The 144,179-nt window shown below is 40.1% G+C and overlaps 4 protein-coding genes across 26 annotated transcripts; 2 read left to right on the top strand and 2 right to left on the bottom strand.

The window, feature by feature from the left end:
* Window positions 1–454: 454 nt before the first annotated feature.
* Window positions 455–62,896, bottom strand: LOC119793603 (calcium/calmodulin-dependent protein kinase type II subunit gamma). Of its 23 annotated transcripts, none has more exons than XM_038300782.1 (23): window positions 62,649–62,895; window positions 56,673–56,767; window positions 47,563–47,622; window positions 37,941–37,995; window positions 37,734–37,799; window positions 32,551–32,623; window positions 27,826–27,928; window positions 27,403–27,486; window positions 26,415–26,509; window positions 25,896–26,018; window positions 25,628–25,711; window positions 22,523–22,565; window positions 20,852–20,914; window positions 17,096–17,136; window positions 15,250–15,333; window positions 9,992–10,036; window positions 9,839–9,884; window positions 9,593–9,673; window positions 6,587–6,727; window positions 4,446–4,521; window positions 3,654–3,748; window positions 3,178–3,414; window positions 455–2,741 (listed from the first exon to the last, which is right to left on the bottom strand). In XM_038300782.1, the coding sequence occupies exons 1-22, from the start codon at window positions 62,711–62,713 to the stop codon at window positions 3,182–3,184; spliced, it is 1,851 nt and encodes a 616-aa protein (XP_038156710.1). In that variant the 5' UTR covers window positions 62,714–62,895; the 3' UTR covers window positions 455–2,741; window positions 3,178–3,181. The 23 variants fall into 23 exon arrangements, with proteins under 23 accessions (XP_038156710.1, XP_038156709.1, XP_038156708.1 ...); XM_038300781.1 differs by having other exon boundaries at window positions 9,593–9,670; window positions 9,830–9,884; XM_038300780.1 differs by having other exon boundaries at window positions 9,830–9,884.
* Window positions 62,897–75,545: 12,649 nt separating this feature from the next.
* LOC119793606 (NACHT, LRR and PYD domains-containing protein 3-like) lies at window positions 75,546–85,953 on the top strand. Its single transcript, XM_038300804.1, has 9 exons — window positions 75,546–75,793; window positions 77,333–77,482; window positions 79,385–79,456; window positions 79,543–81,325; window positions 82,676–82,837; window positions 82,926–83,099; window positions 83,196–83,363; window positions 85,156–85,202; window positions 85,276–85,953. Exons 1-9 carry the CDS (start codon window positions 75,754–75,756, stop codon window positions 85,794–85,796), a joined length of 3,117 nt encoding a protein of 1,038 aa, XP_038156732.1. The 5' UTR covers window positions 75,546–75,753; the 3' UTR covers window positions 85,797–85,953.
* A 3,533-nt stretch (window positions 85,954–89,486) lies between these two features.
* On the bottom strand, window positions 89,487–124,370 carry sec24c (SEC24 homolog C, COPII coat complex component). The gene is made up of 25 exons (XM_038300806.1): window positions 124,212–124,370; window positions 122,270–122,448; window positions 121,939–122,019; window positions 119,876–120,002; window positions 108,723–108,889; window positions 105,774–106,484; window positions 105,559–105,695; window positions 104,619–104,687; window positions 103,293–103,401; window positions 103,030–103,157; window positions 99,265–99,403; window positions 99,065–99,180; window positions 97,189–97,313; window positions 96,889–97,080; window positions 96,693–96,786; window positions 95,438–95,554; window positions 95,184–95,354; window positions 94,955–95,051; window positions 94,704–94,849; window positions 94,041–94,179; window positions 93,811–93,929; window positions 93,496–93,675; window positions 91,903–92,088; window positions 91,339–91,428; window positions 89,487–89,705 (listed from the first exon to the last, which is right to left on the bottom strand). Exons 2-25 carry the CDS (start codon window positions 122,427–122,429, stop codon window positions 89,565–89,567), a joined length of 3,741 nt encoding a protein of 1,246 aa, XP_038156734.1. The 5' UTR covers window positions 122,430–122,448; window positions 124,212–124,370; the 3' UTR covers window positions 89,487–89,564.
* A 2,779-nt stretch (window positions 124,371–127,149) lies between these two features.
* On the top strand, window positions 127,150–140,821 carry LOC119793609 (synaptopodin 2-like protein). The gene is made up of 5 exons (XM_038300808.1): window positions 127,150–127,387; window positions 131,164–131,315; window positions 131,413–131,712; window positions 131,835–132,178; window positions 137,542–140,821. Exons 1-5 carry the CDS (start codon window positions 127,286–127,288, stop codon window positions 140,124–140,126), a joined length of 3,483 nt encoding a protein of 1,160 aa, XP_038156736.1. The 5' UTR covers window positions 127,150–127,285; the 3' UTR covers window positions 140,127–140,821.
* Window positions 140,822–144,179: the final 3,358 nt, after the last annotated feature.

Here is a 144,179-nt window from a genome sequence, read left to right on the forward strand (position 1 = left end):
TTAATGAGTTTTAATTAATTTTAATGACCTGTGGAAACCCTGCAAGGTTACTACTGAGTGTCTACAGTAAAAAAAAACAGCATTAAGATTTGTTTAAACCTGAAATACATGGAAGGTCTGGAGAAGCATTCAGAGAAAAGGCTGAGATGAAATGTGCAAAATGAACGAATCCAGTGAGACAAAGCAGTGCTGAAATAGTATTTTTATTAAATACTTTCAAGATCCAAGTTTGAAGAATAACAAAGCTATGATGAAGACCAACTAACACTCAGACAAACACTTTGATAGTCGGCAATTCATGGTTGTTATCATCGTACAACGTGATCATGCAAAATAAAACAAAGCCAGAAAAATATAAACCCAGCATCCATCTAAAGGCTGGGTAAGGGGGGGTGAGGGGAAAGCGCAGCCCGATAATATTTCATTACAACGCAGGGAAAACATCGAGGGCCTCATAACAAGCTACGGCGCCTGAATCTTTTTTTTTTTTTTTCCTTTTTTTTTTTTTTACCTTTTTTAAAATTTTGCTTTATATTTTCATATCACTTAATTCAACATTCTGGATGGATGAAATTTCAAAAGATGCAAATATCATATATTAACACTAGCTCCATCCATATTTTGTGATAGAAATGTGTAACTGAAACATGCAAATAAGTAGGTGTCCCGCTCTGGTGGCACAAACCTGCACATCGACACCATTTCTCTCCTCTCAGCAGGCGGCATATAAAACCACCGAGGGTAGATTACACGGATAAATAATTAAGTCCTGATCAATATCCCTTAAGTTTTTGTTGTCTTCACTTCCTCTTCCCTTTTTTTTTTTTTTTTCTCTACATGTATGTGAGGGAGAGTGCAGAACTCCAGCTTGGCAGATTGGTAAAATACCAACCAACAACAGCAACATTAATAATAATATAATAATAAAAACTTAAAACCAGTAACACGGGAACAACAGAGAAAGGAACAAATAATCATTTCAAGAGCAGAAAAGGAGGGGGAGGGTCAGTCAAATGGAGATATCAAGGAGGGAGGACACCTAAAGCAGCACGACGAGGGCGGCGCCGGTCACAGCAGCGGTGCAGATATGTTACAAAGCCTAAAAACACGCCGCCTGGAGTGCGTGGGTGCATATGATATGAAAAGACGGCTCACAGCATCGTGGGACCAGGAGTTACAGACACTAGTTTCTTTAAAAATAGTAACCGGAGTCTCGTTTTGGAGGGGTAGGGGGGGTGGATTACCTCCATCTCTGCATTTGCTTTATTCCCCATCTTCAGAAACAGTCGTTTGGCCATGGGAGAGACTATAGGAGAATTTGCTAGCTCAGATTTATTTATTAAAGTAACCTTTACCTCAAATACTTCAGGGTTGAGAATTTAAAATGTCGAGGAAATCTTTTTCTTTTTTCTTAACGAAAGTGGGAGTTACAGGAGGGGGGGTGGTTCCCCAAAATGCACAGGATGAGTGTCTCTTAGATACATGTACATATATTACACTTTTCTACATATATCTATACAAACACTGTATTTACACAGTGATTATAAACAAACCAGGCCCTTGCAGAGTAACAGACTGGGGAGGGGTTAAAAGAGGGAGAGGCAGCGAGCAAACATGCAGAATGCGGGCGGCTTTTCATGGTAAGGGCCTCCTCCTCTTCCTCCCTACACTGCATATAAACACACGACATAACGCGGTTAGCTTTAAATGTGCACAATTAAAACCCTTATTAAAATAAAAGCAACAAAAAAAAGAATACATCTCAGCTGCCCTACAAAAAGCAGCCTTGATTATAGTCAGTCAGTGAAAAATAAAATGACAATTGGAAAGAAAAAAGACGAATAATGGCTCCTGTTATCCACAAGAACACAGACGGATCAGGACTAAAAACACCACAAGTCGACCTCGATTCAGACACCCCCCTCCCCTAATGGTTCCCTCCCAGTACCCCAATCCCACGACGACGACGACTTCCGATCCGTCGGAAAACAAGCACACGGACGAAAACACAAACACGTAGAAAGCCTACACTAAAGTTCTACACTTTGGTGCTTCGTGTTTTTGATATCAAGTTTCTCTCGTCATCAAGTTCTCAGAGTGAATCTCTTTATCTTTTTTTAAAAATCGTTTCTTTCCCTCTTTAACTCAGCTGAGGAACATTATCCCTTCATGTCAACAACCAGGTGGCGAGGACAACTCTTCCAACCTGGTAATCCCTAAACCTGTACAAAATCTAAGCACTCCCCCTCCGCTCCTCCCTTTTTTTTTTCTTCTTCCAGATAAAGATAAATGCTTGGTTGGGTTTTGGTGGTTTCTGGTACATCTAGCCATAATTTACACAGTATATTCATAACTCATACTCAAACTGTCACAAGTTCAACTGTATATCCTCTCCTCCCCCAGGACGTGTCATCTCGCACAGGCAGGAAAAAGATGGCTGCCAGGGGAGGGACAAGAGGGCAAAGCTGCGCCCTCCAGTCAGGCGCCAGATGCATGCATCATCATCATCATCTCATGGAGGGGTCAGGGTTGGGGGTGGCGGGGTTTCTCGTGCTCAGCCGGCCTCCGTCAGGTCAAAGGAGGGACGGGGTTGGTTGGTAACGTGGAGAGGGATGCGATCTCGCCCGGCCGGGCTTCCTGCACCATCCAATCCACGCAGAGGATGCGCCTCTTAAAACACGCTCGCTGAAAAAAACTGCACCCCAATAAACTCGCTCCAGAGGACTGGAGCCTCAGGGCCGCTGAGGGAGGGGGAGAAAAGGAGCAGCATGTTTAGAGTTCAGCTCAAACTGTCCCAAAACGAACCAAAAACACTTTTTAAAACATTCGGCGTAACAATAATCATAACAGATCAACTTTAGAAGCTGATTCTGGGTTTATAGTCAGAAACTCGTTTACATTTTGTCTATCAGAACCCAGATGAATATAAAACAGAGTATTTTATTGTGATTTTTATTGTTTTTCTAAACTTAATAATACCGAAATAAACCTCATCTTTATCTGACGCATGTCCCCAAAGTTCCTATAAACAGCCCATGTTTTCCATCTTTTTAAACCAAGTATAGCTTTGGGGCTTTTCTTCTTATTTTCTCAAACCGCTTTAAAAAATTGTTAACAAGTCTGAAAGAAAAAGTGTAAAAACCACAAAGAAAGGGGTGCTGGGCCGGGGGTTTGTACCTGATCACTGTAGTGGTGCAGCAGGTGCTCCTGAGCAGTGGAAGTGGACATTGAGCCACTTTCCATCGCGGCGGTGCCAAACGCGGGTCTCCTCGGACTGGCTGGAGCGAGGGCGGCCCGTGGAGTCGACAAACTGCGTGAGCCGGATGTAGGCGATGCAGGCGGCGTCCTCGCCGATGAGGTGCACATGAGGGTTGAGCAGGGTGGTGTGCACAGGCTTGTTGTTCTTGCTCAGCACTAGACATATTAAAACAATACATGCAAACATCTATTATATTTTATTGAAAGCTGAACAACATTTCCAGTTGTTTAGTCGATATCAGCGCAGGAAACCTGTAACAGTCCTTATTATTTGACATCAATTAAATGGAATAAAGGATTGAAATAGATCAAATCCAAAGCAATAGAAATTAAAAACAAACATCAGCCAGGGGAAAGCTTTGTTTTATCTCCTGCATGTCGACGGGGACACTCACAGTTTTCAAAGTAGAACTTGTGGAAGTCCATGCCTTCCACCAGGTTCCCCAAAGCTTCTGGTTCAAAAGAGGTGAGTCCAGGATCGCAAATCCTCCTGAAAGTCAAAACAGTACATTTGTAATTAAAATAATAAACCAGCAAATCATCCTTAAAGGCATTAGTTCAACAAATTACACACAAACAGTTAATATAACTTAAACTAATCAGTGTTAAGGTCCAAAAAGAATTCAACTCTAAACAAAAATCTTTATAAGATCAAGAATTTTCAAATACTGCATGAACTTTAAATCAAAAGTAAAAATAAGTAAAAAAATAAATTAGCTGGCTCTAATTTGCTTAAAAACATATAAATAAAATAGAGATTTGGTTGTTTGGAATGAATTAGAAATAAAACTGATCAGGCAGACAGATGATTAATAAAAATGCTGTTCCAACAGTAAAGCATGGCAGTGGTTCAGTGATGCTCTGGGACTGCTTTGCCTCGTCTGGTACACAAAAATAGCTTGATGTGGAAGATAAGATGGATTTAATATATATCCATCATATTGCCAGAAGCTGGTATGTGGTAAGGTGCCTTGATCTCAGCAGGTCATACTAGGAGAAAACAAAGTGAGAGCTGAAGATGCTCACAATGAAAAGGCTAAAAAATAAAAGGATTTAGGATGAAGTTACTGCTCTCCCTCTATGTTACAAGGAACTGTTTGCAAAGCGATCTGATTTATGAGCAACAGCTGCTGGTTTGTGCATTTTGACAAATTTGATTTCTTCCCATAGAGAAATGCAGCACTCACGTGTAGGCTTCAAAATCGCCATTGTTGATTGCTTCAATCAGCTGTTCGGTTATCTTGATGATCTCCTGTTTACGGCCTACAGAAAGGAAGAGAAGCAGAAACAGATGGAGGGTTGCTTAGAAGCCATGTAATTTTAACAACGTTCAACCATAACTTGGGCTGCTGCCTGCCTTCATGCAACACGACCCAAAACGACCCTTTTTAACGCTAGACATCGGACCGAAGCCGCTTCCTCACTGCAGCTTGACCACACTGTGGTGAGATGCTCAACGTTCTCGCCTTCAGTGCAACTCTGGTGGGATCAGACGCCGCCACCAAGCACAACAACTTCTGTCAGTAAACACATTTCAGCTGACAAAAACATCTCAGCTCAAGGGTCAGACTATCAGCTTTCATCACGAGCCTAACATGAAGCTTTGCTCATTCTGAAATCCGAAGAGAATAGAAGAAATGACAGATCAACCAAGATAGATTAACTGTTTGCCATACCAAATATACCAAAAAAACAAAACAACAGGCCAAACAGAGCTGAGGGATAATGATTCAATTTAATCTTACATTGAATGAATTTTAACTAGATAAATCACAAGTAGATGCAAAACAATCTGCCTAAGATTACAAGAAACGAACAGTGACAAAAAAATACCAAAATATTCTCATATAATATTAAGCCCCATTTACACTAACTACCCTTTTGAAACCGTACTGAGAACGGTCCGAGCATGGTAACAGAGATAACTGTAGGTGTAAATAGAACGCAGCAAAACTGGACCGTGCCAGACACAACTGAACCGTACTAAATCTAGTATTAGTTCAACAGTAGGGCTCGGCACGGCTCAGTTGTGGCTTAGTTCTCTGATAACAAAGAGCGCGTGAGCAGGCCGCGTCATCTTTTGTTTACGGTCAGCTGGCTCATTTTGCAGGTTTTCAGCGTGTCCGGCTTTGCAATTCACAGATCTCTTTAACTCTTCAGAACATGAACTTCTTCTCAGCCTATTAAAAATAATATGGCATCAAAAGAGCGTGGTGGGACCTTGATGAGGCAGAGACTCTAACTGAAAGTTAGGCGGAGGACGCTACCCAGGCCCATAGGTTCTTGAATGTTGTAGGCGCCGCCATTTTGTTAGCGTAATCCCCGCCTTGAGAGCTGTAGTATCGTGGATAGGAGGCAAGGAACCGTACTAATGTGATGTGAAATGGTTGAAAAAAACCCAAAACAAAACAAAAACAACAACCTCGGCACGGTTAACTGATCAAAGCTCTGTCCGAACTCGGCACGGATCGGTTTCAGAGGGCTAGTGTAAATGGGGCAATAGTTTCAAAGGCTTTTAGCTCAACCAGGGATCCACCAGCCTGGATTAAAAAAATACATGCAAATGTATTAAAACCTTTAAGGATTAAATAGAGCTCTAACAGTTTTCATTGCAACTTTAACAGACTAATACCAAGCAATGCACGAGATTGTAGCACAAAGAGAAAGCAGACACTGTAGGGGAAAAGTGGCCTTTAGTGAGTGAATTGCAGTGTAGATGATGACGGAGGCAGAGTGGACGTGTTTTTCCTTCATAAGGAAAAACTCCAGGACCAGAGTCCAGAACCCAGCGTTCAAAATGTGAGTCCTAATTTTGATTTGGAACAGAGCCTGCACTTAACTAATGAGTAAAGAAAGCGCTAATTAAGCTACTAATGTATGCAAAAAAAATCAGGGGAAATCCACCAAATAAATCAGGTAATACAGACAAAAACAGACTCCAGTCAAAATTTCAAAAACTATTTTTAAGCGTAACCAGAGGAAATACCCCTGAGCTTAATGTCACGCATATTTACATGTCTTTGGACATTAAGATTAAACGTCTAAAAGCATGCCGTCACTTTAACATTATCGGCTAATTTGTGGTGATTTTAATTTACAGAAAAAAAATTCTGGTGGCGACGTATTTCTTTTCTTTTTTACCGTCGCATAAATAATAAGATCAAGTCCACCTTAGAGGCTGACCAAAAATATGATAACCGAATCTCTACAGAAAAGAAAAATTGCCAAAGGGTGAAAAAGACTTTGGAACGATGTTTAACTTCAGAGATGAACAGGAAACAGAAGGCAGGGATAACTGGGTTAGTCGGTTAGTGATGGGTGCTCTTACTCTGCTTAGTGTTGCTTTTAGCAGCGACAGTGCTGCTCCCTAGTGGAGCGGCAGGGATGGAGGACTGTGATTGGTCTGAGTCGGGGCAGGAGCTGTTGCCCGTGCTGTTCCATGCCATGCGCTTTACATCATGCGGTGGAACTGAAACAAACAATGGAGGGTCAACAAACATGGGGGTGGACAACAGGGAAAATGAAATGCACTGTGGGTAAACTTTCCATGCATAAAAAAAAAAAAAGAAAAAAAAAAGAAAAAAACTGTGGGGATAAGGTGGATGTGGGGGTAGTTTCAGTAGGACTGGTAGGATTTAGAGCTCCAACTTGAGTTTGATGAGAGACGAGAAGATGGGTAACATGATGCCAGGAAGCAGGGGCCATACAGCTCTAATTGGGATGCTTTGTGACTACTTTACTCATAATGTTCATATGGATTAACAGGGCTTTCTGTGATGAGCAGTAGCTTCAAATGCAGAGAAAATCGAAGCTATTGCTTGTTATTAGCTTATGTTATGCATAAAGGGAGTCAGCATCTTCTAGTAAGAAGGAAGAAATGGAAAATGGACATCAAGAGAAGGGAATGGCAAGGAAACAATTTAAGTTTTCTTTCAATGGCAGGAAAAATAGAAAGCTTCAGAGTAGAAAGAGGAAACATTTCACACAGGAGGAAAGAGCGGAAAGCTTAGAATATTAACAAAACAAAAGATGCCAAACAGAATAGAGGGGAGACAAAGAGAAACATGATGCGCTGCTGTGCAGGGTTCCAGAAGAGTCAGATGGGGAGTGGGCTGGCAGAGAGGGAGGTAAGCTAGACCTCCACCAGGTTATAGAGAGTGGTCACCAAGAGACACACACACACACATTGAAAGGTTCCACAAGTGGCCAGAAACAGAGATCCTATCGGGGGCTTTTCGGGAAAAGATGGGACCTTAAAGTTGGTCAGGGTAAGAAGTGCATTTCGTGCATCCTGCCAGGAGACTTGTTCCCCTGAGGGTGTTTGAGCGCAGCACCTCTGTGCAGAAATTTTTGAATAAATTACCTATTTTGAGAAGCATTAGTAGGAAAGATGCATTAATAGTAACTTTGAATTCTGTTGAATAGTAATAATTACTGTTTATCATCGTGGTTTTGTAATGTTAAGAAGATTGAACAAGGAAAAGTCAACTATTTCTATATTTCTATAAAACAAACAAAGAATAGACTAGAAAATTTTGTAATTAATGGGGTTTAAAACTGTTCTTTTAATTAAAGGGGGGGGGGGATCCAGCAGGAAAAGTTTATGAATCCCTTAATTATGCAAGGATTGCATCATCATGCAACAGCAGTGTGCTTGTAGGCTCAACATAAACCTGAAAAGTTAATTTCTTTGTCGGGTAAGCGAGTTCAAATATATATATATATATATATTTTTCAATGACTTGTATGAACAGAATCCTTTATGACATAAAAGTACATAAAATATATTATGTGTAAACTGAACTGGATCCACTGTTTTCGTCAACTAACCTCCTGCCTGAACGATCTGCTCCAGGTTAACAAGGAGAGGGGCAAAAATATAACAGTGGCATGTTTGTAGCCAGTCAGGGCGGATCTACCCGGTACGTTTCTGAAGCGTTGGAGATGCGGCGGCGCTCCCCCACTGTTCTAAGTTACTACAATCAGCTGTGAGGGCACGGTGCTTTTGGATTTCAGATCAACTAAAGAGCATGAGTACGGCTTTTAATTATGTGTATGATTTGTTTAGTTCATCATAAAATTCAAACATTATTAAAGAGCAATAATGCATTTTTCTGTGAGGAAAAATTGCAAAAGGAGCTTTAACAACCGGGGGAGGACTGCTTATTTAAAAGCTGTCAAGCAGACAACTTCTACAATGAGACAAGTCCATAATAAGGTCTCTGATAAAGAAACTGCCTGTTAAGATGGATGCATTCTAGTACGTTAATGGAAAGTTTAGTATAAGGAAAAAGTGGGATAGAAACAAACCAGCAGGGATAATTGGAAACAAGGTGAAAAATGTGAACCTTCTACAGCTGGAATCACCTTCAACCCTCTATTTCCTGGACTTTCACTGTCAGTCCTGTCAAACCATCAGTGATGGCTCACCAGGACTGGTCTGTTGCCCAGCTGCCAAAGGTCCTTCTCGAAGCGAAGAAAGTTTACATTTTATTTGCAAATGAGTCTGAAACTCGAGAAGAGAGGGGAGGCCAAACAATCGAAGTTGCTTCCATAGTCAGCGAGGGAATGCGGAGCCATATCATCTGCTGGCGTTAGCCCACCAAATTTTGCTTTCTATAATCAAAGTCTTCTGATTAGGTGTTACCTTAGCAGAGCCAGAGACTGGCTGCTGCCACACCGCAATGATAAGGTTTTTTTTTTTTTTTTTTTTACAATAAAAGCCCAAACCAAGAGGTGATCTTCAGAAGGCAGAAATTTCTGCACAATTATTACATTATGTAATATTCAAATTATCTGTGAAATTGGTCTGTGGGTTTTTCCTGATCATGCACATTAGTAGAAAGCCAGAAATCAATCTGCCTCCAGATAATGAATATATTCAACTTATTTACTGAAATAAATAGACGTTTTGTTAGCTATTTAAGAATAATAACTTCCAGGAAAACAAATTTCTACCAATAAACAATATGTTTATTTATTAATTATTTAAGCCAACTTAGTAGGCAAAAAAAAAACGGGAGCTGAAGTTTTTTTTAAGCAGCATCTTACAAAGAAAATAGGGTTACTGCAGTTTAATAATATCCAGGTTGCAGTAAGTTTAACTTTTCTTAAACTGCTTTTGAATCTAATTCTTTGATATTTAACCAGAATCCATGAAAACCAGTGGGAGCCCTATGGTGGATCAGAGTGTGAGCGGAGCTCAAATATGTAAGAAGTCACTGCCAGTGACTGGAAGAAGCCGTGGTGGGAGTGGGGGGGGGGGGGTGGGTGTCAGGTCCTTGTAGGGGGTATGGGCAACCATATAGCTTCTCTTTGCCGTAGATAAACTTACTGGCAGGTGAGCTTTGAGGTGAGGGCAGAAGAGGGGGCATCTCCTCAGCGGCGCTGCTCTGACTCAGCGCTGAACTGTCTGCTAACACACAATAGTTACAAACACACACATACGACAGGCTGGCTTCGGACCGCAACAAACTTGCTGATCACTACAGTCAAATACACACACTTCAGGAAGGGAGAAAGAAAGAGAGTGAATAAAAACAGGAAAAAAGGGAATAAAACACATGAGTACCTTTCCTACCTTTCATTTCCTCCTCGTCGTTTGTGGCGTTGCTCTCCGTCGATCCCTGAGGAGCGAGAGGAGGAACTGACACTTAAACCAACACAGACAATACCAAAGATCAAGTCTAGCTAAGCTTCACTGTGTTCCAATCCAGCAAGAGAAAAGTCTAACCTTGACTCCATCCGGAGGGTTGTGCACCACTGTGCTTTGAGACTCCTGCAGAAGAGAACGGAACAGTCAGTCTGGAACATCTTTGTCCTGAAACAGTGCATCTCAACTGGGTTTAAAACCGGCCCCAATTATTTTACAGCAGTCTGAGTGACTGCTGTAAAACAGAGTGAACAGAGCATTCCTACTTTATTGGAGCAATGAGTGTAAAAGGCTTTATGCTTACAGATATTTTAATACAGCGCCAAGTAATACAAGTCTAGCAGTAACCACTTCAGGGCCATGCGGACAAATGCTTGCCTACATTATGTTTCAAGAGGAATATTAGCTGATTTAAGGTGTAAATGTGTGCAAGAGTTTGTAGCTTCTCTTTCATGATAATGTCGCAACACACACACATATATATATTTTAGTGGTGGGCATAGATACATTTTTTAATCTAGATTAATCTCACTGTAATCTTGGAATTAATCTAGATTAAAATGGCTCGTCTGAATTCTCCCAAAGGGCTTCCTGAATCAAAATCACAATTACTTTATTAATCCCTTGCGGGAATTTTTTTCTGGCAGTGCAATCATTTACAGAAGAGAGAAAAATAAGATTCTAAGTACAAATAAGATACTAGGGGTGGGTATTGGCAAAGAAGTCATGATTCGATTCGAATCACGATTCACATGCCACAATGCGATTCTATCACGATGCATCATGATACTTGAAATATTGCGATGCATTTCAACTGAATTCATACATAGCTGTATTTATTGAAATGACTTTTGGAGGTGTTGCCATGAAAACAAATACTGGACAGAAATATTACTATTACTGGCGTGGACACACTGACAAAAAGATCTTAGGATTCATCAAACTTAAAACAAAATAAGGATAATGAGTGCCGTTTAGTGGTCCTTTAAACCAATGAAACGAAAACATTCAAATGTATATTTCCCCTTTTGGAAATTACATGCCTCATATCAATTTCATTTTTACCTTCTTTGTTTTTAAAGCCAAAATGCATCCAAGCATCTGACTTGAAATGTGATGGAGCCGCGGGGCTAATTTTCATAGTGTCCTCCATGTTTTATTTCATATGACTCGTGGCAGTATCCCACGGCCGGAAATGCTTGTGACACAAGGCAGCGGGCGTCAACACATCCGCAGTGACAACTGCTGGACTGGAAGTTGTATTCCACTTGGTTTGGCTGATGTGCGCCAACCATTCATGTATTTTATTTGTTCATTTTTTTTATTTTTTATAATCGATTCTTGCCTTCAAGAATCGATGCAGTAGATCACAAAAATTAGAATCGCGATGCATCGTCATGACGATTATTTTGCACACCCTTATAAGATACCGTAATTTTCGGATTATTAGCCGCACCTGAATAGAAGCCGCAGAAGCTAAATTGCATGATTTGTACATATAAAAGCCGCACCGGACTATATGCCGCAGGTTTTTTATGTTTAATGTCCTTCTTTCTCGCTGCCGTTCTGTCTCGTACCACTCGCGGTAAAAGTCTGCTTCCGGAGGACCTCCGCATTCCCCCACGCGCGGCTACCATACTTGTATGTTAAGGCAAATGTGACGTCAACATCGTGGATGGTAAAATCCATAGATTTAGGTATTACGTTAGTGGCCGTTAGCTGTAAATGTCCATTGATAAGCCGCATTGTTATATAAGCCGCAAGGTCGAAATATGGGGAAAAAGTCGCGGCTTATAGTCCGAAAATTATGGTTTAAGAATAAAATAAGGGTAAGAATAAATTAAGATAAGGATGACGTGTGCGCTACCTAAATAATAAGTAAATAATAACAGTAAGCCTTTGAACAGGTTTCTCAAGCCAGGTGGCGCATTAGACCAGGGGCTCATCTCCTGTTTCCATAGTTCATCACAAACTGCTTGAGAAAGCTTTTGTACAATAATAACTGGTGATTTAAGAAAATAATATTCAATAAGATATTTGTGTTTAATAACTGTTTATTCAGATAAACACGAATTCTGTACTGTAAGCCTAGAAAATAGGTCATGATGAACTGTTTACAGTCAGTAGCTTTGTGTCAGTCAGTCCAAGCTCTATTTCTCCTTTTTCCACCAGTCACTCAGGCAGGTCGTTGTAATGTCATGTGAGGCTGGTGTAGCAGCAAGGGCTGCTGGGTAATGTCATGATTTTATCCTGGTTTTGTGTTAAACAGGGTTCTTTATGTTGGCAGTCTGTTCATATTAAGCTAACATTATGTTCTGGATGTTGCAGCTCTAAATGTGAACATTGGCACCATCGGAAGAATGTTTCACCAGTTGAATATAAGGAAATAAGCATTTCCTTGGATTTTTGCATTGCATTAGCATTGAGCATCACTGCTGGACCTTGGTTTTAGTGCGAGTCTGGTGTTAACACAGCACATCAACGCCGAGAACAGCCACCACTATATATATATATATATATAAAAACAGTTAATCGTCTCAAAGAAATGAACTTAAACTCAGCTAAGATTGTTGACGCTCATCCCATAAAGGGTTGGTCTTTCTTAATACCTTTTACAATTAAGGGCCTTAAAGGCTAACTATAACTATAGAAGTAAACTGCACAGATGTGCTGCTGATCATTTTTAGGGAAAAAAGAATCTAGTGGGTCCTCTTACTTTTTCAGTAGACTTAGTACCCAGGAGTGAGGGGGCTCAGATTGTTTAGGTAAACCAAATAAAACGTTTGATAGATGTAGGAGTGGAATATAAGAGCAAATGTAAAACAAGCGGAACCTTGTCTGTTAGAGGGACAACGGCACGGTTCATACAAAGATGAGGTCACGGGTAAAATGTCACCTTTTGGTGCTTTATTCCATCCCAAAACACCAACGATTATAACCAACTCTCCAAGCTTTACTTTGGGATGTTATCCCACAATAATAGGCTTCAACTGCAACCTATGATTTCTTCCTTTTAAACTTCAGTTTATTTCTGACTTAACATCCAAAATCTGTTTTCTGATTCCACTACCACGTATGAACATTAGCCTGAATAGATGTTTTAGGGCCAAACGGGGAGATGGGAATCAACCGCCTGCAGAACCGAGGGAGGTTAAGTGTTGTTTAAACTTTAAAATAACGTTTTGTTTTCAACATCACTGATATGCAGGTAAACTTTCACGGCTCCGTTTTAAAAACAAACCAAAAGAAAGACTATTATGAACAAGCACTGCTATCAGAGCCAGACAAGAAAATCTAAACATAGATCTAAAAGCTTCCAAAAATTGAGTTTATTTAAATTAAAATGTCCGTCCTAAACATGTTCGGTCCCACAGGCAGGGTGGGTCTTTGGATCAGCAGCTTTAACATCATGGAGGAGGGTTTAGATTTGTTAAGCCTGCTCCACTGACTCACATGCATGTCAAAGACTTTCCTACCACTACTTTTTTGGCTTGACTTTTGAGTTATGCACCGATTCCCAAACCTGGAAATGTATTTTTTTTTTTCTTCCAAGCTGTTAATTGAAAAGTGAAAGTTATTAAGGTGAAGATCTAGCTCACACACGTCTAATGTAAGTTTTGGGACCTGTTACACCAGTTGTGAAGCACCTTCCAAGCAAACTACCTAATTTAAACCACAGTGCTACAGCACAGCATCCACTGCATGCTACAAGAGCATGATTAAGGCAGTACAACCAGCATGTTAGTAAGAATTTATGAGGGAAAAAAAAGAAAAACAGGGTGGATAGGCTCAGAAATTGGGAAAAAGCTGTTAGAATAGAGGCTTAATGTGGAAGAAGCGTATTGATTAAGGTTTGGGGCATGAAGAATTATGTAGAGGAAATGGATGTAAAAAAATAAAAAATAAATAAAATCAGTGTATAAAACAGAACAATGTCTGGTAGTTCGACTGCTGGCTGAATGATTTGAGCAGAATATAGTCCAACCAACAAGCCCATGCTTTCTATACAGATGCAACTCAGCTCAGTAAAATATAATTGATAAGTTAATTTACTGCAATAAATCAACTTAAAAAGTGGAACTGATTTATCATACAGATAAATCACAAACCAGAACTATTTGAAGTGCCTATTTCTGTTAATTTAAATGACTTACGGCTTTCAGCTGATTAAAACACCAAATTCAGATTATCTGAATGGTTCAAGAAATATACTGAAAATCACATCAGCATACTTTCTTTTAACATGTACTTGTTTGAACCTTTAACAGCTGCATTGCATTAACAGCAGCCCTATGCGTTGCTAGGTCTATCTCTCATCTTCTTCTTGATGGTCAAGTTCAGATGATAACTTCCCGGTTATCTGATTGCATAAAGCACTATGAGCAGAGAATGGATAACATTCACATAAATTAAAAATGTGATTGAATAGAATCCATTTGCCGTCCAGTTTGAATTCCAGCACTTGAGGCCACTGTTGTTGTTGTGATGACAACCAGTTAAGTGCAGTGATGTGCATGTACCCCAAAAATACATCCAAATTGGATTAAAAAAAAAGTTTTTCATAATTTCTTTAAATTTATTACATATCTAACAACATCTTGCCATACTTTTCTTTAGTTTACACCATCTATCCTTGGTCCCTGCTTAGTCCATCTCAACTGGGCTTAACAGGCCTCTAAAGGCTACTTGTGCAATTTTTTTTCAATCACAGCTTTTCCTTCCACTCAATTTTCCATACTTTGCTCGGGAACAGTGCTCTAAGCAGTCAACTCTTGTCATTTTCCCTCTTTTCAGAATGCCGATGATTATAAAGGCCATAGCATTTATTGCTGTGTTAAATAACTTATTTTTCCCCTCATATGATTACATTTTCTTGGGATAGATTTGTGGTTTGATTTATTGTAAGTCATAATAAATGCACAGAAATAAACACTTGAATTTTAAGATATAAGTAGATTCCACTTCTTGAAGTGAAATAGTGAAATAAACTAACTCTTCAATGATATTCTAATCTATAATGGGAAAAATGAAATAGGTGCACATGTGCTGCCTGAGATTTAAAGTAAGGATTGAATAATTTTGAAGGATTTTCAAAACTCTTTAATCTACATTGATCTCAGTAAAACTTGTGCACCTTTAGGGAGATTGTATGACTTCAAGCTGGCACTACTGGGATGGGGAATGATACGAAGCAACATCTCCAGGAATGTAGATGAGGGATGACAAGCATGAGGATGGAGGATGAGCAAATAACAAGCCAATACAAAAATCGGCAACTATGCAACAACTTTTGAGGTGGAGGGGGATGAGAAAGCAGGCACTGCGACGGCCTACTGTACCATCTGGGCGTTGGCTGCCATGTTGGTGTCTTTCAGGGCATTGATGGCACTCACTATACTGTTCTTACTGTTGTTGGTAGAAGGCTGGGACGAAAACGCAAACACTTAGAGTGAAACACAAAACCTAAACAATTATACACACAGATGTATTTGAATTAGAACGCCCTTTTCAGGAATGGGGGCTACTATTTGTGTGGGCTATGGAGAGCCAACAGTATAAATGAGAGGGGCGAGTGACACAGAATGGCTTCTAGATCATCCTTTTACTGCCTCACTAACTCTCCATGCTTATGCCACTTAACTACACAGAGAAAACCCTTGTGGTCAAAAAAGAAAAAAAAAAGAAAAAACATAAATAAATAAAAAACACAGACAGGGAGGTCAGCAGGAGGAGAGAGCTGAAAGTGAAGAGAGACTGTGTGGAAAGAAGGCTGATGGAAAACGACTTGAGGAGAGAGCATAAAAACATTAAAACAGGAACAACTGTGGGGAAAAAAAGAGCAAACCTATTAAATTTAATAGCCAGTGGATGAGACTACTGGACCTTTAGGGTCTAAATACATGACTGAAAAAAGAGAAACAGGAAATGTGGTTCAATAAACTGAAGGATATGAAGGCTGGGTGACATAACATTGACATTCGAAATCTACGATGTTGACTAATGAAGATGTTACCTGGCTAACAAACCCTCAGCTACAAAGGCATTTAAAAAGAATTTCCCTGTTTTTGATTTTTTTAATCATGTTGGAAAGCACATGGGGAAAAAAGGAAAACTTACACCAAAATCAAAAATACAGTTTGTAAGTTAGAAAGAGAAGCATGACAGGCTAACTATTAGCTACTAAAGATTCTAAAGTTGTATCCGCTCCAACATTCGAATCAACGATTAATTAAACCCTTTCACATTTTTTAATGGGTCTCTATAATAAATCTATTAAAGAACAAGCGGTTCAGTTCAAATGGCCTTTGTCCCTTAATCCCACAGACAAAAGACCACACCTTGGACCTTGTCATCTCTGTTGATTTTAAGGTAAAGCATCATTTCCATGTATGTTTGACTCCATCTTTTCTTTGGATCTGCTCCTAGTAATCAATTAGGATGGGGCTCAGACCTTCAGGGGTTCATTTAAACCATCTTAGTTCATCTAAGTTCCTCGATGCTGATCATGCAAGGCGGTGATATTCTTAACACAGTTGTATCTCCGGAAAGCTGCCTTTGCACCACTTAATAAAGTTTCTGTTGATAAATTAATTCAGAAACCCAAAAGAGTGTCTTACAGTAGAAAACCCATGGAAATCCAGTTAACTTTAGATGAACAGTCTCCACCTAAGGGAACTTAGATTCTTTTTGTATGAATGAATAAAAACTGTCAGAATGACAGCTTCTGCACAGCTTAAATTGTTAAAATAAATTCTTCCAGTGAGCCATACAGCACCTCTGCCTTCAAAAGCTGACGGTAATGGCTCGATTTTTTATGATGAACGTTACTAACTGAGGAAGCATTTGTCCATCAATGTGTCAACGACTTTGTTTCCTTAGAAACCAAAGCTCTAAGATGGTCTAAGGGGAGCCTGCTTCTCGCCATTTGGAGAACTGAAGAACTAGTACTTGATTGGTTCAATGAAAGAACTGATGTTCCAATAGAAAGCCCACTCTGAATCAGAAAACAAAACGACCTATGAAGTTAAAAAATTTTTGCTATTCATACTTTTAACACTATGCAAGTCAGAAATAAAAGTAACTTGTTTATGAATTAAAAAAACAAACTGAGTCGAAGACAGAAAGTGGAACAGAGAGAAGCGATAAAAGGACATGAGGACTGACGGGAATAAAGGACGAGCTCACCTTGGCAGAATCCGACTTCTTGTTGAGTAAACTTTTGCATGCTGTGAAAATACAGAGGTTGAAAAGGGGAGGGGAAATATCCAGGTTAAAAAGTTTCATTGAAGCTGATAACATCCACCCAGCTTTCAGCTTCTATTAAACCTGGACCTACAATTTCTGCATCTAGGAAACCCTATCAGGTCTGTCTTTGTGGCCAGCTAAAGCTAGATGTTTCCACAGAATAACATACATTTAATGGACCTGTGGTGCAATTTTCTCTCAGCTGAACAGGTTGCTACACTGACAAAACCCATTCACTGCTATCTGGGGGATTAAAGAGAAACCTGAGAGCAAAGTAAACTTCCTAAATCCATTTCCTGTCTCAGCGAGGAACCCTGGAGATCTAGAAAGAGAGACGGATGGTCAGACTTAAATTGCAGCCAACACTCGCTATGATGAGCTAGGTTAATGTAAATCATCGATTTTCATTAAGGGCTCCAACCAGTTTCCGCCATGTCTGAAGCTGTCAACACTGCGTCCTTTTCACTTGGTTTCTTACCGACACACACAGTTTTTACAACTCTTATCTTGTGTTTCTTACCTTTAAACAGAAAGGGGGGTAGGGAAGGGGAAGGGATGTAACAGAGGACTTAGAATTTCACTACAGGAGAGATTAGAGATAAGGGGCATAGCATTTACAGCAGCAAACGGTATCGAGTGACGACCATGCTCCTTGACCTTGGCTGATATGCCAGTTTTTATCTCAACCCAGCCATGCAGCATCCAAAGAGGAAAGACGTGAGGACAGAAACTTTTTCATTCCATAACCAGAAGAGCTAACTGATCAGGACATCTTATTCAGGTCCATCTTGGATTTTAAGAAGCTCTATGTGGTTCATCCGTCTGCAGTCTGCTAAAGCAGTCATCCTACTTTTCAGCAATCTGGCTTTTTAACATTTGTGATGCTACAACCACAAACTTCAGTCTGTTGTATTAGGATTATAAGTTACGGATGAACAGAAACAAGTGTCTTTAATGTCTCGTGTCTTTCAAGTTGTGTGCCATGCATTTTGTTTTTAGCATCTGTGAGTCACAATGTAGAAGCACTAGCTGCAAGGTTTCTGTGCATCTATAAAGTCAAGAATGGTGGAGTTTGCAACTAAAAGCTCATCAACCAGAGCTCTGGCTCTCTGCAGCTCCTCCATAATTTCATTTTTCTCCCTAAACTATCTGCTGTATGCCTTGGTTTTCAGAATGCCATTTGTTCTAACAAACATTAGAACGAAGAGTAACTGGATTAAACCACAAAGGTGGAGTTTTTATGCTATTTTACAAGCTTATTTCTACGGTTATACTGAAGGAAATGGGGTTGCATACAAATGGAAAAAAAGAAAATAGTGAAGTCTAATTGTAATTCATTCTTTACCTTCATCTTCATTCCAAAAAAGTAAAAAAAAAAAACAATCCACTGGAACTTCTTAAACAGACACCCTTAAGCAGAGGCTAGTACATCCAAAAGACAAAACCACTGGACCGAATATGACCAGAGTGGCAAATGCAGTTCCATGCAGTGAGGAATGCTCCGATCTTTATATTGGAGAAACAACCTTTCAACAGTCGCATGGCCAAACACAGAAGAGCTTCCGTCCTCTGGACAGGACTCAGCGGTACATCTACACCTCATGGACAAAGGAAATTCGTTTGAGTACCAGAATGGGGGTGAACTCAGGTTTCAGCTCTCAAAACAACAATCCCCCCCTAACTACCCCCTTTCAGAGACATAGACCAGTATTGGGTATTGCAGGCTAACAAAGAACCCAAATGAATCCTCATTCCTGAGGGGAGGACCGATTCTTCCAGTTTAATTTGCATGTTCTATAGGCCAAAACAAGGCTTTGTTTTTGGGCTACTCTATGAAGCTGGGAACTCAACGCTAATTCCGACATTTTAAATTGAAAAAGCTTCCTGGATGGTAAGCGAAACTTGGAAACAAAGTCCAGTGGATTGTTTTTTTACTTTTTGGAATTACTGAGAATCTTCACCAGTACCTTCATCTTCATAATGTTTCACTACCTAGTGTCTGTCAGATACAAAAAAATCCTGTTAAGTTTGTGGCTGTAATATCACAAAATGTGAGTGAATACTTTTATGAGGCACCTGGTGACAGTGTAGGTCTGCCTTTTTCGTTTGCTTTCCAATTATGGCCTCCCCTATAAATCTTGAAGGATCACAAGCTGCACAAGATGGCATAGATTAAATCAAGATGACCGACCAGAGTACGCCCGCACAGAGAGCAAAGCTTCGAGTGCTGATCAGCTGGGGAGACTGCATTAGGAGGCATGTCCAGAGAACATTTTGGAGGATTTCACCACACAGGACAACCACATGCAAAAGGCAGCAAAGCAAAACAAATCAGACAGATTACATTACGGTTACAATGTGCAGATCTGTCAGATTCTTTAAATTTAATATTTACAAATCAAGAGCAAACTGCAAAGCCCTGCTTTGGCCAGACTTTAAGAAGTGCAGTAAAGTGGTTAGAGTCAAGAAGGCTTAGATTTTGCAGTCATGTGACATAAGGGGAAAAAAAAAAAACACACACAAACAACCAAAATATTAAAAAGATATATATATTTAAAAAAAAGATGACTTTACAGGAAAAGAGATAAGGAATCAAGTCTGGAGTGATGACGTCACATATGATATTAACAAACTTACAAAAAGGCACCTTGGTCCAGTGTCACAGAGGAAGCCCACATTTGGAGGGTACCACAAACACCCCAGAGCTCAGAACAATGCACATCCTTAGAGCAAAACCTACATTTCTTTTTGACCATTCACACACAGACCCTGCAGGAATGAATGTACACTGCAGAGCAAAGAAGATTCTCTCATCTAAACTTGACAGAGGATCCTTTTTTGCTCTACACTGCCTCTTTTACTCATTAATTCATCCAAGGAGCCACCATTGGAATCGCCGACCTTTGCCATCCGTCTTCACTCGGCGGGAGAAGAGGAGAGACCTTTTTCAGAACTTTCAAGGAGTGGGTTTCACTCAAAGAACTGAAACAGGCCTCTAGAGGGAGAGATGAGCCTTGAGATGACTTTGCTCTGGAGGTTAATCAGGAAGGCTGCATATCCATAGTGTTTATGTAGCCTAACCTGAAATCAGCACTCCAAGAGAGTCCCAATCAAAGCGTCTCCCCTCTGTGCCTCTACACCCGCCTCTTTTGCCCGTTTCTCCAGAACCAGGTCCGACGATGGCAGCACGCCAACCCAGCTCTTGCCAACCCCCTTCAGTATCGGGTTCCCGCTCCCAGAATACAAGCCCCTCCTCATTCCCTGCCCGAGCTTGACCCACTCCCAGCCGTCCCAGGCCCAGCTGGCAAAGGATCGCAGGGGTGCGAGGACTTAATTTAGTGAATGAATGAAATGGATGCGGCTGAGATGCGATGGTGAGATGCGACTGCAAGAAGCACTTTGGTGTGCAAAGTAAGCTGATTACTATTAAACTGATGCTGATGCACATGATATTGTGGGTGAAAATCTGATGTCTCTGCCAGACAGCAAAACAAATCAATGAAACCCTCAGTAAGCAAAACCTGTGTGAGTATGCATGCGGAGTCATGTAACGATGCTAATGATGAGGCTGCATGCAGGAATATGGGGATGGTAATGGGGACCACCCTGCACTATGGATCCCCCTCCCTGAAAAACAAAACAAAAAAAGACTGTGTGTGTAGAGAGGAAGTGGATGGGCGTGTCTCTGGGACGTACCTTCCTGAGCCAGTGAGGCCGTGGAGGAGGCGGCAGCAGCAGAGTTGGTATGCTGCCGGCCCACTATTGGACAGAAATGCTACAGTTGGGAGGAGCTATGTGAAATAGGCAGCTCTTAGCTCACGATTCCTGCTACTGGGCCTAGAAAACCACCGGGGGTGAAGGCTACAGCCCACATACGGGATCATCTCAGTGGGATGTCATCTCAAAAGGTTGAACTTCAAGATTCATTGCACACAGAGAATGATTCTGAGGAACACTGCTATAGATTACTGCTATTGTTCAAATTCAGATTCATTAAAATTGGAACATTAAAAAATGAAAAGGATAAAAATGCTGGCCACGGATGGGATACGCTCGTGATACAGCCAATGATTTTATTTTAGGAATCCCGTTTTGCTTTAACTGCATGATTTTCACTGATGTCACATCTTTCATTTATAATCTCCCGTAGATTCTAGGATGAGTTTAAGTTGGAAAAGTTTTACCATCCATTTAACTTCCCTTTCACTGTATGTGCCTTGGTACCACATTCTTAACCAAGAATTACAAAGTTAATTTTATCTGAAAAGAGGACTCTGGATCACCGAGCAAAAGGACCGTGCGATGTCAGCTCTAGTTTAGGACAAGAGTTGTTTTTCATGTCCTTATAAATCTTTGTGTGATGCTCTTAAAGCTACAAACCAGCAGTAGTGCAGGTCTTGTGAATCTCCCCAAATTCTTGGGGATATGGCTCTCTTTGTTATGTTGCATCTTAAGTTTCATGAATAGGTTTAGATTAGTTACTACTTTTTGTGCTCTTACCTCCATGTGTTCATTCTTCCTGAACTTTCCATTTCTGTTGCCTTATTATTTTTTTTATTTGCTAAAACACTGAATTTTGGGAGATATTTATTTATGAAAGCCATAGAAAATATCTTAAAACATACCCTCTCTGTGTGTAATGAAACTCAAACTATTTTTTAAAACTGAATTGTTTCATTCAACGATGACCTTTTAATTCACTGAGATGCACAGTCACACTACGACAAAAGTGGGTTGAAGCAAATATGAGCCCCCCCAGTAGATTCCCAGGTCTAGGCTGAAATCACTAACCATCAACTGACCAATTCATTGTAAACTGAGGGTAGATCCTCCAAAAAAAAAAACAAAAAAAACAAAACAAAAACAAGTCACTTTTAGAAGGCTCAAAAAAAAACCAAAAAAACAATCTTAATCATCACTCATTTATACCAACACAATTCATAAAAATCTTCTAAAATTCTATTTCCTTAATCATGCAAACTCTCCGTGGCAGCAGAAAAAAAAGAGAGAGACGCACACACAGACAAACAGGGAAAAATACATTAACTTGGACAAAGACTTACATATAATCTGAAGCATGACAGTCTATAAAAATCATATCAGCTCTCAAAGATTGATCACGACTACTATATCAGTTCTACTGTAACACAAAGGAACATCACATTTCAGATCAGTTTAATGTTTTAAGCGTCCAAACTGTTCTGCACACAAAAGCATATTGTTATTTTAAGGATGAGTGAGTGGGTGAGTGTGTGTGTGTGTGGTGGTGGGGGGGTTAAAAGAGGTGCAGAGGACTCTATCCACTCTCCTTCCTCCTCTCCCTCTGCATGTGCTGCGTGGGAGGCTGAGGGCGAAGGGCACACCCACCTGAGAAGTTTCTGGACACCAGCATGGTGGTGAGAATGGCTCCCTGGAGGAAAAGAACGAAGGAGGAAAAGACGTAAGACATAAGTAGATAGAATACAAGTTTTTCTTTGGTAGGAGTTTGTTTTTTCTGTAAATCATTTAGACTCCAGTTCAAATAGGACTAAAGGTTTATCATTCTACATTTTTAGAGGCATCGATGTGAACCACTGTAGAGACTAATAACTTGCAAAATAACCACACACCTTCAGTTCAGTCATAAACGGGGGATAGTAACGTTATGCAACATTCTTTAAATGTATACACCAGTAGCTCACTCTGTTTGTTTATGACGTTTGTAGGCTTAGTAGTTATTTCTGTTTTTTGTGTTGAGTTTAATTTGTCAGTAAATAAAGCTCTTAGTGTATATTTACCATAGCAACACCATGTGACTGGAGGTAGGATACTGCCCATTTGCGTAGAGGGTAAACAAAGAAATTATGTGGCTAAGCTAGTTGGCACCTACCAGGGAAGTTGTGTAAAATAAAGAAAAGGATCAAATCCGGTCTGATAAAAAAAAAAAATACTAGAAAAATACTTTTGATACCAAGAAGAAAAAAAGCTTAAAAAGAGGTAAAGATCCTGTGTCTCTTTCTTTTCTCTTGATGTTCTTAGAGAAAGCTCTCGGGAGGATTTACCAGAACTGAAAGTTGCTTTAGAGTTGCTCGGTTTATTTAACTAACATCAGTTGGTCTTAGCCCACGTTGAGCTGTCCCTTTACCCAGATGCACTGTAGTGTTGTTGGACTCTACTATCTAGCTGCTTGAATCGTCTCCATCTGGCTTTCTGATAGTTCCTTGGTCCTGCCAGCAGATGGCACACACACCTGATCAAGTCAGCTCATGGTACCCATTGCAGGAATTCAATTTAGGCTAAAAAAGAACAATTTAAACTCTATTGAGACGAGGGCTTGTTATATATTCTTATTGATTATAAATGACAATTTTTAGCCATTTTTGTAGAGGCACACAATCTGACTATGCCCATTTGATTTTATAACGGATCAACATAAAAAAGTGCATAATCATAGAAGAGGAAGGAAAGCTATAGGTGTTGTTTTTGTTTCATATAAGAATCTAAAGAAGAAGTGGCATGCTTTCATATTCAGCCAAATAAAGTCCAGTGCAACCAATTACCTTCACAAGAATCCACCTGTGTGCAATTTAGTATACGGTTCTGTGAAGGCCTCAGAGGTTTGTTAGAGAAAACAGGAGAACAAACAGCCTTGTGAAGACAGAGGAGGCAGTCAGGTCAGGAATTAAGTCATGGAGAAGTTTAAAGAAGATTTAGCCTGGAAAACAATATTCCAGGCTTTTAACATCTGACAGAAATCTGCTCAATCCATCACCTGAGAAAATCAGAGGGTATGATACAAGCATATGCTCACTAATCAACCTAAACTAGGACTGGACAGAGAAAGGAGCTGATAGATCAAAAGCCAAGAATAACAAAGGGTAGCTGTAAAGACCCACACCTCAGGTGGAGGATTCAGTAACAACTATCAGCTGCGTACTTTAGAAGTTAATATGTGCCAAAAAGAGCACATAGTTAGGCCCCGTCCACACGAAGTCAAAACGAACACGAAACGCTGATATTTTCCAAAACGTTTGCCGTAAAGACGGAGACGTAAAATAAATATGAGCGTCCACACGAATGCATGAAAACGCTGCAAAATGTATGCCAGGCCTGTAAGTGGCGCTGTGGTGCCAAAGCAAAAATAAGCGACGAAATGTTGGGCATGGCACTAATATTTATACATGGTTGCCCTGCGGGTCCATTTTCGTGGTTAAGTCAAATTCAGGTGCTGAACTATGTCGTCGATATTGCTCTGTTCTTCCTGGAGATATTCCAGAAGAAGAAGATTCTGTTGTAAGCCCGACAGCAGGGTGAGTAGCATTAGCAGCAACGGCGCCATGTAATAACGTAAAATCAAGGGGCCAATCTGAAAAAAAAAACGGTGTTCCCCTTTAAGCGCTGTTACCGTAAGTTCAGAGAATCATGTTACACTTTTATATATGCAAAGTAATTTAAATGATGTGAAGAAACAGAACAGTTGCGACTTGATTCCAGTAGTTTGCATGCATGGCCGTGAATGCAAACTACGGTACCTATTACTGGACATCATTTAAAACATTTCACTGCTGCTCCCTAGAAAGGAATAAAAATGGGCTTCTCCACCTTTAAATGTGTTAGGAAATCTCCCAATACTAATTATCCACCAGATAGTTTTAAAGCTGCTATTAACTAATTGTCAGTTTAAAAGAATAAAAGTAGAATAAAAGATCAAAGAAGACTACAAAAATGAAGCACCATTATCATACATACTAAAGTGAAAGTGTAAAACAGAAAAAAAAGCAACAAATCAAAAGATAAACACTAAAATGCTTTGTACAAACAATAGTCAGGCCTGGCTTGTTTATACAGAGCACCTTTAAACAGATTCCCTCTGGACAGATAATTAGTGGGAAGTTAAATCCTAGATGGATCTGTGTTTAGTCATAGTGGAAGGACTATTGCTGCAAGCAAAAACATCAACAGGTTTCATCTACATCACTCAAAGTGTCTAAAATATTCTTTAATTTAAAAAGTTGATCAACTTATGAGCAAGAATTAAGAGCTTTATGTTTTTAATGCTGCATTTTGAAAGAGAGATTAGCCACTCTCCTTCGTTTTAAAACATCCTGCTGTGTTTAACAGGAAGTTTAGCACGTTAAATGAATCTTCGATTTCTTTGAGTAGCTCTCTCTCCTAATACCGGGTCATTGACAGGAATTACCATCCTAGCTCAGTGTTCTTCTTATTCCCACCCAAAAAACAACTCAAACTGAATCCAAAATAACTGCGTTCAAACGAGACCGCGATGAGATTTGCTGTGAATCTGAGTCAAATGCATTGAATTCTTCATGAGAGGAAGTCCTATCAGCAAAGCTATTTGAATTCCTATCATATTAACATATTGCACAGAAGAGTCCCATTAGTAATAAATTGTGAAACAAAATTATACAAGAAGAAAGAACAGGGTTTAAAAACAGACTGTTGCATAAAAAAGGGACAAAAGGAAACATCTACCTTTAGTTTTCGGCGAGCGTTGAATTTACGCAGACATTCAACAGTTTCCTGTCTGTGCATCATGGAGGCCACTGTAGAACGGTGCTGTAAGTGGACAGAGAAAGAACATGTTAATGAACAGACGACGGACTTCAAATATACATCAGGTGTAGATCAATATATGCAAGTCAAAGCAGTTGGTGTGAATGTGTAGCACAGTTAAGATGTTCTCCTCCCTATAATGTGATGGAGGAGGACTTCTGGGTTAGTTTACAGATCCATCACTTACGCAGACCCATGGGTGTTTCAGGGCTTGTTCAGCAGTGATTCTCTTGGCTGGATTGATGGTCAGCATCTGGTTGATCAGGTTCTTCGCTTCTGGAGTCACTGTGTCCCACTCTGGAGACGGGAACTAAGGGACATTTTAAACATAAAGGAAGATCTGGGAGAAAGGTCTAGATTACAGTGCTACCCTAACTAAAAAGATTTAGTAACGATCTAAGACGGCTTTTTGGATACATTTCATAGATTAAATAATCCAACCAAGAATGAAAATTGTATGAGTATGAACATGCTTTAAAAAATATGCAGTGTGACCTAATTAAATAGCAACTAAGAGAGAAGATACACCTTTTCATTCTCTTGCTTACACACAAACACACACCTCTGCAATGCGTCAGAAAAGCCCTGATAGGATCAATAGCTTTGGACCAGATCTCAATTGGACACTATTAAACATTCAAAAAGTGCTTAGCCAACCCCTGCACTGCACCCACTGCATCCACACACAGATACAAAGCTCACTTACATCGTAGGCCCCAGCTTTGATCTGCTGATAGAGTTTGTGTTGATCTTCATCCCAGAAAGGAGGATATCCGACTAACAAGATATAGAGAATAACACCTGAAGGGAGATGAAGCGAGAAAAGAAAGATTGTGTTACAGAACTAGCAGGGGTGAGAGCATTAAGCAACAGGTGATATGCTCCCCAATGTGACAGGGAATGGACAAAAATCCTAAAACACAGTTTTCCCTTAATGGGTCAAATTGATGAGCAGCAGAGCTGAAAAATAAATTACAGAGAATAAATAAATCGACTTAAAAGGTGTTTTTCGGATTAACTATAAAATGGGAAATACCAGTGTATTTTAGTCATTTAACACAAGCTAATTTAACTCTGTGATTCCATTTATATAAAACTACTATATTTCATAGATTCAATTCCCATAGAAGTGACAATTAGATTACATTGGTTGAACAAAAATGGGAGGCTAGAAAGAGAAATATCATTTTATGGCCCTAGGAAATAATGAGTCCCTGCTTTAAGAGCTAACACACCATGTTTGCAGTCAGATCTGGGATTACAACAGCTCAACTTCTTCTTTTAAAACTCACCATGGACCACAGAAACTGAATGTTGGATACGCATAGACCTGTATCGATCTGATAACAATATTGTATGGTTCCTGATATTGAAGAAAATTCTCTATCAGGTATCGGTGAAGATAGGCCTGATCCATAGTGGCAGATGGGTTAAAAACTGCTAGAACAGCAGCATCAAATTCAAGTATCGAAATCCGATTGGAAGTGAAAACCTCACAGTTATTGGCACTAATATAGATGATTTTAGATGATAATCTAATTTCTTTAGATTCATCTGTAGTTCGTAAGACAAAAAAAAATAAATAAAACAAAATCAGAATTAGCAGATCCCACCTTAATAATAAAAGGGGCTTTTTATCGAGTTCATCTTTAGCTTACGTCAACACTTTGAAATGAGCTGTAAGGCAAACTCACCGCAGGCCCATATATCTACAGGCTTGCCGTAGGGATCCTTCCTCAAGACCTCGGGGGAGAGATAACCAGGAGTTCCAGCAAATCCTGCGGCAAAGGTGATGTGAGCTGTGATGTTTTCTCAGAAATCAAGACCAGGGTGTTTCTGTGCAGTTATATGAAATCTTAAAAGATAGCAACCATTTGAGTTTTTAATGGAATAACCAATCATATGAAGTAACAAAAAAAGTCCTTAAATCATTTCATTTCTGATAGTCTGCCAAATACAAGCAGCTGTCAGCCCAGATAAAAATGACCCAGGCATGAACTACAAAGTGGAAGTGATTAAGAATGATCCCAAGAAATTTTCTATGGCTTCTGAGAGGCAGTGAGTGTGCTCTTTTAGGAAAAATGTCCAAACTATCATGTGTTTCTGCATTTTCTTACCAAACCAAGCCTGCTGGTCTCCCTGCACCTCAATAGCGAGCCCAAAGTCTGCCAGCTTCACTGCAGCCCCCTTCATCTTACTGGCCAGCAACAGGTTCTCAGGCTGACGCACAGAGACACATATTGAGAAGCAGAATGTAGGACAAGAGATGAAGATAGGGAGATAATTAAAGACACTCGTCAGCAGAGCTCTTTCTCATAAATATTTATTTTTTGATGCATTTGACACAGATTGTGTGGGGGTGGAGGAAAGGTGTGAGAAAGCCATAGAAAGAGAAAGGAAAGGGGAAAAGATGAGTGGTTAGTCTTCGCAACGCCTTATATGGGCATGGTTTTGTAGCCATAGAAACCACTCGGGAGGCATTTGGGCAGAGCTGCAGACTGCATGCTAAATGGAGAGGCAGCGTGTGTGGCAGCGTTCTAAATGGCTGTAGTTACGGCAGCGGGACATGAAGGGATGCAGTAAAAAGCCCACTTAGGATAAAAGGCCAACAAATCAGACATGCAGCACTTGGGGTAATAGTGTTACTCTGGGACAGAGAGAGTCCATCTACACACATGAGCTGCACATCCAAGTCTGAGACATGTTTGCAGCAGCGGTGCACCAACCAATCCTCCAGAAATCATAAGTGCACAATTTTCCTTTGACAGGCTCTGATCGGTGAGACGCAGGTCAAAAACTGAATAATCTGGTTATGCTCCCCGTTTGTTAAATGCATTAAAACCAAAAATGCCCACAATTCTCTGTGAGTAAATACATCAACCAATTACAATGACTGTGATGCAGATTTTTATTATTTTATCAACAATCAGATAAAGGTTAAACTGCATAATTTAATCGCGCACTGATGGAGCAATCTTTCCTTCCTTAATCATACATTACTAATGACTAGGGCTCCAACAACGAATCGATAAAATCGATAAAAATCGACTTTTAAAAGCGTTGGCAACGAATTTCATCATCGATTAGTTGTGTCGCGCGATTATTGCGTCATCCGCCGCGCCGTCATCACTGCCTCTTGACTGAAAGAGGAAGAAAAAAAAATACGGCAGAGCGAGTCAGCGCCGCAGGTGCAGTGTTGCCAACTCCGCGACTTTTCAGACCCCTCCAGCGAATGTTTTTCAAAAAAGCGACTAGCGACAAATCTGGCGACTTTTTTCGGTGTCACTGGCGGCTTTTGGAGACTCTTACGTGAAAGCATGCATGTTCCTACTCTGCCGTGGGGCGCCTCCCCCACCCCAACCGCGTTTTCCCGCAGGAAAGTCCCTCTCATTCAGAGCCTCAGCGTCCAGACTGCAAATGAAGCGCGCATGCACCGGAATTGACGGCGCAAATTGATCACAATAATTAAAATAGCCTGCGCTTTGTAAAGCGAAAAAAGTGATAACATGCAACTTTTTTCAAAAGAAATTAACATGGCACGGAACCACCATGTTTGTTTGGTTTTAAAGTGGGGGAAACGTAACGTTAGTTTCTCAGGTAGCTCATCTGATGCTTTCCTTACCGTGTTAGTAGGTTACAGACAGTGATAAGGTTGGCTACTTATTTTACTTTTAATTTCATTTGAATTAGCTTAAGCAGCGTTTATATTTTCTTTATAAATAAATTAACTTGCAAATTATGAGGGCAAGACTTTTAAAGTTTAAATCTTCTGGCAAAGATAAAGTAAAGATGATCCTGCAATTTATAGAAGTAAAGCAGAATAAAATCCAGCAAGATCAGTAATATGTCAATTAATTATCTGCCACATTCCCATGTAAATATCTGTCTTTGGAGGATGTGTTTTTTAGCACCCCTAGTTCTTTCATTTTTATTCCAAATACAATTTATAATTTGAATCACAGGGCTATTTTTATCTCTGGTTCAGTATTTTCTCAAGTAGCAACTTTAACTGCTGTACTTTCCTGTCTTAAAAGGCAGAACTCTTCTAATCTAAAAAAACCTCATTTGTTGAAATGGGGGGGCCTATTGTTTGAACCCCTTAGGGGCTTTTAAAAACAAAAATGTATTTTTTTGCGCTTTATGAAACAAAGTACCCTATATTTTGTGGATGTACAGCTACATTTCTCATGTAAGTTTGCGTAGTTTTAACAGAAACATTTATTTTTCATATTGCACCAGTACAGTTAATGAGCAACCTGTACTTGTGTGCTTGTTTGTTCTGTCTATAATGTTTATTTTGGAATAAAGAGGTTAATATAAAAAATATTTTTTGTCCGATTCATCGATTAATCGAAAAAATAATCGTCCGATTCATCGATTTTTAAAATAATCGTTAGTTGCAGCCCTACTAATGACCAAAAAAATAAACAAATAATTTTTTTTTAAACACTGTAATCCTCAGAGGGAAATCTGTCCACATCAGAATTCAGCAAAACACGACTCTCAAAGAAAACGGGTCCAAATCCCCAACTTCCTTCAGACTCTGAAATAAACAGCCTTTCGACTATTGGACTTATATACAGTACTCAAAAAAAATTAAAGGAACACTTTGTAATCAGAGTATAGCATCAAGTTAATTAAACTTCTGGGATATTGATTTGGTCAGGTAAGTAGCAGAGGGGGTTGTTAATCAGTTTCAGCTGCTTTGGTGTTAATGAAATTAACAACAGGTGCACTAGAGGGGCAACAATGAGACAACCATCAAAACAGGAATGGTTTTACAGGTGGAGGCCGCTGACAGTTTTTCTCCTTCTCGTCTTTTCTGACTCTTTTTCACCAGTTTTGCATTTGGCTAGGGTCACTGTCACTACTGTTAGCATGAGGCGCTACCTGGACCCTACAGAGGTTGCAACAATTAGAAACGGACTTCACGAGGGTGTCCTGAGGGCCCGACGTCCTCTAGTGGGCCCTGTGCTCACTGCCCGGCACCGTGGAGCTCCATTAGCATTTGCCACAGAACACCGGAATTGGCAAGTCCGCCACTGGCGCCCTGTTCTTTTTTAACAGATGACAGCAGGTTCATGTGACAGACGTGAAAGGGTCTGGAGAAGCAGTGGAGACCGTTATGCTGCCTGTAACATCGTTCACCATGACCGGTTTGGTGGTGGGTCAGTGATGGTCTGGGGAGGCATATCCATGGAGGGACACAAAGACCTATACAGGCTAGACAAAGGCACCCTGACTGCCATTAGGTATCGGGATGAATCCTTGCACCCATTGTCAGACCCTATGCTGGTGCAGTGGGTTCTGGGTTCCTCCTGGTGCACGACAATGCCCGGCCTCATGTGGCAAGAGAATGCAGCAGTTCCTGGAGGATGAAGGAATTGATACCATTGTTTGGTCCCCATGCTTCCTAAATCCTAAATCCTATAGAACACCTCTGGGACATTACGTTTCGATCCATCCGACTCTGCCAGGTTGCACCTCAGACTGTCTAGGAGCTCAGTGATGCCCTGGTCCAGATCTGGGAGGAGATACCCCAGGACGCCATCCGTCGTCTCATTAGGAGCATGGCCCGATGTGGCCAGGCATGCATACACACATGTGGGAGCAATACAAATTACTGAATATAATTTTGAGTTGCTGCAATTAAATTTCAGTAATCTCGCATCATTTTTTCACTGTCATTTTTCGGGTGACTTGGATTTCAGCCCTCTGTAGGTTGGTAATTTTCATTTCCATCAAATGATGTGGCATTCTATTGTTCCTAACACATCACCCAGCCCATATCAGTATAAATAAAAAGCATGATTTTTTGCCCCATTGAGATCTGCTGTGTTTTCAAGGTGTTCCTTTAATTATTTTGAGAGGTGCATATTTTCGTGAAAAGCTTTATTGAATTTATGGCAGATATTTCTATGCGTTTAAACATGGCACCAGCAAAAGAAAAAAAAAACACGAAGAGGCTGGACAGATGGATAGTGGACTAATGGATGAATGGGCAGATGGATGCACAGACGGTGGAATGAATGGATGAATAAATTGGTAGTTGGACAAGCAGAGACATGGATGGAAAACAGATGAATGGAAAGACCAAAAAAGTGAAGGATGAATGAACGGAAAATAAATTACTTGGGATGAATAGAAGGAAGGAAGGGTTGATGGTGCCTTGGATCACTTCGATGGTCCCAAACTGCAGGAACTTTTTTGTGTAATTCTTTAAAGTTTTCCAATAGTTAAAAATCAGTAAAAGGATCATCACCTTGTGTGATGAACTCAGCTATGAACTCTGTTAGCCGCACAGAGGCTGTATTCCTGCATTCTAAGCTAATCAGAAACTGAACCAATCAGCAATTTAGGTCAACCGATGCTCCTCCTATGCTGCTACATGGGAGGCCTGTCATCACGCAGGTTGTCGTGGCAACTCCTGTGGCTATGCCCTAACCTCTTTGCTGATGGCAGAACTAAAAAAAAAATTAATGTATGTGCATACCTCGCTCCCTCTCTGCATGCATTGTTTAAATTTTTGTCTTTTCCTCCCCTTAGGTGAGAGCCGAACCCTTCCACGTGATCATGACTCATCATCTCTGTGCTCAACATTAGCACACATGCATGAGCACAGACTGAACTCCGGTCAAGGGCAGAGAGGGTGACAGATGTGACAAAAGATAGAGGAATAGAGGGGAAAAATATATAAATGGGAGGGGAGCACAGAGATGTGGGGAAAAACAGGAAAAGAAGAAAACTGCAGAGATGAAAAGAAACAGAGAGCCATCTGTGTGTTGCCATGGCCACGAGCAGAGGTGTGTGTGTGAGAGAGTGTGCGTGGTCGTCTCACTCACCTTGAGGTCTCTGTGCACAATATCATGCTGGTGGATATGATTGACACTTTCCAAGATCTGACTAATGCAGTGACTACAGAGAGAGAGACAGAAAAGAGGACAAACAGGGCAAAGTGTCAGCCACTGGCCTTCGTCACAAAAACATGACGTACGCTGCACATGATTTGTCTGTCGTGTGTTTTGTCGGAGCCTGAGGGAATTCAATGCCACTACAAAACAGCATTTCCCTGCAACAGTGTTTAGAAAATCACAAGGAGGAAAAACCTTACACTCATGAGCTCTAATAATGCAGAAGACTCATCTGGTGTGTTTACAGGGACTTCTAGCTTGTTTTATCTTCTAGCTTTAACGGAAAATACAAAATCCAGATACATGTTGAACAAAAAAATCCGTCTCACTGATTTTGATCCCTTAATGATTCATTTAAATCATTTTTAGCAAGGTGCAAATATCCATATGACATCTAAAATGCTTAAAAACAGATCACCTTTAATCTACATATTGTGAAAGTTAAACAAGCTCAGATGTACAAATCCATCCTCTAACATTTACTGCAGCAGACTCCTTTTCTAGCAATAAAACTGGGTCCTGATTCACCTGTGGTTGGATATTTGACCACTCCTTAATTTACATTGATATGCAATCAGCTTTTAACCATAGCACACAATTATTCAGCAATTATTCAGGTTTCTAAACATTTCCTATTAAGAGCTGATCAATACGGAGATAAACATGATGTCCATCTTTATCATAGTATAGTTTCAAATGAACAAATCATGTTCATAAATAATCATTAGAATGAATGGCAAAACTAAATATAAATATACATAAAAAATGTAGGAAGTTACAAGTAAAGAAAATTATTTAAAAAAAAAGTCACAATTTCTCAACTGGCTGTCTAACTATTCTGAAACCAGTTTGAGGAACTGTTTAAGAACCTATCTTTCATTCTCAGTCATTGGGTTACCATGTCTTCATCTCGTAAAAAAGATTAAGCAATGTTGGCCTCATGGACTGCCTAACAGGCCGCATGTTTCATGAGTCGTATTTAAATGCCGGCCTTATTTTGCATTTTTTGTTCAGCGATGAAAAATACTTTTTCAAGTCTAGATCCAGTTTGGATATCTGCAGGATTCTTGACAAAAAAGGACAAACCAATTATGTCCTAAAGTGTAAGGAATATGGTTAGAATGACTAGGCATGGTAGGAAGCATCATGGGTGACATTACCATGAACTCGAACTATTTTCTTTCCACAGTGCCACACATTTACCATCAACCTTGGATTTAAAAGGTGGATGGAGGAAAAAATGCCTTCAATTTCATCTTAATTCAACAGCTAGATGGTTAAACTTGGACAAAGAAATCCCAATATAAAAAGTAGGCCTTCATTAACCTTCTGAAACAAAGCACTGGAAATATCTGGAGAGTCACTGGCAGGTAAATGTCCGTCTTCCAATTCTGCTTAGAAGGGTGATCAACCATTAAAACTGAATATAAAATATGAAGTTATTAATAAAGCTTGGAATATCTTCCTAAATGCTTTGCAACACCAGCTGTAATCATCTTTGCAGCAGCAGGGCCTGCAACTTGCTTTAGAAAAAACAATTCACAGTTCTCAATTAAATACACTTTGAATTCATGGCAACTCCCAGCTGGGATGATTCAAATAAAAGCAAGATTTTGAAAGCAATTTCTGACTTTGGTGATTTATCGCGACTACATGGAGATAAAAAAATAAATGCATAAATTGATTAAGGAAATTTTAAGGGGAAAAAAGAGATTTTATTTAGTTCAAATTGGACTTTGCCAATAAATGAACTTCAGAAAAACACTACTGCATCCTATTAATATAAGTAAAACCATTAGAATTCCACTAAAAGTCACAACTTCACAGCAATTATACAAACTGACAGCAATATAAATCAAATTGGCTCTCTGTGAAAACTAATATGGCTGTAATAAATGGTTAATTATGGGGTGGACTAATCTGTTCATATTTTAAAACCCTGATATAGCCAAATAATGATAACCAGTCATTGCATTTTAGAATTTAAACTAGACCTCAAGTTGCATCATATCGGCCAACATATTATGACATTGTGATTAAATATTCCAGTGATGATAACAATTAGCATTAAAATTTTCCTCTTTCATCGTTGCAGTTTATTCTTTGAGCTTTACCATCCAGGCCAACTGAATGCACATATGGTCTGCAACAAGGCAGCTAGAAACAAGCTAGTAGGTCAAATACACGGCTGGATCAATTGGGGTAAGTAATGAGTGGCACTTGAAATATGTTTTCATATTAAATATTGTAGCACAGCTTACTTTTGTGATTGCAATACTAAAAGCATTGACAATGAAGGAGGATTCAGATCAGACACACTGTGCATCAACAACTAGAGCTGAACTGTTAATATATTAAACTGGAAAAAAAGACGTGCAGAGAAAAACTTGTAAGATAAAAATGAATTTGACCAAATGTACAGCAGAAGTTAAATTAATGGTGCAGGGCAGCAATTTAAGGATATAAAAAAATAGAGCATTTTTTTATAGTTAATGTACAGCACGATTAAAAAACAAACATAAAAAAATTCAAAATTTAAATATAGTCAATACTAGAAAAATTAATGATCATCTGCGTCAGAGTTGATACAAACTTTTTTTTTGTATTTTTGTTATATACCATATGTAAAAAGAATTTATATAAAATGACCAATTCATGTAGCCTACTTTTTGCAGCTAAATTGCAATATCAGACACTCTTTCCAGCCATGCAAACAACCAAAACAATGGGCTACTGCTACATTAGGAAAAGAAAAAAAAAAATGGGACCTTCATTAGCAGGCAGGGCAAACAGAAAGGCTTTGTTCAGACTAGCGCCTGAACAATTAATCGATTATTGAAATAATCATCCTGTTTATTTAGTGAACAGATAATCACTAAATGGGCTCTAAAACATGACATTTCCTGAAATCAGAACCCACTTGGAAAGGAAATTATAGAGAAAACGGCCTAAACAAAATATACATTTTTATTTAAGCCAAGACACCTTATTTTATCTGATCTAGCTTAAGCTGAATCATATGAAAACGACATTTTCAACAGATTAATCAACATAATTTCTAGCTGCAGTTCCTAAATCAGAGCTGCTCTTACCTATGAGGCAGACAGATGGGAAAAGAAAAATGCTGACAAGTCATATGCTAGCTGTTTTAATACTGCAAGATTAATTGATGTCTGAAAGCAACTTGAAAGGGTCAGCAAGTCTCCAGTACCTGACATTAACTTGTAAAACCACAGTAAAATATAAGCTAAGCTATGTTTAAGGCCCCGTCCACACGAAGACGAACCCTGGCCTAAACGCACAAATTTTTCACCAAACCAGCCTCTCATCCACACGAAGCCGGCGTTTCGGGGGTCTGTAAACGATCATTTTTTTATTGAGCCTTCAGAGTGGGAAGATTCTGAAACGCCGTTTTCGCGTTTCCATCTTTACGCTCTAACCGCATATATTTTTTTTACACGCATGCGTCATAGCGTCGCCTCTACACACGCATGCGCGACCAGTATCACAACAACAATGGCGCCGTTGCTAATGCTACTCACCCTGCTGTCGGGCTTACAACAGAATCTTCTTCTTCTGGAATATCTCCAGGAAGAACAGAGCAATATCGACGACATAGTTCAGCACCTGAATTTCACTTAACCACGAAAATGGACCCGCAGGGCAACCATGTATAAATATTAGTGCACATGCCCAACATTTCGTCGCTTATTTTTGCTTTGGCACCACAGCGCCACTTACAGGCCTGGCATACATTTTGCAGCGTTTTCATGCATTCGTGTGGACGCTCACATTTATTTTACGTCTCCGTCTTTACGGCAAACGTTTTGGAAAATATCAGCGTTTCGTGTTCGTTTTGACTTCGTGTGGACGGGGCCTAAATGCAAAATGCTAATCAGCTTTGATGGCTACTGAATAGTGAAGCAACAACAAACCAGTGGGTCTCTCTCCATTCTATTACCATCCACTTAGCCATAAAACTAATCGAGGCTGATTTGAGCAACTAAAATCACAGATTATGGCTGAGCCAGAGTGAAGCAGACAACTAAAACAGAACAGGAATCCATAGCTACCTGCTGTATCGGATTACTAAAAAAAAAAAAAAAAAATTACACAAAATTACCATTAAGAATTTATTTTTTTTTTTTTACCATCAAATTACCATTCAGGGTCTGCTCAGTGGGTAGCACTGCTGCCTTGCAGCAAGAAGATTTTGGTTCGATTCCCAGCCCGGAGGCTTTCTGCATGGAGTTTGCATGTTCTCCCTGAGCATGCGTGGGTTCTCTCCGGGAACTCTAGCTTCCTCCCACAGTCCAAAAACATGACTGTTAGGTTCACTGGTTTCTCTAAATTCTCCTTAGGTGTGTGTGAATGATTATTTGTCCTGTTTGTCTCTGTGTTGCCCTCGATGGACTGGCGACCTGCCCAGGGTGTACCCCACCTCTCGCCCGTAGACAGCTGGAGATAGGCACCAGCACCCCTTGAGACCCCGCTTAGAAAATGGATGGATGGAATTACCAATAAGCTGAATACGTTTGTTTACAAAGTAAAATATGTACCTGAATGTGATCACTCTGCTGAATCAAAGGTGCATACTACCATAAAAGACATCAACCCTCATATATATATATACAAAATTATTATTTGTCTCCTACTTGGTGGTTTTGACCGAAATGAGAAAGTAAAAATATTGTCATATTGAAATTAATCATTCTCTTTGTTCTTAATTAAAAAATGTGTCTTTGTAAATTATTGTTGTGGCAATTGAAATGTTATCGAAATAAGAAGTTTGAAATTCTATTATTGTGGCAACACTAATGAGTGGGTAAATAATTAAAATGGCTGCATTAAATCAGCATTAGCAGGGTATGCTTTAGGCAATAAAATGTGGACAGAAACAATGCAGCTATAGACCACTGAGACAGTTACATTACTGTACTTGTAGGCAGGATGCACTTCCTGACAAGAATACAAGCAAACCAATTATGTGTGCGAGCACATGAGGACACAGTGGTGCATTTAAAAGGATGTGTTTGGCCTTGATGTGTTTCACAGGCTTACACAGTGCATTTCTTACTGCATGTGTGTAGACAAACTTAATAGGAGGGTCTTACCTAGCATCGGCCTCACTGTAGTACTCCCTGGCTACAATGTCCTCAAAAAGCTCTCCTCCTGTCACACTAAGGGACAAGACAGGGAAGACATTTGAGAAAGAAAGGCAATAAGACAGAAAAGACAAAGAACTTGTTAGCATATGCAAACAAAGCAAGGTTACGTGCATGGTTAAAATGTCATTGTCTGCGTGCACAGAATCTACTCACAGGTCAAAGACGAGGTAATGAAAGCCTTCCTCTGAAATGCTGTCATGAAGTCGCACTGCGAGGGAGAGGAGAGGATGTGAGACCAAAGAACAAAAACAGCACAGAAGATAAAAAGTACGGTTTTCTGCAGTGTTTCACATCTATACCTACACATTAATCAAAAAGAAAACACAAAAACAAAAATTCTAAAGCTCATTTTGTTAAGAGCTATAAGATTATCCAGTGGTTCTAATATATTACTTGTGTAAGAATAACTAAAACAGACATTTTTTTTGGATCCAACCACCTCAAACTGTAATACAGCATGAAGCAAAAGGAAATGGCTCTTCTTTTGAGGCCATTTGAGAAACCAATATGATATGAAACTTCATCTTTATGCACGTATGGGTAAGTAAGCGCCTCGAACACTGTTGATACATTTACATTGCCCCCTTAGTGGTTTCTTTGGTTTTTACATTTTCATGATGCTTTTGCTTTAGATCAAACTACTCATCTGAACCAACATGCTTCCATCCTGTATAACCTCTGTATTGAAACAGTTCTCCTCACTCTTCTACAATAAGTTTGAATATAGTCAAGAAAAAACAGTCTATAGGATGGCAATAAGCAGGATAAAAGATATCAGAATGAAGCATAACATGCCCTGATATAAAGAAATTCGAATACAAAATATTGATTATTGACATTTTACCACAGAAAAGTTTGAAAAGCTATTTATTAGAATTTAGTATTACAATTAACCACTGTGAGAGAAACACAAACAGAGAAAGGATTAAACATTTGCAGAGGCTTGACATCAGTAAAATAGGATCAATATTTATAACTTAGGGCTGGGATTTTAATGCTTTAATTTCAACTGATTAGAAACATTTTAACACGTTAAAGAAATAAATTAATTGCTTTTTCTCATATACATACAAATAGGTGGGAGCACGAGCTTGTTTTAACTCATAAAATCCATCTACACATAAAATTCTTTTTTTGATTTTATTAAAATTAAAATTATGCTATATGAGACCCTATACACAGCCGTGGTTTATTTTTCTGAAATCTCTGTCCTCTTCAGCTCAGCCCACAGTCTCTGCCCCTAGCAGCATTCGTAAGGGGTAGCGACTAAGTTATGGCATAAAGGAAAAAGACAGGAGAAGACATAGGTCAGTATCAGGTCTAATATAATGCAACAGAGACATTTTATGTACTTAGAGTGGAGGGCTGTAGGGGTTAGACGCCTTAATTTGCCTTTGTTGTCAAATAGACTGATGACCACAGGTGCAGACGCCAAAATTAACTAAGACATTTAAACTCAAGTAAAGACATTGTCATTCACAAAAATACTTAGTTTGGTAAAAAATGCTGCTCAAACTGGCCAACTATATGTGGATTAAATGATTAAACATGTTTAAACAGGAAATAATCACTCAGACAACATTATATGTGTTGTGAGATTTTAAAGACGTGAAATACAAAAGGTAAAAAAAACAAAAAATACTATGATAACATAATTCATTCAGGCAGAATAAATGTCCCCCCCTTAAAAAAAAACTAAATAGTTGGATTAAAAACAATATATATGTTGTTGTGCTTGTATAATTATTTAATAATTGAGGAGAAAAAAGATTTTTGAATTGAGAGGTGGTTTATTTTGCCATTATATGGCTTTCGATTAAAATTTTTTCATTGTGTCCCACTTCTTGAATAAACAAAAAAAATTCTCACACAATCTTTAAAATGTACTTATTAGATATAACAAAAACAGGAACCTACTGCATCCCTGATTAAAAACCAGATTAATCAAATATGTGGAAAGCTAATGATTTCCAATGTATAGAGATGTTAAAATATCACCAATAAACAGGACACGTTGCTCTGACACGCTGCCAGACTATGTACTACTTTGTTTCCATTTAATGGTCGATTCTGCTACATCACGCAGCATGGCTAAAGGAACACTATTTTGTTGGTAACTTGAGTTTATCGAGTGTTTATATTTGCAAAGAGGATCCACATAAAATGCATTTTGTAACCTTGTTGCCATTAAATTATGTAAATAATTCTGGGCCAGACTCTCGATCAATTAATTTGTCAGCTGGCATTTCTTCTTTTGCAAATATTGAGGCTCCGCTTAAGAATGAACTATGGCTCCCACAAGTGGACAGCAGTAAGGCTATAAGAATGAAAGAAATTCCTTTTAAGATTATGTAGAGATGGATCGAATTTTAATTAATAAACCATTGATTAACAATTATTTGTTTGCATTCTTGTTTTAGCCAATCATGGCAACAAAACCTTGAGTAACCACAACAGCAGCTCTTGCTGTTCCTCTTTCAAAGATGATATTGCGGGTTTTGACCAAGCGGATGTGATAACAGCAGCTACGTGTACTTCCTCCTGCGCTGCCATGATTGTGGGCTTAGGCTAAGAACCAATTTCCACCCAGAAATAAACAACTAAACAAAAAATAGTTATCAGGTCATTGTGCAAAAATTTGGCACCTCTGCAAACACAAAGTATTTTTTTTTTTAGTTTAAGCAATATTGTTATAATGCTGTCTGAATTTTTCCTGATTTAGGTCACAGAAAAATGTTACGACCACCTTACAGTACCTCCCTAACCAACCAGGGGGTCACGACCCTGGGGAAAGGGTCTGCAACCTTTACAATACAAAGAGATATTTTTGCTCTGACTCCTGTTAAATAAAAAACAGTGCTGATAATGTTACTTGAAAACCTTTAGCCACCATCTTATCTTTAGTTTTACTTTTTTTAAGACAGAAACATCCGGATACAAAAAATATATTGTCCAGGAAATGCTAAAATTCCTGTAAAATCAAGCAAAAAGGAAAAAAATTATTATTGGGTTGTGAGAATTTAATGTTATTCTCTAACAAACTTTATATTTTTTAACCAGATACCAAGAGCCACTAAGGAAGGTCCAAAAGGCCATTTGCAGCTCCAGAACTGAAGGTTGCATACCCATGCTGTGGGGGACCAACCAACACATTGAAGACCCATAATATACTGTATTTTGGTTTGCTATTCCAAAAATGTTTGTGGACTGCAATCAAATATCTGTTTATGACAACATCTGTACTGTGGCAAAATAAACACAGAACTAGACAAAAGAAAAAAAAAATGGAATTTAATGATCTTTAAAGAAAACTTTCACAAATGAGGGCAAACGATTAATCTGTTTCAGAGAGAGAGCTCCATACAACAGTGGAAGTGAAGCGGCCATGCAGCAACCTCCCCGTCAACCTTGTCAAGTTAACTCAACAGCAACACTGTGACAAAGCAGCTCGCTATGAAACCCACAACCCAACGCCTGGCTCCTGCTAAGATAGAGCTGTGGTTTACTGTCAGACAGTTATAGTTATGTAAAGTGAATATCAGTTGTATAATAAGATGAAGTAGGATGCCCCTGCAGCAAGAAACAAGTGTGACCGCTCTTCCCTCCTCCTCCCATCTGTTTCACTTTGTGCTTTCGTGTCTCCATATGTCTCCTTTTTTTTGGTACCCTCTTTTGTCTTAAGTTTGAACATAGATGATGCAGAGATATGTCAAGAAAAGGATAAAGGACAAGAGAGGGAGAAAAAAAAATTGACAGACAAGCCAGATAGGAACATTAGGTGAGGGGTAAGCGAGTGCCTGGGGGGACTGAGAAAGAAGTAGGACATGACACGAAGAGAAATAAAGGGAGCAGGGCTAAAGGTGTCATTGATTTTGTCCTTTCACTGCAGCCATCTCCAACGAAGATCTCCATTAAAGCTAGTTTGTGTATTTTTTTTCTCTTAATCCTCCTAATTCGTTTAAAAAGAAATGATCAACAGGAACCTAAACATTTCTATAAAAAACAAACCTGACATAGTGTAAATCCCTTCATGCCTAAGTAACCTGTTCTAATCTTCTAGCTCAGCCTGCTCTCATATTTTGTGCATGCAGATCAAACAGCTCCTCTAATATCAATGGCCAATTCATGATCCAATAAATCAAATTACTCTGCTTAAGAATGCAAAGAAAGTTTCTATAATAAAACTTTAAATCTAGCATAGATCCTAAAATATATAATTCGTTTGAACTCGTTTGCATTATGTAACATTAGGACAAGCAATTCAAATAATTTTAGCTTAATTGTACAAATCAGTACATGTAGTTTTAATAACTAGGGCTCATTAGGAAAAAAGGGAAAAAAACTATATGTTAGTCTTGCAAAAGCAAAAGTACTTGCTAAAAATAAATAATTAAAAGAAATTTAGCTAACTGCTGTTTCTGGCAAACATAGACCCAAATTGAGAGGTCTTTCCAGCTACTAGAAAGAAAAAAAACCTAGGTTTATTGAATGTTACTTTAAAGGACCAAATTTTTCTGTATATACAGCCTTAACAATTCTTTACCTTCTAAAACTCTTTTTTCTGTGTTAAACAAAAAGTCTCAATGCTGCATAGTATGTAAATAACTAGCCAATAGGTTCCAATTAGTTGTCTTCTTTACTTCAATACCCCCAAACAACCCAGATACCCCTAAAATAACTGACTTTATGTGTGACCAAAATAGCATCATTAAATCGTTTGCAATCTAAGCCGTGAGCAACATCTTACAGGGCACCGTTTGCCCCAGCATCTGAAAGCGGACAGAGTATGGCACCATCGTAAACCTACCCAGCCATGGCCGCCCACCTTAACTGACAGCGTTATCAGAGAACCAGCCAAGAGATGAGTGGTAACTATGGGAAGAATATTTTAAGAATTCAATTCATTTCATTTATATAGCACCAATTCACAACACGTCATCTCAAGGCACTTTACAGTTAACCAGATCATCCAGTCAAATTGATTCAGAGTGTTCACTCCCTTGCACTAAACATGCTTGTAGTGACAGTGGAGAGGAAAAACTCCCTTTTAACAGTAATAAAACCTCCATCAGAACCAGGCTCAGTGTGAGCGGCCATCTTCCAAGGCCGACTGGGGTTCAAGTAGACAGAAGCAGAGATACAATAAAAAACTGTAAAAGGCAGCCCTGTCCAGTAAACACACAGCCAGGCAGACATTTGCGAGCCAACTCTCATGTCAGGGGATGAAGAGAGCACATCCAGCCAGTCACAGTCAGAGAAACAGGACTACACTGAAATAACAAGCAGATATCCAACATCTATAAACAAATGTTTTGATGGCAGCAGCACAGCTGATATTTCTCTACAGGATGGAAAGAAAGTTCCATGTCAACAACAGCCATGTCTCCCTCCGTGGCGGAGGGAGACATGGCTGTTGTTGGGCTCGCTGTCTGAATGACGGCGCGCACTGATACGAACAGAGAGAAAATAGGACCAATTGATAACGACGTGTGACTTTTTCCACTACAATGTTTTTGGGATGCGAAAATATCACTCTTTTGGACACATAATGTTTTGGGAAGAGAAAAGTTTTATTTCGCTGTTCCTAAAAACCTGCAGGACTACTTTCGGCTTGACCAAAACTGGACGATAACTCTGCTCACAGGACGCTGCCAGGGGTAAGTCAGTGTGATTGCATGCCGCTGGTGATCGGGATGCCATACAGATTCATGTCAAAAATACCGAACTATCCCTTTAAGCTTTACGTGCTGGGAATTTTTAAAGAAGCACAAAAAGCGAGATCATTGCCAAGTTTAGAGAGTACCTGCAAAACCTCTGAAAAGATCACATCACAGGTATTAGAGCATCTATAAAACATTAAAATAACGCTATAAATACTGTCTGTGATTTTCCTGCATCTCTCACTTTTGCTATCATATGGGATCGCTTTTTCAAACGAGGCCAACATCATCTGCTCCACAGATGATTTAGTTTACGTTTTCATTGGTGTACGGGGAGACGTTGACATGCAGGGTTACAATATTCTTCATTTTGCAGTAGATTACTTTTTAGGTGGTGGAATACATTTGTACTGCTACCTTTTGCAGCAATGGTTTTCGCGGCACGTTTTACAATCTACTGCCTTTTGTTTGATGTCCTAAACGTTATATCCAAACCCCTGGCATATATTGCTCAGCTGAAACACCTGCTGTCGCCATATTTTGTTTGTCGGTTGCTTTAGAGTGCATGCCGTGCAGAAAAAAATCCTTTTAGGCTGAAATAGATGCAGACATTTTAATGTTGTCATACAAATGTGTACAACATGGTTGCAATGGATTCATTTTAACTATTGTATGTGGGGAAACTTGAGATACCACAAGTTCCCCTACAGAAAAGGGAAACAATCCAGCACAGGATTATTTTACACCGTTCAATGGAAACAGTTATAACTCCTTAGTTATAACCATATTCAACCCTGCTGCATAGTGGAGCAGCATACAGGTGCTGGTCATAAAATTAGAATATCATGAAAAAGTAGATTGATTTCAGTAATTCCATTTAAAAAGTGAAACTTGTATATTATATTCATACATTACATACAAACTCATATATTTCAGATGTTTATTTTGTTTAATTTTGATGATTACAAATGACAACAAATGAAAATCTCAAATTCATCATATCAGAAAATTAGAATATTACTGAAGACCAATAAAAACAAAGGATTTATAGAAATGTTGGCCAACTGAAAAGTATGAAGATGAAAAGTATGAGCATGTACAGCACTCAGTATTTAGTTGGGCCTCCTTTGGCCTGTATTACTGCAGCAATGCGGCGTGGCATGGAGTCGATCAGTCTGTGGCACTGCTCAGGTGTTATGATAGCCCAGGTTGCTCTAATAGTGGCTTTTAGCTCTTCTGAATTGTTGGATCTGGTGTATTGCATCTTCTTCTTCACAATACCCCATAGATTTTCTATGGGGTTAAGGTCAGGAGAGTTTGCTGGCCAATTAAGAACAGGGATACCATGGTCCTTCAACCAGGTACTGGTAGCTTTGGCACTGTGTGCAGGTGCCAAGTCCTGTTGGAAAATGAAATCTGCATCTCCAAAAAGTTGGTCAGCTGCAGGATGCATGAAGTGCTCTAAAACTTCCTGGTATGTGGCTGCGTTGACCCTGGACCTCAGAAAACACAATGGACCAACACCAGCAGATGACATGGCACCCCAAACCATCACTGACTGTGGAAACTTTACACTGGACTTCAAGCAACGTGGATGAAGTGCCTCTCTTCTTTTCCTCCAGACTCTGGGACCTTGATTTCCAAAGGAAATGCAAAATTTACTTTCATCAGAGAACATGACTTTGGACCACTCACCAGCAGTCCAGTCCTGTTTCTCTTTAGACGCTTCTGACGCTGTCTGTGGTTCAAGAGTGGCTTGACACAAGGAATGCGACAGCAGAAACCCATGTCTTTCATACGTCTGTGTGTGGTGGTTCTTGAAGCACTCACTCCAGCTGCAGTCCACTCTTTGTGAATCTCCCCCACATTTTTGAATGGGTTTTGTTTCACAATTCTCACCAGGGTGCGGTTATCTCTCTTGCTTGTACACTTTTTTCGACCACATCTTTTCCTTCCCTTCGCCTCTCTATTAATGTGCTTGGACACTGAGCTCTGTGAACAGCCAGCCTCTTTAGCGATGACCTTTTGTGTCTTGCCCTCCTTGTGCAAGGTGTCGATGGTCGTCTTTTGGACAACTGTCAAGTCAGCAGTCTTCCCCATGATTGTGTAGCCTATAGAACTAGACTGAAAGACCATTTAAAGGCTTTTGCAGGTGGTTTGAGTTTATTAGCTGATTAGAGTGTGGCACCAGGGGCCATCAATTTTGAACCTTTTCACAATATTCTAATTTTCTGATATGATGAATTTGAGATTTTCATTTGTTGTCATTTGTAATCATCAAAATTAAACAAAATAAACATCTGAAATATATGAGTTTGTATGTAATGTATGAATATAATATACAAGTTTCACTTTTTAAATGGAATTACTGAAATCAATCTACTTTTTCATGATATTCTAATTTTATGACCAGCACCTGTAAACTTCTCCATCAGAAACTGCTGATGTGCTACAAGAATAATGTTGATAGTTTTACATCTCCTTTCATGTGGAATAATGGTGTTTCACATATTTCATTCTACTCATCTTGTCTCACCTTTTTTGTTTTTTTTTTCAATAATCTAAAAAGGATCTATTTTACATCACTTTAGAACTGTCTAAACTGAATGGAAACCACCATTTTTGTTTATTCAGTCAGTATGTCATACAGTTGGTACAATAATTTGTTAAAAAATAATGTGCCTCTTCTTCTGAGCACTGCAAATATAAAAAAAATAAAAAGCAAAATATATATATATATATATATTATATAATAAACATCCCCATAGCCTTTAACTATTTAGTACACGGAGGAGCAGCTGGGTGTATAAGACTGTAGCAGAGCAGAGAAATGCATTTTAAGAAAAACTGATACCCCATCCACTGAGTTATGGTGGTGGCAGTACTATGCTGTATGTATAATATTTCTTATAATTGAAAACGAAGCTGGACATAGTTTGATGGAACAGGACAATATTCAGGGAAAACTTGATTTGAGGCTTAATCGAACTAAATAATGATAGATTCTAAAGGAAAACCTGTTAAAGGCTTAAAAAGACTGAAGTCCATCATCTAGCAGGTAGACTCTAACAATGAGGTTATGGGGGTGAAGGGGCAGGTCAGGAGTAAAGTAACCCATATAACAGGGCATTAGTTCTCAACATGGCTGTCACAAACCATTGACTGTTGCCACATGTCTTTCACCTTTTAACCCTTTCCTTTCCAATAAATAAACAAAAAAAGCAAAACAAAAGCAAAGTTAAAGCTACTATCAGTTTAAATCAAAGTGTTAGAATAAGCCAATCAAATTCCACACCTAAAACTACACTCTTAATGAACTTCGATTGAGCTTTTTAGCAAAGAAACAGTTTTTAGTGACGAGATGTGGGAAGCTGCTAATGACACCAGAACACCTGCAGCCATAATTGATTTAGGAAGGGGAAATAGAAAAGCAAGCTGCATTTTTTATTTAAAAAAAAGTTGCTTGTCTCTCACACAGACACTGAATACATTAAGCTTAAATGTGACCAAATGTGACAACCTTAAATAGGTTACAATAGTTCTGAAAGGCTAATTATTTTACGCAAACACAATTTGTGTTCAAATTTCTTACTAAGTAGGAACAAGATGATGGTGAATAACTTGTTTGATGACCGAGAGAGAAAGACCCAAATAAACTGGCTCTGTGACACAAGCTCTCTTCTTAATCCCAATTTACATACTGTTCTGGTGCCCAGTATCCATGCCAATCCTGGTAATGTTTGAACAGACAATTACAGCCTTCGGTGATCCAGCTATATTACACTACTTGAAAAGATTAAAGAGGAAAATACAGGATTGAGAATTACTGATTTAGACAAACAGTCACTTAAAGTATTTGGATCCATTTCTACATGTCATAAATCTGCTTATAATAGGTTTAATGTATAATAGGACATTTCAGCAAAAAATCTGAGAATTGTCAAAGATAGATAAATGTTCTAGAAAAAGATCCAAACTTCTGTTATCCTTGATATAAAAATCAGCACTCTTTGCTTTTCATTTTACTGCTGTTCCTTTCTTTTTTTTTTTTGAAGGACTCATAGAAAAGGAAGCATAATAAAACTTACAATTCATAATTAAATTATGGAACTTACCAATATTGGGATGTTTCAAGAGACGACAGATGCGTGCCTCTCTTTCCAGCTTTTGGTGGTCTGGGGAAAACAAAAAGAGAGAAAAAGTTAGAAGAAAGTTAAAAACAAATATTGGATTTAAACTTAAAAAAAAAATAAAACTGTATCCTAAGGTATGTCTCATAAAAGTACAATCACAGGGAGCAAACATTACCCCTACTTTTACCATTTCAGATTTTCTTTTAAATTATTGAAAAGTTCGCTGTCCTACCAGCACTTCTTTTAAAAAGCAAACAGAAAACCTAAGACACCAATGTGACTGGAGCAAGATTGGCTTCAGTGTTGATACCCTGTTTCTCTTACTGCTTACAGACCAGTGGGAAAGATCAGAGCCAAAACCATAGGCTGCAAGACAGGCCTATTAGGCATGTTTACGAAGAGTGTTTGCACCGTTTTTTCCACTCTTACTGCTCCGCACGAGATTCTCTGCATGGCCATGCTGCATTTTCTCACTTCTGATCAGCACGCAGGAGCCTGCACATGATACCACCAGCTGTGGGAAATTCACTGTTTTATTTATATCACCTCTATGGCACTTCTTTTCAAGGAAAAAAGGCTTTACACCATTAAAATGGCATAAAGAATTGATTTGCGTCTTCAAAAATACCCTTAAACCCTTGATATACCATGATGGTTTTAATACAGCGAGTTTACATTCGGTGTGATCTCAACCCTGGATGGTATCTACCTCTTATATTAAATGCAGTGAGGAATCGACTCCCAACTCACGTTTAACGTTTCCAGCTTGACCTGCCCTGATCACTAATAGAAGCCATTTAATCCTACTGTCTTCCTGTTGGTGATAACCAAACCTTAGAACAAACAATCACACTTAACATAAGACTGAGGTTTCTATATCAGTGAGGTGTAAAGAAAGAAATCAGAGGAGACTATTAATGCTGGAGGTATGCTGGCTATTTGTTTAGGCAGCAAGGAGCTGTTATCCATAGGATTCCACATCATATCTTAGGGAAATATATGCCAAATCGAACCAGAGATGAATTGAACAGATAGGAAGGCTGAATATTTTACAGTAAACTTTGTCTTGCCCTTCTGAGCTTTTTAAATCAGCTTTTAATGTAATTATCAAACATGATGAATCTGGAAAAGTGGGCAGACTTTAAGGAATGTATGTTGACTCCTCCCCCCTTAAGTGTTGCATCTTATAGAGGGGCTCAGCTTCTTATGGAGTTTGAATACTGGAAAGCAAAACCTTATTTCCCTTTCTTGCCACCTTAAAGGAATCATACACCCAAAACATGATTAGCCTTCATTTTCTACTCACCCCCATACTGAACAACACTCTGGAGTACTTTTTTGATATCTCAAATGCATCTGGAGATCTGGGAGGCTTCTTGCTGTCTGCTGACATTCAAATAATGGAGGTCTATGGTGCCCGAGGCAGAAAGGTCCATAAAAGTCCACAAAAAACGTGTCAATATTCCTCCATACTGCTCGTCCAATGTATTCCAAGTGTCCTGAGTGGGTAGCGTCCATAATTTACTCGAAACAAAGTCATTTAGAATGTTTTTAGAGCATAAACAGTAGTGTATAGGATTTCCTACAAGCGCGCGCCTGCGAGTTCATGAGTCTACGGAAACCGCGGCAGACCAAACCAGATGAAAGTGCGGATTCAGCGTCTGCTCTGCCAATAATGCAAGCGTAGAAGAAGAAAAGTGCTGTTTACCTGTGCAAAGAAAGAAACAACGAAAGAAAAATGTCAGAGGACTTCAGTGTTGAGGAAGAGCATGAGTTCTTTGCCGAGCTGAATGCGCTGGTTTGGTCTGCCGGTTTCCGTAGACTCATGAACTCGCAGGCGCGCGCTTGTAGGAAATCCTATACACTACTGTTTATGCTCTAAAAACATTCTAAATGACTTCGTTTCTAGTAAATTATGGACGCTACCCACTCAGGACACTTGGAATACATTGGACGAGCAGTATGGAGGAATATTGACACGTTTTTTGTGGACTTTTATGGAGCTTTCTGCCTCGGGCGCTGGGCACCTCCATTATTTGTATGTCAGCAGACAGCAAGAAGCCTCCCAGATCTCCAGATGTATTTGAGATATCAAAAAATTACTCCAGAGTGTTGTTCAGCATGGGGGTGAGTAGAAAATGAAGGCTAATCATGTTTTGGGTGTACTATTCCTTTAAGATCAAGAATAAATGTCTCATCTTCCATGTAGCAGCCTTAAAGGGAAACACCATGTTTTTTTTACATTGGGCCCTTGATTTTACATCATGTTCCACTCACCCATATTAGTTTTGTGTCATTTGGAGCTGTTCCGCAGATATTCGTTTTTTTAATATCCAAGTAACGTCTTCCTACGGGCAACAAGTTGAAGGCACAAACTAAACTGTTCATAATTTATTCTGTATGGTACGCCAGCATTCATAACATGTAGGCGAATCACTTTTCCCCAGACATCCCTGGTTATATTTTTTATATTTCTTTTAAAACAAAGCGGAGTGTGTAGGACATCATCCGCGCACCGGACTGGAGTTGTGACAGGCAGCCTGGGCCACAGGCGGCTACGCTCTACCCCTTCTATTCATTCGGCTAGCTAATCTGAATCCTTCAATTCCATTTCGAGAGTGAGATCATCTGTGGTCGTAGCACTAGACATCTTCGCGGCATGTGAGTAAAACTAGCAGCAGTTCAGTGGACAGGAAGAATGAACGGTAACCGGCGCACGCGGATGACGTCATACACACTCCGCTTTGTTTTCAAAAAATATAATTGCGGATATCTGGGGGACAGTGATTCGCCTACATGTTATGAATGCTGGCGTACCATAAAGAATATATTAAGAACACTTTAGTTTGTGCCTTCAACTTATTGTCCATAGAAAGACGTTACTTTGATATTAAAAAAAAAAACAGAATATCTTCAGAACGGCTTCAAATGACACAAAACTATTATGGGTGAGTAGAACATGATGTAATAAGGTAAAATCAAGGGCCCAATGTAAAAAAAAAAACAAAAAAAAACGGTGTTCCCCTTTAGCGGAATGAGATAGAGAAAAAAAACCCAAAACAAAACAGAAATGCTCCTGTCCTAGCTCTTTCTTAACCCTAGTTGATAAAAGCTGCGGCCATATTACAGAAGAAGATGACAAAATCAAACCCTTCTATCAATTTCTTGCTCAGTCCCTCACCTATGAGCAAGATACTTCAAGTTCTCTGGTTTAAACACAGACTAAACCTAAAACAGATCACACAATCCTTATTTTGGAGGTTAAATGGTTCAGCTCTACCTTGACAGGCCAGCAGTTAAAAAAAATAAAATAAAGATCCAATTAATTTAATTTCTTTGATGGGTGTATCAATAGTCAAAGAAAAAAACTGCATATTGCAGTAAGCATTTGCTTATGAACATGTATGCAGAGAGTAATCTTACGAAAGCCAGCATTAGAACCGGTATTCATTCCTCAAGCTGGGAGGAAATCCAACAACAAAACACACCCACTTCATGAATAAACTTACATCCTTTTTTTGTGTGGAAATAACTGAATCCTGTGGCTTGCTGCAGGAGTTTTAGAGATGTTGGTTTGTATACTAGCTGACACATAAACTATCTAATCCCACTGGGATGAAGAAACCACAAAACAAAACCCTGAAGCAGCTGAGGTCATGGGTCAGGTGGCGTAGCTGTGGAGGACCCACTATTTGGGTGTAGATGTGTGTATGCCATCACTGTGGTTAAGCCAACTAACTCCCCACAGCTCCATGGCGATTACATGACACAGACACAGAGAGAGGCTGACTAAGATTTGCATTCATATCCCCAGAGCAGCAACAACCCCTGATAAAATTCACTGCAGTTATGCCATCAACTTTCACTTATCTCACTGCCCTTGCACAGCGTCTATATGCATTTTACCATTTTTGGTTTCTAACAGCATCAAGTAGCAAACTCTACACTTTGTTTTAATTATTTTTGACTAAAGGGTTGACAAGTTGGGGGTTGTAGTTTTAAGTATGCTTTACATGTACCTTCAAATAATCTCCCTCTAGGTGTAAATCTCTCTAAAAATGTGAGGAAACGACTGAAGGCAATAGAGACCTGAACCACCTTCTAATTACAGCGGTGACGCAGGATGGAGAGAAGGGGAGAGAAATAGATAGAGGATTACGTGAAGCGTCCATTTGCTGGAAGAGGATCACAGTTCTTCGATGTGTGTGTGTTTGTAAAACGGTCTACCACGGCGCAGCGTCGCTGCAGCACTAATTCATTCAATCTTCTTATTTGTTGGTGTGAGAGAGAGTGTGGTAAAGGAAGACGGGAAAGAAAGGGCTGCGGGGTAATTACTGGCACTTCCTGCTGCTCTCTAATTGGCCATCTGCTTTGCCACTGGGAAGGCCCAAAGCCATCTTAGATTAGCGGGGAAGGATGGTGAGAATGCCACACATGCATATACACCCCTTTATCAGCCACACAAAGTTGACAGTTCAGCTGAAGGCTCAGTCAAGCTTGTTTTGGGTGAGTTTGATCCAAGCTGTTAGGATGAGGAAATAGTGTCAGAACAGCTGAGGAGAGTCAATACTGATAGTATGGCAGTAATTCAGGGACAAGGTTTGGCATTCTCACTAAAGATAGTTGTATAGGTCCTTATTTGCCTAAACACAAATGCATTGATCTGCATTGGATTAGTGTATACGACAAGAGAGGCATTTCTTGTAATTTCTCTGAGAAAAAAAACTAAAACAAACTTAAACTTAAAAAGAAAACAAATTAAGTGTCCAATATTAGAAACCTTCTATAGAGTCTGTGCATATTTGAAATCTGGATAAATTGCAATGAAGGATTAAAGCATGTAATGGCTCCACTAATAAGAAATGACCACTGATTTAAAGACATAAAACACAGTTGAGCTGGTGCATCTGCAATTTCTGTTTTGAGAGGGGAGGGAAAAAAGCATATACTGTTACCAATATTATCAAAATGTTACTACATTAGGTTTTAATAAACCTGAATTTGGCTTAAATGGCGTAAAATTTAAAATTCATGAACTTCAACAAGTACTTCAATTTTATAATCTTCAATTAGAGTGTCAGAGCAGAGTTTCCGCTACATCTAACTGATCGCCACACCTTCAGAATGAATACAAACAAAGTGTTAAAACAATGTAAAGCATATGATTTAGCATACTGTATGCCTGCGCACTTATTTGGAGGGAATTGTAGCCTAATAGTTAGAGCATTGTAATTTGGTGCCAGAGGTTCTGAGTTCAACTCTCGCAGACTGCCGCTCTGCGTCCCTGAACAAGAACCTTAACCCCACACTACTTCCCATGCACTGCACAATGGCAGCCCACTGCTCCCCAAAGGGATGGGTTAAAGGCAGAGGTAAACGTTCAAACACTACTATTTTAATCATAAGAGTTTGAATTCAATTCAAGCATCATGAAATGTTAATATTGGGTGCATTTTGAAAAAACAACAGGGCCTCCTCCCATCTGTCTTGCGGTGAAGCTAGCTGGGGTATGAGTCAAACTGGTGGCTGGAGTGTGCTTTGCTGTTCTTGGTAGTAAAAAAATAAAATAGAAATGACAGGCCAACTTAGTAACTTTGTCACAATATTTGAGAACATTTCAGACCCTTTTAGCAACTTTTATTTAAAAAAAAATCAATTGCAGACAAATCTCTGTGCTTTTAGGAAGTTTAGTGACTTCACATGCAAGCAGCAATCGTTCTACTGCTCTGGTCTTGCGACAGCATATAGAGCTGCAGTGAGTCTCCCTAATTCCCTAAGCGCTGTCTCACAGGTAGGAGAAGGAATGTCATCTAGAAAGCCCTGCATGCAATCAGAGCAAAAAGAACAGAGAGGAAACCTGTTCTATGTTCCCACAGATAATGTATAATGCATGCATAAAGACGCCAATGATTCTGGATTACAAAACAGGATATAAATATAATCTAAATATATTTTTTTACTCAAGTTTCGTTTCCCCTCATATAGTTGCATTAAAATAATTACCTGTTTGAATGACTTCACGTCTTTCTGACTTCTTTTTGGTAAAATTATAGGAATGCTGTGGGGATTCAGTTAATATACTGAATTCATACATTACTACATACAGTAAGGTTAATGTATTATAGTCATTATGATTATAGTTTTGATCCAGATACGCATGAACCCCCCTCCCCCATGTTAAGTCTCACTATCTCCGACTCAGCACAGTCGCAGCAGACAATGCAACAAGGCCTTAGCTGCCAGTGTCACTTCAACAACTACATTAGAGCATTCATTCTGCCTTTTAGTGCTGCCATGTCAAAGTAACTGATTTACTTGGGCCAGTTTAATGATTCTCATGATATAACCTTTATAACGCCTGCAGAAACTGCATTAGATGCACAAAGATGTAAAAAGTAAATCCATAACATGTAATTGCTTTTATTTAAAGAGAGAAGACCAGGTGGACCGCTTTGCTCCTCTAGTCACCGCTTTCCCTGAAGCAATACAAGTTTCACAAATTTATTATAATCATAATATCAGTGAATATTAATATAAAGACTGTTTAGAATTTGTGCTGCTCTAAATTTTTGAAATTCAGCACAATTTCCAGCAAAATCATGCCTAAAGAAAGAGTATGGATACTCTTAAAAGTACCATGCAGTGTTCAGATACAATGCTAATTTGACATGGTTTCAACACTAAATACAAGTGATGTTTGCATATTTTTGCTATCAATAATTTTAGATTTCTATATTATTTGCACATTAAAATAATAATACCCCCATCAACCTTAAAATGTTATCAAATAGTGTTATATTTAGGGTTTTTTTTTTATACATAACTAATAAAATCAGTGATTCTGTTGAGAAATCAATCACACCCTCTCTTGGCTTGTTCTTTAGTTCCCTTCCCCTCCCCCTTTCACAGATTACTGCAGTGTTTACTAGAGCTTTGAAAGACTTATCCACCAGGCCGCGTAGGAATAAATACAAAACAATAATAAAAATAAACACCACCCAAATTCTACAAGGTGGAGAACTTGGACTTTTGTTCGCTAAAGCTGCCTATTCTTATTTTCCAAGTGCAAAGCAAACCTGCTCACACATCTCTTATTTGATTTCACTTTATCTCGCTTCTTTGGTGAGAGGTCTCACTAAATATGCAGGGCTAGGCTTTTACAATTCATCCTCTTCTCCAAGTAGACAGCCACAAACACACAGACACACCTCTGCCTCTGCAAAGAGCCCACAGCTTTCTGCTGAGCTCTTACTTTTCATGGCTGGGACATTAATACAAGAAGCTGCACTATGTGGACACTTGATGGTACGGATGAAACAATAATAGCATTACAAGCTCCCACCAAACAGACATGCTCTATTAGCATCACTCTGCTCTCTTCGTCTCCATGCGGACAAATACCATCACAGTCAACAACAGGGCAAACAGGGAGGCGCCTATGGAGTCTTTGGGGTCTTAGTGCTTGATGAAGATACATTGAACATAAGTGGATTAGCCTCAATACAAACCAATCCCCCTTGACAGAAAGACCAGAGACGAGCATTGAGAGAGAGGTGCGAAGCTAATGGAAGAAAGCAAGGTGGGTTTGAAAACTATGAAGAAATCTATGTTTTTAAATTAACAGATGTTAATATCTTACAGCTGAATTTTGGCCCTAAAGTCTGCCGCCTTTAAAGCAGGAGCCTGTGTCGATTAATTATACGACAAAGAAGCCACTACAGCAACTTATTTAATTATGGGTTTATAAAAAGCATCAATAAACCATTAGAAAGTTGCTGATAACACCAGTGAGACACAGCTTAATAAAAGATTTCCTCTGCTGTTTGAACTGTTGGATTTTTTTCCTTTCTCATTCAATTGTACAGATTGCAGTAAATGCTGTTCAATTAAAGCTGTTTAAACGGATACTGCAATGCATGCAGAACCCATCATTTCATTATTCTATTAAAGCTGCATTACCTGGAAACTAATCAAATCAAGGTAAACTGGCTCAGATATGTCTTAGTTCATCAGAATGTTAGTAAAAATTTTACTCATTAAATTAATATAAAAAAAATGAAAATATAAAGTAACTCTACGTTGTGATATAGTGCTGAATAGATTATTTTGTGTTACTTATGAGGATTTTTTTTTCTTTTAGACCTAATGGTTATGTGAAATGTATATTTTTTTTAGAAAAGTTTGATTTTTCACAAAATATTTTAAAAACTGAATTTTTTTGTTATGCTTTAGAGAATAATAGAGAGGACTGCTTATTTGACGGCTGTCCAGCAAACTATAAATCCTTTTATTTAGAAATCAGGGTCCCAGAGTCTGAACAAGGGAGGCACAGAATCCAGATTACTTCAGATCTGTGGGTGAAGTTTCCACAGTCTGTGATTATTTGGGGAGTTGCGTAATCTGCTGCTGTTGGTCCTCACTTTATCGTCGTCAAGCCATCTACTAGCACATTTAAGAGCACTTCATGTTTCCCTCTGCACACAAGTTTTATTGAGATGCAGAGTTCATTTTCCAGCAGGACTTGGCACCTGTCCACAATACAAGCAGTAACCCCTGGTTTGATGACAATGGGATCTGGCTGCTCAGTGCAGACAACCTAAAGAATGCCATAAAAGCAACCTGGCCTAGCTTAACATTTCACTAGAGCCACAGGCTCACATTTCCCAAGACACTTAATATTGCAGCAGTAATTAATACAATTACAGTGCAGTCAATATGCTGAATGTATTTACTGAGCAATGCTTGGACTGATTTTAGGCTAGGTCAACATTTCATTTTTCAGTAGTCTTAGAGAATATATGCATTAATGGGAAACTGTTTTTTTCCCCATAGCAATAGAGGCCAAATCTATGAATATATCCCTCTTTGTGTAAGAGTTTCACTTTTTGAATCAAATAACTAAAACCTTGATAGGATTGTACAGCATTTATTTTCAGCGGTACAAACACTTGCGTTTCACTTTTAGTTATTTTTCTGATTGAGCAGAGAGTTGTTTAGCAAAACCAATTTCTCACACTTAAAGCTAACTAATCAAATCATGCATGCGCGTTATTTGTGTCTGCGTCGAGTGTGCGTGCCTGGGAATACCATACCTCTTGCAGAAAGCTTCTTAGTGTTGATAATTTTTGCAGCATACTCTTGTCCCGATGACTTCTTTACACACCTACGCACCACTGAAAAAGCTCCCCTAAGAACAAAGGGCACAAACAACCAAAGATTAGTTCCTTTTCACATGCGCTCCCTAGCACATTCACCAGTGTGACATTTGAAGCTGTGCTTTAGTCTAGTCAGAGTGGTTTGTTTGTAACTGTACTCATTACTATCAAGGCATCAGCTCAGATAATCAGCAGTAATATCACATCTGGTATTCTTTCATATAAATACAATTCAATAAACTTTGTAAAAGCAAACACACCATGGCTATAGAAGAAAAAAAAAGTTATTAATTCACTGATATAAATATGCTAAAACACAAAAGCAAGAGTTTCGCTTTGACCTAGAGAAGTGCCCTGCATGCATTTTGGGGAGAACATAATTACACAGCCTTCTGGAGCAGCCTGTGTATTCAGCAAATCCTCCAGCTTTCCCGTCATCTGAAGGCAACTTTTCACTATTCCTGATGACACGAAACCTGCTGCTACTTTCTGCTGCACTCTGTCCATAGCTTCAATTATTTAAGAGCAAATGAAAGCTGACAGGTGACACAAGTACCAGCCAGTCCCTCGATGGTAATAAACTGTGTCAGAAGAAGAAATGGTATAATACATTAACATAAGAAACGCTGAGATGAGTCCAAAGCAGAATCAGAGGCCAGATCCACCTTGGACAGAATGTAGGTATGTATACTAGCTGGGCAACTGGTGCCATTGATTTATCTAAATTGCTGGGCATAGAGTGGGTATGGCAGCTGAAAATAAAGGGCAGTATATCTCTAGGAGCAGTGTCCTCGTCCTCCTCCTCCAGCTGCTGCTGACGGTAATTTCAGTAAAAATAAGGGCAGACACCTTACATTGGTAGTCGGATTTTCTTTGCATTGTTTGAGCAAAGAAGGAACAGCTACACGGTTAGAGGTCTGAAGACCGGTCTTCCCTTATGCTTCGAACTTGTTTTGGATTTTGCACATCCACCAACAAAAATTACCAAAATACCACATTTCACCTCTAAGCAGCAATAAATAAATAAATAAATAAAAACAAATGGATGCTATATAAAAAATACATACACCAAGTCCATGCAACACTCTTCTATTAGCCACACAAGCATCCTTTCAAATTAAAACCCAAACTCTGCACTTTCCAGTAACATGGGCTTCTGACAGGTGCGGCGTGGGCAGCCACTCTATGCGGCTTCCTGTCTTGATGTTATTTTTATTAGCAGTAATTTTGGTGGTGTCTATGGTTAAAAGGAAAATAAAATATCAGTCACAAAATGTGTTTTTTTTTTTTTTTGTTGAACTTTTATTTATGTGAAGCGTAGGAAGAATTACTCTGTGGGGTTGGAAAAGGTTAGGATAAACAAGTTTTCCCTCTTTAAGCCTGATATTATTTATCAGTAATATTGGCAATAACTAATTCTTTTGGCATTTGTTATCATGAAAAATATTAGGAGCTACCTCTCTAAAAAGACAAAACTTATTTTTAAATAGCACAAAGATGTATTATACTATTTTTCAAACTAATATGCAATAAAAAAATGTATTAGGTTTAGAGAATCTGTGGCTGTATTTACTGACCTAAGGTATTGAAGAGGACTTCCGCAAATTTTAGATGAGACCTGCCCTCTCCGCTTAAAAAGATGCACATGCACAACCCTGTGCCCGCTCCTAAGGGAGAACGCCTTTCAAACGTGTGCAAGAGCATTCAGGACCCCATTTCTCCTCGTACATGCTCCGTGTAAAAGTTGCTGTTTGCATCGCTCATACAAGCTTACTCTGCATAAGAGGATTTGCAATTTTTTCACTCAGACTCACCACCGGTAAGTGAAAATGGATCATCAAAATAAGGGGCTTATTTTAAGGATCCACTGAGAAAAAGAACATCCTCCACTGTACCTTTAACTTATTAGCTTAACAACAATAAGTACTATTAGGTAGTAGGTTCAATTTTTTTTTTTTTTTTTTACAAAATCAGATTTAGTCCAAAATGGAACTTGCAATTCAGACCTTAAAGGCACACTATGCAACATTTTTCAGTTAATTAATGTGTTCCATAACGTTATGGATGATTAAATGAGTCATTTCAGGTTGAACAAAGGTATTCTCGGCCGCCCTGGTGGTCTGTGGGGGAAATACTGCACTTGCAACTGCAGGAGCACCGACCCGCACCCACAGGCTCAGAAGTCTCGTGAGAGTCAGTCTTGCTTTACGGCGAGAACTGCTACACGCCCCCGATTCTTGATTCTCCGACGTCGAGAATCAAGAATCCACCTTTCGTATTCCATTGTCAGAGTTTTTTAAAGTGTTTAACAGAGACGTTAGCACCTCGATGTCGGAGTACACAGAGTGAAGCGAAAAGACTACAACTGTGTAAACAGGCCCCATTTCCGTTTCCGGTGGCAGCGGACTATTGACTATTCCTACAGAACTCAATGGGATTTACAAAATGCTAAATAAAACACTACAGGAACGTTTTTTCTTTACGAAACTTTTTTTGGAACGTCATTGAACAGCGCTGACGACACGGTGAGTAGCATATTTTAAAAAAAGAACGTTTAAGGTTGTTTTAAGGACATTATCGGACATGCTCTATGCTAGCCATTCTAAAGCAGCCAGGGGGTGATTCTAAATGAGCCAAAAAGCAGAGACAGGAGCAATTGTCAAACTTTTGGTGTCGATCATTCGATTTCATCCTGGACACTACAGAAAATGGGCTTAAAGTGTAAAAAACCGAACTTCTCCTTTAAGCATCTGGTTCTGTACATTTTGACCCAATCTACAAAAGGGTGTGTTTTTTCCTGTGCTTTACTTACAAAAATTAATAAACCCTTTTTAACATCTCTAAAATCAATTCTTTGTGAAATATAACAAAATATTTATTTTTCACCAAATTATAATCAAACGAAACAATGTAACCGACTAAAACTTAATTTTGAATTTGCCGTTTTTCTCAAAAGAGCCCGTTTTTATTCCCCAAATCGAGTAAAATCGAGTTACATCTATCACACTTCTAACCAATCTCCAAATACAGAATGACAAAGGAAACTTGACTAAGGAAACTTGCAGTCTGAAGGACTATTATCTTCCATCCAATCAACTTCTTCTGACCTGGAGGAAAAACAGTGGATAAAGCTATTTAGGGAGAGTTGGTGGCTAGGCGGTTCGGCTAACATGGCTGTATCGTCGTGCATTTCGGACCTTTGCAGGGAGGGCGCAATAAGTTTATTTCCTTATGTTTTAGAAACATGTGTGTTTATTCTGCCGTTCCTTTGCTTCTAGTTTAGCAAATCCTGGGTAGATAGTGACCAAATCTATGTCTGCAACCTGTGGGATTCTGAAAGTATGAAGTTGAATTTCTAAAGTTTGAAATGGTCTATGTTTTAGACCTTTATTTGGAAATAAGACAGGAAGCAGATCTTGAGTTGTTGTTGGGCTGATGGGGTCTGCTCACAAACTGCTCAGCTGGCTGGACAACAGCACTCGAAAACCAGACCACTAAAGAAGGTAGAGGGTCATAGAAAACTGACCAATGATTTCAAAGAACTAATGTAGTCTATTAGCACTACATTAAAGGGAGATTTTGCAGTGGGAAGTTGGATTGCATTTGATCCTTTCTAGTTCAAATCCACAGAAATCATCTTGATTGAATCTGAAGTAAATAATTCTTAAATATTTCCCGAAAAACAAAATTTTTGATTTCCCACAAGATGCGGATATTGCAGCTTTGAGTATACAATGACAAAACACGAATCTTACATTTTATTGCCTATTTAGTAGTGGGGAGTGTCAGAAAAGGCTCATTCAAGTGATTTTACTCAAGAACAATGGGTACAACCATAGATCTGAGAACATCATAAGTGAGGTCTGAGGAATGTCTTTGAAAAGTGACAAACTAAAGCCTGCTTTATGCTCAGAAACCAGGTTGACTGCCTTTCTGAGCAGTCAACTTTTGCTAAAAAAAATTAGGACCAAAACTTTGAGTGCGTTAAAACTGAATGTGAATTTAAAAAAACTGTGTTTTGGTAAATTGTGATATTAAAATGAAATGAATTTCCTAGCCCGAGATTGGTGTATAGGAATTGTTTGGGAGTTTTGGGAGGAGCATATACAAGATCCACAAATGCAACTTTTATTTTTATTACTGCCAAGTTTCTGCTCTAAGTATGAAGACATTTAGTTTATTGTTTGCTTTAAAAAAACTAACTACAAATTACTGCCATAGTTTTGGCTCACACCAACAAATCAGTGACTTTAAACACCTTTGATTAAGGCCAGAAGCTGTGAAACTGGTTTTCTTATCCAGCACTTAACAAACCCCACACCTTGTGGAAGATGTCGAATTTCAATTTCTATTGCTTGGAACAGGGATCCATCAACAAATTGGTCCTTAAAGATTAATAACAGGATGTCAACTTGATATTTAACAATAACAAACCCGACCTTTAAAAATGAGTCTACGAATAAATTACCTGACATTCATCCATCTATTATCATAAGGGCAGATAATTTTTTTAATGTGTATATATATATATATATATATATATATATATATATATATATATATATATATGAACACAAGAACACAAATTACTCAAGTACATAAATTTTAACCTACAAAAATGAACTTTTTAATTTGAAATGTCTCAGTGCTCTTTTAGATGACTTTGCTAATGTTGGCTGCTTTGTTACAATCTATAACAATATTAACAATCTGCCTACATCAATATTTTTATTTGAGATTACATTTTTAGGTAATGTTATTCAGTTTAGCTAAAGTTTACAAATGTTTCTTTCATGTGGCTGTATTAAATATACAATTAATGCAAACCTATGTCAAGCAAACATCTCTCATAAAAATATTTCAGTTACCGGTAATAAATGCCAACTTTGCCAGCTCAGTTTTCTAATATTAGGTTATTAGAGGGATTACTTGATATTCAGATAATACAACAAAATAGCAGTAAATACAAGTTATCACTCGTAGTAAAATGCATGTATCCAATATTTCTACTGATAAAAATGAGTAACGGTGTTAAGCACTATTCAGGGTAAGGTCTTTGTGACAAAGGTCGATAAAAACATTTAGCAGTGGCAATAAAATTCCAATTGGTGAAGTATTTGGGTCACATAATTGTGTGTAACAGTCATCACAATACCGAGAATACACACCCCTGCCTCCTACCCAGTAAAGGACGACAATAGCTGAGAAGCAGCTGTATGATAGATCCATGAGGAGAAGGCTTATATTGACAACACTGATGGTGGCATCAGTGAACTGACATCACACTGCACACACAACCCCCTAGCACAACTTCCTCCCTTACAGATTCAGGGGTACGCAGCCCAACTTTGCACAGTTACACAAATTATTCAAGAGGGGGGATAGATATCCAGAGGCCGGCCTAGTTAGCAGCAGGTACACGGAGCCCGCACGGAGCTGTCAGACCAGAGCCGTGGGCCGGTTAAATGTCAGAGGGCTGCGACTCCGGAGTCTCCCGGGGCCCCGCTGTCGGCTTCAACAGACCAGAAAATACCGGCTGGCGAACACGGAAGGGCAAACAGCTGTCACTGCAGCCAGACCCAATGTGTATTTACCATCTATTTTCAGGAGAAACAGTAACGGGCTAACTCGGCTAGTTTATCAATATCAGCCATTGTAGCTCGTGGGCTACTAACCGTTACTGCGGGAGATGCTAGTTCGATTAGCCGACAGCGCGCGACTGGCTACTTAAGCCCACAATAACGGCGCCAGTTCCACAAAAATAAACAAAACCAACTAAAAATGTGTTATTTATGCTACATACAAACTGCTACGCTTTTGCTACTTAGAAATAACGCTCAAGCAAGGCTGCTTTCAGTGGTGCTGCTGCGGGGGTGGGGGACAAAACGACAAGCCAAACACGATGCTGCTTACTTCCCGAGCTCCTCGTACAGCTGGTACTCATCGGTGAACCGGGTGGAAGTAGCGGTGGTCGCCATGGTTGGACCCGTGAGAAAGAGGGGTGGGGAGCCCGAGCCTTGGGCAGAGGGGAGGGGGGGGATTCGATAGCGGCTGGCTCTCGCACGGGGGAGGGGGGTCCGAGAGGAGGGTAGCCTAGCCTCCGGTAGTGGAGCACCTTTCTGACAGGCAAAGCAAGACTGAAGAGAGAGGAGAGAGGCGAGCAGATACGGAAAGGGAGGGGCAGGGGGGAGGAGTGGTGGTGATGATGATGATGATGTGTGTGAGTGTGTGTTTCGTAAAAAGGGGAGATGAAATCCTCGCGAGAATTGGCACGTGCGGCATGAGACCAGCGCCTCCAGTTTTAATGAAGTCATTGAAAATGTGAGGTGCTTTGAAATGTGTCTCTTACTTACTTTTTTGGACAGCATATAGAGCTCGATGAATTGAAAAAAGGCAAGATGGACGGTGCATTGACTGACTATAAATGAAATAGGAAAAAAATAAATAAATAAAAAAGCAGTTTCCAGCCCCTTTTCTGTTCTTGCCTCAGATAGTCCAAAGAAAATCCCAACAGCATTTTACTGCACTGTCTGGGATACACCCAACCCCTGGGAGTCACAGCTCACTGCAGCAGACTCATCCTTATAGACAGGTTACGAAACAAGCATGCTTTAGGGCAAAGAGTAAAGAAAAACCCTGCTTTTCCTCATTCCTCATTCTTTTTCTGACTGTTTGCTTTCCTGACAACAAGCAAAGAGACATAAACCTACATGTTACAACACCAAACATTGGAATAATGTGAAATATTTTCAGGTCATATTGTTGAACATACACTCTCTAGCCACTTCTTTAGGTTTACATTCAATCCATTTAGGCAGGCTCGGACTGGTAATCTGGCCGGTCCTAATTTCAGTGTGCAAGGGCTGGCCCTCCCTAAATCATACCGGCCCCAACACTTACTCTTCGGCCAAAGCACCTACCTGTGACAGTAAATAACTCAAGAGCTCAAGAAGTAATACAGTGTTAACTACCTAAATGATGCATGCAATATAGCCCTTCCTTGTCATGCACATCCTTGTGACGGTTGGCGTATGGTGTGATTATCTATTTCTTCAAACTGTAAATGACTTACAACAAACTAAATTATAATAAAAACTAAAATACTTACTTTAAACTAAACTACTGTTCGAATATTTTGCAAAAATACAGTGCATGATGGGGTTTTGCATCTGTTTACATTATTCATTATTCCATTGCCCACATGCCACCTAGACTGGCAGTGAATGCTTAAACACCGCTGAGCTTTCATGTATTGATTCTTGAAGAACTGCCTGTCTGCCTCTATATTCTATTGTTTTATATTGGTGTTTTTACAACACTCAAGCTTACGTTTTAGACTTAGTATGTGTGAGTGTGTGTCTGGCTGGCTTTGTGCAAGTGTGGACGTTATGCAGCAGCAGTCACTGTTGCATCCGTGTTAATAACCAAAGCCAGTAAAACTTCATTATGGAACCATCTTGGTGATGGTTGTCGTGTGATGCTTGAAGATAGATCGGTTACTCCACAATGTGTATTCGTATTGTCTTTCACATGTGAGATGCATGCGTTTGACTGAGCTTCACATTTTTTTTTTTTGTTATGGGGGGGTGGTCCATAAGTGGGCTGGTGTAGATGGAAAAATGCCAGGGCCGAAAATCGTTCCCAGTCCGAGCCTGCGTTTACGCATCTAGACATGGTGAAGACAGATTGCTGAAGTTCTAGCTGAGTATTACCGGTACTATGGTGAAGAAAGGCTAATTGAGGCAATTTGAGTGTGGCTTGGTTATAGGCGCCCACCAGGTGAGTCCGAGTATTTTCATTCAAAGCCACCTCTTAGGCTAATGGACTCTGGTCAGAATAGAAAAGCTGTAGTTTTGTGGACAAAATGGACTTGCTGCTGTTAGTGGTTAGAAGACAACCTGCAGACTGTTTTGTGATGATAGGAAGGCAATAAGACTCAAACACATTCTTTAATAAACTAAGATATGCATAACACCTGTTCAGAATACACAACAGAACAAATAGGGAGTATTCTATGTCTGAGGGTCTTGCTTAACAGCCCGGAGTTGCAGTAAGTTGGATTTAAACCAGGAAAACTGCAGCTTATTTTAGGCACAAGCACACCCTGCTATAACCACTGGGCTACCACTCCCCCTAGACACTACATCCTACCTGGATATTGATGCTGATCATGTCTAGCCCTAAGTGTTGTCTAAAATTGTTTGTTATCAGTAATGCCTTGTAAATGACAAACTTTATGCCACATAGTGATAGTTTCTGTATACAGTGCTTGAAAGAAGGGCTGCACAGTGGCGCAGTGTGTAGTGCTGTTGTCTTGCAGCAAGAAGGTTCAGGGTTTGATTCCGGGTCTGGGGTCTTTCTGCATGGAGTTTGCATGTTCTCCCCGTGAATGCATGAGTTCTCTCTTGGTACTCCGGCTTCATCCCACAGTCCAAAAAACTTGACCTTTAGGTTAATTGTTTTTCCTAAATTGTCCTTAGGTGTGTGTGTGAGCGTACTTGTGTTTCTTTGTGTCTCTGTGTTGCCCTGCGACAGACTGGCGAGCTGTCCAGGATATACCCCAGTTCTCGCCCGTACATAGCCCAATAGATTTACTGGTACTTGTTTTTAAGTCTATGGAAAACAAATGATGTGAATGATTGCATTAAAGCCATTTCATCTGTTGGTTCTTCGCCATGTAAACATTCCCAATACTCCATGCCCTTTAGCATCTTGTACCATCTTCAACAGGTTAGTGTTAAAAGACAGCTTTTCGATGTGGCGACAAGTAGAAAGACTGCATCCAAGTATCTAACTAGAACTAACAAGTAGTAACAGCAGTTGGACCGGCATCACACACCCTCCTACTTGCCATTTCAGCTTGTTTGTCTGCTAAAAGCAGCAAAAGAATGAGATAACTTAAACCCTCTATGTTGTCTCCATCAGTGGACAAGTCTCTTCATGAAAACAATTCGAAGTCCAAGCATTTTTCTGTTCTTACATGCTCCAACTGTTGCATAGAAGACCCCAACAGCATTTTACTGCAATTACTGGGATACACCCAACCCTTAGGCAGCTGCTCTCTGCAGTAGCCACATACTTTAAGATAGGCCAAGAGGGCAGAAGGCCACTCTTATCTCCTTAGAAACAAAGACATTCCTCAGACCGGGCAAATATGATTTCAGGTGATCAGATTACAATATCTTGGTGACTTTGTTTCTCTATGGAGTTATTTTTTATTTAGTTTAGGCTCTATATAACATAATTTTACCTTTTTAACATTTTTAAAAGTAGGTTGTTGTATGTCTTTTTGTATTCATTCATGTTGCAGCTTTTGCAAAATATAATTTTCTTTTTTTTAAATAATATTACTGTATTTCATTATAACTTAAATTGAATTAAACTATATGTTATTGGGCCTGATCCTGACTCTATGATGGATTAGGCTGGATTCCCTAATGGGAGTAATCTAAATAATAGTTGGATTGAGTTGGATATTGGTAGCAAATTGGCTCTATGTAGATAGGCTAAAGGGAATTTAAGTAAAATAAAAAAATATAAGGGTCTGACAGTCAAGCATCACCAAAACTCCTTTTATCTTTAAAATATCCTTTGAACTCTTTTATTACTGCAGAATTGATATAAATCATCATGTTTGCATTGTGTCAGTTATTGGTTGGGTTTTGTCCTTTAAAAAAACCCCAATATATTTATAGTCCTTTATTGATATATTTTTGTTGTTCTTTGCTTCCTTGTGCTGTTATACTCCCTGATAAATTGTGGTATTAATATACATTAATCATAATTCTGCTAACCTTCTTATTTTCTAATTAGCAGTTAAATTATATTTTGTCATTCCTTGTTACTCTCACATTTTCATACATTTTTATTAAATGCAAGCACATTTGCTTGCGACACTGATATTATTTTAGTTCTTGTCATTTTTTTCTCTCACATTTGTTGGATAAATCTGAGACTTGTTCTGTACTCTGCCAACATCGGCCTACAGATACATTCGAGAATGTATAATATGATCAGAAAAGAACAGATTAAACTGGATATTTACACGTACTTTATACAAACATAGATAATTTATTTTTAACTACATGAGGATTGTTTGAGGTAAAATGACATTAGTTGCACTTCATGGTGTATAAAAACAAATTAGCCAAGATACAGTAAGAAAGCTACAGAGCAACAAACGTGTGCTTCATCCCTGATTTAAGCATTTAGAGAGGGACAATTCAACTTATTGAAATAAAAGCATACAGTTGGAATACGTGGCCATAATAGTGCTCAGAAAGGAGATGTCTGCTGTGTTGTAAACATCAACTTGTTTTGATGCGAAAATGCATGAATCAACATGGAGAAAAAACCAATAACCTTGTGAATATGCCGACTGAAGCTGCTAAAAGGTTATCATTATCCACATAGGGACAGTTCCTTCACCGATATGGGTGGAAAGGCATCTTATAAGGAAAACGCAATTACAGTTTGCAAATACACACATGAAACAAGACCAAATATCAATATGTGATCAACTAAAATTCAGTTTCTTAGAAAGTATAACTTCAGTTTTCCTTTTTATTATTGTTTTTTTAACTGAATAACTGAACTAAATTAACTTTTTTGATCATGTTGATAAGCTAATGTATTTAAAACCTTGGTGAATTGCTGCACAAACGAACAACAACACTCTTCATGTGTTTGTTGATGAAAGATGGTCTTCATCTGAACCCAAAGGTCTCTCTGAAACAACCTTGTAACTGAGAGTTTGCACTTGTAGGTAAATAAAAGGGACAGGAAGGGGCAGAGGGAACATTGCAACCGCTATATCAGGTTTCCACTGACAGGCGTGTACCTATGTTTTTTTCCACAGAGTGAAGGCTGTTAGCTTGGCGGCGCTAAAAGATGGTGTCACACAGATCCAGAGTGCCTTACTAAATGTTTAATGTGGCATGAGTGGGAGGCCATCAGAGGACAGGCGGGTGGGGCTGCAGGCAGCTATGGAGTTGGAGAGTTACAGTTAAAGGCTCAGTGTGTGTGTGTGTGTGTGTGTGTGTGTGTGTGTGTCTGCCTGCTCAGCACTCCAGCCCAGAGGTGGGACAGCAAACAGCTCTGACAGCAATGGAGAGAGAGAGAAAACCAGAAAAAAGGGGCATAATAGTGATTTCACTTGAAAATCTTCATGCGTGGTTGTCAGCGTGGGCACATAAAACAGTGAAAAGTTCAGATATTGCGAGGCAGTATTTGCTGAATCTGTGATGAGGAGCAGCGAAAAGGAGGCCAGCAGTCGTGTGTGCGTGTTTCTCAGTGTGCAAGACAAATGAGCACTGCAACGAAAGCTACACTGGCCCTTTCCTGCCCTCCTTTTCCTACGTGCTAACCCTGCTGCCTCTCCTCCTCTTCCTCCACAGCCTCCACAGGACTTATATAATTGTGAACTCCTCAGCCTTTGTTATCTCACGCCGACCACACACCACTACGCCTTGCCCGGTTCAGAAGAAACACAGGAGCAGAGGAGGAAACAAGGAGCAAGAAGGATTACATTTGGAACAAATTATAAAATTTTTAAGAAAATGTAAGGCTTATTTATATCACATTTCTGTCAGACCATTATGATGGCACACATATACAGCAACCATCCACGTTGGCATCCTTTCTAAAAAGCTTTAATTTAAATTTATTGCAGTTGCATATACCAACGAGTTTTATTCATTCCCACGTTTTTACAAAATCCCTGGCAAATTCTGCAAAGTAAGTGGAACTAAAGCATTTTATCATGTTCTGTTTTATGAAATAAAATGCATTTAAGTGTCTGGGAATTCAAGTTTGGCTGTTTGTTACTCTCTTTTCTCCTGGGATTTAGATATGAAATACAGTGGCCCTTTTTGTCTTTCACACCGCAGTTAAACCAGTAAGACAAGAAAAATGTGCAATTCCAGAAAGGTACTGTATGTTCTTATTTTTATAGGTCAAAAAATGGCAACTGTGCTAAGCTGGCATTAGGAAGCAAGTTTATCTTACTACTAGAAAGAGGATGATAAATAGAAGCAAAATTATCTCAAAGTCTTACAGTTTTAGAAATTATACAAATTGTTATTCAGGTAAATCAAGTTGCCATATGAGTGAAGGCCTCAGCCTTGACATAAACAATGTACAAAAAATGTAACAAATGAACACATATATAACCTTTTGCTGCTATAACCTGCTGCTATAACCTTTTGCTGCTGTAACACCACAATTTCTCCATTGTGGGACAATAAAGGGATTTTTTCTATAATATTATATTCTAAATATACGTTATGTTATTTATTAAAAAATAAGCAGCAAAAGGAAAGAAAGAAAAGAAAAGATACAGTTCTATTTAAAGTGCACTGGACTGGATCTCCGATATCCGCAACAAATCCCTGATATCCGAACCAGCTGATCAGTGAATATCGGAGCCGATATCCGATCCAGGTATATCGGATCAATGCATCTCTAAAAGCAATAGTTGGACTTTAACTAGACTTGTAGGTAATTAAATGAAAATAAAGCTTCATTCATAGTGCTTGCAAAAGTGACTTCTTAGCTACATATTGCCAAGATCAAATTTCTTTATGACAGTCTGACATCACTGACCCTTTCACACGTGGTCCTAAATGAGATTTGTGTCTGATGTTTCCTGAAGTGACTGCAGTCTAAAAGGGCATGTCATATTTCATCAAACCCTAATTAAGCGTGACCAACAAACAAATTTACACTATGGAGACAGTGACCAGATCAAATGATGTTAATGATGGATGCGATAAACAGGGATGAGGTTGTGACTCCTGCATCATCTAACAATCTCTACAAGCTATTTACATCTATATGCTGCTTTATGTTAGTTGTTTTTCTTTAAATTGAAATATTTGCTAAGATTAAATGTATCAATGCTATAGTAGGCATGGTTTAGGAACTTTGAGGAACAGCAACCTAAGATTTGATTCAACTAAGTTTTCTTCTATCCGGCAATTAATCCTGCAACTAGCTTGTTGCTGCTTGTTCAAATTGTTCCTCCAAATGCCTCATCCTTCAATAAAGCCTCAATATCTTTAGGTTCCTCTTCTTTCCTCCACTTTCTAACTCTTTGAACTTATTTGTCTACAGCCTCAAACAGTCAGACTCAAAACTCAACCATAGCCAAAACCAAAGAGCTATCGAAGGATAAAAAAAACTGTAGACCTTCGCCAGGCTTGGAAGAGTGCATCTACATTAGGCATAGGATTGGTGAGAAGAAATCAACTATTGGAGCAATTGTAGGAAAGTGGAAGACATATTATGACCACTGAAACTCACTCGAACTGGGACCCCATGCAACGGGTCCTGTGGGCTCAAAATTAATTCAAGAGCTAGACGCCGGGACCTGATGAATGACCTTTAGACAGCTGGGATTGAAAAAACCAAGGCTACCATCAGTAACACATTACGCCAAAACGGTCTCAAATCCTACAGTGTCAGGCACTGATTAAACCAGTACATCTCCAGGCCAGTGTGAAATTTGCCAGAAAACATGTGGATGATCCAACAGACGACTGAAAGAATATAATATGGTCAGATGGAATCAAATTCAAACGTATTGGCACAAACTCAACTCAATATGTAGAGGAAGAAGAATGCTTTGTTGCATCCCAAGAACACCATACCTACTAAAACATGGGGGGCATCATGCTTTGGTGCTGTTCTTCTGCAACTGTTAATGGAAGAATGAATGGGGCTATGTATCGTCAGATTTAAGACAACAAAACCTCCTTCCATTAGTATGAGCTTTGAAGATGGGATGCAGCTGTGTCTTCATGCACGATAATCATACCAAACACACTTCTCCAGCAACAAAGGAGTGGCTCCATGGAAACCACCTACCTGGAATGGTTTAGCAATGGTCAATCTCCAGTACTTAAACCATAGACGTTTTGTTACCTTGCAATAGGGATGAATTGTCGCTAGATTTATGAATTCACAAACTCCCGAAAATACATCTTTCCAGAAGCCAACAGATGCATAAGCATCAATAAAGAAATGCTTCGGACCAATGAAATGCAGCGATGTGGATGGCGTCAACATGTCAACCATAGGCAGAAGCCTGAAGCAAAACAAACATGGCTGCCTCGTTTTCAGCTCGAATACCCTCTATTTCTTTTTTATATAGAGGGCACAGGGACATGATTTGTGGGATGGGAAAGATGTTTGTGCCTTCCTCCCAATTGGATTTGGTAAGAATTTTTCTTAGTTAACTCCGCAAGTTGTGAAACAAATCAAGAATGTGATACGCCATAAATGCTTCGGGTGCTGCAATTGGCTAAAAACTCAACATGGGACGCAGGTACCCAGTCAGCTCAAAGAGTTGTACTGAATGTCCCTTTCTTTTGCAAACCATGAGGCTTTTTCGATAGAAACAGTGTAGAATTCAAATTGAAACCTGGTTCATCCCAGTTTAACAAAATGGTGGAGGGAGATGAAAAATATCACTGCTCTAGAGGAGATCTGCTTGAAGGAATGGGCCAAAATACCAACTATGAATGTGAGCAAACCTAGTGAAGACTTACAGAAAATATTTTAACTCTCGTTGTCAACAAAGGTTAAAAAAAGTATTCAGCTGAACTTTTTTTATTGACCAAGTACTTGCTTTTGAAAATTATTTACATATCTTATTTAATCTCTTTTACTTCTAGTAAACCTATTCTAAAAATTACAAATCTCTGTTATCTTTCTAAGTAGGGTAGCATCAGCGACTGACCTGCCCTTCCTTATGCGTATACGATCCACAATCATTTCCACTCCAATTCTTCTTCGGGGCTGGCTTGAATTTCAAATATTCACATTTGTGAAGACTATTACTGGGATAAAGAACTGTTTTAGAGAGACCAAGGTTTTAAATTAAATATACAAAGAGGTCATCATCGGATCTTCAAATAATAATGTCTTGAAATGGTCAAATCAACACAGAAATTGTTTAATTGATGCAAAGTCAAACTTCTTCCCTGGCCAATTGTGTCCCCAGACCTGCCTGCAATGGAAAAACTTTGTTGTGAGCTCAAGAGAAGAGAGATGGTGCAACTATGTCAAATGTGATGTTTGCTTTGTTAGGGGGGTTAATGATTATGTTATGCATGTTTTAAAACAACAAATGAAATAAACTTATGAATGAAAAGTTTCTCACATTGATATTTCTCCTAAAATGTTCTATAAACTTTCAATCTCATGTCAAACTACCTCAATGAAAATAAAGCAATCCTAAGGATTTTGCATGTCTTGAGCAGTTGTGCAAAAAAAGTCTAGTGCTGCTATAAGCAGCACCATTAACGTCTGCAAGCCACCAGCTGATGTTAGCTTCCCTCCTGATTCTGTAATGGAAAATCTGGCAGATATTTATGTTGCCATCACTTACTGTTCCCATGCCACCCTGCATTTAAAAACAAAACACTGTGTCTATAAAATGGTACAAAGCAACGTATTCCTCTTCAGAATATTGCTCCTTAAGCTCAGAGAAAAGCTAGATAATTAAAGCCTAATAAGCAGCTATTTACACTCATATATTTCTGATCAGGGTTTTATATATGTGCTTCATTAGGAGGATTTTAAAGATCCTCTTCAGTTAATCCACATATTAAAGGAAGTATTTTCTTTCCTGCGAGATGAATGCATATATTTTTGAGTGCTGCAGACTGTAATCGTGTCCAGAAAATACAAATTTGGGGAATTATAGCCTGAGCTTTGATACATTTAGGCTAGACTTCTTCCTTTATTATGACTAATGAGGATGACTACGCCATCTGTTACATCGTGGCAACTTATAAGGCGGACAGGGCCAAGAGTTGAGTCATGACACTCCCAGCTTTGAAGCAATGATCTGACTGAATGTCAGGAGGAGTGGGGAGTAAGTATAACTGCCTCTCTCCCTTCAGCTCCTGTTGTCGTGATGCCCTGCAGCCAGAAGCCTCTGACCCCAGCTGCTCAGCGAGTTTGACGTTGCTGAGTGGCACAGCAACTTTGTGTCAATTCATGTGGCTGCATGAAGGCAAAAAAGGCTGGGTGTTTTGGATTAAATGCCAGAGTGCTCAGTCACTTTGGACGGGAATGGAGAAGTGGTGATTCAAAGTTGGATGAAGGTAAACACAGGGCAATAGAAAAATTGTCTAAAAAACTTGAGACTGGGTCAGAAAGTCACCTCAAACAGGTCAACCACCTTAAACAAACAGCTAGACCAAAGCATATGTATGTGCAGAAGGGTCTAGTCAAAACATACCTAATTCCAAATGAGAATATGTTATTCTTGGATTAAATTGAACAATTGATAGGTGAATGTTGTTCTTCTACAAATAAAAAGGCCTAGATTCTTCTTTAAGGTCCCCAGGAGTTCTGAAAGCCGGACCACCTCTAAAGACCACCATCTCCATCTTGATGTCTTGCATCAACAAATTGATCCACTGACTCCTGCAATGACAGGTAACAACTGTCATCCTTCACTAGACATTCCTAATTCCCCATCACTACTTATTGATGAATAAAAAAAAATAAAACATCATATAGTGTCTCACTTTTAACCGTTTAGCATCAGGTGCATCTTCTTCTGTCTGTCAGAATTACATCAGCCAAGACAAACCATCTAGCATGGTCTGCTCATTGCTAATTAATTTTGTCTTACTTGCGTCTGAAACAGCCTTTAAAAGAATTCTGTTGTCCCAGTGCCAAATATCCTGACACATCAGTTTGCAGATCCAGTAAGTTTAACCTAATCTGATGCAGGCAATGTTAACCATATGAGTAAACCTTGAGTTCTGCTTCCACCAAGTGTTCAGTCGAAGCTGGTGCAGAACTGCAAAGGATGAAGGGTTTGACCTTATGATTGCAGGAATGCATGAATAACTTTATTTTGCCTGCATGGCTATGATTTTGCTGAAAGAAACAATGAGCAAACATTTACAAATGTTACTTGAGTTGAAAAGTGTCAACAAGGGTCTCCATCCGTTCCAATTGTTGTATTTTTGCGAAAGACAATTCCCCTGGATTGCCTGCTAGAGGTAATTAAAAGGCCTTTGTGTGACAGCCTTATGTCTACCAGTGTGCCCAAGAGCAATTGTGGCAACAATGTAGCTTAGCACCATCAGTGGCTGAATAACTCAATGTAAAAATCATTTAAATGGAATCAAAGCTCTAGAATTGACTTAAGGTCTGGTATTATGGTAAAGATATTAAAATCTACTATTTGGTCACAATAGTTTGAGGAGGCAAGCTGAGGCCATAACATTACCAGTTACCAGGTGTAAGGTATGGTGGTGGTAGTATTATGCTGCAAGGCAGTTTCTCTACTGCTATACTGCTGAACTGAATAACGAGGAAATTCTTTCTGTGTTTCTTGAACGGATAAAGCTGTGTTCACAATATGTCCACAGATCAGTGTTTCAAATCCTCATCCTCAGAATGACATGGCCACAGCTTTGCTTGGGAACTGATATAGTGTTCTTAGGTCAGTCCCTCAAGCTTAATTCTTGTCCTTTGTGGTTAAACAGATTAATTTTAAACTTTTCTCCAGAAGGTATTTAGCTTGTCTATGCAGGCAGCTGAGATGACCTTCCCAACGCTTCCCTAAACCATTTCCATACTAGGAAACTGCTGAACATCTAAACCGACAAATCTAGAAGACTTCTATCATTCTGTCAAGAGGAGGAGTCAAACATCCAGTCAGAACTATGGATGAGAAAAGTGAGGAATAAATGTAAATGTGGACACTTTATTCCTTGTTTTTATGAACTGGTAAATTTGTTTATTTATTCTAATTACTTCTCGGAAAAACAAGAAATGTTCAGATATTTCTTAATCGTAACTGAAATAAATATCAACTTATTCCTGACTGTATGTAAACTTTCAACAGGAACATTTGTGATTCTGTATCTCTGCTGCCACCCTCAGGAATCTTACAGTCATAACAGGCTTTGAATTGAAAAAGCTTCCTGGGTGGGAAGCAAAATGTCTTCAAACTTGGAAACAAAGTCCAGTGGATTGTTTTAACCTTTTTTCTTGGAATGACTATGACCTGGATGACTGAGAATTTTCACCAGCTGTCATAAAAGGCGTCCTATCTGAAAAATGGAAGAGACCATTTTATGATTTTGTTTAAAATCAAAACATTGAACCTGCATAAAGAGAACAACTAATTCACAATCATTCAGTCCATTGAGGTGTATCCTCCTTTCTGTTTCTGTAAAATTTCACCAAAAAAAATAATTATACTCACACAGTTTATCCCAGGTTCATTTAATCTTAACCTAATAATTTTATATAATGTGATAACTGTCACTACAGTTTCCCTGAAAATAAAGACAAAAAGGAAGGAAATAAGATTTTCAGTTTCATGTCTTAGTTCCTTATTTTCCATATTTCCATAAGTACATTTTTCATTTAATTCATCATCTGAAGAAAATCATGTCTATCTGGAGCTGAAACACAAAAAATTATATTTAAACCAATTAATGCAACAAGTTCAGCTGCTAATACAAGAAGAGTAGTGGTACCTTTATTATTGATTTGTAATATCATCTCATATAAATACACGTGTGGCATAGATTTCCTTTCTTTAATGAAGTTGTAGTTTTACTTGAGATTAAGAGTTCATTTTCTTTCACTGATAAAACAGAAAATGAATATTAACGGGCTGAAGAAGCGTTTTCTCGTAAATGAAAGTGTTGCGGTTTGCAACCTTCGCCTCCAATAACAGTTGACTGCTTAGACATTTTTTTTTCTACAGTTCCTGTTTTCTTCGTCTCTGCATTGAGAGGAACTACTTCTTTCACACGCCAAAATCAGGAAGTATGTGATGCATACAGCAGATGCTGTTACTTTTCACTCTTTTGTCAATAACAATTCCTCAGTGCCATTCTGACAGGACTGTTCTTGTTCTTTACGTGTAGTTTTTCTTTAATTTACTTGGAGGAAATAGTTTTAAAATGTTTCTAAAGAGATGGAGCATTATCAGTTAACAGAATCTGCATGAGAAGGATGAAAAAGCTGTCACAATATGGACCAAATTGCTGATGAAGTAAAAACAGACTTCAGAGGTAAGATTAATTGTTTCTCTAAGGTAAAAGATTCAGAAAATCTGATTAATTAGATAATGAGGCACAAAAAAAGAAAGTCTCACATGTCTGTGCTGTGGAAAAGTAAAAAACCTTTCCACAATTTTTTGCAGTTTGTGTTTTTTTTACGCTTATAATGGTCAGATCACTAAATAAAGTTTAATATTCAACTAAAAAAGATAACTTTGTTTAATGTGAAAACATTTTTCAAATAGTGTTTATTTTAAAGAAAAGACTTTATGCAGGCATTAGCAAACATGTTAGATTACAACTATAGAATCAATGATTACCGTAAATAGGAGCTGTTTGACATGAAGTGCTCTAAAAAGATATATAAATTAAAGCAGTTAAAGAAATGATGAGAAACACTGATTTTGTAACTCCTTTCAAGCCTTTTTTCAGACTGGAAGAAGGAGTTTGAAAGTCATTTTTAAAGCTTTAATATTTCAATGAACAACACTGAGGGCCAAATATCCACAAGCTGGTGAGGACCACTTCTGTCCTGGGCTTTGCTCTGGCAGCTCCTTTAATGAAAGACAGTGAGGAAAATAAGTATCTGAACAGCTTTTTGCAGCTGTCTCATACAAATAAATAGTAAAACAAACATACTTTACAATTTCTGGATTTCTTTTTAGATTGTGTCTCTGACAGTGGACATGCACCTATGATGACAATTTCAGACCCCTGCATGATTTATAATTGGGAGAACATGAAGAAAAGCAGGGATGCCATCAGACTTTACAATGACACTGCAACCTGGTGTAATAACACTGCAATAACTTATACTATTTATCTATTTAACAAACCAGAAACTGCACTTTAACGGCCACCACTTTCCTATACATAAGATAATGTATATATGAATCATCTTAAATCTCTCCTTCTTTATTTTTTTTGCCATCCACTGTTTATATCTGAATGCAGTGTAAATAATTTGAGGACCTCTTCCTCTTTTGTGCACCTTCTGTTTGTTTATAAAAGCCAATGGCACAAGCAAATTTCTCCATTGTTAGATCAATAAAGTTCTATTCTATTCTAAATTCAGATAAGGCTAAACAGCAATGAACGTTCCAGGGGGAATTGGCCAGAAAATACTCAAAAAGACTCATAATGAAGGTTATAAGAACCTCAAAAAATATTTAAAACACTGTAGACCTCAATTTGCTTGGCTAAAACTGGCATCTTTATAGACATGGTAGCAGAGGTGTGATGTTAGGGGCTGCTTTGTTGTTAGGGTAACTACTGTATCACACAGGGGCAGCCAGGCTAGTTTGCTTTTCTTTTTTTTTTTTCCAACAAAATGATCTTGAACCTTTTTTTTTTTTTTTATTCAATGATGCTACTTTTGTCTGAGATTGAAATATTTACAGTTGTGTTCAATTATTAATATTTTTCACAAAACCTAAACATTGTATACATGCAGAACTAACCTGATTTATTTTACCCTGATTGAAAAGCCTTCAAAGATTATAGATAAATCACCAAATGTTCAGAGTTTAAGCATTCACTGTGATTTTCTAGGACTCCTCCCAGAGTCGGTTCCATCATTACAGGCTGAAATCCATCATTTCCAGCCAAGCTTCAGTGCTCAGAGCGGCAGCAATGTGGTCGCTCCCTCCATCACTGGCTCTTGCATTGGCAGTGTCAACATTAATATATCCATGAACAAAGGTAGGCATACTCAACATTGCTTTCAGCATTTTTTAAATACCATTGCAAATGTATAAAATGTGTCACATTTAAAAAATTTTATGTAACTATAAGCCACAACATTGCAAATAATTGTTCAAAACAGCAATGAACTGAATTAACTAAATCATTATCGAAACATATTTAATTAATTAACTAAATCAGATTACATAACATAATTACTCCCAGACTAATGTTTATTAAGATTTTATGATTGCTTCCTACTTAGTTATTAAAATCCCAAAATTCAACATTAGAATATTACATTAACCAACAAAAAGTATTTTAATAGAGAAATATGGACCTAATTACCTGTTTTAATACTTGATTTATGGTTATTTGAAAAGACAAATTTAAATCTGACAAACGAGGCTCGATAAAACTTGTTTATTGTGACGATTCATTTATCATAGAGTGCTATAGTACTAAATTTTATTTGGTTAATTTTGATAACTATGGCTGCAATCTGATAAGACCTATTTTTATTCAAAAGGGATACAATTACATAAGACATAAGACTTACAAAAGAATCAGAATCAGATTTTTACCAAGTGTCATGATTTTCTTAAGGGATCTGACCCACATGCAGTAAACCACTCAAAGAAACCTGGGTAAAAGTTTAACAGGTTTATTGAGGAGATGAACAGGGTTGGATTCAGAAAACTCAGGGTACTGGTGTACCGGAACTGGGAAGGGAAGTATCAGAGGTTAGTTTAGGGTCCGTGGGAACTTTGATCGACGACTTTGGAGAAACAGAGAAAACGGGACTCACATTAGTGGAGAAAACTTTCTTCCCAGAATCCAGTCTTGTGTGGGTAAACCAGAGGGAAGAACTCATTGGAGGGCGGACAGGTTTTGATTTGGTTGGTTCCTGAGGCACTATGGAGCGGAGTGTCACTTGAATTCCAGGAGGTCTTGAGCTTGAACTTGTTGAGGTTAATCCCCTGCTCAGTGTGAGACTCAAGCAATCCTTCCAGGGGAAGAAGGCCAAAAACATCCAGTTTGCAGGATGGCTTCCTGCCGAAAGGCAAAGACAAAAACACAGTTAGAGCTTAGAGAAACAAAGACTCAGTTAGACTCAGCTAATCGCAGCTTGGCTAGAGTACCCAAAACTGGCAAACACTCTGGCGTTGAGATAGTTACAGTCCAACGCTTAAGTTGTCCTCAGTGATGAACCAACCAGCCGCAGGTGTGCGAGAGGACCAACGAGAAGAGGGCACCACCTGGTGGTGGAGGAAGAGAAAGACACACACAAAAAAACACAACCCACACAAAACTGGATTCCTAACACCAAGTAGGTTTGCACTTGGTGTTGATGATGCAGACAAATTATATGCAGAATACAGAATCTATAGCTATATACAATATAGAAAATACAGTATACTATATACAGTATATAGCATATAGCTATATACTATATACACAGTGTGTTAGTGAATGCAGAAGGTCTGGAGATGTCTTTTTAAGGAAATGCTCCATTTTGCAAATGAAAAGTAACCCAGTCCTGAGCTTAAATTGATATATTTGAAATGATTGCAGGTGAAACTGTATTGTTGTGCACTGCTTTATGCTTTCCATAAATCCGGTGTTCCTAATCTAATAACATGGTAATAATTTTTTGGGGGGGACATGCTAACTGCACTTTTTTAAACGTGCGTTTTGGTCCTCTGCATGTTCTACTGTCCAAAAACAATGTTACACATCAGTACACAGATATTGGTTAAGCACTAGGACCAAGCGGGGAAACCGCAGCCCAAGCTGCTATATTTAAAAGTTAGCTATATTAAGAATACTTTTGAACTTCTGTATATACATACTTCTGAAAGAAAAAATTCGCCATAAGACGTTTATTTAGACTTTCCTAATTCTGATCTCTTTCTGCAGGAAGCAATGACTTCTCCAGAAAATCTTCAAATGAAGACGTTACAGGTAGCTCTGGTGTTCAGCAGATCCAAAGTAAGCGCATCCTCTTTTAAGAATGAACCCAATGCAAGATCAGAAATTGCTTGACAGGATTGATAACTTTGTGTTGTATTCCACAGATAAAATTGCAGAGTGTCAACAGAAAGTGAAAATGACCTTGAGGAGGAAGTTCAGTCATTTGCATGAGGGAATTGGGACAGATGCAAATAAGATGTCTCTCAATCAAATCTACACAGAGCTTTATCTCACAGAGGGAGGATGTGGGGAAGTTAATAAAGAACACGAAGTGAGACAGATTGAGATTGTATCAAAAAAATGTGTAACCCAGGAGAAATCCATCCACTGCAACTCGTTGTTTGAACGTCAACCAGGAGAACGCCACATAAGAACCGTTGTCACAAGGGGAGTCGCTGGTATTGGAAAAACTGTATTGGTCAGTAAGTTTGCTCTCGACTGGGCTGACGGGAAGGCAAACATAAGCATAGATGTTGTGTTTTCCCTGTCTTTCCGGGAGCTAAATCTAATGAGTAAAAAAAGCTTCAGTCTTGTGGAGCTCCTCTGCGTCTTTTTCCCAGAAATAAAAGACACAGGAATCCTTAACTGTTCTGAAAAGAAAATCCTTTTCATTCTGGATGGTCTGGATGAGAGTCGCCTGTCTCTGGACTTTCACAGAAGTGAAATAATGTCAGATGTTGCACAGCCAACAACAGTATCTGTAATCATGACAAACCTGATCAGGGGAGGTCTGCTTCCCTTGGCTCTAGTCTGGATTACATCCCGACCCGTTGCTTCTGCTCAAATCCCACTTGAGTATATCGATTTGTTTACTGAGGTCAGGGGATTTAACAACTCACAGAAAGACGAGTACTTCAGGAAGAAGATTTCAGACCAAACCACAGCAAACTGCGTGATCGCACATGTGAAATCCTGTAGAAGCCTCCACATCATGTGTCACATACCAGTCTTCTGTTGGATGGCAGCGAGTGTTCTTGAGAAGAAACTGGCAAATAAAGACACCAAAGACACGCCTAAGAGTCTGACACAGATGTACATCAATTTCCTTTCCCTCTATGTGGAGAATATGAAGAACAAAATGCCTGGAAGAAGAAACTCCACCACTGACTGTGTGAGAACTAATCTCCTGGCATTGGGTAAACTTGCTTTTAAAGAGCTTGAAAAGGGCCACCTGATCTTCTATGAGCGTGACCTCATCCTTAATGGCATCAAAGTGTCTCAGGCATCCATGTTTTCAGGAATCTACACGCAGATCTTCAGCCAGGAGATTACACTGTGTGAAGAGAAGATGTTTTGCTTTTTGCACTTGAGCATTCAAGAATTCTTTGCAGCGCTGTACGTCTACCTCACTTTCCACAATGAGAATAACAATGTTTTGGTCAAAAAGTCATCTGCGTCACGTCGATTTCTGTCCAGAGAGTCATCAGAACTCATCCTCTACAAGGAAGCTGTAGAGAAGGCATTGCAGTGTGAAAATGGGCATTTTGACATATTTCTGCGCTTCCTTTTGGGTTTATCAATGGAGTCCAACCAGATGCTGTTGAAGCACCTAATGACGAGCAATAGAACGCATCAAAGAACAAGAACTGAAATCATTAAACACATAAAGGAAAGGATAAGGGCGAGCTCATCTCCTGACAGATGCCTCAATCTGTTTCACTGTCTGAATGAGCTGAATGATGACTCTCTTGTTGGAGAAATTCAGGACATCTTCAACTCAGGCGTTTTGAACCAAAGTACTCTTTCACCTGCTCAGTGGGCCACTCTGATCTTTGTATTGCTGACCTCAGAAGAGGAGATTAGTGTTTTTGATCTGAGCAACTACATGAGGTCAGAGGAGGGGCTCCTGAGACTAATGCCTGTTGTGAAAACAGCTCAAGTGGCAAAGTAAGTCCTTTGGCTTGAATATCTGTAGTCCATAATGAGCCATTACAAAACTCCATTTAAATTTCTTATTTTAATTTATTGTAATACTTAAAATTTATAACCTCTTTAAGCGTAAATATACTTGTATTTAGTAGCAGAAACATATCAAAATAAAAACAGTAAGAAGCCATGGTTTCCTATGGTAAAACATAAGGATGTCCGAGGTGTGTGCCATTGCTGTCTAAATAAACTAAAACTCCAGGTTTTCCAGTGACGGTGTGAGGCTGGCTTAAAGCACGACCTAGAGTATTACAGCAGAAAAGAAGAAGATTTGCATAATAAAGCATTAGCTGAGTAAAAAAGTTAATGGCTACCCACATTCCAAAGAGGAGCGGGCTTAGTGCAGCACACTGCAACGTCTTACACAAATCATTTGCATTCTGACATCAATCTATTTTCCATCATGTTTATTCCTGCCGGTGCTGGCGCCTATCTCCAGCTGCCAATGGCGAGCAACAGGGTACACCCTGGACAGGTCGCCAGTTTGTTGCAGAAAAACACAAACAGGACAAACAACTATTCATGCGCACACTCACACCTAAGGAGAATTAAGAGAAGCCAATTAACCTAACAGTCATGATTTTGGACTGTGGGAGGAAGCTGGAGTACCAGGAGATAACCCACTCATGCACGGGAAAACATGCAAACTCCATGCAGAAAGATCGCCTTCTTGCAGCAAGGCAGCAGTGCAACCCAGTGGACACAGTGCAGCCTTTGCTTCTTTTACAGTAGCGCCTAAATTTGAAAGAGTTCAATCCTGACTTGTCAGTCACAGAAAATTAGATTTTCCTCAAGTATGCACACAAAAATTTTTTTTATCTAAGTAAGAGACTCTTTTTTTAATTTAGCAGATCAGTGAGAGACTTTAACAATTTACAATTAAAATAAGAAAAAACAGCTGCAGTCTCTTATTACAAGTGAGTTATTTCTTATTGTCTCATTTTAAGGGTAAAAATGCTAATTGCATTGGCAGATCATCTTATTTTTTTACTCAAATTAATGGTAAATACATTTATTTTAAGAACTTTTTACTCATTTTCAGAATGTTTTTGCAATGTATGCACAGCCGTGTGTTGACAATGTAAACGGCAATGGGACGAGCATACAACATTGAGGGATGCCTGTATTCAGCATGATTGCAGATATGCTTTCCTTATTTAGTCTGCCTGTACTGCTTCTGTCAGTCAAATTGTTCTTCACAGTCTGTTTACTGTTCATTCCCTTTGTAAAGATGTGTTTAATTCATTATCAGCGGGTGTGTGGACAGTCTGGCAAATATACAAACCATCTGTTTGTCGTCCATTTTTTCAGTTTAAAGGCATGTAACCTCACTCCAATGTGCTGTGAAAATCTGGCCAATGGCATCAGCTCATCCCAACTCAGAGAGCTGGACCTGAGTAACAATTGTCTCACAGATTCAGGCCTAAAGCAACTCTCTGATGGACTGAAAAACAGCAAGCTGCAGACACTAAGGTAAAACACTGTCTTGCATAGATACACCAGGTGTATGTGCCTATGATTTATTTATTTTTTTCTTTATGGAAAAAAACAAACAATTTAGACTAAGAAGCTGCGGCCTAACAGAGGACAGCGCTATTACTTTAGCATTTGTTATCAGCTCCACCTGTTGTCAGCTCAAAGAACTGGATCTTACCGACAATGACTTTCAGGACCCAGGAGTTCGAAAGTTCTCCACTGGACTAGGAAGTTCTTTCTGCAAACTGGAGCAACTTCGGTAAGTGATTTATATCCGATACGTTCCTAGAAAAGAAATGTGGCTGTTATAATCGTATGGTGCATCTGCATCAAAGATTTAATATTTCTCTCAAAGTCTCTCAGGATGCAGAGTAACAGAAGAAGGTTGCACATTCCTGGCATCTGCACTGAATTCATCCCACCTGAAAGAGCTCGACCTGAGCTACAACCATCCGGGAAATTCTGGCCTGATGCTGCTTTCAACTCTGCTGGAGGACCCTCAGTGCACACTGCAGAAACTTTGGTAATTAATCCAATACTAATCGGAAGAGAGCCATTCATTTGGATTTGGTGCATTTTAAACATTAACATATTAGAGAAGGTGGTGAAATCTTGTCGCCCTATGCTCGCTGCACTGTTAATATCAGTGAACTGTTTGCTGCAGCGTAATATAGGGCCCAGTGCATGATATCTGCCACTTCAATCCCTTCATTCAATTTTCTGCCATAACAAGGTTGGGTTACTAAGGCCTGTGGCCCTGACGCTGGTGATCGTGCATGAAAATGTTACAGAACATTGAGGCCCACATACTGAATTTGACAACACTAATATGCTCACAGGTCCACAGACGACCCCATGTTCATTGCCCTTCATATCGCTCTCAGCTACAAGTAAAACCCCTGATCTTAAATCTGGATGCTCCCTGCATTTAACTTCATCAGCTCCAGAAAACTGATCAATAAACTGCAGAAACTGCTGCTATAACCTTCCTCTGTCGCTGGATTAAGGATTTTCGGTCAGGCCGAGGGTCTTAATCCTCTACAAACCCCCTTAGTAAAACAGGACTTTTTTCTGTTCCCAATCTTGTGAAATAAAAGGAAAATTATACTGTATGGTTTTTTTTTAAATGTTTTACCCCACCTCCCCTAAAAAAAGAGAAAAATTTGAAATGTTGTGTGATTTGTAATAATTTTTAGATTTACTATTTGTAGTCAGGGTGAAATTTAAGGAGAACTTTATGATCAGAAAATGGCCAACCATGTAATATGGCAGAACAGGCTAGGACAGCATGAAATGCATTAGTTGAGCTATTTACATATCTCTCATCATTAGACCTGTAGGAATGGATCCAAATTGAGCCTTTTTGGCCAATATGCAAAACTCTGTGTATCTGGAAAAAAAGATTAAGCTGAACACACAGTCTCCAAGGTGAAACATGGCTGTGGCAGAGTAATGCTGTGGGGATTCTTTTTTTCAGAAATTACAGGGAAGCTGGTTGGAAGTAAATGTGGGGCCCTCATAGAGGCTGTAGTCTATAGACAGGGGATGAAGTTTAACTTCTAGCAAAACATCCAAACATACTCTGAGAGCTAAAATGTAATGGATTAAATCTGTGCACATTTATCTGACAGTGGAGGGTCCTGTCTCTATGGCTCTGAATGATCATGCACCTTGGCTACTTGCCCAATAAAATAACCTTTTGGCTGACTGGTCAGCATGCATGACTTTCAGCCAGGAGTTTGGGTATTAAATCCTACCCGTGCCCTCTGTTGTACCATGTCAGATATTATATATTAAAATGGCCTAGTGAAAGTCCATACCTCAATGCAATTAAGAATCCGTGGCTTGGTAATTGATGTTGATTGTCACACTGAACAAAGTCTTAATGAGGGCAGAATTTGGTAGAGACAAATTTCCCAGTTCCTGTAGCTGTAACTGATTTTACAAAGTATTAAGGAAATACACACCTCACTTTGTGAATATTATTTATAAAATAAAAAAAATGGACCACAGTGTATCGGCTATAAGACAACATTAAAAGCTAAACTTTGTAGTCATATTTTGACAAAATGTGTATCAGGTTAAATATCACAAATCTATCAATATGCAGTGTATAGTAAGCATTTGACATTGATTTATTTAAGAAACCTTTGAAGAAACTTTTAAACTTTTAGATTGTGAAAACTGCCAGTATAAGAAAATAGAAATATTTCTCATTTATAATTAAAGAGAGGTTCTCATATGGTTAAAAAAAAGGAAAGTCGTAACCTGTGATAAAAGCTTAGAATAATGTTTAATGATCTGTTTCGTTTTAGTGTGGAGCAATGTGGGGAATCCAGGATCCAACCTGGTCCCAGGAAATGTAAGTTACAAACACATCAAACGTTTTACTGTAATTCCTACGAGTAATTCTTTCTTCTTTATCTATTCGTTAGACCTGAAGACACTGATGCTGGACCCAGACACGGCACACAGGGATATTTCTCTTTCCAAGGGAAACCAAAAAGCAACACGTAGGATCAAGCAGTCGTATCCCGATCACCCAGACAGGTTTGATTTCAGGGCTCAGGTGTTATGCAAGGAGGGACTGACTGGGCGCTGCTACTGGGAGGTAGAGTGGGTCGGGAGGGTCTGCATCGCTGTGGCCTACAGACGGATATCCAGGAAAGGGGAGAGTCCAGACTGCTGGGTAGGCCACAACCACGTCTCCTGGGGCTTGAACTGCCATAAAGACGGCTACAGGATTCTGCATGGGAACATGAATGATGTGGTGCCTGTGACAGTCAACTCTAATAAAGTAGGAGTTTACCTGGATTGGACGGCAGGGGCACTTTCATTTTTTAGAATCTCCTGTGGTGACCTAACTCTCCTCCATACCTTCTACACCACCTTCACTGAACCCGTCTATCCGGGGTTCCACCTTGGCTGGGTGGACTCTACTGTCCTGTTACGCTAAACCAGGATCTTTCCTGAGAAATCTCCCGTTCTGGGAAAACCAGGCTCTGCAGCTCCTACCTGAACCAAGTGCGCTGACTGTTTTAAGCTGTAGAGCAGGCATCCCCAACCTCGGTCCATGAGGCCCGCTGTCCTGCAGGTTTCAGAGGTTTCCTTGCTCTAGCACAGCTGATTTAAATTGAAAGCTGATTAACAGGCTTTTGGTATACTGCAATCATTATAATCAGCTGTGCTAAAGCAGGGAAACCTCTAAAACCTGCAGGACAGTGGGCCTCGAGGACCGAGGTTGAGGATGCCTGCTGTAGAGTTCAGCATAAATGTATTTGTTTTATTAAAACTAACCCTAAAAGGGAGAATTTCTCTGTTTTCTAGGGTTTGATGCAACATCTTGAATGTTTTAAAGAATGCTTGTAAATGAAATGAGGCTTCTGTTTGATGGAATTACACAGTAAATGTTTTATATTAGTTTTATTTCTCATTAAATCATTTGTATAAATGAGAGAAGTTGCATGTATGAAGGAAATGAGACCTCATGTTTTTCTTTAATCGGACACTTCCATTGTAGTTGATCTCATAACCTATAAATTCAGTGGTGGACACTTGATTAATGTACTTAAATAAATTTTAAGTATCATATATTGTACCTTTCTACTCCACAACATTTCCAGGTACTCGTTCCTTTCTGCTTAGCTTTGAAATCCGCTGTTGCTGTTTTTGTTTAAATGCAAATGGCCACGCTACGTTCCTCCCAAAGTTCAAAGTTCATCGTTAAGAAAAGGTATTCTGGATGTTTTATAGTTTTTTTTTTTTTTTTTTTTTGTTTATTTGACAGGGACAGTACAATTAAACATTGCAACCAAACAGGTGGCCGATGTCCAAGTACATAAGGCTTGTAGCCATGGGCTAATTTGCAGCCTTCGTCCCTGGTTAGGCTTATCTCTTTTTTTAGGCCCAGCTGGGTTAAATGGTCGCTCATTAGCAGACATATGCAGAACTTTGACATTCTGAGGTGGTCGCTCCCTCCGGGGAGAAGAACTAGAAGATATCAGCCCTCAGGACTGAATTTGGACAACACTGCTTTAGAGATTTGCATGATCTTCCACACATGTGAGAAACTCAGGGCAGATATTTGTAAGTTACACATTTTATTAAGGTTGAGTTGTTGTCATGTTGCTCGTTTGGATGAGTTCTCATGAGTTGCAGTTTCTTTGTGGGAATAGATTCCACCATAAACCTTTATTCCATGGTGAAAGTGTGAGGAGAATTAAGACTCCCCAGTTTGCTTTTTTGTTTGTTTTTAAATAAAATCAAAAAATCAAAATGGTTGTTTCTTGCTGGTTCTTCAAAAATAGTGTAGAATTTAAAGCAGAGGCTCTCCGTGTCGATACATCAGGTGATTTCTGAGAGTTACAAGGTTCTTTAAAACGACTCTGGAAGTTAGACAGCAAAGTACTAACATTGAAAAACTACATTTCTAGTTTTGAATACTTCAGTACTTTTAAATGCGTGTACTTTTGAATACTTAGTATTTTCAAAAGTGAGTACTTCAAGTCTTTAATAAGCAGCTTTTACTTGTAGTACTATAGTACTTTGTCAACCACTGTATAAACTGCATATGAGTTTTTATGCCTTATCTTTAGGTGTGTTGAACCAGGTAGGGAACTGCAGCGCCCAACATAGCTAAATGCTGTTATGTGATTGGCTAAATAAACAATCATGTTATGGTATAATTTTTCAGATTTAGGAGGAGCAGTTAAAGTTTTTAAGATGGATAATTTGAAATGCCTAATGTTAGCCTGCTTGATCCATCTGCAGACCAGGTGGGATCCTTCTCCTGTTTCAGTTAGATCAGGGAAACTAGCGTTTAGCATCCCCTCATTATTCCATTAGCCTGAAATGTAAGTGTAGAACGGGATCTACACCAAACCCTCAGCATGACACCACCACCACCAAGCTTAGAGTTAAAAACCTCAGTTCAACCAAACATTCTTCCAGCTACTTATAAAGGCTTCTGATGGAACACAATAATTACAATTACAAGCTTTGAAAACAAGGATCAACGTCATCAAGTCGATCATAAAGTTTAATATTGGAGAACCATTCCCCAGTGCAAAACCAATCATAATTTAAAGCCTCTAAATGTGACCCTTTGACCCGAATTGTAAATTTTATTTGAAAACTACGTCTAAAAAAAGAAACAAGCCTTAAAGTAGCAGTTTATCAACAAAGGTCCAAAATATGAAATAAAATTGTTTTTTGCAAATTATAAATGTTTTACTACATTTTCGATTTTAGCTTAGATGCAAATAAAAGGGATCAGAATGTCTGATTTCACTTTTAACAATCATTTTATTAGCAGTCCCATGAGGCAATGGAAAAAGAAAAAAAATAAGAGGAAGGAAATTAAGTTTACAGTAAAGATGGCGGATCAATCCAAATCGGTGAATATAAAGTCAGGACAGAGGGCTGGACACACACATACAGACACACCCAACACAAAGATCAGATGGTTAGAACAGAACAGAAAGTGATAAATGATCCTAAAGGTTGCGTGTGTTGGCTGATCCCTCTGTTCTCCCTGTGAGAAAATCACCAGGACTGACGCCGCATTCGTTCTCTCTCACACACAGAAACATATCAAAAAGCCCATCTTAAAAAATCAATGACTTTAAATGTCAGATAATCATGACAGGTCTTTAAAATTTTTATTTTCTATTTATTCTGTACACGTATACTTTTATTTACACACTGAAAAGCTTGTGGGTAGCTCAGTGTGAATAGAAGTGAAATGTCACTCATCTGTCACTCTTTGCTTCTTTCTTTCACACAAGTTCGGACATTCGACGCCTCGGATTCGAAGATTATAAAGTCTGCCTCTTGCACACCGGTACCCCTAAACATTCCTTCACATTTGAATTAAAATGCCTCTAAAGCGTCGGAAATTAATCTTCCTTTTTATGCCTTTTTTTATATTTCTTGATATTGCACGGATGAAAACAAGCAAGTTTGGTTTCAAACACACTCTAAAGCCAGATGTTGCCACAATATAACATTATTTTTGTTTGATCTTATGTCTTTATTGAATCTTAAATCATTTTTGATTCAGGTTATATTCAGATGATTGCACCTGATGCAGTGCGATAAAGAAAAAAAAACTGGGTCAAATTGCGGCTTATCCTTTCCCCTCTCAAAATAAACTCACCAACCCAAACACACACAGACATTAAGGATGGGAGCAGAGGGGACTAAGGCCATGATTAAAGTGGATAACAGACATTTAGAACAGCATTCAGTTTTATTTCCATACAGATGTCTGTGACTCTATTGAAACTCAATCATATATAAAAAGTGTTTGCTATCCGAGTCGTTTAAGCCAACCCCACCCAGAAAAGGAAAGCCTTTCAGTGCTATTAATACAGACAGTACTACAGTTATCGAGCCTTCTTTTTCATTATCAGGTTGCTGCATACGTAGTATGCTCTCTTGTGTATATACATGATCCTTTCCCGTCAGTTATTATACCTTTGCTGTGCAGGAGCAGCAGATCCGAGGCAGGGTAAAGCTTTTCCCTGGAGCACTCGCACACAAATAATCATACAGGATGCGATCTGAAAGCTGGAGCTCCGCTGACAGACCGCAAGGAGAGTTAATTTCTGTATGGTAAAAAAAAAAAAAGAAAAAATCCAAACAAAAGAAAATCTCAGGGTGAACGGAGACCCGGGTTTCTGGTGGAGGAGTTTCTGGGTGAAAGGTGGGAATCTCCAGTCCTTTAGCTGAGAAGCTGGCGGATCTCCTTGTGCATGTGACACAGGAAGTCTACGTATGACGCTCCGCCGCTGGCGCTCTTGTCCTCCACTAAGAAGTGCTTGAAGATCAGCTCAGCTCGGTCTTCCTGTTTCACCACCATCAGCTGAGGAAGCAAAGAGGGCAGCGTGAGCACGGCTGAGATGCAGTAAAACTCGAACCATCTTCAAACCAGACTTTCTGAACAGAAAAAAAGATTTTTCTTCCAAAAAGTAAGAATTCTACCAGAAGTTATAGAAAACAGGCTGTTATTATTGCATTCATTGAACTATATTGTACCCCACATGTTTAATAAGGCATATTCTATGGTGCTTGTAAACAGTCGATAGTTTCATCTTTCTAAGTGCTTTTTTTTTTTTTGCAAGGCAGCCATATTGGATTCCAGAATAAGCTGCTTGGCGACCCTCTAGCCTTCCTGAACCAGAATGAGTGCTGTTATGTTTATTTTTCTTTAGACGTTCACCAAGCAGGTAATGTTTTCAGGACAATTGGTTTGTTTGTTGGTCTGTTCAAGGTGCCGTAGGAGATCTTGGAAAAACAGTTAGAGCAAGCTATATTTTTGAATATACACAACCATGCCTCTCCCTTCAGACCACCCCTCGAAACCCCGCCTTTAAAACATACGAACCCGCATGCTATCTGTCGAGGTGAGAACTAAACAAGCCGAGACAGAGTGCCTGTGACATGAGCTAACAACAACATAACAGTGGCTAGCTTCCAGGCATGGCGTCCTCTTCTCTGTCTAGCATAAGATTGTTCAACATCTCAATGAACATAATATCCCATTGTTCATGTGTCAGGGTACGTGCACAGGGGAAAAGGAGAAGCAGACGATGATGATTGACATGTCAGGATCCAATACTGGACCCCGGACCGTGTTAAGAGATTGGTGGGCGTTACTCATTGATTTCAAACTGTAGCGGGGACCTTTTTTTATTCCCGTTTCACTTCCAGACCTTCCATTTCACTGCTTGCTACGTGGCTGTGGGGAGATCTTCAAACCACATGGTAAAAAATGAGTCAGAAAAGATCTTCTACTGAATCTTTAATAGATTCTAGAAAATTTGGACAGATTTCTCTGAAATGTCTACCCCGTCTCTTTGCCCAACTCCAATTTTGGTGGTGATCCGGATCACTATTCAGATTTAGGGACATTTTGAACCAGTCCTCAATATTGTGACATCGGGATATAAGCCGATTGGTGAAGACCTACAGCCTAAAAGTGCTTTTGGACGACTGCAGCCTCGCAATTTGCTGCGCCTGCTCTTCCAACGAGCAGCCTCTGTACCGCCATTTTGACAGTCAAGTCTAAAAACAAGGAGCACCGAAGCAAGTTTAGCAAAATAAGGTGAAATGAGGCGATCTACAGGAAAAACCTAATTTTAAAAACGCCGCAGCTGCAAGAGCTTTATTCTTTTTTTTCCCTCAATCTCTATGGCTGTCAGTCGAATCTGATCCATTGGGTCAAAACATAAAGAAATCAGACGGGCAGAACCTGATCATTAAAGCTCTACGGTTCAGTTTTCCCCAAGTAGAAAATTGTTGTCTTTATAATTTAGTGATTTAGAATAAAAAGTGTTTAATTTTACCCAAAGTGATTATTATTGTTGGACTTTCCTGGTGTTTTCAGTTCGATTTTTCGCGCTCATCTAGTCTAGTCCAGAACCAACATAAGAAATAAGAAAGTAAAGGAAGTTCTGGGCATCTGAGAGTCGCAGAAAGACAAACAAGAGGCTTGCCTTCATGTATCGTGATCGCTGCGCTCTGAAGGAGTCAATGATCTCTCTGAGTCTTTGTGAGAACGGGTTGTCCAGGACAGGCAGACTCGTCTGGAACAGAAAAAAATGACAATTTACAACGCTGCCTTTAAAAAAAAAAAAACCCAAATACGGGGGGGGGGGGGGAAACTAAGGAGAATAAAAAATAAACTTTAATATGCAGGCAAATCATGGAAAATCATCAATCAATAAAAAATTCTGTTATGATATATTAAAAAAGTAAAATATTAGGGTAGTAATACTTCAGTGTTAACAAGGAACTAATGACCAAAAAATTTTGGGAAAAAAAAAAATATATATATATATAAAAAAAAAAAAGATACTGCATTGAAGAGTTTGGCTAAATTAAGTTTATCCTATTTATAAAAAATACTTTCCTATTTTTAATGCACTAAATTACAGCTTTTGATTCAGATTAAACACTCTTCTGATAACGCATAAATAACTCCCAGCAATTCTAGGTAGATTTTAGCTCACTGGGAGCTACAAACAGTAAACGCTGCCGGCCGGTCCGTTTCTTCTCACCAAGTTGGGATCGATCTGGCTGAAGCTGGGTGTGCCAAAGATGTTGAGGAGCAGCTCTTGCTGAACGCTTGCTCCGACCCACAGGAAGAGGTGGAGCCCCGTCTCCAGCAGGTAAACCCCTCCTTTGGAAAGCCGTTCCTCAGAGTCCCTCACTGCTACGGGCAACGACCCGCTTTCCAGCTTCATCTGGGAGAGAAGATGGAGTTTAATTGAGGAGCCTCGTGTCGCATCATATCTTGGACCCTTTAGTTTGAAAGATCACTGTTAGAAAACTTGGTTATTTTCTGCACCCAGATAGCTTCATTCTACTGCCTGTGTCTAAGGTTTGCACTAAAAATAGAAAACAATATTTACAGTTTGTTGCTTTTGTAGATCGGAATCAACTGCAGGATGAAAATTTCTTTTAATGTATTTCATGCCACTGTTAATCGTTTCTACATGAGGGATTGTTTTTGCAAAATGTTTGATTAACATCAAGGGGTATTTTAGTTCTATTTTATATACACAACTATTTGGTTTTCTTTAAATATCTATAGTGTATATTAGGGGTGGAACGGTTCACAAAATCCATGGTTCGATTCGATTCACGGTTTCTGGTCACGGTTTTCGGTTCGGTTCGATACATGTTGATTGTTACACCGAAATCCCATAAAAATTTATGAAATTAATGAAAAAATCCCCCAAAAAATAATGGATTGTAATTACTTTAAATGATCCGCGGAAACCCTGGATCATTTCCGTATGTTTTGCTGCTTTGAATTTAATCATCTCGCGCATGCTCTCTACCATCTCCAAGGGACTCAGAGGGGAGCAGACGAAGCCACAGTGGGGGATGTAGGCTTTGCTTTGTGAAGGCGGTCTGGAGCGCAGCGGGGCGGAGCGGGGGTTGCTGACGGAGTATGAGGGATTTCGGGGTTAGCATGACATGTTGGTCATGTTGCTGTTAGCATAAACAAAACGTGTTGCACAATGCTTGCACACTGTTGCACTATTATCCACAACTTTCTTTCCGCCGTCATTGTAGGTCACTCTAAACGCAAAGTGGTCCCATACAGCAGACCTATAAAGTGCTGCTGGCGCGTCTTCCAACTCCAGTTCTTTCCCACTCGCCATTACGACACAATTCTCCATAACAACAGATTTTTTTCCCCTGCTACACCCGGCTAAGCTGCTTCGCTTCTTCTTCTTCTTGTTTACTACTGGTGGTTGGCTTTGGTCGCAGTACCGCCACCTTCTGCTCGGGAGTGTAATCGCTTCCTCTATGAGAAAAAGGAGCAGCGCATGAACCGAACGAAACACACGCGAACCGAACCGAGACAGTCGAACCGAACGGTTCGGACGGTTTTCATAAATCGTCCCATCCCTAGTGTATATTCATTGGTTTTAATATTTGTAGCTTTGATTTGTAATTGTTGATATTTTGTTATTAGGTTTACCCAGGTCTCTCTAGTAAAGGAGATTTGTAATCTGAACGAGACAAACCTGCTTAGATAAAAAGTCACATACAGACAATTTCTCTTGGGTTTTTCAACGGAAACACCCTCAACACCAAAAGGGGAGGGTATCTTTGTGTGAGTGGGTAGCCGATCTTACCACTGGCAGCAGGCGGGGGTAGAAGAAGACATGAGTCTCCGTGACATCCATGCAGCTGATCAGCTGCTTGAGGTAAGCCCTGTCGTCCAGCGAGACGTCGGCTCCTGGCATCAGGACGTCACTCTTCAGGACACAGTTCAGATAAACGGGGAGAAGCTTCATGCACTCCGGCAGGATTAGCTGGAAACAACACAAACCTCTTTAGGAAACACTGAGCAGCAACCCTTGATGTATAAACAGCATCACAACAGAGTTGGTTCAGGAGGTTTAGTGGGGTTTATGTTAGTTAAAGAAAACTGGGGTTTGTTTTTGTACCTGACCAGCAGATGATGGACTCGCACAGTTCTTTCTATAGCAAGCAAGAATCTGAGCACACTGATTGACCAGGGTATCCCTCACAGCCTTGGTGGGGTTGTTAGCAACACCCCTGAAAGCTGCAGGACACACAAACACACCAGCTGATTAAGGCTGCAAGGAAATTCCTGGAAAGTCTAATTTTAAAATCCTCTAAGCAGTAACATTGCTGCATCATCAGGTAAACTCACCATATTTGGCAAAGTAGTTGATGATTGTGTCCGTCTCACAGTTGCGGTAAAGATCGGCGAGCTGTGAACAGCAGTTCACGGCCATGTTATGGATGCGCAGACGCCTCCGACCGCTGCAGCTGGTGTACAGCACGGCACACTGCAAGAAGACGGACAAAGCGTGTCTGTTAACAGTCCCTGGCTAAACCTGAAGCCCAGCTGGATGCTCTTCTGACCACCCGTTTATTTCAGTAATTCAACCAAAAAAGCCGAAAACAGTGATCAATTTGAAGCATTTCTCTGTTCATTGTCATGCTTATTTCTGATGACTAAAGAGCAAAAAGAACAGATTATCTTAAGCAGAAATGTCTTAATTCTTTTAGCGGCAGGTTTTTTCTCTTGAATGAATGACCATATTAATGGCAAGTTGAGTGGAAGGAAAGTGTGCACCAGTAACAGGAAGTGCCTCAACATGCAGACATATCCAGGATAGGGGCTGCCACACCACATCTGTTCAAACTGATATAGAACTGCAGGCCAAAAGCTTTTAGAAAAAACGGAATTTGCTGCGAGCCCCAATCATTCCAATCAACAGAAATACACCCTTGGAATATACCAGTTTGTGTTTAATTAAGGAAATAAATTAATTTTTTAACAGATTGACAGCTCAGCCTATCCACACACCTGCATTAGGGCTCCCGTCTCCTCGCTGAGCTTGTCGTCGTGTTTGAACTCCACGGTAATGGCCTTGTCGCAGTCCAGGCCTGCCAGCTCCACGTCCGTGGTGTTGTTCATGTAAAACGATCCAAAGAAGTCTGTCGCTCGGATCCCTGTGGGACAACGGCAACCAATGAAATCAAAACGGTGCCTTTTCTCCCACTGTGTGGCTTTTTGCAGTGCTTTTAAATTTGATTTGAATTGGGCAGACGCCGTACCTGTGCTTGTCCGCACCCTCATAACGGCATCGAATCCGACTTGCTTCTGAACGTCCCGCCTCAGGTCGTTCAGGAATCGCTCCTGATCTGCCTGAGCCTGTGATGATGAAGACATCTATTATGTTAAATTCTCAAAGAGGGGTTAATGTAAATATATACATTTAAAAAAGAAATCCTTAACCTCACCATTTGAATATGAATGAGATTAAAAATAAGAGGATTTTCTCACCTGAAAGTAGGTATACTTGTAGATTGAACCTCCAGTGGAGACAGGGACCACCCCTAGTGTGGCCAGATCGACGTACTGATTAGGGAAGAGAAAAAGATCCACACAGCAGCCCTGGGCTACACAGTCCTTCGCCAGGTCTTTGTAAAATCCAACCTGCGGCTGAAACAGAGTCTGTGGACAAGAGGAGAGAGAAAGAAAGTCAGCGTGAAACACAAACTTTCAAGATTCCAGCCCAAACTTCCTCCTAGCTTTACCTTCTCCTTGTCTGTCCCGATTAGCTTCTTATCTTCTCGGTTTTTCAGCTTTCCAGGAGCCTCTGCGATGGGCAGAGAGGTGTGAAACACAAACAGCTTCCCGGCACAGTCGGCAGCCTGAGAACATGACAGCAGATCATCAGGTACGAAATGCAGCTGCAAATCTTTACACATCGGTAGGCGTTCTTTTATCTGGAGAAACATGCTTACTTGACGTTTGTCAAGCACAGTAAGGAGCAAAACACAATGGATTACTACTATAGAAAACAGCAGCTGAGAGTACTGAAACCTAGCATGCTGAAGGAAAGTTGAGTGGAGGGAAAAAGCATTACAATCCCACTGATAATAAAGCAGAAAATGAGACACTAGACTTGAGAGAGCAGATGCTCTGAGGCTATGAAAGCAACCTGAAGTTGCAAAACTCTTTAGTTTAGCAGATAATCCTGTAAATTTGGACTTAAACTCCTTTTTTATTTCAAATTTTTTCTTTCTTTATCTACTTGTAATTGAAATGTTTGTTCTATTTTGTATGTACTGTATATTTTTATTGATTTATTCATTAAAGCAGGCTCTTGGCCAGCTCATGTTTGTAAATGACAAGTGGATCTCAAACTGTTATAATTAAGGTTAAACTAAACATTTTAAAAACCCTCAGTGGGAGTGTTGGCCTGGTGGTTTGAGCAGTGTGCTTGTGCTCTGAGAAGGTTGCAAGTACCCGGTTTGATCCCAAAAGCCTTCACTCTGGGTTCCTGAGCAGAAACCTTTAACCCCACTCTGCTCCCTGGGCACCACACGATGGCAGCCCACTGCTCACCAGGGGGATGGATTGAATGCAGATAGGTAATGTCCCCATTGTGGGACAATAAAGAGATTTACATTTTTTTTTAGACACCGGCAGCAGTTGATGCTAAAGGTCTGGCCAAGTTTTTCTTGATTAAAAATCCTTCACGTTCCTAAACAATATGAGAAATTGGACCAAGATGCCTGTTTTAAATATATCATTATGTGCCTGAACTAAATAACAGAAATAAATGAGGTGCTCAGTGAAATTCTAATTTAGTGAGATGCACCGTTAGATGGACTCTGTTATTAATCTGCTAAAGCAGTTTAAGGTAGGACAGGAACAAACTGAGAAGGTCAGAAGTTGGGATCTTTTTTTTTTTTTGCAAGTCCTGTTATCATTATCTGATTATGAGCTAATTAATTCTTTGCCAATATCCTGCAGCCCTGATAACGGCCAATAGAGCATGTTTACCTTAAGGGCTTCCAGTCCTGCCTGGATGACGGGTCCAAAGACCGTTTCCGTCTCCCTCGTGTCTGCAAACATCTCTGGGATCTGATCCAGCAAGCTGGAAAAACAATCAGCATATCATTAAGTCTGATAAAACACGTGTCTCACTAGACGTACTGATGGTTAGGTGAACGCCATCTTCTGCGTCATGGTTACCCACCTCTCTATGACCTGCCGGCTTTCGTTCACGTTTACCAGGAACCCATCGAGCAGCGGCACAAACATGTCCGACACGTCCGACACAACCAGCATCTGGGGCTGGGCCAGGGTGGGCTTCACGTTGTAGAAGTGCAGCACCTTGTTGTAGGTGACGAAACCCACCCGCACCACAGAATCTGTTTCTGGGTTTTCCCTGAGGGGAGAGACGGGAAGCCTCTAAAATATCCTTCAATATAATAATCCTTCTTTGGTTCTGTCGGATCAATTAATTGACCAAACTTGAGATGTTAGCTTTGGATACCTGGGCAGGAGATCAAGGAGAGTCTTGAGTTCATTGCAGATCAAGCTGACCAGGCCGCTCTTAACCGCGTTGTAGGAAACATCTATGAGGAAGATGAAGGCTGGAGGCTGAGGAAGCTTGTTGTTCTGTTGAAGACATTCATAGACTCAACTGAACTGAATCAGGACAGAATTTTAAAGGTCTTTGAAGAGTTATCTTAATTTTACAAAGAAAAAAAAAACCTGGTGGTGGATAATTTGTAAAGACAATAGAAATGGATATGATTTTGAAGAAACCTGATAAGTATGGTGTGAATTTTTCATGTGTGCCACGCAGACAGTATTACTGCAACCAGAGGGCCAATCCTACACAGCTGTTTCTAAACACTTAACCCATTTAGGCCGGGAAAGCATTACCGCATTTCTACCATTCAAACCGGGGGCGCTGTTGCGTAATTCTACCATTGACGCCGGGAGAGCATATAAGTCAAGCAAGAAGAAAGAAGTTTTTTTCAAGCAAACATGGAGGAGTTTGACAGAGAAGAGTTGTCGGAAGGCAGTGATTTTGAGGAGTGTGTCGGCTTTGATGACGGTATAGATGAAAATGATAACTTTGAACGCCCTGAACCAATCGAACTACCACCGCAATGCACGGAGTGTTTTCAACCGCACACCTGGAGTGAAAGTTGATTTGCCTGCAGACGCCACACCGCTGCAGGCATTTGAGCATATTTTTAATGAAGAACTTTGGATGCATCTTGTTACCGAGACGAATAGGTACAGTGACCAAACAAACCAAACTCCAACAAGAGCAAAGATGGCAAAGTGGTCACCCGTGACTGTGACGGAGATGAAGACATTTATTGGGCTGTGTATGGGCATGGGACTTCTTGTGTTGCCAGTACGAAGAGATTATTGGCGACAGAGTAAACCTCTCTTCAGGACGCAGTTCCCCCAAAATATGTCCCGGGACAGATTTGTGGCCATCTGGAGGTAAGTTGTATGCAATTTATAACACAGACATATGCATTATTATGCATAATAATACTGTTAATAAGTAATCATCAGATAGTTATTTATGTAATGTTTGTTCTTTATTTTAAAAACGTTTTATATTGCACATTCTCAATGAAGACATGATCACATATGGAAAAAATAAAAGGTTGAATTTTATTTTTTTTTTTTTTGATTACTGCTTTTCACTTTTTTTTTTTTGGAAGAATTTCAAAGATAAAATATATTTTGAGTTCTATCTGCTACAGAAGCTGAGATATCAATAATTTACTAGGCGTTGACACAGTTGCTGAATTTACAGAAAAACTTCAGGTTTTAGGGGTATTTTTTAAAATCGGCCATAGGTTTTTAAGGTGTTTTTTCCAGGCGTTTTAGGCCTAAATGGGTTAAAGGGGCATTTTGTAACAATTTCTCCTTTTTGCTGCCTGAAATTGATTGCTGCATTTACAAATATACTATATATATATATATATATATATATATATATATATATATATATATATATATATATATATATATATATATATATATATATATATATATCTCATGTTTGTGTAAATTCTTGTTAATTTGGAGCAAAACAATTTTTTTCCCAATTTTCAAAGACTGGTGATGTAGGGATAGGAAAATCTATCATCTCCTGTCAGGTGGGACCAACTTTCACACAGACAGTAAAGGAACACAGTCGTGTGTGCGAGAAATGGGAGTACATCATGCTTCCTCCAAAAAAATCTTGTAGAGATGAAAAATTGGGGATGGTTGCGAAAATAGATTTCTATTCTATGCATTTATGTTTCTATTAAAGTGCAGGTATGGTGTTTGCCATACAATATTCAACCATCATTTACTGAGCTGGTTGAAAATACGCCAATATAGGTTCATACCTTACAATAGTCCACAGTTGCCAGGAACTCATAGGTGCCGAGGGACAGCTCTGGCCTGTCATAACAGTCCACTCTCTTACCGGTGTGATCCAGATGCTGGAAGTATTGTGGAGGCACTGAGGAAGAAGACTGTTTGAGTCTAAATGGGGATATGGGCATGCTGAGGTTTTAGAGAGAGATAGCTCTAGATGCTGCATTACCCTCTGTGACGCAGCTGCAGAATCCACACTGGAAGCGGCGACCTCCCTCTATGAACTGCATGTAGGGACACATGTAGGCCTTGCACCTGTTGCAACGGATTGGACCAGCCTCGCCGTGGTCCACCATGTATGGCGGGGTCTAAGAAGACAGTCAGGGAAAATCCAGCAGGATTCATTAACTCAAAAAGAGAAAAACTGAATTTAATCATTGTCAAACATTTGTGAAATTACAAAATAAAAAACAAATACGAAAAACCAGTCCAGATAGATATTAGTTAGATATGAAACGAGGCAGAAAATACTCTGACAGATATTTCAACCTCTGCAGCTGCCAAACGGATTATCCCTACAGAGAAAAACTAATCCTTTACCAAATCCAGCTGTCTGCACACAGGCAGAAGAGGTAATAGAGCCAGATTTTAAAGGGAAAGGCACAGATGATAGAGAACAGCTATAAGATGTCGAGGTCTGGAGGTAATGAGGAAGCAAGGCAGCTAGGGAATCACAAAACAGTGGCTTTGCTTTCAGCAGCTTTAGCATCCTGTTCTGCTAATATTTACTGTGATTGCTGCCTCAAAGGCGACACTTTGACTTCACGTTTATTCATAGTTTCTGTGAATTATGCATGACCAATCTAGGGCTGCAACAACGAATCGATAAAAATCGACCTTTAAAAGCATTGACAACGAATTTTATCATCCATTAGTTGTGTTGCGTGATTAATGCGTCATCCGCCGTCATCACATCCACTTGACTGAAACGGGGGAAGAAAAAAAAAAATACGGCAGAGCGAGCCAGCGCTGCAGGTGCAGTGTTGCCAACTCAGCGACTTTTCAGACCCCTCCAGCGACTATTTTTCAAAAAAGCGACTAGCGACAAATCTGGCGACTTTTTACGGTGTCACTGGAGACTCTTACGTGAAAGCATGCATCGTTCCTACTCTGCCGTGGGGCGCCTCCCCCATCCCAACCCCGTTCTCCAGCAGGAGTCCCTCTCAGCGCTGCAGTCAGAGCCGCAGGATGTTTACCCTCAGCGTCCAGACTGCTAATGAAACGCGCATGCGACGGGATTGACGGCGCAAATTGATCACTATAATTAAAACAGCCTGTGCTTTGTAAAGTGAAAAAAGTCGTAACATGCAACTTTTGTCGAAACAAATTAACATGGCACGGAAGCACCTTGTTTGTTTGGTTTTAAAGTGGGGAAACGTAACGTTAGTTTCTCAGGTAGCTCATCTGATGCTTTCCTTACCGCGTTAGTAGGTTACAGACAGTGATAAGGTTGGCTACTTATTTTATTTTTAATTTCATTTGAATTAGCTTAAACAGCGTTTACATTTACTTTATAAATAAATTAACTTGCAAATTATGAGGGCAAGGCTTTTAAAGTTTAAATCTTCTGGCAAAGATAAAGTAAAGATCCTGCAATTTATGGAAGTAAAGCAGAATAAAATCCAGCAAGATCAGTAATATGTCAATTAATTATCTGCCACATTCACATGTAAATATCTGTCTTTGGAGGATGTGTTTTTTAGCACCCCTAGTTCTCTCATTTTTATTCCAAATATAATTTATAATTTGAATCACAGGGCTATTTTTATCTCTATGGTTCAGTATTTTCTCAAGCAGCAACTTTAACTCTATACTTTCCTGTCTTAAAAGGCAGAATTCTTCTAGTCTAAAAAAACTCATTTGATGAAATGGGGGGGGGGGGGGGGGGGCTATTGTTTGAACCCCGTAGGGGCTTTTAAAAACAAAAATGTCTTTTTTTGCACTTTATGAAACAAAGTACCCTATATTTTGTGGATCTACAGCCACATTTCTCATGTAAGTTTGCGTAGTTTTATCACAAACATTTATTTTTCATATTGAACCAGTACAGTTAATGAGCAACCTGTACTTGTGTGCTTGCTTGTTCTGTCTAAAATGTTTATTTTGGAATAAAGAGGTTAATATAAAAAATATTTTTTGTCCGATTCATCGATTAATCGAAAAAATAATCGGCCGATTCATCGATTTTTAAAATAATCGTTAGTTGCAGCCCTAGACCAATCTATCAAAATGAAAATGTATTCCTGTATTGGTGTCAGCAAGTAAAGAGAAGTAAGAAGAAAGTAAGGAGTCAAATCATCAATGAGTCAACAAAGGGAAAAAAGAGAAGTTACAAGCCAGCGTAAGCCTAGGACGTTAGCTAATAAGCCTATGAACAAAGTTTCTCTGCAAAAAAATGCTCTTTTTTAAGACACTTAATATGCTTTTTTAAAGATTTTGTTGAAAATAAACTTTAAAGTGCATATTATCATGATTTATAATGTAAAAATGAACCTGAAAAATCCTAAAAAAAAAAAGCTACCAAAGTAATCAATGTGAACCACCATCACAGGTGGTTGAGGTGGACCGTTTTTAGTTCAGGTCACATTCTCAAAGCTCTGATTAAGTGACGCCTGATGGTAACTGCTAAGGACAGGAAGAGTCGCTACATGCATTTATACTTGAAAACTGGGCTGAGATGAGAAAAACCCACAGAATCATGGACCACTTGAAAAAACAGGTTTAATTAAGTTGTTTCATTTTAGCGTTTCAGTTTTGTCATGACCTTGAAAGCTTGTTTGTGCAGAGTTCATTCCAGGACCTAACTGCAAAGCTCTGTCCGAACGTCCAGCCTAACCTTTAGATCCCTCAATCACTAAATGGAGCGGGGACTATATAGTGGACTTTATAGTTAACTGACCATTGGAAAAGATGATCACTACTGTTCGCTCCAGTTGGGCACGTGACTCCGCCTCCCCGCATGGTGCTGCGCCATCTTTGTCATTTGTCGCCCAACTTCGGGTCGCTGTGACATCAAATCCGATAATGCTTTGCAAAGAGAGCTGTCATCGAAAAGCAATCTGGGATATATGTGCTTGTCTAGCGACCATGGATGGTCCCCACTTTTCAGGGTGCATTGTGAGAAATTTCAAGTTCACCACTTTTTCGTACACTAGACGTTCAGACACTCATCTAAAATGGCGTGATTACTACATAGGAATTAGGGCGGACATTCGGACACAGCCTGAGTCCATGTGGGAAAAAATGCTTCAATTCTCTTTTCCACTCTTTGTGACGACAAACCTTCTTTGAGCTTTTTACCACCACCTAAAGGTCTGGAGTCTTAAATGTAATGTCCTGCACTTGTTAACTGTAATGTGACCCAAACTGAATACTAGTGTGATTTGCAAATTGTGTTTTGTTAAACTGAGATTCTTCGAAAATGCCAATTATTGCCCAGTCTTAATATATTTCTGTATGTATGCAAATATTTTTTATATTTGGTCTAAATGTTTAACTTTAACACACCGCTGGCACAAATTTTCAGGTATTTTTTGTGAATAAATATCGATTCCTACTGGGAGTTTTAAGTTTAAGTTTCCCAATAAATCTAGCAGTTTATCTGATAACCTGTTTAAACTAGAGACATTAAATTCAGTACACTTTTTGAGGTTGAAGAAAGTATTTTAAGGGTAAAGTAACTGTAATACCTGTAAATGTGAAGTTTAAAAACTGGGAAAAAGTTTATGTTTTTTTCCTCACTTTCCTCATACTACTTTCGTCATCAGGCTTTAAATTTGTTGAGAGATTTTTTTTGTTTGTTTTTCTTGTAAGTTGTAACAAAATGTCACGCTGCTTTTCCACTTTATTTTAGAATTTTGACTTGATCTAGATCTTACATTTGGAACTTCGACCATCAGGATTTTGACTAGACTAGACTAGAAGCATGTCTCACCTCATCTGGGGGCAGCGTGGCGAGCGGCTTAATGACAGCAGCCAGGGGGACCTGGGACTGCTTTGCCATATCGGACGTGCAAGGCATATTGTAGGCTGTACAACGGATAAACCTGGGACTGGCGTTTCCTGCAACAGAAAGACAAAAAAATAATAATCTGATTTCACCATAAACTAAGCACCGGTATTATTCATTATACGTAAAACACTCTGCTGTAAGGACAGGCAGTAATTAGAGCTCTTATACTCTTTCTGGAGGCTTACCTTGATCTTTCACCTGAAAGTTGGTTGTGACGAGGGGCGGGGCTTGACCCCTGACCCCTGTTGTGAATGGCTCAGTGGACTTGGCCTTGTCGTCCTCTATTACCTGGATCTAAAATGAGAAGAGAGCATGAGATGATTTTTATTTTATGTTTTGTTGGTACAAAGAAAGGTGATATTGTTTTCCCAGCACCTCCTCAAATCTGACACAAAATGTTCCAGACCCATGCAGGAAAAGACTCTCACATGCACAATGAAATAAAAAACCTCAACAGATCACAGGAGGGAGGAAAGTGATCTGTGCACAAGCTGCTTTCAGAACAAAGACAAGATGAGGAAGTTTAAAGAAATCCTTGTTTAGTCAAAGAGATTATCTCTAAAAATGCAACAAGCTGGAGGAAGAAGATATCATGCAGGGCAGGAAAAAGGAATTCACTTAAGATGGTATTTAAAATTCTCACAACACAAAAGGAAAACAAAACCTCTCGTTCTAAAATTTACTTATTTTTTAAACTAAATCCAAAGTCTACAAAAATCTTAAAGAGTTTGATATTTTGGAGTAAATTATTCTGCAGAAAGAAAAAAAAAAGAAAAAAATAATAAAATGGACAGCTATCAAATGAAAAGGACATTAGAAAATGACAAAACATCAGTCCAAACATATCGTTTAAAGTAAGTTTTTTTTTAAATAGATCAGAAATAATTCAGACTTTTAATGCCTGAACTACAATGATTTAATGTTAGAGTTTTCAAAATAAAACTGTCACAAAACAAAGGTTAGGGAATAACCAAATCCCTTTTATCTGGTTTTGAATATAAGCAAACAATGGATCATAGTTGGGGCTTTAAAGGCCTGAAGTTTAAAATAAAAATTACTTAATATATTTAAAGGCTGAAATATTAAGGATTTTGTTAAATTCTCAAATTAAGATTGCATTATTTCATGGCTAACATCAAAGTAAATAACATATGTAGGAAATTTTCATGCCAAAATTTGAACTGATTCAATTTAGACCCTTTTTCTAAGATTCAATTTCAGAAATATCATGAAAATGGTCATATTTAGATGTTTAGATTCCTAAAAAAAAAAAAAAAAAAAAAAATTGAATGGTCTGCAAACATCAGATATAATATGAAAGCTAATGACTCCTTTCATCAACTTTGATCTTTAATTGCAACTCAATCAGGACAGCAATGCAAAAGGAAGGCATCATGGCTATCGCTAACTTCGATGAGGGTCTGGAGGACAAATGGGAAACGGGAAGGGGAAGCTGCAATCAGACAGGGGCACACGAGGAAGAGGAGAAGGCAGGCACACAAGAAACTTACTGGGCTTGGGATAGCATCTGGATCTATTCTATGTCTTGATTTCTGCACAGCCGGCATGTCAGACGCTTGCTTTACAATCAAATGTTTGTCCGGCAAATTGTGCAAAACAGAACAAAATAAATAGTGAAAAGATAAAAAAAAATAGTGTAAGAAGAGAAGCCACAGCAAGACCTTTTTTAGTGCAGGCAGAACTGTTAACACAGAAACGCTCAGCAGTATTTGTTAAAGTTAGTTTTATTGCAGATACATGCTAAGCATCACCACATGTCATAAAAGCTCTAATGTGAAAAGGTAGCCATATAGGCTGGTAGGGTTTTTATAATCATCTTAGAATATCAACCTTTACTCAGGTTTTAAACTTAAAATCTAGTTTAACTGCAAAACAGAATAGTTCTTCTCACATAATGTGATGCCTCCTCTGATTCCTTCCAATAATGACAAGAAACTTGATTCAATTATTCAATACAATGAACAGCTAATTAGAGCTTTGTCATTTGTCAGGTTGCTACAGCATTACACGTCTTTCTTTATATAGTTAGCCTTTGGTAAAGGAGGATATTAAACCTGCCCGGCTGAAAAAAAAGCTCTACCAAAATATCTGGAAAGACATGGAAGAATAGTAAGAAGGAAAAACAAGCAGAAAAAGTTGCACCATTGATTAAATCTGATCGTTTCATTTACTGCAGTTTAAAACCACAGAGCTTTAAAAGCGTTTTGACAAAAGAAGCACAACGAAAGACATTAGGTCTAATCATTCCTTGTTTTCAGTTTTGCTTTTCTGCTTGTATGATAGGGGAAAAAAACACTTATCACACCATGGAGTTTGACGCAGCTTATGCAATATTTATAACTTGAATAAAGGGTTCAGTATAATTAGTTTTAAAAAGAAGGAAAAATGAAAAATGAAGATTGAAATTGAACATGTCTTGTGTATTCTCACCGGGCTTGGAATTGCATCCGGATCAAGTCTTTTCTGTGCTGAAGGAGCAGGAGCTGGCGCTTGGGCTCCATAGTTGGGCTGTCCAGGATAAGGGCCTGCATATCCAGGCTGCGGGCCCCTCACCTGCCCAAATGCACCTAATGAAGGGAGATTAAGCAGTTTAGTGTTTAGGTAAAGCAAAGCATTTTTATTTAGGTAAACTGCATTATCCTCACCATTTTGTTGAGGAGGGAATCCTGTCTGCATGCCAGGCTGAGCAGGAGGCTGCTGCAGGGGTCCTGGAGGACCCGGAGGCATGTGGTTACTCTGTCCCATAGAAGTTGGAGGCATCTGAACTCTGGGGGGCGGGGGTCCTGAGTGATAGGGGGATGGCTGGGTTGGAGGAGGCGGCTGCTGGGCCATGGAGGCTGTGTACTGACCTGAGGCGGCTGAGGTGGGAGGGGGCCCAGGAGGAGGAAAAGACCCTGGCTGAGAGGAAGGTTGTGTAGGCTGAGGTGGGAAAGATCCTTGGATGGGTGGAGGTGGGCCACCGGCGAAGCCAGGTTGGCTAACAGGTGGAGGAGCTGAGAAAGGAGGCTGAGAAGGAAAGGGCATCTGGGGCTGGGACTGAGACATCGGCGGACCCTGAAGGCGCGTGGGAGGAGGAGCGGGACCCGAAAAAGAGGAGGGGGGGAAAGACTGCTGGGAGGGCGGCGGAGGAACAGAAGAGGTGAACTGCTGCTGGGAGGTGGGGGGGAGGGAAGAGTTGAATGGTTGTTGAGAAGAAGGTGGAGGGCCTCCGTAATACTGCTGAGAAGCTGCAGGACCACTCGCAGGTGGAGGCTGGGGGGGAGCGGATGATGCAGGAGGGGGAGCCTGGGTGTAGGATGGCTGCGGTGCAGCTGAGTAGGCAGTACTGAGAGGAGGCTGTGAGCTGTGAGGAGGAACTGATGGGAAGAGAGACACACAGGTTAGCAGAAATGCATCATGGGATATTCTACTGTCCCTCCAGGTGGTTAAAACTTGACTAAAAACTTGGGTCTAAATTTAACAGCAAACAGCAGCAGTTCTCGTGAATCACACTTTATGCAGATTTAACTAATCATTTAGTTTCTGCCTTTCTTTCCCGATCAGCTGCTCCATCTCTTCCCCAAATCTGACCAATCAGTCAAACCTTTGCTCTTCATTTTAACCTGCTGCCTGCCAAGTGAAAAAAAAAATCAAAACTTGACCTGTCAGACAAAATAGCTTCTTTCTTTAGCGCGGACAGCATTCCTGAACGGCCACAGCCATGAAAACCAAGAGGATGCTATAAGCTATTAGAAAGGGGTTTTAATCAATCTGTGATAATTCTCTTGATGAATTTTAGACTTAAAGAGGCATTTTATTTGTCATCATAAAAGATCTGTTTTTTTTATAAGTAGCTTGTTGTGGAAAAGAAGGGTTACCACCTTTGTTCTTTCAATATTGAAACGCAAGAGGCACAATCACGAACTAGCTGTGGGTCTAGATACGGACGAGGCGCTGAGGAAGTGGGAGCAAGTTTGTGTGATAACAGAGGGCGAAAAAGAGCGGGGATCCAGGTGCAAAAAGGGTCCCAGAGTTCTTGCGCACCTCACTCTTCTAGCTGGTCTTCATGAGTCGTTTCCAACAACGGCGGTCATACAAACAAAACAAGCCAGTAAGGTACCAAACAGGAAATACGCATAGTGTAGAGCGGATGTAGATGTGACCAATCAGAGGCCTCCTGTCGCCGGTCACCTATAAATTTGGAGATGCGCAGCAGAGTGTCTGCTGCAGGGGTGGAGGCACATTTGCATTTACTGCGACACACGCAGACGCCCTGGTTTCTGAGCATAAACCAGCCTTTAGTCAACAGATACTAAACGTAAACAAGGCGTTCCATTCTCAAATACCAGCTTTGGTTATTTATTTTTCTTCTTTTAATATACACAGAAGAACAAAAATACCATATTTTAACTAGTAGTGTAACAATACAAAGGACAAGAACTTAAGCACTTTGAGATGGATTTGTTTCTAAACAATTAAATAGTTAATTGTTTAGATGTTCAATAGCATTTATAGACAGTGTTTGTAATTGTGCCCTTGAATGCAGAATACGAAATTCTGGATTTGCAAAAAATTTGATACCGTTTTTATTGCTTTGACTTAATTTATGGAAACCCTAGAGGTCAACAGTGTCCACATCCTGTGGCTTCTTCTGGGAATTTTACAATAAATTAGGGATGCACGATATTGGGATTTTGGCCGATATCCGATATGCCGATATTTTAAAACTCATGTAGCCGATAACCGATACCGATGTTAAAGCTGGACAAAAATAAGTAGTCATTGAAAATAGCAGTTTTGTTATCCATTTCTAACACTTTGAAAAATAATATACTCAAATATATTTTCATATGCTGATATCAAATTGATTTTTAAAAACACGGTATCGATCTATTTTACTTTCAAAATCTCGTGAAATTTCATCTTTCTGTTACAAACTCTCGTGATATTTTGCAAATTCTTGTGAGATTTTGTTAGTAAAATAGATCGATACCGCGTCAATATATCAACATATAAAAATATGGCAAAATTTTGTGAATTTTCGGGGGATTTCGTAGCATAACGATGACATATAGCAATATTTCATTAGTAAAAGAGATTGATATGGTGTTTTTAAATGGCAATATATCAGCATATGACGATATTGTGATATTTTAATGTATCAATATTTTTTCCCTCGTCTTTAGAAGTTTTTAAGTCTGTAAAAAAGAAGTTTTTGAGGAAGAAGAAGAAGTAGTATTTTTTATTTTTTTAGACTTTAGAAACTCAGAAGCTGATCAAATATCGGGTTAAATATCGGTGGGGTGGCCGATGTCCGATATTCAGTTTTAAGGCCGATACAGGCCGATACCGATAGGGGGCCGATTATATCGTGCATCCCTACAATAAATGCTTGCTGTTATTTTTTTTGTGCTACAGCAGAAACAAACAAAAAGCTAAATGTGCATATTTTGGAAGAGGTTGTGCCATAAACAGCAGCCATAAAAGTAAATTTTATGGCTGCTGTTTACGGCAAAGAAGAAAAGCCTGAAATCCTGGAGGGACTAGTAGTAGTACTCAATCTCTTTTCACACCACAGAAACATTTTACACCCAAATGAAATCTGTTATATGTACCATATCCTGGCCCTGCAGAGGTTGGTGGTCCAGGCGTGATCTGCATTCCAGTCATCTGATTGGTGACCTGCTGCATTGATGGCGGAGGCCCATAGTGTTGTGGATAGGAAGGCAGCGACCCACTCATGTTCACATGTCCCTGGGTGTACGGCTGGGCTGCAGCAGGCCTGTCAATGCATAGAAGCTATGAGTGGAAAGCTGATGGCAGCATTAGTGATGCAGGATCAAATCAACTTGCTGCCAGAAGCTGCATTTCCCACAGGAGAATATAGTTATTATTGGCACAATATGAAGACAAACACATTTTCAGAAAGGATTGTTCATCAACACCCCTTCAGGGCAAAAAGTCATGTAGGTAGGGTTAGAGTTGGCCCCCGGGAATCCACTGGAACCAGCTCTTACCTTTCAATTCTCCCAGAATAGCTCAAATTCTGGATTTTTGATAACTAATTTTGATGCCCGGAAGAAAAAGCTGCAGAATACCAACAAAGAAACATTGGCAAGAGTGTGTCTGCAGCCATCTATTTGTGCAGCAACATTTGAAAGTGTAGCGTAACGTTATTTAAAGACACAAGCAGTCGTCCGTGTGCAGCACTTATTTTATAGGGACAGGTGAACAGCCCTGTGATTGAACATTTCTTTGCCCCACTGCTAATCTAAGGTAGGTTTCCTTAAGAAAACTGTTCCACCCTGGATTCATATCACACCTTCCACAGGCAGAACAGAGCCCCTTTTTTCTATCTCTTAAATTACTTTTTAACAGGTATCCACCTCATTGTCTACATTTTCTTGATAGAATGAAAATAACTTTAATCTGGAGCTGCCATTAAGAGTAATTTAAAGGACAACTTAATTCATGTTTCATTTGAAAGCAGGAGACTGAACGACAAAGTAAAACATCCCTAATTCCGTGTCTCGCTTAATGCAAATGAGGTGCAGTGAATGATGAGGATATAAAATCAATGGGGATATCTTCCTTCGCACAACTGCTGTGATGCTTTTTCCTAAAGCTCAGACACTGTGTAGCACCGCTCCACAGTCAATATCAAGTAAACAAAAGATTAAAACTGCCCTATATCACATAAGTACCTGCAGCCTTAGACACTCTAAATGTCAAAATGTGTTAAAAAGAAACAAACTCCATGTAAAAGTGTAACATTGTGAGAAAAAAAAAATCACAAACTTTATATCAGATTTCCTATACTGGATATTAAATATACTGCTTTAAAATAAGTCAACATTTTATGGCGTCACATTTACTTCAAAACACTGGCAAACAAAATAAACATACTCGCATGTATGCTAAACTACTTCTGAGCATGGTTTATCATCACCGCATAAAAAAAAAGCACACATGCGTGAGAAACTGATGCTTCGAGGAGAAGAAAAATCACTCTCCGCACACCAGCTCCTCCCAGACACGCTGGGGATTTCACCATGCGCACGATTTTCTATCCAGCGGCCCCGCTCAAGGACGGGTGTGCTCTCGAAAGCATCTCTACACACAGACGGATTTTCTCCTCACGCGAACAAAAATGTGTTTTAACAGGTTGGGCGGAGACAAGCCTCTTCTCTAAGCCTAAGTACTTCCATGAAGCCTTTGAATTACAGCTCGTCATCCATAAGTGAAGACGACGATGGCGCCGCAGATGGCAGCCACGGTGTGTTGGTGCGCACTTTTTAGTTTCTTTTTACTACTTAACTCTGGTTTTTGCGATGCTACCCGGAGCTCTTTCACCAGAGAAGAGCTCATGAACATCAGGGCAACGTCACCAGAGGACTTATTCCCCACTTTTCTTCTCCCTACGCTGGAAATTTTGGACATTCTGGTCAAAGGTGCGCTCACCTTTGCTCATGCAGCGAAATGCCGGAGGAGAGGAAAACGCGCTGGGGCGCTCGTGCGGCACCGCAAGCGCGGTCTCTGCTCAGCGCTACCGGGCATGATCCTGTCCAACGTGCGTTCCCTGCCCAACAAACTGCACGAACTTCAACTGATGCTGGGATATAACAGGGACTTCTCCTCATCTGCTGTTTTATGCTTTACGGAAACATGGCTGTGTGGATTGATCCCAGACTCTGCGCTGCAGCTGGCAGGCTTCCAACTCCACAGAGCGGACAGAGACGCACAGCTCTCCGGCAAAGCGAAAGGTGGAGGGATCTGTTTTTACATCAACAGCGGCTGGTGCAACGATGTGACAGTGATCAAGCAGAACTGTTCAACAGACCTGGAATATTTCATCATAAACTGTAAGCCTTTTTATTCACCCCGCGAGTTCGCTTCATTCATTCTGGTCGGTGTCTACATCGCGCCGCATGCAAACGTGCAGGACGCACAGCGCACGCTCGCTGATCAGATACTGAGTGTGGAGCGGAGCAACCCGGACTCCTTAGTTATTGTCCTTGGTGACTTTAATAAAGGTAACCTCAGTCATGATCTTCCTAAATACAGACAGTTTATTAAATGCCCGACCAGAGAGGATAACATTCTGGATCACTGTTACACCACCATCAGGGATGCTTATCACGCTGTCCCCCGTGCTGCACTGGGCCAATCCGACCACGTCATGGTCCACCTGATTCCTGCTTACAGACAGAAACGAAAGTTACTACCGTAACTACGGTTCTATGAATCCCGGATGACCGCCAGAGGCGGTGCTTCAAGCACTGAATGATCATTCTTGCGCATGCGCAGGTCGAGTATTAATGACAACAAAGTCAGCTGTGACCTGCCGGGGACCCACGTGACTCTATATAGTCACGTGGCACCCGGCAATCAATCCCTCAATCTTCTCGCGAAAGCAGAGATTCCGAGGGACCAAGCACTCTGGCGGTCATCCGGGATACATAGAACCGTAGTTACGGTAGTAACTTTCGTTCTATTTCATCCCTACTGACCGCCAGAGGCGGTGCTTCAAGCACTGGATGACTCATATCAACAAGGTCACGAGGAATCAGCAACATTCAAGGAACAACGACTACACCACCCACCTAATGTGATGTAGAGGCATGCTGCTCGAGGATTCCCTGAAGCGGATGGGGCGCAGCCACATTCACCCTGTAGAACCGAGTAAAGGTACTAGGTGACTTCCAGGAGGCCGCACGACATATAACATCCAATGGCACCCCAGTCATAGCAGCAAACGATGTCGACATGCCCCTTGTAGAGTGGCATTTCACTCCCGCCGGCAGTGGCCGGTCCTGCAAGGCATAAGCCTTGGAGATCAAATCCACAACCCAGTGTGCAAGTCGCTGCTTAGAAAGTGCCTGACCTTTCCGTGAGCCAGCGTAGCAAACAAAAAGGCTATTTGTCTTTCGGAAGGATGCCGTGGCATTGATGTATGTCTCAAGGGCACGGACAGGACACAGTGGTTCAGAGGGACTTCCGGAGTCAAACCGGGCAAGATGGAGAGGCTGGGTGCTGCCTGCTGGCAGTGATACCTTAGGAATAAATGCTACATCAGCCCACAGTGTAACGCCTGAGCCATCAGGATTCCACCGGCAGCAGGGTTCGGCTATCGAGAGAGCCTGTAACTCCCCTACACGTTTTGCGGAAACCATAGCTAAAAGGAACGCAGTCTTCAGTGAGAGCCATTTGAGGTCCGCCGACGCCAGGGGCTCAAATGGGAGGGACCGAAGAGCCTCAAGCACAAGAGAAAGGTCCCACGCCGGTGCCACAGGGCGGTTGGGTGGGTGCAAACGCCGAGCACCTCTTAAAAACAGTACAACATCCTTGTCTCGGCCCACAGAACAACCATTCAGCCCAACATGCCAACAGGAAATGGCAGCCACATACACCTTTAAGGTAGATGGGGACCGTCCTTGATCCAGCAATGCCTGCAGGAAGGTCAGTATGTCAGAAACTGAGCACTGCACCGGGTCCTGCCCTCTATCACGGCACCAGGTCGCAAAGACCGTCCACTTGTTAGCATAGACAGCTCGCGTGGACGGCGCCCATGCATTAGCCATTGTATGCCCTATGGACCCAGTGTATCTTGAGAAGGTGGACCCCGGCCTTGCAGGGGCCAAATCCAGAGCTGGAGCCGGTCCGGTTCGGGGTGCAAGATCTGACCCCCCATCTGGGAAAGAAGGTCTCTCCTGGAGGGGAGACGCATTGGCGAGCCGGAGCTGAGCTCGCACAGTAGAGGAAACCAAGTCCTCGCTGGCCAGTAGGGGGCCACCAGCAGGACCCTGTGCCCCTCCTGACGTACCCTTGAGGAGAGTCTGAAAAAGTAGGCTGAATGGCGGAAAGGCATAAAGGAGGGTCCTGGGCCAGTCGTGTGCCAGAGCATCGTGGCCCAGAGGGCTGCTGTTGTCCAACGAGAACCAAAGGGGACAGTGAAATGCGTCCCTTGAGGCAAAGAGGTCCACGTCCGCCCTGCCAAAGACCTTCCAGATGCACTCCACCACCTCTTGGTGAAGCTTCCACTCCCCTGGAAGCGGCTTCTGACGGGATAGAAAATCTGCTGGCACGTTCTCCGGCCCTGGGATGTAGGCTGCTCTGAGGCTGGCTATGCGTGGAGCTGCCCAGGTCAGAAGCCGTTGAGTCAAGCACAACAGTTTCCTTGACCTCGTGCCCCCCTGGTGGTTGATGTGAAAGACCACTGTGGTGTTGTCTGACCTCACCAGCACGTGCTTCCCCCGCAAGCCTGGAAGAAAGCTCTGAAGAGCCAGAAGCACAGCCTGTAACTCCAGGACATTGATGTGTTCCCTGCCCTGCCGCTGGGACCATGTCCCCTGTGCCATTTGACCCCGCCAGGTTGGACCCCAGCCCGTGGAGGATGCATCTGTAAACACAACTTCCCGACGACACGGGAGGGAACCGAGCGGGACCCCTGTGGTCATAAACAACCTCACCCTCCATTGGGACAGAGACTGAAGACACTGAGGCCCCACCCGAAGTCTTCGGAGACGATGAGTGTTCCGTGTGGGATCCAGATTCAAGCTGTTCAACCACATCTGGAGGGGCCGCAATGACAGCAGCCCCAAGGGCACTACGGCGGACGCAGCTGTAAGCATGCCCAAGAGTCGAAGATACCGCACAAGAGGCAGCGCCATGCCGCGCCTGAATTCCGGGAGCACGCTCAATATGCTGTCCACCCGCTGGGGTGACGGGCAAGCAGTCATTGAGATGGAATCCATGGCAATGCCCAGGAAGACAGTCTCCTGTGAGGGGGTCAGACTGCTTTTCTCCATGTTCACCTGCAAGCCCAAGCATCCCACATGATGGAGCACTAACCGAGTATCTCGAACCGCCTGGTCCCACGTCGCGGCACAAATGAGCCAGTCGTCCAGATATGGGAGGATCCTCAATCCCTGTGCCTGCAGAGGAGAGAGGGCCGCTGCAACACATCGGGTGAACACCCTGGGGGACAGTGAAAGTCCGAACGGGAGGACCCTGAACTGGAAATGCCTCCCTTGAAAAGCAAAACGAAGAAACCGCCAATGGGGCGGAGCGATCGGAACGTGAAAATAAGCATCCCTGAGATCTATGGAAGTGAACCAATCGCCCGGGGAAATCGCCTGCAACACTTCCTTGGTGGTCAGCATATGAAAGGGCATGGCCTTCAAGTACACATTCAGGCCTCTGAGGTCCAAGACTGGACGCAGGCCCCCGGTCTTCTTCGGAACCAGAAAATACGTGGAATAAAAGCCCCCTGGATCCAGCAGGGGGTCCACAGGCACTATAGCACCCTTGGCCAGCAAGGTGCAGATTTCTTGGTTCAGTGCCTGTGCCTTCACCGGGTCGTGGATCACAGTCATCCTGACCCGGCCAGGGATAGGTGGCCGGCGGCGGAATTGAAGACGGTACCCCCGGGACAGGGTGGACAACACCCACAAGTCCGGGGTGTGGGCAGCCCAGAAGCTGAGCTGTCCCGGGGAAAAATAACCGACCGCCGGCCCTAAGGCATCATCTGCGGGTCCCCCGGCCCTTCGAAGGCCCGGGAGGACGCCGGCCAGACTGCGCGGCTCGAAAGGGATGAAAGGACCTCGTCCCAGCCTGGTCTCGAGCTCTGTTCCTCCGATCTAGAGCAGGTCCCCGGACCGATCTCTGACCTGGTAACAGACCCTGGGGCTCAGTGGGAGAAGGAGAAGGCACTAAGGACCTCCGTGAAGGACCCGCAGCTGCCCAGGTGCTTACTGGCTGGCGATCACGTCTGTGAAGCCCTGCCAGCTGTTGCCTCGTTCTAGAGGCCTGAGCCGTACGGTCCAAGGCGTCCAGTGCCGCTGAACCAAAAAGCTCCCCCGGGACCACAGGCAGGGCCCGGAGGGTCCTCCTACAAGGCTCAGTTAGTGGTGACTGCGCCAACCAGACCTGGCGGCGAGCATGAACCAGTGTGGAGAGTGTGCGTCCAAGTTCCCTCGTCATAAGAGCAAAGGCCTGCAGAGATGCATCAACCAGGCCTTGCGTGGCATGATCCAGCGGAACAGATTCCAAGGAGGAAGACAGGGCCAGCATAAGATGGGAGAGAGAGTTCCAAATCCGGCCCATGCGGGCCCCAGAGTCATAGGCCTTACAGAGAAGGTCGTCGGTAATACGGCACTGAGGACGCGGACAACGGGCATTGGGCCGCAAGGCCTCATCAGGCGGGATTATAAGAGAGGCAATGCCCGGTTCCACCGCTGGCATCTGCCCCAAGCCAACCTTGGGTGCCTCCTGCATAGCTGCCAGGACCCTGCCATCCGTCGTCAGACGTGAAAACGCCTTGGTGTCTGACCAGCAAGCATGCAGTTCCCGCACATACTCCGCCGAGGGAGGAACCACAAAGGCAGTCTCTGACCTACTGCGCCTAAAGAAGGCGCTGGAAGCCGCAGGCTGGGCCTGAGGAACACTAATCTGTAAACGGGCAAGAGCCGTTCGAATAGCGGATGTCACAGACTCCCCCGTATCCTCCTGGGAGGCAATGGAGTCCGACCCAGAGGCCCCGGAGCCCAGCTCCGGAAGGTCCTCACAGAAATGGGTGCCAGAGGCCGCCACAGAAACAGCATCGTCGTCATTGACTGACGTTTCATCCTGCTCGGTAGGGAGAGCCGTGCCGCGATCACCAGCAGTCTGAAAGGACTGGAGGAGGGCTTTCATTTGGGCCAGCTCAGTAGTGAGATGATCCACTCTGGTGGACAACCTCCCTGCATCGGTCCGTCTAGCACGCTTCGTCGGTACCGAAGGTGCAGCCACAGTAGATCGTTTGCACACCGCTTTCTCCATCGGCAAACGAGCACGCGGCGAAGCGCTCGCCCAGTCGGTAGGCTGCTCCAGTGCAGCCAACCGATCCAGTCTGACCGACCGGGGCATGACGCGACAGTTGGGGCAAGCGTCATCTGACAGCGCCTCCCGGAGATGTTCCACACCGAGGCAGGAGGGACACAAGTCATGCCCGTCATCCGGCTGAAGTGGAGCCAGACAGGTCGAGCAACATAAATTATCCAGCATCATACTGCTGAAAGGCGTGATCAGCCTGCTACCAAGGACAAGTCAACACGAGCAGGAAACGCTACTGGCGACTCGTTGTAGGAAAACCCCCGCAGAGATTCCAAACTCAGCGTGAGCAGAAACGCCACTAGCAAATCGATTATTAACTAAAGATGAACTCAGCACGAGCAGAGACGCCACTGGTGAGTTTAGGCAAACAAACTATAGAAGAACCCAACGCGAGCAGAAACGCTACTGGTGGGCTTAGGCAAACAAACTGAAAACAACTCAGCGCGAGCAGAAACGCCACTGGTGAGTGTAGATAAACAAACTATAGAAGAACCCAACGCGGGCAGAAACGCTACTGGTGGGCTTAGGCAAACAAACTGAAAACAACTCGGCGCGAGCAGAAACGCCACTGGTGAGTGTAGATAAACAAACTATAGAAGAACCCAACGCGGGCAGAAACGCTACTGGTGGGCCTAGGCAAACAAACTGAAAACAACTCAGCGCGAGCAGAAACGCTACCGTGAGTCAAAAGAGCCACAAAATTAACGTGGCAAATCAAAGCGAACAGTAAACTACTGCTGAGAAAAGAACGAAAACTTACCAGTCACCGCAGATCTGGTAAGGTGAAAGCAGCTTGTGCAGCCCCTGGAGGGCGAGACTTACCCGCAGCTCCGACCAAACCCGGTCACGGGGCTACCAGCAACAAGCAGCCAGGAAACTAGTGGTATACACAGAAGCAACCAGCTTCACACGACCACACTCCGGTACTCAACACACCTGCGCGCGAGAAGAACAAAAGGGATTGATTGCCGGGTGCCACGTGACTATATAGAGTCACGTGGGTCCCCGGCAGGTCACAGCTGACTTTGTTGTCATTAATACTCGACCTGCGCATGCGCAAGAATGATCATTCAGTGCTTGAAGCACCGCCTCTGGCGGTCAGTAGGGATGAAATAGAACTACAGCTCTGCAAACCTGTGGTGAGGAAATCAAAGAATTGGACCATTGAGACTGTGGAGGATCTTCAGGCGTGTTTGGGTTCTACTGACTGGGACGTCTTCAGGGCTGCTACCAACAGTCTGGATGAGTTCACAGAGGCTGTGACATCATACATCAGCTTCTGTGAGGACTGCTGTATTCCTACACGAACCAGGGTGAATTACAATAATGACAAACCCTGGTTCACTGGCAAACTCAGAAGACTTAGGTTGGACAAGGAAGAGGCCTTCAGGAGCGGAGATAAATGCAGATTCAAAGATGCAAAATACAAGTTTAGCAAGGCGGTGAAAGAGGGTAAACGACTGTACTCTGAGAAGCTGCAAAACCATCTTTCTGCCAACGACTCTGCCTCTGTCTTGAAAGGGCTTAGGCAGATAACAAACTACAAGCCAAAAGCCCCCCACTCCATGAACGACCGACAGTTAGCCAACGACCTGAACAACTTCTACTGTCGTTTCGACAGAAAAAGGGACAGTCATGCATCCACCCCCCACAACACCACCCAACAGATCACCTCCACCTCCTCCTCCTCAGTGACAACTCTTTCCATAAAAGAGAGAGATGTAAACAAAATCTTCAAAAAACAGAACCCCCGGAAAGCTGCTGGACCAGATTCTGTCACTCCATCCACTTTGAAGCTCTGTGCTGACCAGCTGTCTCCAGTGTTCACAGACATTTTTAACACCTCACTGGCGACATGTCACGTGCCAGCCTGCTTTAAATCCTCCACCATCATCCCTGTCCCCAAGAAGCCAAGGACCACAGGACTTAATGACTTTAGACCCGTCGCCCTGACCTCTGTGGTCATGAAGTCCTTTGAGCGTCTTGTGCTGTCACACCTGAAAGAAATCACGGACCCCCTCCTGGACCCCTTTCAGTTTACCTACAGAACCAACAGGTCTGTAGATGACGCTGTCAACCTGGCCCTTCACCACATTCTCCAGCACCTGGACTCCGCAGGAACCTATGCCAGGATCCTGTTTGTGGACTTCAGCTCGGTCTTCAACAAAATCATCCCAGCTCTGCTCCAGGAGAAGCTCTCCCAGCTGAATGTGCCTGACTCCACCTGCAGGTGGATCAGACTTCCTGTCGGACAGGAAGCAGCACGTAAAGCTGGGAACACAGTTCTCTGACTCACAGCTCATCAGCACTGGTTCCCCCCAGGGCTGTGTTCTTTCTCCTCTGCTCTTCTCCCTGTACACCAACAGCTGCACCTCCAGTCATCAGTCTGTCAAGCTCCTGAAGTTCGCAGACGACACCACTCTCATCGGACTGATCTCCGATGGTGACGAGTCCGCCTACAGGTGGGAGGCTGACCATCTGGTGACCTGGTGCAGGGAGAACAACCTGGAGCTCAACGCTCTAAAAACAGTGGAGTTGTTTGTGGACTTCAGAAAGAGCGCAGCCCCTGCTACCCCCATCACCCTCTGTGACTCCACCATTGACACTGTGGAGTCTTTCCGCTTCCTGGGAACTATCCTCTCCCAGGACCTAAAGTGGGAGCTGAACATCGACTCCCTCACCAAGAAAGCCCAGCAGAGGATGTACTTCCTGCGGGCAGCTGAAGAAATTCAACCTGCCCAGGACAATGATGGTGCAGTTCTACTCCTCCATCATTGAGTCCATCCTCACTTCCTCCATCACCATCTGGTACGCTGGTGCCACCGCTAAGGACAAGAGCAGACTGCAGCGTGTCATCCGGTCTGCAGAGAAGGTGATTGGCTGCAACCTCCCATCTCTCCAGGAGCTGCACGCCTCCAGGACTCAGAGGCGTGCAGGGAAGATTGTGGCTGATCCCTCGCACCCCAGTCACAAACTATTTCAGTCACTACCCTCTGGCAGGAGGCTGCGGTCCATCAGGACCAGAACCTCCCGTCACAAAAACAGTTTTTTCCCATCTGCTATCGGCCTTATCAACAAGGCCAAGACCTGCCCGTGACACTGGACAATGTTTCTCTCCCCCATTCAGGATTTCTGCGTTACATTAACACACAGTCTACTGTTTCTATATAGCTTCTATATATATATATATATATATATATATATATATATATATATATATATATATATATATATATATATATATTCTATCTTATTTTGTTATTTTGTTTTGTTATTTTTTTGTCTGCACCAACAACACCAAGTCAAATTCCTTGTAAGTGCAAACCTACTTGGCAATAAACTTGATTCTGATTCTGACTGCTGGAAGCGGGACAGTGCACGTCACACCGCTCTTACCCCCAAAAAAGCACGATTCCTCATGGAGAATTGCCATCTTTGAATGTAAGCCACTCAAAGGAACGTCATGGGCAAAGCATCGATTTTCCCAACTCTAACAGTCACATCACAGAGGAAACATACCAAAAGCGCTCACTCTGATTCTGTGTCATTAGTTCACTTCAAGTCTTTGTTCTTGTAATATAATCTACAAAACCCTGATTTAACACGTTAATCTGAGACGCAGAAAAAGATTACTCTTCTGACTCCGCTTTGGTCCGGACGACCACAGCCAAACATTATAGGCTTTTTTTTAGCTTACATAGAAAAAATAAAAACCCCTGGATTACCTTCAACTTTTACCTGGGAATTTTTGGTTGTATCTGCTAGGTCTGTTTTATATTGCTGAATATGTTTTCAATTCGAATTTCACTGCGACATATTTTTAATATATAGATGATGCAGTAAAGCAAACAACCTGCAAAATAATTATCCTAGGATGATTAACATCAGCTTTTACCTGGGCGGTGCCTGTGTCATGGGTGGGGGTCCATTTTGCATGTCCCCTTGACTGTGGGTGTACTGGTTATAGGGCTGAGGAGCTGAAGCAGGAGGGGGTGCAGAGGTGGGAGGAAGCCTTGTTGGACCTGCAGAAAATAACCAATCATCATAAATGATTCTGATAACTGTACAAAGAAAAAGTACTCCATTTTGTGGTATTAAAACTAATGCTTTGTTAAAAAAAAAACTAAAAAAGTTTTTCTAATTCTGAATTGATTCTATTAAATCCTAAAGTTTAATTTATATAACCAACACAATTTCCACTATCCTTACATTCACCATCAACTACCCTTACTTTATTCACTTGCTGTAAAGTGTTAAAATACAAATATCAATATAATAAATAACTAAACACTCATTTAATAGATTTTTTAAAATACAAAGAATCAAGTTTAAGATTAGACCAAACTGAATCGGAATCAAAATCAAGACCTAACTGAACTTACAAACTTCCCTGGATGCTATGTGATAAAGAAAAAAATAATCCTCCTTAAAATGTGCATTTGTAATAGCGCACTTCATGTACCCCAAGGAGCCAGTTATTAAGTAGAGTTCTCTTGCTCACTGCTTTATCCTCTGAACTTCAATCTAACAAGTATTAATCTCTGCGCTAAATGCATTCCAGTGGACCTTGGTATTCTCCATGGACACTGCGGCCACTGTTAAAACCACAGCAATGACAAAAACACAGTTGTGCGTCATATTCTGACGCAGAAACATATCCCACTTGCTTTAGTCTTTGAAAGACTGACATAAATTAATAAAGCTACATAAATAAACAAAGCTCTTTCAAAAAGGGTTAAAATAGGACTTTGTGACTCATAATTCCGACTTTCAGGGGCTCTTCAGTTAAAATTTACTGTTGGAAACATTAACTTCTGAGGACAAAGAAAAAAACGCTACCATAAAATGGACATGAATACAATTAAAAATCTTTGGAAAGATCTAAAAGTTTGTCTTTAGATGATCTTCATCCAATCTGTCTGACATTAAAGTATTTTACAAAGAAAAATGTGCAAAAATATTCAGCCTGAAGTCTACAAATGATGTATTTACCATTTTTTTTTTTATGGGACAATGCATATATAACTATAGAAATGCAGTAAATGTAAAATTTAGCCATTCTGGCTGATTTAAATTTCCAGTACCATATCAGCTAAAAGTAAAATCATGACAAAAGCAAGAATCCTAAACATAGAGGACCATTTAAAACATGCGACTACCACAAAGCTTTAACAAACAGTTCGTATAAATGATCATGCAACAAACAGAAACAAACTTTTTTTTTTTTATCACGATGGATATAAACACCATTAAGCACATTAGTAACACATAAATGCATGCCACACTTTTCAGATTTGAAAAAGATACATTTATTGAAAACCGTGCGCCATGCTTCTTTTCTTTCCATCTCAAATAATGTATTCATTTGTGTCCTCCAGTTTAAAGAAAACCCAATAAAACATGCTGGTGATGCCAGTTTTAGGTGAAAAGAAAGCCTTGAATTATTCTGACACCGATCTAAGTTATTGATAAAAGAAAATAGGATTATGAGTTATCGCTAAATACAGCCTCAAAATCAATAGATAGCATTCTAAGTTTTCGAATTGAGGTCAAAAGCTCAGGCTTCAATTTAATACTGGGTCAAAAAAACAACAACATTTTAGGCCAAATTAGAATGGGCAAAGACTAACAATAACTGCAAGACATTTAACATTTATGAGATGTAACATGTAAGTCACCACTAAGGCCGAATCTTTCAAATTGATTAACAAGACAAGGGGAAAAAAAGCAAGTTTGAAAATAAGCACTGATGCTAAATCATTTCATTCAAAATTCTTTATTGATCCCAAAGGAAAATTAAATTCACCACTATTTGAAATTTAATAGATTTCAAATTAAGTAAAATAGAAACTGAGAAATATAAAATGACACCAAGAGGATTTGACATTACAGCAGTGATTAGATGATGGTGAGATGCATGAAGAGGGCAAGAAATAAGGGGTGAACAGAGGCAGTTACCTAAGTCAAGAGGAGAGGAGAGGTCAGAGACTGGGTTGGCTGCCACAGCCTTAGAGGGAAAGCTTGTGAAAGGAGAATAACCTGAAATAGAAGAAAATAGGGAAAAGGAGCAAATACAGAGATATAGAGCCAGATGAAGGTAAATGAAGTAATGAAAGGGAAGATCAGATAGAGACTAGTTTGCACAGGTGCTGAGATTTTCAACGTTTCGGTGTAAAGCAGGCAGAATCCCAGAGTTATGCAAGTCACTTCAGGCTTCCTTACATAATGTAATGTTTGGTCTTCTAAGAAAAGTATTTGCATAAATTCAGATCTGGGATCTTCTGTTTACCTTGCGGTGGAACACCGGGCTGATGGGCTGAAGCGGGGCCGTTGTAAGGTGAGTAAGGGCCAGGATACCCCCCGTCCTGGGGAGCGTAGCCTGGTTGACCATAGCCAGGCTGGGGCTGGCCGTAAGGAGAGGCCATTGGAGTGTGCTGATTTACATTCATCCTTAGTCCATCCCTAATTCTTCCGTGAGAGAAATAAAACACACCATCAAACATTGTCAGAGTTTGAAACCTTTTTTTTTTTTTTTTAACTCACAAACACAGAAACTTGATATTTTCACCAACAGGTTAATGCAATATTCAACCGCAATACAAAGAAGGCCTTTTTATTTTAATTTGCCTCGGTGGGTTAAAGGTTGGGAAATAAAACATGACTGTAACATACAGAAAATTTTTTTGTCCATTAAATCTGTTCCTTATACCTAAAGATTAGTATATATTTTTTTTAGAATCAATCTGTTAAATTATGCTTTTAAGATAAGATAGCCTTTATTGATCTCACGGTGGAGAAATTCACCTGTCACAACGGTTCAATAGTCAAAAGAAGGTCCCAAAAGGAGGAAAATGTGCATATTTTTAGTTATAATGTCTATGATTTCAGTTATCTGTATCCCAACAGTTTAATTTATCAGCTACAGAAAGGGCCGTCAGCAAAGCTCTGGTTTCTGTCGAGAATGGGAAACCGTTTTACTCAATATCAGAATTTGATCAAATTGTTTTCATAAAAAAAAAAAAAAGTTAAGCTGCATAACAGACATTTCACTTTCTTTTCAAAAAAGGTAGAACATATTCTAGGTTAAATGTTTGACCTTTGGTCTGATAGTGCAACAGATCGCCAGTCACATATGGCTACAATGAAAGGAGTCCATCTAGTGATTCTTAGCCAACATGTTTTATAAATGCATTTGCTGATTAACTCATCTGATGTGTTGACATGCAGCTGTTCCAAGAACATACTAACAAGTAAAATAAAACTGAATCAAACCAATCAGTGCTTTTAGGTTTATAGATAACCCATTTAACCTGCTTTTTTTTAGACATCAGAGGCTGTAACATCCAAAGCAGGACTAAAACTACAGACATACAGTACTTTTTCAACTAAAACTTGTGTTTAAACGCATGATCTTGTCTTACTGCACAACAGAACCGACAGTTTCATGAACAGTTCTATTCATCACGCGCTCAAGTTTCTAACTTATGCGATAAACACGAGTGTCATCTAACAAACAGCGGAGCTTTTTAATAATTGAACGGAGAAAGGCTCACAATGAGAAATACAATCGCTTTTTAGTAACCCAGGCCTCTTAAAAATAAACAATGTTCCCTACTTTAGCCATACAACTAATAAAATGGGTTCCATTACAAAAAAGAAAACCTTTAAGTTCTACAGAGAGAAGCAATTACAAATAGTTTAAAGTTTAAAGGTCCTGAAACGCAGATAAACCAACAGCAAGCTAGCTAATGTAGCTGCACCTCATCAACATTCGCCGATTAGTAGCTAGTAGCTGTAGCATAGGGAAATGTTACTGAAAACCTTCAACAGAATATGGAAAAATCACTGTGTTGCTGACATATGGGAGTTTAGAGAGCAAAGAAATGTGAGACATTTATAAATAAACTATGTATGGCTCTTAAAAGGTGAGTGCAAATTCGTTAGGCTAATGTTAGCAACAGGCTAGCTGGATCATGATGACAGCAAAGGTTCCTGAATCAGCTGGGAGTCATTAACAGCCGGTTGTAGATAGCTAATGCTAACCTAGTGATAGAATAAGCCAGGCGAAAGTGAAGCTAATAAACGCAAGTTAGTGTACAGAAATCCGCTAGCCGTGTCTTTTAGCAGCAGTTAGCATTAGTTAGCCACGGTAGAGGTAGCGAAATCTGAGCTCCTCCTGTTAAAGCCGGGACAGGATGTCAGACATGAAGTCGCATCGGATCGTAACCTACCTCGGCAGAGGTGTAAATAGTAAGGCAATCCGTTGGTTGTGACGAACGGGGAAGCCCTGAGGCCGACAGAACTAGAAGCCGATCAGTCCCGGGGTGTTGCTCACTAATCCCTTCTCGGTAGCAGAAGCGGACGTTCGGCGGAACTGCTGCAGCGCTTTGCCACGTCCACATCCGGGAAAAACGTCCTTCCTCTACGTTCCCCTTCCCCGCTGCTAAACGGACGCTTTCCCGGGAGACAAAACCTATTCCGAAAGTACTAATAACTCTTGAAGGTCATTGATATTTTTCATTGTATCAATAATTTAAAGTGACCCAAATGCATGACAGGGGAATTCTGAAAAGTGTGGCTTGCATTTGGATTGAGCCGTAAAAGATCTTGACCTTCTAATCCAAAGGTCCCAGGGACTTTGGCATCTGTGGAAACACATGGGGGCACAAAACAAAAGAATAATAATAAAAAAAATGTTTTAGGTCACTAAAGGTGCCACAATACGACGGAGTATTAGGGCCAGGCTAGAGATTTTTTTTTTTAATGATTTCGAGTATAAAGTCATAAAATTATGAGAATAAAGTCGTAACATTACGAGAAAAAAGTTGTAATATTACGAGAATAAAGTCGTAAAATTATGAGAATGACGTCGTAACATAATGAGAAAAAAGTTGTAATATTACGAGAATAAAGTCGTAAAATTATGAAAATAAAGTTGTAATATTACGAGAATAAAGTTATAAAATTACGAGAATAAAGTCGGAACATTATATGAGAAAACTTGTAATATTACGAGAATAAAGTCGTAAAATTATGAAAATAAAGTTGTAATATTACGAGAATAAAGTTATAAAATTACGAGAATAAAGTCGGAACATTATATGAGAAAAGTTGTAATATTACGAGAATGAAGTCATAAAATTATGAAAATAAAGTTGGAATATTACGAGAATAAAGTCATAAAATTATGAGAATAAAGTCGTAACATTACGAGAAAAAAGTTGCAATATTACAAGAATAATGTAAAATTATGAGAATAAAGTCGTAACATTACGAGAAAAAAGACGATTTACTTAAAGTCTCTTCTGTCATCTCTTAAGACACTGATTTAGTATAAGAAGGCACAAACTGATAAAAAAAAGTAAAATTATTCTTAAAATAAGCACATTTACATTTAAGTTAGCTAGGTAAATATGGCGATCTGCCAAAGAATTAGTATTTTTGCTCTTAAAATAAGGTATCTAGATATTCTCTTGAAATAAGAGAATGGAGTAAAATTTCTATATTTTAAATGTAAGTGATCTCATCGCATATGAAAATTGTCTTAACTCTTTAAATTAAGGAAAAATGCACTTAAATCAAGAAAAAAAGGACCTACTTATATTTAGATTTTTTTTTTTTTTGTACAGGGCCCATAACAGGTGCAAGGAACAGTTTTCCAGGGACACTGGACCCTTTTGACCTCTGTCTGCCCTTGATTGCCATCACAAAGTCTTTAAATAACTTTTTTGGGAAAATAAAGTCTAAAAAGAATTTGAGATTGGTGTTCATTCAAGCAGTATTTATTAAATCCTTGCAAGGAGAACAAATACAACCTTTTTCAATGTTCTGCCTGTTCACTATTGATATAAATAACCACTCAAGAAGCAAAGGGAGGGATTCTCACAGACAAAGTTTCCACAAACAGGACTGTTGAAATGACCTTGAGAGAATAGGAGTCTAGCTCCTTACCAAAACATCTAAAACTGGGATATAGCTTCTGAGGTGTCAGCAAGATAAGACAAACATCTAGCCTTGTTTAGTAGGTGTTTTGCTTGTGCGAATACTTTGTGCAATAAAGGAAACAAAACAAGCTCACAATCACAGGTATTACCTAGAGGTCTTACAGGAACAAAGGGGAAAAAACAGTTTACAAATTCTATATCGTTTTTTTTTTTTTTGTTTTTTTTTGGTAAATTCTACAAGGAAAGTTATTATTTGGAAACAAAATAAATGTGATTGGTTGATTGATGGATGTTAATGATCTCACTGTGGAGAGATGTACTTGTTATGTTAGCCCAAATGGTCAAAGAAGAAGAATGTGCCAAAGGAAGAAAAAGGTGCATGGTATAAATACAGTCCACAAATGACAGCTTTTTTTTTTTTAAATGGTAGGATCATTATACCGGGTTATTGCACAGAGTATTTCGCTGGGTATTTATATGGATGGATATTTATATTTATATATATAATTATTGCACTGGTTGTCAAATATAGAGAAACAGTTATTGCACAGGGTATCAAATGCTAAATTGCACATTATACATTGCACAAGTTATTGCCGTTGCAGTGTCGCATTGTAGAGTCTGGTTGCAGCAGGGATGAACGTGAGTTGAGCTGAGAAAAATATTGCAATCAAGATAAATAGTTAAAGAAAGATAACATTTTGATCTGTTAAAGTTGACTGACCCTTATTGGATGCTCATGTCTTGGTAGGTTTTCAGTGGTTAAATATATGCTGAAAACAAATACATGCTACACTTTTAAGGTAAAAACTTTGAATTTGTTACGATCATTATGAGCATTGTCATCCAATCACATCAAATCCTAATAAAACACTTTAAGGTATTGGTGGTATTGGGATAAAAAATAAACAGATTTAAGGGGTCTGAATATCTATTCATACCACTGTGTATTCGAAATAAAAAAATATAAAATATGTTTGTCTGTTTTTATTCTTGTAAAGACAAAGAACTTGTGGGGAAAATGAGAAGAATTTTGCACCAGTGCTAGCTGTGTTGAAGAGGTCAGGGCTGGTTGCTATTTGTGGAGTGCATATCAGCAAGCATCCCCTCCTGTACGTGATGCTTGAGACTGACATGGCAAGTGTCGAATACACGAACTGATGACGATCCCCGACTCACACAGACGCACACCCCAAGGCCCCCCCTCTACTGCATTCCAGTATTAGCAATGAAAGGGTGGGGTGATCTGGAGAGCGATCAGAGACAGTGTTTGATACCTTCAGAGTGTGAGGAACAGAGGAGGAAGAGCACAGACTCCACGTCCATTCATATTCACCTGGTCAGTGGTCTGGGGGGTAGAGATGGTGATGGAGGAGATCTTGGTCTCCCTCTCAGGAGGAGCTCCATGGGGGTTCAGGCTGCAAGGAGGAGCAGAACAGCAAAAGCCCCTACAGGTAGCAAAGGTATGGTCTACAAGAAAGATCTAGATGTAATTATTTGAAGAATATATTGCAGGCAGTTTGTATCTGCTGAGTTAGTTTTCAGTGGTTTTTAAATCATTACAGTTTAGAGGCCAGGGTGCTTCAGGGTTTTTAAGAGTTCTCAGCAGACTTCACTATTCTGGACTGAGAAGTTTGATGTTTCTCTTTGTTTTGGTGCCACTTCTCCAGTGTAGGGGTTACTGCCCCTACAACTCATATGACAATGGGGCACAGCTATTTTTTTTTTGGTGCTCTTTTTTCCTGATGTTTCCATCATTTGGGATGGCTACTTTGAATGATCACAACATTTGATTGGCTGGCCACAACCATTTTCTAAGTTTGTATCTGGGAGTCCCACAGTCATGACACAGCCGCTCTTGTACTTCACAGCGAGGGTGATTTTTGTTAGGCTTTGAAGTTTATTCCTTTTTGCTCCAAAGATACAAAGGTCAAAGCCATGTCTTTCAATTTTAGAGTCATTGGATCACAAGACAATTTGCAAATATAAAATGTTTTTTTTTGTGTCCCTGATTGTATTTCTAAACTGTAATCATATTTTTATAAATTTTTTGACTTGATTCTTACCCCATATTGGGACAGGTATTGTGGAACTGTGAGAAAAGGTGCTCTGTTATAATTAGCTTCAGACAGCTCAGCTAATCTTTTACTTTTGTTGTTGGGTTGGTATATTTTTCACACAAAGGCTGGCATATTGTGAACACAGAATATCTCCATCCTGATTGGTTGGATTGGAGCTTGACATGTTGCTCTAATACATCAATATTAGTGCCGCCATGATGTCAGCATCCCGTATTGCCTATAGACATTTTTTTGTGCATGTAAACGTCAGAATTCGAGAAAAAAAACAAACAGCTTGCTAAGAAAAATCTCTCTTTTTGTGGAATTTAACACATAGAACCTACTGTGACAATTAAAACTGACCCAAAAAAGGCATTTAATATGTTCAATATTTAAAATACTACACTAAAAATCAAACACAAAGAAGTTCAGTTAGATATAGGTATTATAGCTAAACTAAAACCATAGACTTACCATAGAAACCCAACCTCAGTACACCCCAGGACTTATTCCTCGTCTACAATTAGGTAAATAATGCAAATTATAGAAAAGAATTGCCACAGATTACCACTGGTGGCATCCTAAATTTCCACTTGTGGTGCTTGTGCATGTTGGAGACTATTGATGTAATGGGAAAAGCTGTCTCTACGAATAGGAATGTGACCTCTCTGACACTAACGATAAAAGCCCACCAATTGCTTCAGACCTCCCAACCTCTTAAATTTCAGGCAGAATAGTAACAGAAATTAATCTCTATGGGTATTTTCAAGCTGATAAAAGTCACTTTAATTTGGAGTTTGTGTGTTTCCTCCTGTTGTGTGTATTATTTGTGCTTGAGCATACCTAAGATAAGCTCGGCTAAGAGCTGAGCTCAAACTGGGGGATCAGAATAGCTCATTTGAGAGCAGCTGGAAGCAGGGGACGGAAAAAGCTGGACCTCTTGTTCTCGCACACACAGATAAAGACTTTAACTCAAAAATTCATCCACTAAACACATTTTTTTATAGACTTAATTTTGGCAGGATTTTTTCATCTTCCACTTTTAAATGTTGTGCAATGCAGTTGAACCCCCCTGTTCTCTCTCTCTGTCTAGGAATGCTTTAGCTCTTTTAAGTTCGTTTTTATTTTAGGAATATCCGTTGGACACTTGGTGAGTGACAGACATGCCCACTTGCTTCACACAGCTGTTCAAATCTCCCCTTTTATGATGTACTTTGTGTATCCATGCTCATACATTCTTTCTGTGAACAAAAAGAAAGATAACCTTTTGCTGGTTGTGTTAAACTAAGATGGAAAATAATCCAAGTGGCTCCTTGGACAGTTAAAATTTTTTTTTTTTTAGCAGCGATAAGTGTGTGAGTGTAAGGGAAGAGATGGGACGACCTTATCTTCTACTTTTAGCACCAAGTGTGACAGAAATGCTCACCCTCTCATCTATACCCACTACAACCCCCACTCAAACTATAAAAACATACTTCCTGAGGGTTTGATGACATCATCGTCCCCAGGAGGCAGCTTATTCTCAGACAAACTGATAAAAATGACTAAAAGATTAAATCATTTTCTAACTTGTTCTTCATATCTTTATCTATATCATATCTAAATCGAACCTAAAAGCATAAGACTATAAAATCAATTCCTTAGGGTTACGAGGTTGTGAAGGACCAAGCAGAGAACACATAGAGGATTGTCTTGAAAGTGGCTCTTATTCTTACAAAAACAAGTAGAACTAACTAATGAGAAATTTAGCCCATAAAGTGGTCAATAAAAAAAAACAAAAAAACATGCAGTTTACATTAAAACCCAACTTACACAAAGACACACAAGTGTTACTTAAATAAGGATTTGGCAAAAATATCCCAAGACTTTCCCATAAAGACCAAATGGATAACAGAACTAAACATCAATACTAACTAAAGGCCAAAAAGTCTCCCAGAACTCATAAAACCCTCAATGAAAAGCTAATGGTTGGTCCCTGCTGACCTACCCGTGTGCTTGCAAAGTGCTTCACCACTGGCCACTCCCCCTTTCCAAACAGGAAGCAGCCAACTCTCCAAACCAGATAACTCAAAAAAGAAAAAACACAATTAAGATAATTTATGTCAAAACCACACAGTGGTATTATGTGCACACATCAAAATATAATTGTTAGGATCCATCCATCCATCCATCCATCCATCCATCCATCCATCCATCCATCCATCCATCCATCCATCCATCCATCCATCCATCCATCCATCCATCCATCCATCCATCTCATTCCACGTATGCAATAAGTTCAGGCAACGGGGGTTCTAGCGTTAGTAGACAGGCCCAGACTTCTCTTTCCCCAGCCACTTGAGACACCTCCTCCAGGGGAATCCCAAGGCATTCAGAGGCCAGTCGAGAGACACGGCCCCTCCACTGTGTCCTGTGTCTTCCTCTGGGTCCCTTCCCGGTGTGAAGTGCTAGGCTCACCTCACCTCACCTACTCTGGGTCCCCACCGGATGTCAGACTTCTCACCATGTTTCTAAGGGAGAGCCCCGACACCATATGGAGACAACTAATTTCAGACGCTTTTATCTGTGATATCGTTCTTAAGGTCATGATCCAAAGCTCATGACACGGAATAGTGTAGGAACGTAGACCGACTGGCCACCCTCTCATTCATTGAGGTATACACCAACATACAGGCCCTAAGATGAGAGGTGACAAGTATGCCCACTCCTGCTCAGCGCAGCTTATTGGGGTCAACTCCAGAGTGGAAGGTATCCAGCCCCTCTTAAGGAGACTGGTTCCAGAGCCAGAGCCATGCGTTGAGGTAAGACCGATTATTTCCAGCCGGTCTTTGCCCTTGACTGCCACCCATAACACATTGCACCCAGCCCCTTTGGGCCCTCCGTCAGGTTAGTTGGAAGAGGGACCCATGTTGTGGGCACACATTATCTTAGAACAAATAGATAGTTTACTAACTGGCCCTTAAATCAATTGACTTAAATAAGAAACTCTCCATCTTGAGATGTTGAAAATCGTAAAAAAAAAAAAATTCTCATCAACAGCTGATGCATTTCAGGTCCTAAGTTGCGTGCTACAACATACATCAATCATGACCTTTTGTAAGGTCGTTTGTCTAAAGAAGATCACTGGAAACACCTACAACCAGCTTCAGGGAATAAAGTAACCTCTTTTCTTTCCTTAGGTCCGCAAACGCAGCAAAGCATGCCGAGCTGGACTACAGGAGCATGATGAGTTGATTACCATTGGTGATCAGATGTGTGCAGACCTCACACATGCTGAGGCTATGAGCCTAGTTGATAAAGAGACTTCCACTCTAAGCCTAAAAATTAGAAGGTAAGACAATGGAGACATTTATGTGTAGCTTTAGTAAATAACAAGAAATATTGGTATCATGCTTGGCCTTTTCACAGCTCATTTACTTTTACCCCAGGAGCGTCTCTGGATTTCCTTCTTCCTCTTGTGTTGCTCGTTCTACCTCTCCTGTATCATCCATGAGGGTTTTGTCTCCTTCTGCGACCCTTCTGAACAACAGTTCCTTGTTTCTCTCTCCTACTGAGTTATCCAGGGGTGTTATATCCCCTCCAGACAGTGAGGCTTACTACGGTGAAACAGACAGCGACGCAGACACAAATTCACAGATGCACCCTCGACGCCAACGGCGAGCATCCCCTCATGCTCGCTCACCTTTACGTTATGATAACCAAGAAGAGGAGACATCAGAGATGAGTGGGTAAGTGGTGGATACCTAAAGTCTTGAAAGCAAGCTTTTAGTATCAACTGAGCCTACATGAGATTTTGTGATGTAAAGTTATCTGTAAAAATGGATCTGTGGTGTGCTTTGTTTGATACAAGGTATGAAAGTGCGACAGACACAGGAGCTACCACGCAATGTTATGTCCAAGGTCTCAGCAGTGTTCCTCGGAGAGAGTGTATCTTACTGCCCCCCTCTGCTCACACCAAGGGTCACTCCCCAACCCCTGATCAGGGCCCAACGGATGCAGAGGGAGAGGTTGACAGCGGTTTCCAGGAGACAGGGGGCTGCTCTACACCAGCCTGCCCACCTTTGGTTTCCCCAGAACGGGCCAAAGAAGCCTTAAAGTTGGGCTCCAGTCATCTGGTTCCTATGGTGGGACCACAGCTCACCCCTGTAAATGATGATCTCTCCACCACATATATGGACAAAGCAAGACAAGCTAGTGAGTACTGTCCTGACAAATTGTTTTACACAAAATTAACCTGTTATTTAGTAGTTGTTTTTTTGTATTATGTAAAGTCTTTTTGTACTAATTACATTGACATACATACCCGGATGCCCAGAAGATATGGAAAAGTAGAACATTCAATTTGCCTTTTCCATGTCTTGATAAAAACATATTCTCTTTTCTACTGACCAAAACATCCATCTGGCTCCAACTTATTGTAATAAAAAAATGTAACTGTGATAGAGTAAAGAAAAGGTTACAAGTCAAACAACTTAAACAAAAACATAAAGTTAAAGAGCATCTGAGGCTTTTAGCATGGGCACAATTGGCAGGTAAGGTAACTAAATAGAAATAAAAGAATACAGTTTTAAAATATTTGATTAGGAACTTGAATAGGAAATAAAACGTGTATGCTATGGACAAATTAAGCTGGGCTCAATGCTGAATCAACTTAATTACAAACTAACTGATGGCAAAAGAAACCCTGGAGAAAACACAGGGGGAAATGGCAAATAGAGATAGAACAGGATTCATGACGAAAACATCAAACAATTATGAACACAGGAACTTAGACTAAAGCAGGCAAAATCAATTAAAAAGAAAACAATAAAAAACAAACATATAACCCAAATATGAACACAAGCACATAAAAAAAGAGAAACACCTCTAGAACGCAACATTAATGTGGCTGGTGCTACTCCATTATATTTGCACCCCTCTGTTCTTCAGTCCCTCATCTGATAGGCAGAGCAGATGGTCTTAAATCTTTTGTTAGGTCTCCCCTTAGTGGCCACAACCTATTACTACTCAACCATTTACATCTTCAAGTTGGACCATTGAGGTGAGACATACCCGATAGCCATAGAGAGACCCCCCCCCTTCCCCTCCAGGCAGTATTCTAGGCATTTGCATTGGTGGTTTTATTTATACCTGCTAAAGTTTTCTGATTGAGAGTCCAGATACAGCCCTGATTTATGGACTTCCTGAGTATATGTGAGCCGAGTGTAGAATGACTGTTTATATGTGCATAAATAGATATACATTTGTTTCTGTATTTTATTGCCTTCAAGAATGTTGATAGGGTTTGATTATTCTTATCTTTTCTACTCCAATCAATGTGTGTTTTAAATAAACCATAGATGACAAGATTTAAAAGAAGCCTTAACTTAATTCTAACTATAAGAAAGTATAGAAGATTTAGACATAATGGATAACGGGCAAATATGAAAGGAGAAAATAAGACAACCGATCTTTACAACATAGCAATGTCCAAGTTGGAAATATTCAGTTGTTTTTGCTTGTTTTGTATAACATACAACAGGCAAAAATTTTTTAAGGAAATATAACATATTACCAATATTCGGAGGCGGGTGGAGTAGCCAAAAATTGTACTCAAGTAAACATAGCACTACTTTTTATCACATTTTTAAAATTAGAAGCGGCCATCCATGAAATGGCTCTAGTAAGAATAAACAAGTATTTGGTAAAAAGGACATTTGTACTGAGAAACCGATCTACTTGCCACTTATGATCATAGCAGTGTATTTAATGTTTAAAAAAATATGTCATATTACACAAAATATAAGATTACATGCAAGTTCTGGTGCTTCCAAGCTCAAAGAATGAGAAAAAAATAAAGATATAACTGATAATAATTACACAATTGATAAAAATGTAATGTAGAAGGAACACTAAAAAATACATTATTTGAGTTATAAAACTTACAGAATCAATATTTGCAGTATGTAAGAATATTGGAAAATAACAGTAAACCAATAAACTTTTATAAATAAAAGAAGCAGGAGTGTGTCTCTCTGGTGTATTTTTGTTCATATCAAGCTTGTTTTCATTAAGTGAAGATACTCTCGAAAGATAGCATAGTTAGAAATTTTACACAAAGTAAGAGAGGGGATACCTTACCATATTTTTACTCAAGTAAAAGTAAAGTGTAAAAAGTAGTCAAAGTACTCCTAAAAGATTTTTTGTTTTTCAAAATAATACACAATTAAATGTGACTGAGGAATTATAATTCGTTTTTAGCCACCATCACAGATATTAGTAAACCCAAAATCACTTTAGAGAAACTGCAATAACAACAGTAAAACTACTTCTAATGCCATGACAAAAGAAAAATAAATGGTGATTAAAAAAAACAATGGTAACATAAATAAGGTAAGATAAATAAATATGTTTTGTAATTTTCCCAATAAAGACATACAATAATAAAAGTGGTAGAAATACAATGATACAAAAATAACAGGATATTAGATACATTATGTTGGCGCATTTTCTTTACATCAGAAATGTCAGGAATTCAATCAGCAGCCTGGGGTCTGCCATGTTTCCCTTTTCTGTTGTACAGTGCATGGGATGGTTGCCCTGGGTTCTTGAGCTTCCTGTTATACTCCAAAATAATGCATATTCTCTAAATGCCCCTGAAGATTTTGACTGTTTGCATGTTATAAGTCTCTTTCATTTGGCCTGGGATGAACTTATGACTAATCGTAGGTAAATATTGCCTTTCACATAGGTGTCGTATAAAAAGGTATGTATAGATGGATGGTATTTGCATAGGGTTAGCGTTTCAGTCTTTGGTTTCCACACAGATCACAAAAAAACTCTTTCTGTAAAATCTCCTGCAGCAGTACAGCTGTTCAATTTCGACAACCTTTCCCAAAACTAAAATTTAAAACCTATACCCAAAGTGTTATATCCAAGTTCTTGGGTTGAATCATAATTTCAGCTGAGCTGACAGCTGATTAAACTGAATAGCTATGCAGTGACTGAGTTCCCATTTTGGAGGAAGGAATGTTGCGGCAATGAACGATCTGTCATCAAGTGCGAGAGCCAAAAGACCTGAATAACTTTAATGCAGGGTAAGGGCTTTACAACAGGACAAACGGTGGCTGTGGCCTCCAGTGGTCTGCCCTTTCTCGGGTTACAAACACACACTGAGACCCCGGCTTTGGGTCTGGGATTGTTGGCTCTGTTGTTCCACAGTTTTGCGTCTTTGCGTCCATCAGCAAAGAGTTATGGCCAACCTTTCTGCTACACCCTGCCTCTCACATAGACATTTATACCGATGCACACTCACTCAGTGCTGCTGTCTAAATTTGCGCTGAGGGGTGTCCCACTCTTTGTGTCTGTGTTTAGGGTGGACAGGTGTTTGATGCCTGTCAGACAGGAATAGAGGGCTGACATCATGTGTTGGTTTGGGTTGCTGAAAACAGACAAAGGTCTTTACATGGGCTGAGCACTCAGAGGCAAACAGGGAGACGGTGACCTAACGGGTCTCCACTCAGAGCTCATTTGAACTCTGTCAGGATGTGTGTGGGAGGGTCTGGGTGGTGAGATGAGGGACTTCACATCTACTTTAGGTTCAGACAAAGCTGGACGTAGGGTTCCACACACTGTTTAAGCAGGTAAGATTTATGCTTTTAACTGCCTTTATTTTTGAGGCAAAATTGGTTCTTTCAGCTTAACTTAGTTTAAATATTTCAAAAGACGATCTCATATATGCCATGTATGCTGACTGTCAGTTATAACTAAGGTAAATGATCTAAAGGCTTGAAGTTACTTTGTTATTATGTTTTAGTCTGAAATGCTCTTACCAAAGACATGTGATTTAAATTCAGCCTAAACATAGAATTGATTTTAATATTTATTATATTCCTTTTGTTTAAATGACATCTGGGAAAACTGAGATGGTTTTGCTAATGAGGATGAATGTTAAAAGGTTAGGATCATGTTTCCGTTTATATATATAGATTTTTTTTTTTACTAGAATGAGGCAGTTTGGACAGACTGATAATGAATTTTGAAAAATAATAATCTTCCACTCAACTAAATTATTTTTCTTAAATTGTTTTTTTTTTTTTACCAAGGAACAAATATTGAACCATGTAAGGGTGTCTTGATCAAGATTAGGATCAGAAGTATTAAGAGTATCTGGGTGATTAAATGAACAACTTGTACATGCCTGAGAACTCAATCACTGTAAAGTGGGAATGTCTTTCATCAATATTTCATTGTCTATGTCAGTGTTGTAGAACATTAAATAAATCTATATTAATATTTAAGGACAAACTGAGTAAATACAAAGTGTTTAAAAAAAAAAGTGGTAATATGTGTTATGTGAAAAAGCTTTTTAATCTGAGCTGCACTGTGAACAAATAATTGCTGCCTAAACTCAATGAGTGGTATAGCAATTATTGGCAGCATCAAAATTATTCATCATTTTTGACCCGCTCTTCTTTGCAGAATACCTTCTAATTCGATGACACCATATTCCAATGATAATAGTGGATTTAAGGTTAAGCCATGTCAACCTATTTGAATTAAGGTGCAAATGTTGACTGGACCATTTTAACACCTTAATTTTCTTTGAGGCAGAGAGAGTTAGACTATCTGTTGTGTTTGTCTGAATAACCCAGGAGCTCTTACGTTTATGGTAACAAACTGTTCAGATATTCTTTTGTTTATGTTTCTGTCATGATTTCTATACTGGATTGTCCTGTAGAGAACAGAGGTTATGGCTTTATCAATTATAGCAAATCTTTAACATCATCAGAACATCACATTACAGCTCATAGGTCTGAATCTCAATATATATATTTTCTGTAATAGTAAAGGTATGCGTCTCTTCATTGGTTTAAGACCTGGATCTCACCCATGGAGGCCATTTTTGATCCTATATTGTTGAATCATGAAAACTGGCTTTAACTGAGAAAGGTGCCTTAAATGTCGCTATTTATTTGTGTTTGTTGTTTATCTTCTGGATGAATGGCGGGTGTCCTTTTGAAATTATTTCAGTCAGTATTGGAAAGGTTTAATTCCTGTTAATCTTTTATATGTTTTTAATAATAGTTTTCACTTTGGTCAAAAACTCTCCAAAAGCCTTAGAAATGACTTTTTATCCTCTTTTCAAGACTGAGAGATGTCAACAACCACAGTATTAATCTCACCTTAGATTTATAAAAAAAAAAAAAAAAAGCATAATGTGCTTGTTTTGTTGTGTGCTTCTCATTGTCAGATAGGTTTTATTCAAGTGATTTAATGATTCTTTACATCATCGAAATTGGGAATGTCTAAAACAACTTAACAAAAAAGTGGTTATTCAGATTTCATGATTAAGGAGATGGTTGTATTTTAACATTAGAAAGTTATCTTTGTGTAATATTAAGCTTTGTTAAATCCTTTAGAAGACTTTGACAGCAAAGGTTATATACTTCCATTTTTGTTGCCTGTATCTTTTTTATATCAATCAGAAATTACATTAAAACTAATTTTCTGTTTTCCCACTTTTTTCAATTCTTTTAATTCGATTTTTCACTAATTTTTGGCTTCCTGTCTTGCAGAGTGGCAGCGTGGGGAGAGTGTGGTAGAGAAACAGGTAAAAGAAGCCCGCACTAAATGCCGCTCTATTGCATCTTTGCTGACTGATGCTCCAAACCCCAATTCGAAAGGGGTGCTTATGTTCAAGAAACGCCGACAGAGAGCTAAGAAGTACACACTGACCTGCTTTGGGAAAGCCGAGAGAGACAGAGGAGATACAGAGGGAGAGACAGGGGGGGAAACAGAAGAGGAAGGAGGAGGAGGCTCTATTTTAAGTGGCTCAGAGGTTGAGGAAGAAGGATTGTCTTCCTCTTTTGACTCCACCTGGGATTCGGGTTATCTTGATCTGTTGGACAGGAGAAGCTCTGCCTGCCCATCAACCACACCAACAACTCCCACAACACCAACCACCAATCACAGCGCAGAGGTGGAGCACTCAGATTATCTAACACCAGGACGTTTGAATTCTGGAAATCAAAGCACAGAAAAGAAAATCTGGTGTTTGGAGAACTCACCCAGTGATAATTTCATAAAACAGCCCATTAGTAACCAGATGTCTCCTCCAGCGGTGGCTCTATCTAATGGGGGTTCAGGTGCCGTAAGTCGAGCAAATGTTATTCTGAGTCCACCCTCTGAAGCACCTGTACAAAATCACAATGGGCTCCATAATAATCCTAATATTACTGCCAATTCTAATTTTGGTCCAAGCCCCAGCCCAGACTCAATAAGTAACTCTGGTTTTAATCCTAATCCCAGCATTCTGAACCGCACAGCACGGCCCTTCGTCCCTGGCTCAACTCCATCTCGTGGGTCTGTGACTTCTGTGATGTTTCGGCCTCCCCAACCCAAACCGGCGCCGCTAACTATGGCGCCCAAACCTATTTCAGCAGTTTCTATGATGACTATCCAGCCTTCAACACAACCATCACCAGGTCCCGACGCAAGGAGAGCAGTGTCCAGCACCTCTCTATACATCGCTCCACGAAATAACAACATTAACAATGTCCCCACCTTTTACTCTCCTCCTTCAGCTCTTTCACTGCCTTTGTCTCAGCCTCCTCCAACATTTTCTTCTCTCCCAGCGAGCCATGCTTCTTCAACTCCACTCTCACCATCAACTGCAAAGGCCTTCTCCCCTCCTCCTTACCTTCCCACCCCTCCTCCTACTTATCCACCTCCCATCACCTTTACTTCAACTCCATACAATTCCTCTCCTAATCCATCTTCTGATTTAACTAAAGAATCATTCCCTCCACCCCCAGTTACTCAGCCATCTCCATCTGTCCATTCGTACAACAACATGACTGAAACAGCCTCTCCTACATCGCCCCCCCAGGCTCCTGCCAATGACTCAATGGCCACACGTGAACAGCGTATCTCAGTACCAGCTGCTCGCACCGGCATCTTGCATGATGCTCGCCGTCGTAGCAACAAGAAGCCAATGTTCAGTGCCTTACAGAGCAAAGATGATTCTCCCAACCCTGACCTGCTGTCCATGGTGCAGAACATGGATGACCGCAGTGTAAGGACCCCATGTATTGAGTCTGTAGTAGTCCCAGGTGGAGAGGCTGGTCATGAGTCAGGACCTGAGGAGGACTGGCTGAGACTTGGAGCGGAGGCCTGTAACTTCATGCAGGCACAGCGAGGACCAAAGCCGCCTGCTGTAGCTCCTAAACCACAGACCCCTCAAGTTCTGCAGCTCGCCGGAAAAGGGGGGCAGCTTTTTGCTCGTAGACAGAACAGGATGGATCGATATGTTGTAGAGCGCTCTCCATCGGTGGCTGCTGCACCTTACTCTCCAGCTCAGACCAGGGAGCCCTCACCTACACCTTCCCTTCCTGCTACATGGAAGTACTCACCTAACATTCGTGCTCCGCCTCCGATCAACTACAACCCCCTACTTTCTCCTTCCTGCCCTCTAAAGGCCCAAAAGAAACCCGAGGTAGCAAAGTCTGGGACAAATAAATCCAGGGTGCAAAAAGCAGGCATAAAACCTGTTGACATAATGAGCCACCAGCCCTACCAGCTGAACTCCTCCCTGTTCAGCTATGGAGGTGGGGTTCCCCAGGATCCTTCCAATACTAATCAACAAAGAGGTGGTCCTCAGAAGACAGCACGTGTCTATGAGGTAAAGCGGTTCTCTACGCCTCCTCCAACATCCACGGGACCCACCCCTAAAGTTATTGTACCTCGATCAGCCACAACACTTGGAGAACCACTGAGGTACTCCGACGAGTTTAGCACATCCACTACTGGACCAGTGCCCTTTGATCATCACCACAGTCCACCCCAGCCCATCCAACCCCAGTGGGCCTCTTCACCTCTGTCATCCTCAATGCCTCCTGCCCCCACTGCCCCACTTCCTCAGCTTCCAACCTTCACCTCCCATCCGGTTTCAAGTTCTGTCCAACCTCCAAGTTTTTCTCTTCAGCCCTCTGCCAGCCAGCAGTCCAGCAGGAGTTTCAAGAGTGCCCCAGATCTAAGTCCTCTGGGATCCAACCAGTCACCCAGTGGCTCTCAACCTCCCAGGGTCCCCAGGCCTCGGTTTAGTACTTCAAACTTGGGTCTACAACCTTGTATATGGCGTCCAGGATCCACCACACACTAAGTAGATCTTCATCTGGACATGAAGATTTAAAAACTGTGAGGAAATGAAGAAAATTTGTTAAATCTTTGCGAATTACCTACTATTTATACCTAAAACATTTTTTAATTACATAATCAAAGCATTAACCAAAGTATATTACTTAAATTCACGTAATTACATCTGATTACTCACCCAGCTATTACCTGATCCATCTGGTGAAACAAGTGAAAGAAATGCTCATTGATCAAATTCATTCATGGTTAAGTTGTTAGAAAATCTGAAGGTTTTGTATATTTCATGCAGAGCGATTTGAGTTTAATGATTAAATAAAGTGGACTAGAGGATGTGTACTGGTGGGTCGATTTAGGAGAGAGGTAGCAGAGATTTGGAGAAGATGTATAGAAAGCAATTAGAGAGGCCGGATTTAAATGAAACTTGTTTCAAAGATGTGGTCTGGACTCACACCTTCACAATCCACAACATCCTATACCTGCTAATATCACATGACAGCACTTTTAGGTTAGTACTCTTATGATTATAAAGAATTGTAGTTTTATGTACTTAAGTGTGATTCTTGATCTTTGTGTGCCTTTTCCTGCATGTTGACATGTAACATGAAATACAGTATATAAGTACAACATGTCTGTTTAGCTGTGATTCTTTTTCACAGAAACATGGAGTTGAATAAAAATAGACGTGAGTCACCTCAGCTGTCACTCTGTCTCTCCTTGTGTCACCCACGTCGTCAACACTGACCTACAGTATCTACTTCCCCACCCATTACATTCAACATTTTTAGCCTTTTCATTTTGTCACTCTACTTTAGACTCACATTGGTTTGATATCATGAATGTATAGTCATACATAAAAAAAATATTTTAATTATGTCCCAACATTGACCACATAGGGGCGCTGTAGGACTATCATTAAAAAACATTGCGTCATTGAAATTCATTGAAGTGTTTTTATTACAGATTTATTGTTTCAGATATTTACCAAATCTATAATTAGTTTTTTCTTGCATCAAATAGCTAGATTTCCAAGTACAGTTTCTCATAAAAGTATTTCCACCCAATGAAGTCAACAGAAACTTGCAACTGTACAATAAAATTGCATAACTAATAAAAATAGTAATAGCAAGTTGTTTCTATTGTTTTATAATCAATCAACAAATGCTTAGCTGTAAAATGAAAATAAAATATTTTTTCTCGTTTTGATTGATATTGTTTTCTCAGATTACATTTGAGCTAAATCCATCTCTTATATTAGCTTTATGGATCTTTGTCATCAACCCTCATCTGCTTCTGTATGTGTGGTGAAGAGAAGCATCCCGCAGCATGATTCTGCCACAACCATGCTTCAAAATGAGAGTGATGAGTTGATGGAATTGATTGATGAATTGGTTGCTTTTTTGGCAAATGCTCTCCATTTTTCAGAAAAGGTGGATAGCCATAGGTTTTTGGTTTGAGCTATACTCCCTCTTTTTATTATGACTTAAATAGTTCTCTGTGAGATCTTTAATGGAGCCAATTCGCATAATATAATCCCACTCTAGCTAGTCATGCTGGTTGCCTTCAAAGGTCTGAGTCTAAGTTGTCTAAGGCCCCGTCCACATGAAGTCAAACCCTGGCCTAAACGCACAAATTTTTCACCAAACCAGCCTCTCATCCACACGAAGCCGGCGTTTCGGGGGTCTGTAAACGATCTTTTTTTTATTCAGCCTTCAGAGTGGGAAGATTTCGAAACGCCGTTTTAGCATTTCCATCTTTACGCTCTAACCGCATATTTTTTTTTACACGCATGCGTCATAGCGTCGCCTCTAAACACGCATGCGCGACACATCACAACAACAATGGCGCCGTTGCTGCTAATGCTACTCACCCTGCTGTCGGGCTTACAACAGAATCTTCTTCTTCTGGAATATCTCCAGGAAGAACAGAGCAATATCGACGACATAGTTCAGCACCTGAATTTGACTTAACCACGAAAATGGACCCGCAGGGCAACCATGTATAAATATTAGTGCGCATGCCCAACATTTCGTCGCTTATTTTTGCTTTAGCACCACAGCGCCACTTACAGGCCTGGCATACATTTTGCAGCGTTTTCATGCATTCGTGTGGACGCTCACATTTATTTTACGTCTCCGTCTTTACGGCAAACGTTTTGGAAAATATCAGCGTTTCGTGTTCGTTTTGACTTCGTGTGGACGGGGCCTAAGTTGTTGCATTCTGTTGTCTGTATTTCTTAACACAAAAATGCTTTTCATATATTCACCATGACCATCCCATTTTACACAACCAAGTGACTGAGGGGATGATATTGCTCATGGCATAACAAGTAAAGAAGGAAAAACAATCAAGTCAACACCCAACAACATGAGAAAGGAAGTGTGGAAATGTGCAAAACAACATTTATAGTATCTGATGCCAGGAGGAATAAGACATAGGTAATGCCCCAAATGAAATATTAATTTAGATTTTCACTGAAGTAGGATGAATGTGAGAGTAAGTACTGCCAGCACACAACGTATTGCTGATCGATCCGATTACAAAAATTGTTTTCAGGCCAAAAAGGGACAAAGTTCGCACTATCTGGATAAACGCTTGATGTTTTATTTTAATATGATGGTTTTTTTGGTGTTTTTAATTCACCATAGTACCTAACTAAACCCTTTGAAAGTTGGACACAGAATGTTTAAATCCATTCAACTACTGAAACGTGATCATTTCCTTTCCTTGTCACCAATTTGTACTTCTTTCTGTTGATTTGTTTTAAAGATTTTAAAGATTTTTCTTTTTTACGGTATGGCATTTAATGAAAAAGTCAGGAATTAAAATTAAAATAAGGCTAGATTTTTGAAAAGGCATAGCTGTTAATGGAGAAAGAAAATCAGGGAAAGATGTCTTCATGTAAGTTTGTGTTGTCCTTTACTTTTAATTGGTCTTTTAAGATATTGTCCTACATTTAAAAGTAGCTTACTGTCATCTATCTGGTGGTGTTGGAGCTGCGAAACCCAAGCATCCACCCTTTGACCCTTGGCAGGGATCATTTGACACATGGGAGCTAACATTCGGGGCTAACTTTAGTCGTGTCCAAATCTTATGGTAAGTTTAGCTGCTGTGCCATTTAAAAGGAAAACACATGCAAATAAAATTCCTAAATTTTAATATTACTGTCTATAATTAAAGGCTAAACCCCTAAATCATGCAAGACTTAAAAGTATAATTTAATGTTGAGTTCTATTTTTAAATCCTCAGATAAAAAAGAAAAAGACAACAACTTATAAACCCAACCCAGATTTTGTTGCTATTAAAGAAGACCATTGATCTTGTTCGGTCATGTTTTAGGTCCTCCCAAGCCTATAGACCCCACATATGCAGTAAAACAGGTACTCACACAAACACTGCTCATTTCACCTATTTTTGGAGCCGTTAATCTCCAACTGTTTATCACAGGGCTAAACCCTTCATTCTGATGGCTTTTTTAAAATGCGATTTGAGGCAAATAGATGCCACTTCACATGGCCCTTCACATCCTATCAGTTATAGGTCAACAAGCTTGTCTGTTTTAGGTCACAGGTCAAAAGGTTGAACAAGTTCACAAGTTACAGGCATTCTCTAACTTGTTTTTATCATGATTTAACACCTTTCGATGTAAAGTGGGCTATCTGTTTGAACTCATTTATATCTAAATAGATTATCTATAAAATTAACTGTTGTGGCTCAAAGGTATATTGGAAGATTTTCGCAAATTTTTGAAAAGACCCGCCCCCTCTACTTAAAAAAAAAAACACATACACAACCCTGTACCTGCTTCGGAGAGGAAACACTTATTAAATGCCTGCAAGAGCCTGCACAAGCCCATTCCTCCTCATGCACGCTCTGTTTTAAAGTTGCTGTTTGCATTGCTCATACAAACTTGCTTTGCAAATGAAGATTTGCAATTTTTAAGTGAAACTGGGGACGAGCCTTAAGTAAACATATCATTTCCGATGCGCTACATTGCTATGTGTTAACATTGTACAGCAGAGTGAAGCAGCGGAAACGTGCTGGGCCCATAACCAAGAGGTTG

The sequence above is a fragment of the Cyprinodon tularosa genome, unplaced genomic scaffold (genome assembly GCF_016077235.1).
Source record: "Cyprinodon tularosa strain WSP-4 unplaced genomic scaffold, ASM1607723v1 ctg457, whole genome shotgun sequence".
NCBI lineage: Eukaryota > Metazoa > Chordata > Actinopteri > Cyprinodontiformes > Cyprinodontidae > Cyprinodon > Cyprinodon tularosa.

Bases quoted from the DNA above. Each gene is read 5' to 3' on its own strand.
- LOC119793603 (XM_038300780.1), bottom strand. From the start codon at position 62,713: ATGGCGACCACCGCTACTTCCACCCGGTTCACCGATGAGTACCAGCTG. The intron at 10,037-15,249 runs GTACAGTAGGCC...TCTCTTCTGCAG, and splicing joins TGGCAGCCAACGCCCAGATG to GAGTCTCAAAGCACAGTGGT. The intron at 6,728-9,592 runs GTAAGTTTATCT...TGTTTGTTTCAG, and splicing joins ACCTCAAAGCTCACCTGCCA to TTCCACCGCATGATGTAAAG.
- LOC119793606 (XM_038300804.1), top strand. From the start codon at position 75,754: ATGGACCAAATTGCTGATGAAGTAAAAACAGACTTCAGAG. The intron at 83,100-83,195 runs GTAAGTGATTTA...TTTCTCTCAAAG, and splicing joins TGCAAACTGGAGCAACTTCG to TCTCTCAGGATGCAGAGTAA. The intron at 83,364-85,155 runs GTAATTAATCCA...GTTTCGTTTTAG, and splicing joins TGCACACTGCAGAAACTTTG to TGTGGAGCAATGTGGGGAAT.
- sec24c (XM_038300806.1), bottom strand. From the start codon at position 122,429: ATGAATGTAAATCAGCACACTCCAATGGCCTCTCCTTACGGCCAGCCC. The intron at 97,314-99,064 runs GTATGAACCTAT...TGTCTTCAACAG, and splicing joins CAACTGTGGACTATTGTAAG to AACAACAAGCTTCCTCAGCC. The intron at 89,706-91,338 runs GCAAGCCTCTTG...TTGCTTCCTCAG, and splicing joins AGCGATCACGATACATGAAG to CTGATGGTGGTGAAACAGGA.
- LOC119793609 (XM_038300808.1), top strand. From the start codon at position 127,286: ATGGTGATGGAGGAGATCTTGGTCTCCCTCTCAGGAGGAGCTCCATGG. The intron at 131,316-131,412 runs GTAAGACAATGG...CTTTTACCCCAG, and splicing joins CTAAGCCTAAAAATTAGAAG to GAGCGTCTCTGGATTTCCTT. The intron at 131,713-131,834 runs GTAAGTGGTGGA...GTTTGATACAAG, and splicing joins GAGACATCAGAGATGAGTGG to GTATGAAAGTGCGACAGACA.